Source organism: Hyla sarda, chromosome 6 (assembly GCF_029499605.1).
Source record: "Hyla sarda isolate aHylSar1 chromosome 6, aHylSar1.hap1, whole genome shotgun sequence".
In the NCBI taxonomy this organism is placed as follows: Eukaryota; Metazoa; Chordata; class Amphibia; order Anura; family Hylidae; genus Hyla; species Hyla sarda.
Genome location: NC_079194.1, coordinates 135225798 through 135338002, shown reverse-complemented (window position 1 = coordinate 135338002; position 112205 = coordinate 135225798). Strand labels below are relative to the sequence as shown.

Genomic DNA, 112205 nt, shown 5'->3' with positions numbered 1-112205 from the left:
AGCGTAGCCGTAGATTAGTGTAGGTTGTAATTTAGCATAGTTTAGTATTAAAAGTGAAAGGGGGTTAGGCACCACAACTCCCAGCATGGGAGTTGTAGTTTAGGACAATAACTCCCAGCATGCCCAGACAGCTAAAGGCTGCCCAGGCATGCTGGGAGTTGTAGTTTAGCTTAGATTAGACAGCGAAGGGACTACAACTCCCAGCATGCCCAGACAGCTAAAGGCTGCCCAAGGCATGCTGGGAGTTGTAGTTTAGGACTACAACTCCCAGCAAGCATTCCCAGATAGCTAAAGGCTGCCCAGGCAGGCTGGAAGTTGTAGTTTAGCTTAGATTAGACAGCAAAGGGACCACAACTCCCAGCATGCCCAGACAGCTGAAGGCTGCCCGGGCATGCTGGGAGTTGTAGTGCAGTGATGGGACCACAAATCCTAGCATGCCCAGACAGCTGAAGGCTGCCAGGACATGCTGGGAGTTGTAGTTTAGCTTAGATTAGACAGCAAAAGGACTACAACTCCCAGCATGCCCAGACAGCTAAAGGCTGCCCGGGCATGCTAGGAGTTGTAGTGCAGTGAAGGCACCACAACTCCCAGCATGCCCAGACAGCTGAAGGCTGCGTGGTGATGCTGGGAGTTGTAGTGCAGTGAAGGCACCACAACTCCCAGCATCACCACGCAGCCTTCAGCTGTCTGGGCATGCTAGGATTTGTGGTCCCATCACTGCACTACAACTCCCAGCATGCCCGCGCAGCCTTCAGCTGTCTGGGCATGCTGGGAGTTGTGGTCCCTTTGCTGTCTAATCTAAGCTAAACTACAACTCCCAGCCTGCCTGGGCAGCCTTTAGCTGTCTGGGCATGCTGGGAGTTATAGTCCCTTCGCTGTCTAATCTAAGCTAAAAACTAAGGTGAAAAACTTTATTTATTTTTTTTAAATCAACTGGTGCCAGAAAGTTAAACAGATTTGTAAATTTCTTCTGTTTAAAAATCTTAATCCTTCCAGTACTTATCAGCTGCTGTATGCTCCACATGAAGTTCTTTTCTTTCTGACCATAGTGCTGACACCTCTGTCCCTGTCAGTTCCTGACATGGACAGAGGTGTCGGCAGAGAGCATTGTGGTCAGACTGGAAAGAACTACACAACTTCCTCTGGAGCATAGAGCAGCTAATACGTACTGGATTTAAGTAACCCATTAGGGTCTATTCACACGTCCAGTATTCTGCACAGATTTGATGCGCAGGATTTCAAGCTGTGTTCAGTTTACATAGAAATTTGCAGCAGAAAATCCTGCGCATCAAATCTGCGCAGAATACTATAAGTGTGAATAGACCATTAAGGGGTTAAGAGGCACCCTGCACCGCTAGAGAACTACGGGCACATTACTGCATTTTGCGCACATTTTAGACGACTGCAGTAGTGTGGACGTGGCCCTGTAGCTATTCAGGCTGCACAGAGCACATAGAGCGGCACAGACACGCCTATATTGCATCTAAAATGGTTAGAGGACTGTAAGTACCAGCATGTCTCCCCCTTCTACCGTAAGTCACACGTCGTCACTTTGGATTTCCCGCCCTTCTCGTTTAGTGCGTGGTCACATGATGCAGTGACGTCAGGCGGTCTATCACATGACCCCGTGTGACAGGTACGGGCATAGCAGTGCCAGGGACAGGTGAGCCGCCTCCTCATCCTCCTCCTCCTCCTCCTCCTCCTCCTCCTCCTCCTGCTGCTGTGTCTGCTCGCCTCACCGCCGGCTCCTCCGCTCCTCTCAGGTCTCCGCCGCTGTGTCCGGGATGGGCTCAGTACCGGAGTGGGTGCTTATCACCCTGATCGCCACGCTGGTCGCCCTCCTCCTCCTCACGCTGTTCGGGCTGGCTGTGTACTCGGGGCTGCTGACTGAGGTGGAGGTGAGAGCCGGGCCGCCCCCAATCCGTGGGGTGGTCGTTGCCTACAAGTTCCGTGTGGGGCCCTATGACGAGAGCGGGAACCTGTATACAGAGAGCGTCAGCCTGGCCCCCAAACTGGTGTCCGTAGGGGTCTACTACGACAACCCCATGAAGGTGAGAGGGGCCCGGGGTTCACATGGTCAAGCGCGGGGCTGTCATGGCATGGTGGCAAAGGGGGCATGGGCAGAGTACATGGCACAGTGGAGGGAGCATGGGCAGAGAACTTGGTATGATGGGAGAACATAACGTGGGCAGAGAACTTGGCATGATGGGAGAACATAACATGGGCAGAGCACTTGGCATGATGGGGGAACATAACATGGGCAGAGAACTTGGCATGATGGGGGAACATAACATGGGCAGAGAACTTGGTATGATGGGAGAACATAACATGGGCAGAGAACTTGGTATGATGGGAGAACATAACATGGGCAGAGAACTTGGTATGATGGGAGAACATAACATGGGCAGAGAACTTGGCATGATGGGAGAACATAACATGGGCAGAGAACTTGGCATGATGGGAGAACATAACATGGGCAGAGCACTTGGCATGATGGGGGAACATAACATGGGCACAGCACTTGGCATGATGGGGGAACATAACATGGGCACAGCACTTGGCATGATGGAAGAACATAACATGGGCAGAGTACATGGCACAGTGGAGGGAGCATGGGCAGAGAACTTGGCATAGTGGAGGGAGCATGAGCAGAGAACTTGGCATAGTGGAGGGAGCATGGGCAGAGTACATGGCACAGTGGAGGGAGCATGGGCAGAGTACATGGCACAGTGGAAGGAGCATGGGCAGAGTACATGGCACAGTGGAGGGAGCATGGGCAGAGAACTTGGCATGATGGAAGAACATAACATGGGCAGAGCACTTGGCATGATGGGGGAACATAACATGGGCACAGCACTTGGCATGATGGGGGAACATAACATGGGCAGAGTACATGGCACAGTGGAGGGAGCATGGGCAGAGAACTTGGCATAGTGGAGGGAGCATGGGCAGAGTATATGGCACAGTGGAGGGAGCATGGGCAGAGTACATGGCATAGTGGAGGGAGCATGGGCAGAGAACTTGGCATAGTGGAGGGAGCATGGGCAGAGAACTTGGCACAGTGGAGGGAGCATGGGCAGAGTACATGGCACAGTGGAGGGAGCATGGGCAGAGAACTTGGCACAGTGGAGGGAGTATGGGCAGAGTACATGGCACAGTGGAGGGAGCATGGGCAGAGTACATGGCACAGTGGAGGGAGCATGGGCAGAGAATTTGGCATGATGGAAGAACATAACATGGGCAGAGCACTTGGCATGATGGGGGAACATAACATGGGCACAGCACTTGGCATGATGGGGGAACATAACATGGGCACAGCACTTGGCATGATGGAAGAACATAACATGGGCAAAGTATTGGTATGTTGGGAGAACATAACATGGGCAGAGAACTTGGAATAGTGGAAGGAGCATGGGCAGAGTACATGGCATAGTGGAAGGAGCATGGGCAGAGAACTTGGCATAGTGGAGGCAGCATGGGCAGAGCACTTGGCATGATGGGAGAACATAACGTGGGCAGAGCACTTGGCATGATGGGAGAACATAACGTGGGCAGAGCACTTGGCATGATGGGAGAACATAACGTGGGCAGAGCACTTGGCATGATGGGAGAACATAACGTGGGCAAAGTATTGGTATGTTGGGAGAACATAACGTGGGCAGAGAACTTGGCATAGTGGAAGGAGCATGGGCAGAGTGCATGGCATAGTGGAGGTAGCATGGGCAGAGCACTTGGCATGATGGGAGAACATAACGTGGGCAGAGCACTTGGCATGATGGGAGAACATAACGTGGGCAGAGCACTTGGCATGATGGGAGAACATAACGTGGGCAGAGCACTTGGCATGATGGGAGAACATAACGTGGGCAGAGCACTTGGCATGATGGGAGAACATAACGTGGGCAGAGCACTTGGCATGATGGGAGAACATAACGTGGGCAGAGCACTTGGCATGATGGGAGAACATAACGTGGGCAGAGCACTTGGCATGATGGGAGAACATAACGTGGGCAGAGCACTTGGCATGATGGGAGAACATAACGTGGGCAGAGCACTTGGCATGATGGGAGAACATAACGTGGGCAGAGCACTTGGCATGATGGGAGAACATAACGTGGGCAGAGAACTTGGCATGATGGGAGAACATAACGTGGGCAAAGTATTGGTATGTTGGGAGAACATAACGTGGGCAGAGTGCATGGCATAGTGGAGGCAGCATGGGCAGAGAACTTGGCATGATGGGAGAACATAACGTGGGCAGAGCACTTGGCATGATGGGAGAACATAACGTGGGCAGAGCACTTGGCATGATGGGAGAACATAACGTGGGCAGAGCACTTGGCATGATGGGAGAACATAACGTGGGCAGAGCACTTGGCATGATGGGAGAACATAACGTGGGCAGAGCACTTGGCATGATGGGAGAACATAACGTGGCCAGAGCACTTGGCATGATGGGAGAACATAACGTGGCCAGAGCACTTGGCATGATGGGAGAACATAACGTGGCCAGAGCACTTGGCATGATGGGGGAACATAACGGGGCCAGAGCACTTGGCATGATGGGAGAACATAACGTGGCCAGAGCACTTGGCATGATGGGAGAACATAACGTGGGCAGGGCACTTGGCATGATGGGAGAACATAACGTGGGCAGGGCACTTGGCATGATGGGAGAACATAACGTGGGCAAAGTATTGGTATGTTGGGAGAACATAACGTGGGCAGAGTGCATGGCATAGTGGAGGCAGCATGGGCAGAGCACTTGGCATGATGGGAGAACATAACGTGGCCAGAGCACTTGGCATGATGGGAGAACATAACGTGGCCAGAGCACTTGGCATGATGGGAGAACATAACGTGGGCAGAGCACTTGGCATGATGGGGGAACATAACGTGGGCAGAGCACTTGGCATGATGGGGGAACATAACGTGGGCAGAGCACTTGGCATGATGGGGGAACATAACGTGGGCAGAGCACTTGGCATGATGGGGGAACATAACGTGGGCCGAGCACTTGGCATGATGGGGGAACATAACGTGGGCAGAGCACTTGGCATGATGGGGGAACATAACGTGGGCAGAGCACTTGGCATGATGGGGGAACATAACGTGGGCAGAGCACTTGGCATGATGGGGGAACATAACGTGGGCAGAGCACTTGGCATGATGGGGGAACATAACGTGGCCAGAGCACTTGGCATGATGGGGGAACATAACGTGGCCAGAGCACTTGGCATGATGGGGGAACATAACGTGGCCAGAGCACTTGGCATGATGGGGGAACATAACGTGGCCAGAGCACTTGGCATGATGGGGGAACATAACGTGGGCAGAGCACTTGGCATGATGGGGGAACATAACGTGGGCACAGCACTTGGCATGATGGGGGAACATAACGTGGGCAGAGCACTTGGCATGATGGGAGAACATAACGTGGGCAGAGCACTTGGCATGATGGGAGAACATAACATGGGGAGAGCACTTGGCATGATGGGAGAACATAACGTGGGCAGAGCACTTGGCATAGTGGAGGGAGCATGGTGGGAGGCTGTGGTCATGGGATTGGTATGTGGATAGACAATGACCTAGTGGAGGGGACATTATGGGAGTCCATGATGGAAGGGAGCATGTTGCAAGTCTGTGTAGGGAACAGTCAGAGCGCATGGCTTGGGATATGTTGAGCTCATGGCTTAGATGGGAGCATGGTCAGACCCCATGACCCCCTCCCATAGACTTGCATTGTGGGGGCGGGGCATGATGTCACATGGGGGCGGAGTCGTGACAACGCGATACTCTGGCCCTGTAGTCATGACCCGGCACACTCGGAGGCTGCAGCGCTGCATGAGGCTCCTAGAGATGGGTGCTGCATGCGAGATAGCGGGGTTCCCAGCAGCAGGACCCCCGCGATCAGACATCTTATCCCCTATCCTTTGTATAGGGGATAAAATGTCTTAGGGCCGGAGTACCCCTTTAAAGCCCATAGTATGGTGGATATGGTGGTCATGTTGAAGCCCATGCTATTATGGTTGGGTCATGTTGGGAGCCCATGGCATGGTATAAGACTTTGGCTTGTCAGGGGGCATGGTTGGCATTAGTGGATGAATGAGGGGTGGGGGAGAGGGCTCCTTGTGAAGTTTAGGGTAGCTGTGGATTATGATGTATCTAGGGGTTTCTGGAGCCTGCTATTCAGTGTTTATCACTGACGTACACTTCGTGTTGATGATTACTATGTTCCAACATTCTCGCCCCTCCCCCGGTCGCTGTTTGCTGTGGTTTCTCCATGTAACATATGTAATTGAGCTTCATTAAGTCGGTGGCTTTTTCTGGTGTAATAATTTACACTCCATTGCACTTAGAACTGATCGGTACGAAGCAGAAATACACATCAGCTCATCCCACGGGACCCTCAGCCTATTATAGCAGCACGTTTCCCCCCAGGAATGATGTACAAGGTCTCCGGGGGGACGACAGGGTACAAGGTGGTGGAGCCCAGGTGCAGTGCACTCATGGGCAATTCCAAAGCTCCAACTTCTATGATGGCTTCAGGGAAGATGCCTTGAAGGAAAAGTGACATATTAACTTTGACCATGATGCCATTGTGATGCAAGAAATTCTGAAAACTGTGGTTGTGGGGCCCTGAGCAGCACCCGCCAGACTCTTCAGTCTATTATATGTAGTAATCTTTTGCTTTCCTTACTTTGTATTGCTCTTGAGTTACATCATTGTTTAAACTCTATTTACAGTCAGAGTTGCCGTCACTTTTCTGCTGGGTCTAGGTGCAGGGGTTTACATTTTCTTAATACACTTTGCTGGCCAGGACATGATGTTATTTGAAATCAACAGAAGTAAAGTAGATGATTCCACCTTATGGCAAAGATTAAAGGGGTACTCCACCCCTAGATATCTCTAAAGGCTGGGGGATAAGATGTCTGATTGCGGGGGTCCCGCTGCTGGGGACCTCCATGATCTCTGCTGCGGCACCCCAGACATCCAGTGCACGGAGTAAACTTCGCTCCATGCCTGATGACTGACGACACGGGGCGGAGGCTCATGACGTCACGGTCATGACCTGCTCGTGACATCATAGCCACAACCCCTCAATGCCAGTCTATGGGAGGGGGCATGTCGGCCTTCACCACCCTCCCATAGACTTTCATTGAGGGGGCGTGGTCGTGACTTCATGAGCCTCCGCCACTGCACCCGACGCTCAAAATGAACGGTGGGTGCAGCAGGGAGATTGCGGGGGTCCCCAGCCTTATCAAAAGATGTCTGGGGGGGGGGGGGGGAGTACCCCTTTAAGTGCAGTGTCTGTTCTTACCACTGTAGGCAACTCGAGACCCCCTGTTCAAAGCAGTTAGGTCAAGTTAGCGTTAAAGCAGGTATCTTTAGCTCGCAGCCCGCAAGTCAGTTGAGGCCTGCAGAAGAATATTTTGCGGCACCCTACTTGACAGTAAAGTTTGGTGTTATTGCGGACTGCACCAGGGTGGACTCACAGGTCGGGCACTCGGGAAGACTGTTAACTCCAGAACACAGGATCTCAATATGTGAGATAGGAAGTCCCTTCCATCACAGTGGATGCCTGACAGACTGAGCAACATAATAGAGGGCTTTTGGTGGCATAAACTGATGCTAAATTCCATGAAAAGACATCGAAAGCATCAGTGAGTAACATGTAAGATTATTATTTAACCATTTTGTGACAGGTACACTTTAAAGGAGAAGTCTCATGGTGAAAAACGTATCCCCTATCTGGAGTAGCCCTGTCTCTCCCCCAAAGCAGTGCGGGGGCTGCCACGCCCCCTCCATGTAGCTCTATGGGAGAGCCAAAGATAGCTTTGTGCGGGGGGCGTAATCCGCCTTTCCTGGGAGAGTCAGGGCTCCTTACAGGAGATCGAGGGGTGGGCCCCTGAGGTCAGAGGTAAAATTGCCTCTTGGCAAGAAATTCTACAGCCAATATTTTTCCGGTGCTTGAGCTGCAAACCATCCCCAAAGTCTGTAGGATATTATAGGCTTCTTTGGCACTTCCCCAATACGCCATCTTCTTAAATTTACCAAAAATACATCATCCTTATGGGACTATAAAAAAGTGAAAAATCCTTTTATCTTTCTTTAATGTCCTTGGATCGATATTAGTGCGTTCCTATCCACTTCTTTTGGATATTGTTTTCAATCTATTAATTCTTCTGCTTGTTGCAGAAAACTCCATTACCCTTATGAATCGTTGTTGTTGTTGTTGTTGTTTGTTGAAGAAATTAAGCCTAAAAAGTGACTTTTGAATATAATAAAGACGAGAGCTATCATACCTCAATAATGTTTTGTCGCTTTGGTTTATGATAACCCTTTGTAACTATTAAAGAGGTACTCCGGTGGAAAACTTAAAACAAATTTTTTTTTAAATCAGCTGGTGCCAGAAAGTTAAAGATTTGTAAATTACTTCTATTTAAAATTTTTAATCCTTCCAGTACTTATTAGCTGCTAAATACTACAGAGGAAATTATTTTCTTTTTGGAACACAGAGCTCTTTGCTGACATCTTCACCACAGTGCTCTCTGCTGACATCTCTGTCCATTTTAAGAACTGTCCAGAGTAGGAGAAAATCCCCATAGCAAACATATGCTGCTCTGGACAGTTCCTAAAATGGACAGAGGTGTCAGCAGAGAGCACTGTGTTCCAAAAAGAAAATAATTTCCTCTGTAGTATTTAGCAGCTAATATGTACTGGAAGGACTAAGATTTTTTTTAAATAGAAGTAATTTACAAATCTGTTTAACTTTCTGGCACCAGTTGATAAAAGTTTTTCCACCCGAGTACCCCTTTAATCACAGTGAGCCACTTATCTAAAAATTACATTTCCTGACCACCAAACTTAGAGATTTTATGTTTTTATGGTTGTCATGTAATCTACGAATTGAAAAAGTCCTCTGATGGCTCAGACCAAACCATGAATATGTCCTTTTTATATAATGCAAATACAAATTAAAAGGAATACTGCAGTGGAATATAACTTATCACCAATCCAAAGAATAGGGCATAAGTTATAGATCGCAGGGGGTCCGACCACTGGGACCCCCCGCTATCTCCTGTACGGGGCTGCAGCAGGAAGAGGGGGCGTTTCGTCCCCACATTAAGAGGCTGCCAACACACCCCCTCCATGTATCCCATAGAGATACATGGAGGGGGCGTGTCTGCCACGGCTTCCTGCTGGGGATGGCACCGCGCTTCCTGCGGACTGCCGCGGCCGCGTTCGGGAGATCGCGGGGGGTCCCAGTGGTCGGACCTTTCGGAGAGGGGATAAGTTATTACAGTACTCCTTTACGTATCTGATGAAAGGGTTACGGTATCGGTGCATATTGATGGTACCATCTGTTGGAAAATTGTAAGGAATTATGATCCAATAGAAACTGTAACAGTTTACATGGGGGGGGGGGGGGGGCTCAACAAGAACAACATTGACATCCTATACACCCACATCCAAGAGGATGCAAGTATACAGGTTCTTGACATTAGTATACAAGAATAAAACTTTACTGCCAACTAAAGTCAACCACTGCCAATCAATTCCCAACCTAAGTACAGAGAATATAGCTCAGTAATTTAGCCCCTCTTCTAGAGGTCCTTCCAGTAATAGTTGGATGGTAGGATAGGGATAGCTTTTAAGGAAAGTCTATTAATTTTCTCATGTCGTGTTTTTTTTTTATTTTTATTTTTTTTAAATAAATCTATTTTTCCATTCCAAGTATCCATTTGAAGGCATCTCAAACTAGTGATAGACGCTGATTTGTTAAATCTTGTAATGCAGCCATTCTCCTGATATCTAGGAAAAAGAGCACTGTTCTATCCCCCTTCCCACTGACAGCTGTCTGTCTTTACTACAGTATAGACCAGTGAGTGGAGGGAGCGGGTCCTCCTAAATATCGAGATCTACTGTGTGCCATATTGGGGAAGGACTACCTTGATCTTTCCAGACCAGCTGCATCATTAGCTGTGTGATTGATCGTTCATGCGGCCCTCTCTGCACAACAATGTGTCCAACCTGTAATTCCCCTATCGCTCTCTTCTAAACTTTTTCCTGAAAACAACCTGTAGAGGTTAAAGAATGAGCCATGTACCAAAAGCAAAAATAAACAAAATAGGGAAAAAGCTGAAGATTTACACAATAACAGGAGCCGATACAATACACCACCCTCTCCCCCAGGCTATAGTGTCCATGTTTGTATATAAATACTGCTCTGTATGTACTACATATGGGTTTGCAGGACTGGACCGACTTGTTATAATAAAAAAACTGGTTTATATTGGGCTGCACGCAAACTCAATCCACTGTTTCTGGCATTCACCTGTAAACACAGTCTGTTGTGCTCAGATTTCGGTCATTCAGGTCTTGGAGACGTACACTGTATTCATCTTTACTACAGTCTTATGCTCCTTGCTAATGATGAGCGAACTTACAGTAAATTCGATTTGTCGAGAACTTCTCGGCTCGGCAGTTGATGACTTTTCCTGCATAAATGAGTTCAGCTTTCAGGTGCTCCCGTGGGCTGGAAAAGGTGGAGACAGTCCTAGAAGAGTCTTTCCTAGGACTGTATCCACCTTTTCCAGCCCACCGGAGCACCTAAAAGCTGAACTAATTTATGCAGGAAAAGTCATCAACTGCCGAGCCGAGAAGTTCGTGACGAATCGAATTTACTGTAAGTTCGCTCATCTCTACTCCTAGCTGTCACCCATTTCAGGCTGGGAAGAAACGGTCTGTAGCAAAGGTGAATTTAGGCTACAGCTCCCAGTTAGCCGCCTCTACTTTTAGGATTTGGTAATACATAAATTGTTATTTATTGTGTTTAATTCTCAGGTCCCTGTCGAGTTCTGTCGATACATTGTGGGCAGCATCCTCAGCGAGGGCGATGAAAAACCACTCCCCGATCACGTCCGGATATTTCGTAAACATGGCTTCAAGTTCTGCGTGTTGCCTGAAGTTAACCACGCTGTGATGGCTACGTTTCCTTACACGACTCCATTCTCAATACAGCTGGCCACCACCAGGGTGCACCCTGCACTGGAGAAATACGTCAAGGTAGGAGAGATGCGCAGAGACTGCTTCTATCTAAGTGTTTTCCAACAAGGGTGCCTCCAGCTGTTGCAAAACTACAACTCCCAGCATGCCCGGACAGCCAAAGGCTGTCCGGGCATGCTGGGAGTTGTAGTTTTGCAACAGCTGGAGGCACCCTGGTTGGAAAACAATGTAATATGGAATGGATGGCTGATATAGTACCATCAGTCAGCATACTGCATATAAGGACCTCCTATACAACTATGGATTAGAAGATCCTCACAATACAAATTGATAGCATAATTGTGAGATCAGTGTCTTTAATGCCCCCACTTCAGGGGAACATGTCAGAGGATTGCAATTTAGGTAAAAAAAAAAAAAAAAAAGTAGAAAAGGTAGAGGTTGACCTAGACTTTTGCAGCAGGAGGCCACATGAGGAGGTCATTGGACAATTTCCCCCCAGCCTTTTGGTAAAGGGCAGAATACTGATGTCTGTGTACCCCAACTATGAGGTGGTGTTGTGAAGAAAATTGTCTAACCTGCCTAGAGACTTGCTCAAAGTTTTTCATGCCATGTGCACAATTTTCATAAATTTGGCACAGTTTGCATCTCTTGCGGCATCTCTCAAATGATTTATCCTATGATGTGTTATTTCAAAGGCCAATACAAAATTGATGTTGCATTGTGCTGCTAGTTTTGTAGTTTAAAGGGGTACTCCCGTGGAAAACTTTTTATTTTATTTTTTTTTATCAACTGGTACCAGAAAGTTAAACAGATTTGTAAATTACTTTTATTAAAAAATCTTAATCCTTCCAGTACTTTTTAGGGGCTATATACTACAGAGGAAATGCTTTTCTTTTTGGCTTTCTCTTATGTCACAACCACGGTGCTCTCTGTTGACCTCTGCTGTCCATTTTAGGAACTGGCCAGAGCAGCATATGTTTGCTATGGGGATTTTTGTCCTGCTCTGGCCAGTTCCTAAAATGGACAGCAGAGGTCAGCAGAGAGCACTGTGGTCGTGACATAAGAGAAATCCAAAAAGAAAAGCATTTCCTCTGTAGTATACAGCCCCTAAAAAGTACTGGAAGGATTAAGATTTTTAATAGAAGTAATTTACAAATCTGTTTAACTTTCTGGAGCCAGTTGATCTAAAAAAAAAAAAAAAAAAAAAATTCCATGGGAGTAACCCTTTAAGTCTATCCCCCTCTGTGGTCCTTACTATCCATATAAACACATTGTTAAAGGACAATGAGAAAATATTATGTCAGGCAAGAGTTTATTTCTCCTGAGGCAACATAGAACGCTTGTCATTATCGGGCACAGGTAACCTCTATGAGCGGTGACAAATTGTCTAGAAAATAGACACTGGGTAAAAACAATGCCACACTAGCTCCTATAAAAGCTGGTGCATCTTATTGGAGCAGTGGCTTATTGGGTAGTCACCTGTAGGGGGTGGTAGAGCAGGTTTTCTTTGTTGTAGATGTGAGCAGTGCTGCATTGGAGACTACACTTAGATCAATCACAAAAATAAGTCAATAACATTGCCATGGGAAGATTCTAACAAGGGTCAAGGTAAATGAAACAACTGCTTAAATGGGTACTCCACTGGAAAACATTTTTTTATTTTTTATTTAAATCAGTTGGTGCCAGAAAGTTAAACAGATTTGTAAATTACTATTAAAAAATCTTAATCCTTCAGTACTTATCAGCTGCTGTTATGATCCATAGAAAGTTCTTTTCTTTCTGAATTTCCTTTCTGCCTGACCACAGTGCTCTCTGCTGACACCTCTGTCCATTTTAGGAACTGTCCAGAAAAGAAGCAAATCCCCATAGAAAACCTATCCTCCTCTGGACAGTTCCTAAAATGGACAGAGGTGTCAGCAGAGAGCACTGTGGTCAGGCAGAAAAGAAATTAAAAAAGAAAAGAACTTCCTGTGGATCATAACAGCAGCTGATAAGTACTGGAAGGATTAAGATTTTTTCAATAGAAGTAATTTACAAATCTGTTTAACTTTCTGGCACCAGTTGATTTAAAAAATGTTTTTTCCAGTGGAATACCCCTTTAAAAGCTGGAATAGTTAAGCTGGAGATTTGTTTTAAGAATGATTTTGGCAAATGGAATCTTTTCACCCAGATGTTGTGTAGACTTTTTCAGTGTAAAAGCAGCTTGTGAATTTCGATGCAGACTCGCACTCATGGCTTATGATACTTGTGTGGATATAAGGAAATGCAAGATATGTAATTCACTTTCGTGTTAATGGCATTACAGGGGGATTTACTTATTTTTATCCACATACCCTCAGCCCAAATAAGAGAGTAAGCAGCTGTTAAACCTCTCTGGTGCCACCATTATGCAGGAAGGGGCAGAAAGTAATGCATATCAAAAATAGCCATAGAGGGGTTATCCATGGAAAACTATTTTTTTTTTTTTTTTTTTTTTATATATATCAACTGGCTCCAGAAAGTTAAACAGATTTGTAAATTACTTCTATTAAAAAATCTTATTCCTTTCAGTGCTTATGAGCTGCGGAAGTTGTGTTGCTCTTTTCTGTCTAAGTGCTCTCTGATGAAACGTGTCTCGGGAACTGTCCAGAGTAGAATCAAATCCCCATAGCAAACCTCTTCTACTCTGTGCAGTTCCCGAGACAAGCAGAGATGTCAGCAGAGAGCACTGTTGCCAGACAGAAAATAACAACTCAACTTCAGCAGCTGATAATTATTGAAAGGATTAAGATTTTTTTATAGAAGTAATCTACAAATCTGAAATAAAATATTTAGCCCGGACCTTCTAGGTGAGTATATATAAATTTAGGATACCGTATATACTCGAGTATAAGCCGACCCGAATATAAGCCGAGGCCCCTAATTTCACCCCAAAATCCCAGGAAAAGTTATTGACTCAAGTATAAGCCTAGGGTGGGAAATACATCATCCCCCCCTGTCATCATCCAGACCACTGTCATTAACACCCCTGTCATTATCACCCCCCCCTTCATTATCACCCCCCCCCTTCATTATCACCCCCCCCTTCATTATCACCCCCCCCTTCATTATCACCCCCCCCTTCATTATCACCCCCCCCTTCATTATCACCCCCCCCTTCATCATCACCCCCCCCTTCATCATCACCCCCCCCTTCATCATCACCCCCCCCTTCATCATCACCCCCCCCTTCATCATCACCCCCCCCTTCATCATCACCCCCCCCTTCATCATCACCCCCCCCTTCATCATCACCCCCCCTTCATCATCCCCTTGTCATTATCCCCCTTCATCATCCCCTTGTCATTATCCCCCTTCATCATCCCCTTGTCATTATCCCCCTTCATCATCCCCTTGTCATTATCCCCCTTCATCATCCCCTTGTCATTATCCCCCTTCATCATCCCCTTGTCATCATCCTCTTGTCGTCATCATCATCACAGCTTGTCAATGTCTGATACAGTGGTCTTCAACCTGCGGACCTCCAGATGTTTCAAAACTACAACTCCCAGCAAGCCCGGGCAGCCATCGGCTGTCCGGGCTTGCTGGGAGTTGTAGTTTTGAAACCTCTGGAGGTCCGCAGGTTGAAGACCACTGCGGACTTCAACATCATCCAGCCCCCTCTCACCCCCTTTAGTTCTGTACTCACCTGCGCTCGGCGCTGGTTTGGTGCTGCAGGACTGTCCGGTGGGGAGGTCGTCCGGTGGGATAGTGGTTCCGTGCTGCCATCTTCACCGGGGGGGCCTCTTCTCCGCGCTTCGGGCCGGAATAGAGGCATTGCCTTGACGATGACGCAGAGGGACGTTGGTAATGAACGTACCTCTGCGTCGTCGTCAAGGCAACGTGACTATTCCGGGTCTGGGCCCGAAGCGCGGAGAAGAGGCCTCCCGGTGAAGATGGCAGCCCGGAACCACTATCCCACCGGACGACCTCCCCACCGGACAGTCCTGCAGCAACGGACCAGCGCACCCTAACGTCCCACCGAGCGGAGGTGAGTACAGAACTAAAGGGGGTGAGAGGGGGCTGGATGATGTCAAAGGCCGCAGTGGTCTTCAACCTGCGGACCTCCAGAGGTTTCAAAACTACAACTCCCAGCAAGCCCGGACAGCCGATGGCTGCCCGGGCTTGCTGGGAGTTGTAGTTTTGAAACCTCGGGAGGTCCGCAGGTTGAAGACCACTGAGGGCGGAGAGTTCACTCGAGTATAAGCCGAGGGGGGTGTTTTCAGCACGAAAAATCGTGCTGAAAAACTCGGCTTTTACTCAAATATATACGGTAGGTTATAAATATATGTTTGGAACTAATAAGTAAAAATTTATGTAATAAAAAAATTAGATCGTGCTTCAATAATAATGTAATAGGTTTATTAAAATATCACAATATAAAAAGTTACTCCTCACAGGGCCATTGTGTGGAGAACATATGTTCATAACTATGTTCTCCACACAAGGGCCCTGTGAGGAGTAACTTTTTATATTGTGATATTTTAATAAACCTATTACATTATTATTGAAGCACGATCTAATTTTTTTATTACATCAATTTTTACTTATTAGTTCCAAACATATATTTATAACCTTTCCTAAAGTTATATATACTCACCTAGAAGGTCCGGGCTAAATATTTTGTTTCTGGTTTTCTCTTTTCTGCAACTGTGGTATAGTTGCATGTCCTAGTTTGACCTCAGTGTGTATTAATTGTGAGCTGCACACACAACTTCCTTTTTAATCTACAAATCTGTTTAACTTTCTAGAGCAAGTTGATATAAAAAGAAAAAAGTTTTTATCCTGGATAACCCTTAACTCCTTAACGACGCAGGACGTAAATGTACGTCCTGGTGAGCTGGTACTTAAAGGGGTACTCCGCCCCTAGACATCCTATCCCCTATCCAAAGGATAGGGGATAAGATGTCAGATCGCCGCGGTCCCGCTGCTGGGGACCCCCGGGATCCCTGCTGCGGCACCCCGCTATCATTACTGCACAGAGCGAGTTCGCTCTGTGCGTAATGACGGGCGATACAGCGGACGGAGCAGCGTGACGTCGTGACCTCATGGCATCATTGCCCGTCCCCTTAATGCAAGTCTATGGGAGGGTGCGTGTCGACCGCCACGCCCCCTCCCATAGACTTGTATTGAAAGGGGCGGGCCGTGACATCATGAGGGGCGGAGCCGTGACGTAACGATGCTCCGGCCCCTGTATTGCCCGTCAAGCGTTTTTTTTTATTTTGTCTTGTCCACAGTGCTCTCTGCTGGCACCTGATGCCCGTATGAAGAACTGACCAGAGCAGCATAGGTTTGCTATGGGGATTTTCTCCTGCTCTGGACAGTTCCTGAGACGGGCATCAGGTGTCAGCACTGTTTAAAAAAAAAAATGTCTTCCAACAGAGTACCCCTTTAATGTCAAGGGTTTGTTTAAAACAGAGTTCCCCTTTTAAACACCTCACTAGAGCTGACATCACAAAGTGTGTGACAACACCTCGGTACATGTGAGCTCCCAAGCGAGGTCTACAGACAGTGTAATGTGGGTAGGTTAAAGGGGTACTCCGCTGCCCCTGCGTTTGGAACACTGGGTGCAGGCTGCAGGGGTCATGACGTCATGCCACGCCCCCTCAATGCAGCTCTATGGGAGGGGGCGTGGCAGCCACCACGCCCCCTCCCATAGACCTGCATTGAGGGGCGTGGCCTAGACATCACGACCCCCGCAGCCCGCACCCAGCGTTGGGAACAAAATGTTCTGAATGCTGGGGCAGCGGAGTACCCCTTTAAGAGTCAGTCAGACAACAAATGTAGCAGAGACAGTGTATATTTAGTGAACAGATACATAACGAATAAAGGTTGTCACAGTGAAGCTATTTTGTTGTAGTTGAATTTTAACCTCACAAGTTGTAATTGTATCAGATCAGAAGCTGCGGAAGGAAAGGAAATTCCTCATTCTTGTGTAACGTGTGAGAATCTTCACTTACACTTGGAGGGGCCCTTTACAGCCCATAAACAAATGTGTTTTTGATCATTTTACATCCAGTCATTGCCATTCATTATATCTACATATTGGTGCCTCATGGACAGTGACCATTATGGGCGTCTGTCTCCAGGATCTCTTACTCGGCAGTGCTACCTGTCACTATGCGGCTCTTTCCTTTACATGTCCGGTACATTCAGGATATTTAGGGAAAAATCTCCAGCTTTTTGTTCCCATAGACCTTGGTCTTTATGAAGAGGCGGGAGCTGGGTTAACACTTTGCAGCCGCTCATGTTTCGGGTTGTTGGAGCCGTCCCTGGCTGTGGTAAGAGAGGTGTAAATTGCCACCTGCTGTTTGTTCTCAGGTGAAAATGAGATCTGAGACCAAGAGATGTGGTGAATTGGATGGGAAAAGTAAAGATAAAGACTGAGGGAGGAGGGGAGAGAGAGGGAGCAGGCGCTGCGGAGAACATTCTTGTTCTCTTCCCCCGTTGTGTGCTGTCTCGCCTGATGCTACTTCCCATTTCTTCACGTCTCATTATTTCTAGCTTGTCCCTCATCTTCTCATCCATTTACTATTTACTGCCTGTCTGCCAGCATTATGCTCCTTCCATCAGACTCCCAGCGCCCTGTGCTTGTTCCTTATTGTTTCCATCTTGCTTTGTGTACTTTTCCTGCGGCCTCCATAGTGGAGGGGGTGGGGGTCAATGATGCTGAGCATGAGCTATTCCTCAGGGGAGAGAGGAAGAAGGAGGACAATGTTACTTTGCATTCTTCTTTCCACCTCGGGAAGGTCCTCTGGGCAAGTTCTCTTAAGATCTTTTCATTGTGAGATCCAACCCTTTACAACAAGCTGGATTCCCCTCCATATAAGACATAAGCTTTCTTCTTTCGCCTATTTACGGTGCCGCACATCTCCTCTGTCTGTTGGCTCTCATTTTCTTTCTTTAGGATCAGACCTAGGAACCACAAAGTGTTGTCCACTATTATACATCTGCATAGGTTCTTGCCATAATCTGTGCCCCTTATTCAGTAGCAAGGGCCCCCACCGCCCCTCCAAACCGAATGTTACAGCTTATTGTAGTCACTCCTAGTGTCTGTTAAATGTAGCTTTGTCTTTTTATCATTACAGAAAAAAAAATCTGAAAATGGAACAAAAATTACTCAAATAAATCACAGAAAAGAGACCACACTAACTGGTAAAAGGGCAGGTTAGGCTGCGTTCACACTATAAAAATACCTCCGTTATAAACGTCTGTCAAAAAAATCTTGAAAATTGGCCGTTAGAAAAGCCCATTGTAGTCTATGGGATTTTTCTAATAGCCGTTTTAACCCGTTATCGCCCGTTATTAATAACGGCCGTAATTGTGTGATGGGCGATATTAATAATTTGTGCATGCACTATTTCTCCCATTACTAACGGGCGATAACTGGTTAAAACGGATATTAGAAAAATCCCATAGACTACAATGGGATTTTCTAAGGGCCATTAGGGATTTTTATGGCCGATTTTTCAAGATTTTTATGACAGACTTTTATAACTGAGGTATTTTTATAGTGTGAGCGCAGCCTTAGATACCTATTCCCACCACGATGTAGACCAGCCACAATGCTATATGGGGGAGGTCACACAAGTGTTTTTTTGGTTTTTGTCTTTTATAAATATTTTCTTCTGGGACATAGACAAGTCTAATCTGCAGGACGTCCTGCTGTACATGTTACTCTTCTCATAACAACCCCCTGCCATACCCTGCATTCTCTGCATCCTTTATTCTGAGCCCTCCTATTTCTCTCTGTATGACATTTCTCTGTACCCCCTCTTTCTCGTACACAGTCCCTTTGTTCTCTGTATTAAGTTGTCTGCTTTGCTCTTGCTCCCCCTGTTTGCCTTCCTCTATTTTCTCCCCCCCCCCCCCCCATGTGCCTCCTGAGGCGTCCTGTGCCCTCCCCCAGGCGGCATTGGTCCGGCTGCCCGCGCCGCTCCCCAGAACGTCAGGATCTAACTTGTATTTTAATGAGTCAGATCCAGCTGGGAATAAAATTTTAATGAGTTTGCTTTGAGTAGTGGTGTCTCCGCCACCAAGGGGAAAACAGCTGCAGCGACCCCCTGCTCTCGTATATACACTTCTTCTGCTTTAGACATGTAATAACTGTCTTTGTTTCTATATATAGACTCTCGCTTTGCATCTGATAATTGTCTGTGAATGACTGTGTATGTATGGACATATTAGTGATGTAAATTTTAGAACCGGTTGTCACCTCTGCTCAAAGCTGGGACTACCATGAAATCCAGAAATGCTTTTTATGAAGGAGTCATAAAGGAGGTCTCTGTCTATTGCCTGAAAATGTACAGTACATGTGCCTGACCCCTACTATGTATTTCCAGGCAACGACGGCAGCTAAAAAGAGTCCCTAGTAGTACATAGGTACATAAGGACTCCGCTATTCCGAGTTCCGTCGGCAATCCTGTCAAAACAGCAGAAGTTTAGCGGGAAAAAAAATTTCTCCGCTAAATTCCTGTGAAATTACCGGATCACCGATAGACCCCATGCAAGTGAATGGGGTCCATCGGGACCCGGCAGTAGCCATTTGCACCCGACCCGTTTTCAACGGTGGGTCCTTTGGGCTGGGGGGGGGGGGGAGAGAATAAAGTGCTGAACGGGTCGGATGCAAATGGCAATAATGGAGCAGATGACATATGGTGTTTGATGCATTTTATTATAGTTAGTGAGTTGATACTTTGTAAAGTAAATTTGTATATTTTCTGCAAATTGCTTTACAGTGAGTATGGGAACATCAAGACTAGAGATGAGCGAACTTACAGTAAATTCGATTCGTCACGAACTTCTCGGCAGTTGATGACTTATCCTGCATAAATTAGTTCAGCTTTCAGGTGCTCCCGTGGGCTGGAAAAGGTGGATACAGTCCTAGGAGACTCTCTCCTAGGACTGTATCCACCTTTTCCAGCCCACCGGAGCACCTGAAGGCTGAACTAATTTATGCAGGATAAGTCAGCAACTGCCGAGCCGAGAAGTTTGTGACGAATCAAATTTACTGTAAGTTCGCTCATTTCTAATTAAGACTATAGGCGCTGAGTGAACAGTAATCTTCAGGCTTTGCCCCCACATCTGTGATAAAACTACCACTCCCAGTATGTACCATCCTCTCTTCCTCACTTATTGGGTCCACTGTACCATTTCTCCACCAAAGAAACTCTCCATTATTATAAGGAGATTCCTTCACCGTTTCCTTGATGCTATCTTGCCTCCTGAACCACTTCCTTCCAACAAGCCAGACTTCAGGAGATAAATCCTTGGGACCTATTATAGATAAAGGTGCAAATGTCAACGGCAGCAAGCTTTAATGAGCACACTTACTGTGGTGTCTAATAGGCTTTTTTCATTCCTATGTGTCTATTGTTAGGATTCAGCCTTTATAATCCCCACCCACCTTGTATTAAAGTGGAAGGGGCTGCTAATGAGGGGACTGAGCCTATGCTCTCCTGGGTAGAGCTCCAGCATCACCGCAGGGCTCAGCGGGGCTGCCGTCTCTAATTAGGCCATAAGGGGAACTGAGAGATGTGGCGGAAGGAGGAGACCCCATGCACAGGCATGCTCCATGCCAGAGAACCCTATCTGCTGCCATGCAGATTACACTGCAAGAGTCTGTAACCTGTATGGAAATGAACATGTGTATACTCACTAAACATAATCTAACAGCAATGATAATAGTGACCCCTCTGTTCTTTTTCAGGAGAGGAAGCTTTGCGCTCACCCTTATGTGGAGATCTATAAAGGTGATAAAATAATTTTTATGTGCCCACTGTCTCGCCAAGATGATTTCTACGTACCGGAGATGAAAGAGCTGTTGAGGAAGGAAAGAGGAGAGCCACCTCTGCCTGAGTCTGAAGGTATGTGCCACCTCCCTATAACACTTGGTACCAGTGGCTACACCTATCATGGTATGATGGGGATTAACTCCTCAATCCACTTATTCTTTTCTGACGGCTGGCACCCTCCACGATAACAGAGCGACCAACGCGGTGATAGACGCACCCCCTCCATATATCTCTATGGGAGAGCCGGAGATACACAAGCACTGTATCTCCAATTCTCCTATAGAGATGCATGAAGGGGGCTTGGCGGCCACCGCTCTGTGCATTGGTAGAGCTGGGGCATTGGGCAGGAGATTGCGGGGGTTCTATTCTCCCAGTTCATAACAGGCAACATACGTGAGTACAATGTGTAATAAGGGATCCCAAATGCTTACAGTGATTTAGTGTCTGATCATTGCCATCCATCTGTCTGGACTGCAACTATGGGAAAATATTGCTGTTACAGGAAATGTTATATTGGCTTCAACATCAGTCTTGTCCATTCATTCTCAATATGCAGTCTCAATATGTCTGGTGTCAGGGAACTCAGCTATATCAACAACTGGACAACAGACCATTTTTGACAGAACCAGGAATTATGTCCGCCCCCGAGCTGAACAATAATTCAGAATGGCACATCTACACCCATGTAGGTTTTAAATTTGTGATGTCCCAGTCCTGAACTGAACCAAATAGAAATGTTGGAAGGAAGATTGATGGGATCCAGCTTGTGAGATGTAAAATAACTGTTTATTCCGACATGATACACAGGTAGGTGACGCGTTTCAAGCGCAGGTGCGCTCCTAGTCATAAATAGAAATGTTGTGACAGAACTTGAAAAACCACAGTCCATCTCCCAGTGTGACTCTACTGGCAGAAAACAGTGGAAACTTCTTCAATTACTGGAAAGCCTGCAATGAATTTATAGAAGAGGTTGCACAGAAGATGGCACAGCCAGAAGGGGGCTAGCAAATTTTCACAGGCCCTGAAATGTTGGGTTAAAAAACTTTATTCCTGAAATGCCTATAATGTAAACTCCTGTGTTCCTCATGTTTCTTAAAAGGGGTACTCCGGTGAAAAACTTTTTTTAAATCAACTAGTGCCCGAAAGTTAAATTTTTTAATTACTTCTATTAAAAAATCTTAATCCTCCCAGTACTTATTAGCTGCTGAATACTACAGAGGAAATCATTTTCTTTTTGGAACACAGAGCTCTCTGCTGACATCATGACCACAGTGCTCTCTGCTGACATATCTGTCCATTTTAGGAATTGTTCAGAGCAGCATATGTTTGCTATGGGGATTTTCTCCTACTCTGGACAGTTCTTAAAATGGACAGAGATGTCAGCAGAGAGCACTGTGGTCATGATGTCAGCAGACAGCTCTATGTTCCAAAAATAAAGGAATTTCCTCTGTAGTATTCAGCAGCTAATACGTACTGGGAGGATTAAGATTTTTTTTAATAGAAGTAATTTACAAATCTGTTTAACTTTCTGGCACTAGTTGATTTAAAAAAAAAAAAGTTTTCCACTGGAATACCCCTTTAATATCACATTGTGTATAAACCTACAGTTGTGGCCAAAAGTTTTGAGACGGAAACATATTTACCCGTATTTTTCGCCGTATAAGACGCACTTTTTCTTCCCCAAAACTGGGGGGAAAAGTTGGTGCGTCTTATACGGCGAATACACCCCTATCGCGGCGGTCCCTGCGGCCATCAACGGCCGGTACCCGCGGCTAATACAGGACATCACCGATCGCGGTGATGCCCTGTATTAACCCTTCAGACGCGGCGATCAAAGCTGACTGCTGCGTCTGAAGGGAAAGTGACACTAACCCGGATGTTCAGTCGGGCTGTTCGGGACCGCCGCGATTTCACCGCGGCGGTCCCGAACAGCCCGACTGAATAGCCGGGTTAGTGCTTACAGGACACCGGGAGGGACCTTACCTGCCTCCTCTGTGTCTTCTCCGTTCAGGGATCCCCTGTATGGCCGGCGCTCTCCTTCCTCGTCATCGCGTCGTGATGGCGACGGAGAGCGAGGATACCCGGCATGCAGCAGAGACGTTCCGGAGCGACGGGGACACGGCGACGGCGATGGAGCGACATCCAGGGCAGCGGTGACGAGTCCGGAGCAGCGGGGACACGTGAGTATTACCTCCTATGCAGTGGTCTTCAATCTGTGGACCTCCAGATGTTGCAAATCTACAACTTCCAACATGCCCGGACAGCCAACGGCTGTCCGGGCATGCTGGGAGTTGTAGTTTTGCAACATCTGGAGGTCTGCAGGTTGAAGACCACTATTGGGTTCAAAATCTAAATTTTTTTAGATTTTGCACCTAAAAATTGGGTGTGTCTTATACGCCGGTGCGTCCTATAGGGCGAAAAATACGGTAGTTTTAAGGCTTCTTCAGTGTTTTGAGATCTTTTATTCCAGTGTTTCTATAGTATAGTACGAAGTACAATTTTAAGTTATTCACACTTTTTTTTATTTTTTTTTAAATTTTTTTTACTTTTATTGACAAATGCTTTAAGTTTATGCAAATTCTCAATATTTACAGTGTTGTCCCTTTTCCAAGACTTCTGCTTTTCACCCTGGCATGCTGGCTATCAGCTTTTGTCCCAAATCCTGATGGGTGGCAACCCATTCTTGTTTAATCACTGCTGGGAGTTTGTCTCAAAGAGAGATTTATCAAATCCTGTGCTGAGGAAAAGTTCACCAGTTGCCCATAGCAACCAATCAGATCGCTCCTTTCAATAAAAGGCCTGTGCAAAGTGAAAGACACGATCTAATTGGTTGCTATGGGCAACTGGTCAACTTTTCCTCTGCACAAGTTTTGAAAAGTCTCCAATTTCTCTGTTTTTTGTTTGCTCATCCGCTTTTTTGAGTATTAACCACAAGTTCTTAGTGAGATTGAGTTTCCCTTTCATGGACCCAAAATTTGTGTTTTGTTGACCGAGCCCCTACGTTATCACATTTGCCTTGTGACATGTTCTCCTCATGCTGGAGAATTGTTCATCACTAAATTGCTCCTAGAACATTGGGATAAGTTGCTCCTGGGGGAAGTTCAGATACCAGCAAGTACCCAGGTCATCTTCTTCAGAGGGATTAGCTACAGCAGCAGTTCAGTGCAGAGCTTGCTTAGGAATGGCAGCAGGCAGGTGTCAATGGCCCAGATTTATCAAACTGTGTGAGAGAAAAAAAGGGATTTACCCACAGCGACCAATCATGGCTCTGGTAAAGTGAAAGCTGAGCTGTGATTGGCTGCCGTGGGAAAATCTCTCTATTTGTTCTCTTACACAGTTTGATAAATCTGGGCCCATGGGGTAAATGCTTTTGGGTAGGGCTGGGCGGTATACCAGTTCATACCGAATACCGAAATTTTTGTGCTGCACGATATGAATTTTGCCCATACCGCACTACCGGTTGGGCTCCTCCCCCTTGGGAATGAATTATCAGCGCAGGGGAACTAATCATATGTTACTCGCCAGCGCTGTTCTGCTCCCCCCCCCCCCCCCCCCAATTAATTATCAGCCCAGCGGGGTACTACTCACATATGTCACCTGCAAGCACTTCCCTCCTCCTCTTTGTTGGGGGCCGCCGGCGCTGGAACTCGCTGTACGCCAGTGGTCTCCAATCTGAGGACCTCCAGATGTTGCAAAACTACAACTCCCAGCATGCCCGGACAGTCAACGGCTGTCCGGGCATGCTGGGAGTTGTAGTTTTGCAATAGCTGGAGGTCCGCAGGTTTGAGACCACTGCTGTACGCTGTATCCCTATGCCCGGGCTGCAAAAGATAAACAAAAACTTTCCTTACCTACTGGAACGTCGGACAGCCGTCAGCCTATCACCGGCCGCAGCGATGTCCCGCCCCGGCCAGTGATAGGCTGAGCCCACTGTCATGTAAGAAGCCGGCCAGAGCTCCTTACATGACAGTGGGCTCAGCCTATCACTGGCCTGGGCTGAACATCACTGTGGCCGGTGATAGGCTGACGGCTGTCCGACGTTCCAGTCCCATCACCGGCCGCAGTGATGTTCAGCCCAGGCCAGTGATAGGCTGAGCCCACTGTCATGTAAGGAGCTCTGGCCGGCTTCTTACATGACAGTGGGCTCAGCCTATCACTGGCCGGGGCGGGACATCGCTGCGGCCGGTGATAGGCTGACGGCTGTCCGACGTTCCAGTAGGTAAGGAAAGTTTTTGTTTATCTTTTGCAGCCCGGGCATAGGGATACAGCGTACAGCAGTGGTCTCAAACCTGCGGACCTCCAGCTGTTGCAAAACTACAATTCCCAGCATGCTGGGAGTTGTAGTTTTGCAACATCTGGAGATCCGCAGGTTGGAGACCACTGGCGTACAGTATAGAGTTCCAGCGCCGGCGGCCCCCAACAAAGAGGAGGAGGGCAGTGCTTGCGGGTGACATATGTGAGTAGTACCCTGCTGGGCTGATAATTTGTTGTGGGGGGGGGGGGGGGGGGAGCAGAACAGCGCTCGCAGGTAACATGATTTGGGGGGGTGAAAGAAATACCATTATATACCGTGGAACTGCCATAAGTTACAAAAATACCGTGAAACACATTTTTTCATACCGCCCAGCTCTACTTTTGGGGGCTAGCCTGGGGTAAAGAAGGGTAGCAAAGAAGCCACTTCTCTCCAAGAAAAACATGAAGGACAGCCTGAGGGGAAGCAGGAATTACAGGGATTGGACTACTGAGGACTGGAGTAAAGTTACTTTCATGGATGAAGCCCCCTTCAGACTGTTTGGGACATCTAGAAGAATGATTGTCCAGAGAAGAAAAGGTGAGCGCAAGTCCTGTGTCATCCCAGCATAAAGCATTCTGTGACCATTCAGGTGTTGAGCGGCTTTTCATCCAAGGGAGTGGTTTCACACTCAATTTTGACTAACAATACCGCCTTGAGTAAGTGCAACTTTTCCAAATGATCCAGGAGCAATTTGTGATGCACAATGCTTTTTCAATTCACACTACTTATTTTCCTAGTGAATACAATTCACACTACGGAATTTCCATACCCCAGACTGCCAAAAAATGAACCTGCTTATTCTTTCAGCAGAATCTGCTCAGAAATGCATTGCCGTCTATAGAGAGTGCGCATTTTTGAGCAGTCCTAGCACTGCAACAGATGGAAGCTCTGCCTGGAATATCTCCAAGGGGAGGTTCCGTAATGTGAGCCTCAAACGTCTAGGTGAACAAAACATTAAAAAGAAGGGGCAACATAAATATTGATTCTTAGAATAAACATTTAAAAACTTATGAAATCGTTATAACCATTGAAACACCTGAGTAAGGCTGGGTTCACACCTCGTTTTGTACTTACGGCTCCCGTATACGGCTGGGAGGAGGGGTGGGCGGGGCTTAATCGCGGCACCCTCACTCAGCCATATAGGGGAACTGTATTTAATGCATGTCTATGAGCCGACCGGAGTGAACCGCAGCCTCCGGTCAGCTGCGTTTTCGGCCGTATGCGGTTTCCAGACCGTAGGCAAAAACGCGGTCGACCACATTTTTGCCTGCGGTCGGGAAACCGCATACGGCTGAAAACGCAGCCGACCGGAGGCTGCGGTTCACTCCGGTCGGCTCATAGACATACATTAAATACGGTTCCCCTATACGGCTGAGTGAGGGTGCCGCGATTAAGCCCCGCCCACCCCTCCTCCCAGCCATGTACAGGAGCTGTAAGTACAAAACGAGGTGTGAACCCAGCCTAAAATATCTGAATTCACTGCCGCATACTTAGTGAATTTTTTTTTTTTTTTTTATGGCAGTCCCAAAACTTTTGACCACAACTGTACAATGATTGAAAATACCTGGAAGGAGGCAAATGCTTTATAATTCATATACCATTGATTCTATAGAGTTTTTACATGAAAGTGCTGGTCATAAGAGACATGACAAGTGGAAAGGTCTGTCTCCTAATTGCTTCCTTCTCACTCTACCATACTTGCACTTGGATTACGTACCTCCCAGGGTGCTTTGTTTTGCTTCCTGCTGCCCTCATGATGGGGGGGTCTGGGACGTTGAAGAGTCAGAATCGCAGACAGAGTCCTCCAGCTGTGTCAGCCGCAATTAACATTATTTTACACTTAATGACTCCCTAGAGCTCTGTCACCAGCCGTGGGCAGTACCAGCTGTCACTGTCACCTCATCGTGTTATGTTGCCCTCTGCCCCAGCTTCAGGCACTCACTGCCAGCCAAGGTCATTATTTGTCCTGGTAGTCAGGCAATATGTGAAGCGCAGATTTGGTTAACGTGCAGGCGGGGGGCAGGACGTGGAGCTGACACCCTCATCGTCTTCCTCTATTATTATCTGCATGTGTTATTAGGCAGCTGGAAGCTGACGCACTACATGGGCGTTGGGTACAATAAATGGCATGTTATAATCTGCTGTGTTGGGGGCCCACCTGTGAGGGAGAGACAGGATAGTCGTACTAAAATTAGGAATGTTGAATCAGAGAAGTAATGGGGAGATGGAGAGCAGACATTATGGGAAATAAAGCATGGGTACCAGATATTGAAGTAGGAGGAAAAGTTCCCAGCAGTGAAGTGACTTTAGATATGAGAAGCCCCTATTAAGAGACACTGTCTGCCAGAGGTCAGTAGCTGCCATGGCCAAAGCTTGGAATTACTGATGGTGGAATGAAAGACTAAAGCGTTTATCCAGTCCTACGTGTGTGTATGTATAAAGCTTCATCATTGTATAATGACATAACACTGGACAAACCCTTCAACATGAAGTGACACCAGTAATCTTTGGGACATACGGCTATAACTGACTGTATACTTTACCTCATTCCTGAAACTGAAGCCCATTTCTGGTGTAAATTGTTGTAAATGGGACTATGCCCTTGCCAAAATGTTACAATTTGCACAAATTATGTTTGCACTATATTTTATTTTTATTTTTTTATATCTGAGAACTGCCGTACACATAAGGTAAAATGCTCAATGTTTGGCTGAGCCAAGCTTGCATGTGTATGGCGGGGTGGGGGAAGAAATAACTGAACTATTGTGAACTACAGCTATCTTATGTGTATGGCCAGCTTTAACCTCTTGTGGACACAGCCCATTCCGGCCAAATATCTCATCCCCTATCCAAAGGATTGGGAGCAGTCGCGCTGCTGGGACACCCCTTCCCCCAGGGACCCGCCGGTATTTGCGCGGATGTCAGCCATTAACCCCTCTCATGCCGTGAGCAATACAGATCACGGCATCTGCGGCAGTGTGGTACTTTAAATGGATGATTGGATCGCCTGCAGCGCTGTCGCGGGGATCAGATCATCCATAATGGCGGCCGGAGGTCCCCTCACCTGCCTGCGTCCGTCTCTAGGGGTCTTCTGCTCTGGTCTGAGATCGAGTAGACCAGAGCAGAAGATCACCGATAACGCTGATCAGTGCTATGTCCTATGCATAGCACTGAACAGTATTAGCAATCAAGTGATTGCTATAAATAGTCCCCTTTTGGAGACATATATATCATTCCCCCCCCCCCCCCCCCAATAAAAATGCATATTAGCAGTTTTTCCCATTTTTACCCCCAAAAAAGCGTAATTTATAATTTTTTTTTTTTTTTTTTTGGTATTGGTATCTCCACATGCGTAAAAGCCTGATGACCTATCAAAATATATTGTTAATTATTCCGTACGGTGAACGGTGTAAACATAAAAAAAAAAAAAAAAAAATTCTAAAATTGCTGCATTTTTGTCACATTTTATTCCCCAAAAAATTAATAAAAAATGTATTAAAAGTAAAACCTAAGCAAAAGTGGTACTGATAAAAACCAACAGATCACGGTGCAAAAAATAAGCCCTCATACCACCCCGTATATGGAAAACTTAGAAAGTTATAGGTGGTCAAAATAGGGCAATTTCAAAAGTGGTACAATTTTAGAAAAGCATATATCATGGGTATCATTTTAATCGTATTAACCCACAGAATAAACATGAATATACCATAAAGTGTACACGGTGAAAACAAAACCTTCCGAAACTTGCTAAATTGCGGTTTTCTTTTATATTTTCCCACATAAATAATAATTTTTGGGTTGCGCCTTAAATTTAATGGTAAAATAAGTGATGTCATTACAAAGTAAAATTGTGACTCAAAAAACCAAGCCCTCAGATTGCTCTGTGGATGGAAATATAAGAGTTTATGATTTTTAGAAGGCGAGGAGGAAAAAACGAAAGGGCAAAAATAAAATTGGCCTGGTTCTTAAGACCAAAATGGTCCTGGTCCTTAACCCCTTAAGGACTCAGGGTTTTTCCGTTTTTGCACTTTCGTTTTTTCCTCCTTACCTTTTAAAAATCATAAACCTTTAAATTTTCCACCTAAAAATCCATATTATGGCTTATTTTTTGCGTCGCCAATTCTACTTTGCAGTGACATTAGTAATTTTACCCAAAAATGCACGGCGAAACGGAAAAAAAAATCATTGTGCGACAAAATCGAAGAAAAAACGCCATTTTGTAACTTTTGGGGGCTTCTGTTTCTACGCAGTGCATATTTCGGTAAAAATGACACCTTATCATTATTCTGTAGGTCTATACGGTTAAAATGATACCCTACTTATATAGGTTTGATTTTGTCGGACTTCTGGAAAAAATCATAACTACATGCAGGAAAATTTATACGTTTAAAAATGTCATCTTCTGACCCCTATAACTTTTTTATTTTTCCACAAACAGGGTGGTATGAGGACTCATTTTTTGCGCTGTGATCTGAAGTTTTTATTGGTATGATTTTTGTTTTGATCGGACTTTTTGATCACTTTTTATTCATTTTTTAATGGTATAAAAAGTGACCAAAATACGCTTTTTTGGACTTTGGAATTTTTTTGTGCGTATGCCATTGACCGTGCGGTTTAATTAATGATATATTTTTATAGTTAGGACATTTACGCACGCGGCGATACCACATATGTTTATATATATATATTTTTTTTTTTACACTGATTTTTTTTATGAGAAAAGGGGGGTGATTCAAACTTATTAGGGAAGGAGTTAAATGACCTTTTTATTAACACTTTTTTTTTTTTTTTTTTGCAGTGTTATAGGTCCCATAGGGACCTAGAACACTGCACACACTGATCTTTTACACAGATCACAGGCGTGTATTAACACGCCTGTGATCAGTGTTATCTCAGGCACGTGTGGATCTCAGGCACGGAGCAGTCATTCGCCGATCGGACACCGAGGAGGCAGGTAAGGGCCCTCCCGGTGTCCTGTCAGCTGTTTGGGACGCCGCGATTTCACCGCGGCTGTCCCGAACAGCCCGACTGAGCAGCCGGGTCACTTTCACTTTAGAAGCGGCGGTCAGCTTTGACCGCCGCTTCTAAAGGGTTAATACCGCACATCGCCGCGATCGGCGATGTGTGGTATTAGCCGCGGGTCCCGGCCGTTGATGAGCGCCGGGACCGACTCGATATGATGCGGGATCGCGGCGCGATCCCGCTTCATATCGCGGGAGCCGGCGCAGGACGTAAATATACGTCCTGCGTCGTTAAGGGGTTAAAGGGGTACTCCAGTGGAAAACAATTTTTTTTTTTAAAAATCAACTAGTGCCAGAAAGTTAAACGGTCCGGAGCTGCGGGGACAAACTGATCTCCTATACTGATCTATGCTAGCTTTGCACGGATCAGTCAGATAGGGGCTCGATTGCTCAAGCCTGTAGCTCAGGCTTGGAGCAATCAATCGATGATCGGACTCCGCGGAGACAGTTAGAACGACCTCTGCCTGCGTCCCAGCTGATCGGAACATCGCGATCGCGATGTCCCGATCAGCCCGACTGAGCTGCCGGGAAGTGCTTACTTTCGTTACGGTGTGACCCCTTATGGTGTGACCCCGTTTTTCACACCGGGACTGGGCTCAGGGCGTACAGGTATGCCCTGAGTCCTTAAGAGGTTAAGAACACAATTTTATTTTAGTTTTTTTCCTCTTCACCTTCTGAAAACCATAACAGCTTTTTATATTTCTATCCACAGACCCATATGAGGGCTTGTTCGTTAGCACCATCAATTGTACTTTGTTATGACATCACTCATTTTACCATAAAATGTATGGCAAAAATCAAAAAAATATTATTTTTGTAGGGAAATTTAAAAGAAAACGGCAATTAGCAAATTTTGGAAGGTTTCGTTTTCACACTATACACTTTACAGTAAAAATGCCATGTTTTCTTCTGTGGGTCAATACGATTTAAATGATACCCATGTTTAGATACTCTTCTATGATTGGACTGCTTTTAAAAAGATTTAGACTTTGTTCAAAATTGCTTTATTCTGACCCCCTTTTATCTCTCATTTTTCCGTATATGGGGCTGTATGAGGGCTAATTTTTGCAGTTTTGTGTGGTACCACTTTTGCATTCTATATGACTTTTTAATAGCTTTTTATAAATTATTTTTGGAATGTGATCAAAAAGCAGCAATTTATATATATATTTTATTTACATTTACGCCGTTCACCGTACTGGACCATTAAAATTTATATTTTGATAGTTCCGACATTTACACACACGCTGATACCAAATATATTTAATTATTCTTTTTAACACTTCTTGGTTAAAATAGGAAAAATAGATTATTTCAATTTGTAAGGCTTTTAAATTTTATTTTTATTTTTTCAACCTTTTTTTGTTTTACACTTTTTTAACCTCCCCATGGGGGACTAATTATAGCATTCATTAGATTGCTGTTAGGCAGGGTTCACACAGCAGAATGTCCGTGTGGACTTCTGATTTAATCGTCCGCACGGACATTCTGTAGCAGCAGAGTCTCATTGATTTCAATGGGATTTGCTGCTCTATTCACTCGGCAGAATTTCCACAACAGCAACATCTGCCATGGAAATCCTGATTGCGGCATCTACAAAAACATTGAACATGACCATTGTCTGAGACGAGCAGAGATTTGTGACTAGCACTAGACACCAATCTGCCCCAAAAGGAGACTCCTTGTTGCCTGGTCAGATACAGTATATATCTGGGTATGCTGGTTTCACATATAAATTATCATGTTCTGTTTGTTTGTTTTTTGTCTTGACAGGGGCACATTTAAACAAACTAAAGATTCATATAGGGTTTATACTGTTCTCAAGTGAAGTCTCTGTAGGTGTAAATGTTATTTGTAAATGGGAGGAAGACTGTGTATATGTAGTGAAAATTCAGTCAGTGAGGCCTGGGGATTTTAGTATGTAAAACAAGTCGTATTTATTTCACAGGATCAAATGGTTATACAACTTGATAAAACCACTATGAGCTAGCTGCAGAGCCTGTGCAGGTTGCCCCTATAGTGGTGTTTAAAAAAATATATAACCCTATATGTATATTCACTTCTAGGTTGTACAGGGTACACAACCTCTCCATGTACCAGTTCTTGTCCGGTCCATCACACATAATCTATTGTTTGAGCTACCTATAATCTTCCACTATATAAACTGAAGAATCATCTGTAAGCAGTTATGATGACAGTGGTGAAATGTATGACCAAAGACTAGATTTACATTGTGTATCTCTTCCCGCTCCCAGGTGCTGAACTTGACCCCCTGTTGCTAGAGGACACGTTAAGCCTGGAGCTGGTGTCAGAAAATCAGGAAGAAACAGAGGCTGAAGGTTCCCAGCCGAAAGAGAAAAGTGACACTGAGAAAAGCCCCAGCGAATCGGGGGCAAGTGCATCATCCTTTGAAGATCTGGACCTGGATGGCAACACGGCAGCCATCAAAGCCCAACAGGATGCAAAAACAGAATGGAGTAAAATGCCAGAGAACTGGGATAAAGAAAAAGCAGAGGAATGACTGATAGACTGTAAATGGATCCTTGTAGATGTCGCCATGATTATAGCCGTTAGTAAACCTTTCACATAGCGACAGAAAGCGATCCTCCCACCCGTACACATTCACATCTGGAGGCGGCAGTGCAGATAACAGTTCTCCAGCAGGGAGGATGTTTAGTTTACAGACAGTTACTGAGTTTATTTGCAGAAAAATTAGTTTTCTTTCTTTTTTATTTATTTTTTTGTTTTGTTTAAATTTTTTAACTTTTTGTATTAAATAACCAACTTTCCAGCTTGGAAAATACTTCAGCTGCCTTTTTTTGGCAAGGTGAATATTGAGTGGAGAGCAAGGGCTGTGGGACGAGGGAGAAGATAGTAATTTAAAGACAACTCCAATTTGTTTCACATATATTGATGCATGTACAGAAGAAAACGTTTTATCCTCAGGGAGTTGGCCAGTATCAAGGTTGAAGAAAAAGGTTTAGGAATAAACCACACAAGACGAAGATACTCCCCTGCTGTGCCCTAATATAGCTTGGCTTGGGGTTAGGGAGGGAAATCGGAGTGATACTGTCATGGCCAAAAGTTTTAAGACTGACACAAATTTTGGTCTTCACTAAGTTTGTTGCTTCAGTGATTTTTAAATCCCTTTTTAGTCAGATGTTTCTGTAGGTTCTGCAGTACAATTATTAGCAGGTCATTGTTTTTACTTTTTATTAACGAATACAACAAGTTTATGCAGATTCTCAATATTTATTGGTTTTCAAACAACTGAACAACAGACATATAAACAGTTCCGATAGCGCCCCCTCCACCAGAGTCATGCCAATGGAAAAGCTACACAAGAACTGAAACAAATATCCATAATTGAGGGAAGGGTGGCCACCAGAACAACACTCAAAGACCACATAACAGACAATTCCATTCACCCACACACATCTGGCATACCCAAGAGCTCCCCGAGTCCAGTGTAGCCATTCTACATCTGAGAGGCTCCCCGAACTGGAGGATCAGCAGAGACATCCAATAATAACCATGGTACCCAGACCTTATCAAATTTTTTCTGACATTTCCTACTAACATACAGGGCATGGTATAATGGGACATATTTATTAACTAAGGCTATCCACCGGGCCAGAGGGGGTGAGGACCCATCCTTCCAGGCCATCACTATAACTTTACGCGCACAAAGCAAAAGAAGGCGAACCAAAATGCGTCTATAAGGGCCTGTCTCCAACCCATTAATAACCCCCAGCAAACACACCTCCGGCATTAAAACAAAAGGGAATTCTAAGTGATCCGACAGAAAGGCACAACACAGGAGCAGGTCCAAACCGCATGTAGAAAAGTGCCCCTCTCTCCCCCACATCTAAAACATATATCTGACCCAGAGACGCCCATCCAATGCAATCTAACTGGGGTATAAAACAAATGAAGGACAAACCTAGATTGAATAAGCATATTCCGAGCACTAACTACTGTAGGATAAGACGTCTTAACCACCTCTTTCCACATATCCTCGGAAAGACTGGGAATATCCTCAACCTACTTCAACTACGCCACCGCAAACGGGTCCAGACCCACTGATTGCAGCAACGCATAACTCTGGATAAGAGGCCTAGCCAGGTCGGTGGTCCCCAGGAGCAGCTCCAATTCATTAAAGACGGGTAACCTCCAGGGAACCAAATTGTGCAAAGACCGCATGTCGCAGCTGAAGATACCGGAAATAGGCATCATATGAGGGACATTAAAACAATCCCTAACCTCATCCCCAAACAAGTGCATGGCCAACTTGATTCCCAGGGAGCTCCAAAAACCGGCTGCCTCCCAACTCCCGTAGGTGTTCCAAATGTGGATTACCCCACAGGGGTGCTCTTGGAGAGACAGCCAGCTGAGGGAACCATCCTGTAAGCACCGACCAGACCGCAGCCACCATCTTAATAGGGGCTGGAAAGGACAGAGAGGGGACATACCTGTATAATGTATTAGTCAGCATCTCATAAGAACCCAGGAGAGCCCCCTCCAGAGCCGTGAAGGCATTTGAAAGGTCCAGGTTGATCCACCAGGCCGCGTACACCAGCTGTGAGGCTAGAAAATAATTATGCATACTGAGGGCGACTAGTCCCCCCACACCCCACTGCTGTCTCAGCCTTGGAGGTTTATTCTGCCAGTAGAAAGATCTCAGAGCCCGGTTAGGTTTAACAAAATACCCCTCTTATGTTTCTGTTTGACCATCTGCTTTTTTAGTATTGACCACAGGTTTTCAACGGTTTTGCGCTCTAGGGAATTTCCTGGCAAAATGTCAATGTTTAATTCACTGAGCCACTTTTTGTTCCACAGATGAAAAGCAACCCCACACCTGAAGGGTCTTAGGATGCTTTACTGTTGGCATGACAACGGACTCATGGTTGTGCTCACTTTTTCTTCTCTGGACATCTGTTCTTTCAGATGTCCCAAACAGTTTGAAGGTGGCTTCATTAGAGAAAATAACTTTACTTCAGTCATCTGCAGTGCATTCCATGTACTTCCTGCAGAATGTTTTTCTTAGAGAGAAATTGCTTCTTTGCTGCCCTTCGTGACACAGGCCTGCCATCAAAAGCATTTACCTCACTGTGTGTTCATGTGCTCTGATACCTGCCTGCTGCCATTCCTTAGCAACCTCTGCACTAGTGTTTAACCAATCACGAAGCTCAGTCCATTTTAGTCGAAGGTCCTGGCACTTGCTAGTATCTAGACATCCTCCAATGGTAACTTCTTCAACAATCCAGGAGAAATTTGGTGATGAACAATTCTTTTTCCACCCTGATGGAGACCATGTCACAAGGCAAATGTGATAAGTGCTTTAGTAAACAGAACATTGAAAAACTGACAAATGAAATTCTTGAAATGTACTTTAGTATACTACAGAACCTTCTGACAGATATTAAAAGGGTACTCCGGCCCTAAGACATCTTATCCCCTATCCAAAGGATAGGGGATAAGATGTCTGACAGTCATGCCCCATCCCATAGACTTGCATAGCGGGGGCGGGGCGTGACGTCACACGGAGACGAAGTCGTGACGTCATGATACTCCGGCCCCGTGGTTGTCACACGGCAGATTCTGATCTGGCTGCGCGGCATGCAGCTACCCAAGGTGGGTGCTGAATGCAAGATTGCGGGGATCCCCAGCTTTAGCACCCCCGCGGTCAGACATCTTATCCACTATCCTTTGGATAGGGCATAAGATGTCTTAGGGCCGGAGTACCCAAAACCCTGAAGCAGTAAATGTTGTCAGAACAAAAATTTGTGTCACTCTCAAAACCTTTGGCTACAACTGTATCCCCAAACCTCTGCACTGTGTTCCACGATTTTATCTTCCCGGCTCCATATTTGTGTATTCTGCAGTACTAACATAATAACACAGTTCATGAGGTTGAAAAAAGACCAGAGTCCATCAAGTTCAACCTATATCCCTAATGAGTCCCTACTGAGTTGATCCAGAGGAACGCAAAAAACCATCATACTAGAGGTAAAAATTCCTTCCTGACTCCAAAGATGGCAATCAGAATAAATCCCTGGATCAACGTTCTGTCCATATAAATCTAGTATACATAACCAGCAATGTTCTTACTCTCCAAAAATGCATTCAGACCCGTTTTTAAATCTTTTACAGAGTTCACCATGACCCCCTCCTCAGGCAGAGAATTCCACAGTCTCACTGATCTTACAGTAAAAAATCCCCATCTGTGCTGGTGTAGAAACCTTCTTTCCTCTAAACGTAGAGGATGCCCCCTTGTTCTAGATACAGTCCTGGGTATAAATAGATCATGAGAAAGATCTCTGTACTGTCCCCTGATATATTTATACATAGTTATTAGGTCTCCCCTAAGCCTTCTTTTTCCTAAACTAAATAACCCTAATTCTGATAATCTTTCTGGGTACTGTAGTCCTCCCATTGCCTGTATTACTCTGGTTGCCCGTCTTTGAACCCTCTCCAGCTCCACTACATCTTTCTTGTACACTGGTGCCCAGTACTGTACACAATATTCTATGTGTGGTCTGACTAGTGATTTGTACAGCAGTAGAATTATTTCCTTGTCGTGGGCATCTATGCCCCTATTGATGCACCCCATGATTTTATTAGCTTTGGCAGCAGCTGCCCGACACTGGTCACTACAGCTAAATTTACTGTTAACTAAGACTCCCAAGTCCTTTTCCATGTCAGTCATCCCAAGTGTGCTCCCATTTAATACATAATTAAAGCCCGAATTTTTCCTCCCCATGTGCATTACCTTACATTTATCAGTGTTGAACCACATTTGCCACTTCCCAGCCCACAGACCTCCAACCTATCCAGATCCATTTGTAACAGTGCCCTGTCCTCTATAGTGTTTACCGCTTTACAGAGTTTAGTATCATCTGCAAAGATTGTTACTTTTACTATTCAACCCCTCTACAAGGTCATTAATAAATATATTAAACAGAACAGGACCCCTGTGGTACCCCACTAGTAACAGTCACCCAATCAGAATAAGTACCATTAATAACCACCCTCTTTTTCCTATCACTGAGCCAAGTACTTACACACATTCTCCCCCCACCCCATCCTTCTCATTTTATGCACCAACCTTTTATGAGGCACCGTGTCAAATGCTTTGGAAAAATCCAGATATACAACATCCAGCGATTGCCCCATGTCCAGTCTGGAGCTCACCTCCTCATAAAAGCTGATCAGGTTAGTTTGACAGGACCAATCCCTCATAAAGCCATGCTGATATGGGGTCATACGTTTATTTTTATCACTATACTCCAAAATAGCATCTCTTAGAAAACCCTCAAACAATTTACATACAATGGAGGTTAAACTAAAAGGTCTATAATTCCCGGGGTCACATTTTGTCCCTTTTTAAATATTGGTACCACATTTGCTATGCGCCAGTCCTGGGGAACAGTCCCTGTTACTATAGAGTCCTGGAATATTAAAAATAGGGGTCTGTCTATAACATTACTTAATTACTTTTGAACACGGGGGTGAATGCCATCTGGACCTGGTGATTTGTCTGTTTTTGATTTTTTTGTAGGCGGCTCTGTACTTCTTCCTGGGTTAGACAGGTGACCTGTACTGGGGAGTTTACCTTATCACACGATTTACCTGGCATTTCAGTTACTGTGCCAGATCTCTAGATGCTGAGTTGCAGAAATGTCGCTCTACATACCTTATTCTTGTCGGCAACTCCACAGCATCAATTTTTGGATGTTTTGATGGTATTAGGCATTAGCTGTAGATCATGATGTGTGCCCATGCATTTATATCACTGTCAGAAGGAGTCGAGGAACTTAAATGTTTGGCTCCCAGATAAAGTGATATTCCGGCAGGAGGCTTTAGCTAGATTCTAGATCATCCGGTACCATTTAAATAGAATTTTATTGTTCAACTATTGTCATTTTATGGGGCCTCCAAAGGAAAGCATTGTAGATACAAGAAGAAAAGGTGAAAACATGAACCTGTTGACAGTTACAGGAAAAGGCATTTAATCCAGCAGCCAATAATCCAGAAAGTCTGTCGCATTCTAGCATAGAGGAGCAATATTCTCTCAGGACTGAGGATAAATTATAAGGGGGGAAAAAAAAACTTTACACTCCCTTTAGGGGACACTTATTACCTTTTAGATATTTGTTCTAATGGCTGTAGGGGCAATTGTAAATAACCCATCCAATCACAATCGCTGACCATAAGAATGTAAGGGTGCATTCACACCACGTTTTTGCTATACAGTTACCGTTTACGGTTTCAAGTTAAAAACCTTACGGAGCGTATAGAAAACCGTATGTCAAACGCAACATCCGGTTTAGTCCGTTTTGCGTCTTATACGTTTTTTTTTTACCCGTACCCAAAACCGTAGTCTACCACGTTTTTTGGTCTGGGGGAAAAACCGTATTAAACCTTATACGGTTATTTTTTTAACATGGGAGTCAATGGGAACCGTACAGATCCGTATGTGAGAACGGTTCCATACGGTTTTTGACTTTGCACAGTTTTTTTTTCTTGGAATTTCAATCATACAAGTGAAACTTTATTCAAAATGCAGTGAAAAGTTAAAAACTTATACAGTTTTTTCTTAAACGGATGCACCCAGACATCATTTTTAAAACCGTATACAGGTTGAAATTTGTACACACGTTTTGATACAGTTTATTCAGGTTTTGAGGAATCAATTTTTCATCAAAAACCTGATACAGGAACGTTATTGCTAAAACGTGGTGTGAATGCCCCCTAATAGAGACTGTGCCTTACTGCTCTCCTGCACAGTTGCACCTCCAGTTCTCCATATTCCTGGACGTTTTGTGACGGTCTTGACAGGACTATGCTACCCTTCTCTCATTTATTGACTTTGTCTACTATGCACTCATTGATTCCTGTCTTTCTCCATGTTAATCCTGATTTAATATCTCGTGACCTAAGTTCACATAGGCCTCTCCCGGCAATGTGCAGTTGTCATTTTTGTATGCCTTGATGTTTTACACACATCGCTTGTGCTGTATGAGGGTCTGATCTGAGTCCATCAGTGTCTGAAAATGAATGTCTGAATGGCTATGAGTTTCCCTATTGGCTTCATCAATGTCACCGTTGATTTATGCAATGAAATGATGTTGTTTCTGCTTTTGTGAAGATTTCTGTATATAATATTTATTTTATTTATTGGCTTATGTTGAGATGCTTCTCCTTTCATACATCAGGTTTGGCACCATTCTTACTAGTGCTTTTGTCTGCAGCAGTCATATTATTTTTGGTAATTGTAGCCTTTTCTGAAATAAACCATATCTCTGTCTCTAAAATGTTTACATTGATGTTCATTGCTTCATTTTATATGTCTAACACAAAGTGCTAAATGTTGCTTATTGTTACTTGTATTTTGTGTCTTCCAATTGCATACAATTTGGTTGAACGTTTACATAAGCAATACGTCCATTCTCTCCAGTCATCTGAGAGTGGGGGAACATGGTGGACATCTGTGCACCATCATACAGTTCACTTATAGAATTTAGCTGCATAAACAATACCAAGAACAATGTGTAGGGTTGATGTCATAAGTCATTTAAAACTTGTTTAAGAGATCTACTTTGCACATAATACAAGCAATTTTCCAACATATGTATACAATTTATAAATTTATATATCAAATTTTCAGTGGGACAGAAGTCTTTGGGAAAGATTTATCAAAACATGTGCAGAGGAAAAGCTGACCAGTTAGTTACTCATAGCAACCAATCAGATTGTGTAATTTTTTCTTTAATTAACTTTTTTTTTATTTTTTTATTTTTTTTTAGAGGTCCTATTAAAAATGAAAGAAGCGATCTGATTGCTTACTATGGCCCACTGGTTAGCTTGTCCTCTACACAGGTTTTGATAAATCTTCCTCAAAGACATTTTTGGAGGAATGTCTTCTGGTCTACTTGGCCCAAATGACCATTGTTATGTATAAAGGAAAAAGGTGGAAGCTCGCAAGCCAAAGAACACCATTCCTAACGTGAAGTTCAGGGCTGGTAACATCATGTTGTAAGCGTGCTGCAGGTGAAGCTGATGATCTTTACAAAATAGAGTAAGGAAACTTTTATGTAAAGATATTACATTTTTTTTTTTTTTTTTTTTTTTTTTAGAGCCGAGGAACGTGCTCTCGAATCACCCAAAGTGCAAGGAAAGGTGCAAACATGTTACACAAAAAAAAAAACGTGCACAATGGATGCGGTCTATCGCAAGCCCTTCTCCGACAGGAGAGAGGCCCCCCAACAAACCTTACCCTATGCCTCCGGACCAAAAGGTTCCAGGTTCAATGTCCCTTTTCACCGACTAAGGGACCACAAATGCTCCCGGCAACCCCCTTGGCGATAGCCAAGGTATCTGCCCTCAGAGCCGATAACGGTCGGTACCCTGTCCATGCAGGAGTACCCGGGGTTTTTGCAGGGAGGTTCGGAACCTAATGGCCACACACACCTCCCCTAGACTCCTGGGAGGGACACCCAGAAGGGCTACCGCATCCTAACAATCCCGTGGACACACAACACGCAAAAAGTGACACAGTGACAAAAAAAAAAAGATAAGTGAATGTGTGCAGATATACTGCCCGGACCTATAAAAATTACTCTGATCCTAGCCCGAAGGCCAGGAATCAAGAGGTGAGTTCCACAAGGTGAAGAGTTCATGGTGCCAGTGCTTCCACTCAGTGAGCCAATCCTTTCTCCTTTCAGTGAGTTTTGGCACCTCTGGGTCACCACTCCCCAAGGCACTAAAGTACCTCTGCTCTAGACCCTCTCAGCCTCATGGCGAGACCTGGAGGGAAACGGGTCACATCGGGGCAGCCGTTGAGCTGATTCTGCAAAACCAGCCCTGGAACGCACTTGTACACCTGTCCCCTGCAGCACCCATCCCCGCAAGCTCCACACTGGTGCTGCAGAGACCACCAGCATGAAACTGGTAAGAACAGATACTACACTTGATCTTAGCCAAAAGGTCGAGAAGTGATGGAAAGCAACATCTCAAGACATCAGCCAGGAAGTTAAAGGGGTTCTCCGGTGCTTACACATCTTATCCCCTATCCAAAGTCCCTATCCGGGACTGATTACAGGTGACCACCGGGCCGGCGGCGTGTGACGTCACGCCTCCGCCCCTGTGTGACGTCACGCTCCGCCCCTCAATGCAAGCCTACGGGAGGGGGAGTGACAGCTATCACGCTATCACGCTCCGGCGACTGATTACAAACGCGGTGCCGCGTGCATGATCCCGGGGGTCCCCAGCGGTGGGACTCCCGCGATCAGGCATCTTATCCCCTATCCTTTGGATAGGGGATAAGATGTGTAAGCACCGGAGAACCCCTTTAAAGCTCTGGCGCAAATGGATCTTCCAATTGAGCAATGGCAATGTGTTATGGCAATATAGCTTGGGAAAACCAAAGTGAAGGTAATGGAGTTTCCATCACAAAAACTGAATCCAATAGCACATTAATGGGTAGGACTGAAAAGGTGTGAGGAAGGAGGTCTGCAAACCTGATTAAGTTACACCAGTTCTCTTAAGAGGAATGAGCCAAAATTCCAGTAACGTATTGAAAGAAGCTTTTGAAAGGCTACCCAACACAGTTTGATCTAAAGCAAGACAGCTTAAAGCAACGCTGCTAAATAGTAACCATGGGGGAGAATCATCCAAACCTGTGTAGAGGAAGAGTGGTGCGGTTGCCTATGGCAACCAATCAAATTGCTTCTTTAATTTTTAAAGAGACCTGTGAAAATGAAAGAAGCAATCTGATTGGTTGCCTTGGGCAACTGCACCACTCCTCCTCTACACAGGTTTTGATAAATCTCCCCCCCATGTGTATGTAAACTTAACTACTGGAAAATGTAATGAAAGCTGAAATTGCTTACCAAACTAAAAATAAAAAAAGCTGAAAGTTTTGGCTACTGTGTGACTCCTTTTCTTACGAACTGCTCTTTACTGGGTGTTTTGTTATGGGATTCTCCGCCTGTAGCAGCAGAGACCAAGACAGAACACAGGAAGTGGATGTAGGACATAGCCAGTGCAGGCTCCGTGTAAAACACTATGCATGGCAATCTAAGCCTTTCTGCTTCCAGAGGGATCATACAGGGCTTCAAATGGTCCACACCGTGCCTAAAGGTAAATCAAGGCTTCTGTGTTATCTGTAATCATCCATAAAGTTTTGGGCAGATATAACTTGTACTTTTGTTGTCACTATCTACACAGAGCTACCTCCTGAATGTAATCCCCCCCCCCCCCCCCTTCAGATTTTCAGCTGCAGTTTACAGTTTAGGCCAGGGCTGCTTTTATGATGTTATATCTTCCTTGCTGTGATTGTTCTTCTGTTAGTTTCACATTGCACTTTGCAAGCCCACTGTATGAAAACCTTTTCTCCTATACACTAACTATTCTGTGTAAACCATTCCCCAGCACAGTGTCAACATGTTCAGACCAATGCATTTATTTACTCTGACTCTATGACATGGCATAGCAGAGAGGGAAGACGCTGTCCTGAGATTAGCCAGTAAAGAAAGTCCAGATGTGAGTATTGTTTACCAACAACCAGGCTCTAGTCCTTCCCCCTGAAATAGAGAGAATCTGAAATGGTTAGATTGCAGGTGATCAGTGGCAGGACCTGGCTGTCAATCACAGCCGGGATCCCATCGCAGCTGCTTAGACCAGGATTGTGCTGGTCTCAGCAGCGTTAATCCCATAAATGCCGTGATCAGTACAGTGTCTATGGGATTGACAGGGGAGGGAGCTCCCCCTGTTCTCAAATGGTGACCCCATGCAGGCACTGTGCTGGGGGATAAATAACAGAACATATATGATAGCATATAGGGGGGGAAGATTTTTATGAGAAGGTTTTGATAGAGTGGGTTTGATCATTATGGTATTGATCTGACTTTGATCACTTTTTATTCAATTTTTTTTCGTGGGTGTGATGTGATCAAAAAACCACAATTCTGTTGTTTGGTATTATTTTATATACACCTTCAGTTGTGTACCAGCACAAAAAAACCTCCAGACAAAGTAATATGTGAAATTTAAACAAAAAATCTTCATGTACAAAAATATTTAAAAACACATATAAAGAACCGCGCAAGGAATGGAAAAAATGCATTTGTAAACAGGAATACTGGGATGAAAGTCCTGATGAGATAGTACACTGTATGTCTGTAGAATAATCATGCTACAAAGGGGACAATTTAGTCACATAAACAAGGCATATGTATAGAAAAGTGCTATAGTCCTTTTTATATGAGTTTTTAAATATTTTTTGTTTAAATTTCACATATTAGTTTGGAGGTTTTTTGGTGCTGGTGCACAACTGTAGGTGTATATATATTGTGTTCTTTACAAAACCTCCATTATGTGTTTTCCAACATTGGAGCCGACACTGGGGAAGGGTTATACAGGTTTATGGTATTGTTTTATTTTAACTCCATTCATCATGCAGTTTTGTTAATGTTATATTTAAATAGTTCAGACATTTCTGCTAGAAGCAATACCAAATATTTTATGTTTTTTGTATTTACACCTTTTTATTTGAAAAATGGGAAAAGGGGTGATTAGAAATTTTATTATAGAAAGGGTTAATTTATATAGGGTTAACACTTATGTTTTTTGTTATTTTACACTTTATTAGTTCCCATATGGGACTTGTGTAAGCCATCATTGGATGGCTCTTACAGATTAATGCAGTACCAATGTACTGCATTGATCTATGAAATCTATACTTTATTGATAGTGCCTTAATTTTGCGTTAGCCTGGTTTTACTGACCTCCATATTGTGCAAAGGACATTTACAGCAAATATTATCCATTCTATTGCTTAACCACTCGCAACAGCTGGAACCTACAGTACAACTGTTACAGAAGACTCTGACACAAGTGGATGCTGGCATCACAGCGCATCCACACGATCTGATAACATCCAACCGTGGACATCACTATCTCTGAGGCCGGCCACAACACCTTACTGGAAATCATCGCTTTTACCACACACAGCTCCCCAGCCACGACTGCCCAGCGCATCCTCCAACGGGCACTGCTAGCATAAGGCCGGGCGCAAGTCCATGCCAGCCCGCATCCGACAATAAACTAAGAAGCCCCCAGACCGAACATGGTGGTGAGTGGTGCAGTGCACCAATAATACCTTACATTTTTATCATCATCTTGTAAATTCTACTAATTTACTCCAGCGGAACTAATATAGAGAACTATAGCGAACTTTTCACCAACGGACTTTGCAATATAGAGAACTATAGCAAACCTTTACACTAGCGGACTTTGCACTATTTTTATACTTTTTTTTTATACCTATCTTCTCCTAATCATTTTATCTCCACCTGTATAATTTTGCCTTATTTATTATACCCCAAACTAATAATGGGGAACATATAATATATTGGCTTTCTATTGTTTTCCAATGTACCTATATCTGCAATAATTACCGTATCTGGAGCCTGCTCAAGGGCCCTGCCCTAGACTTCAGTTATTCTATGTAATACATTGCATTTTATTTAATAAATACTCATATTTCATTGTACTGGATCTAACTAGCTTCTTATCTTGTATACCTTTTGAGGACTGGTCACATATAATTTGTATATATATTTATATAGATCATATTATTATTTTTGTACTCATATAAAAATGTGTTTGGAAAACAAAAAATACAAATTAAAGCCTTCCAGTACCTAGCACCTGCTCTATACACTGGAGAAAGTTGTATAGTTTTTTCCATCTGACATTGTGCTCTCTGCTGCCACATCTGTCTGTGTCAGAAACTGTCCAGAACAGTAGAGATTTACTATATCTTGGCTTTCTTCTGCTCTGGACAGTTCCCATCATGGACAGAGGTGATAACAGGCAACACTGTTTTGGATTGGAAAAAAACTACCTGATTACCCCCTGGGGTATATAGCAGGTAATAAGTACCGTAAGTATAATGTCACACACTGGTCAGTTGTCCTGGTTGATGGCTAAACACTTGTGTCTTTATGTCAGAAAAAATATGTATTTTTTTATTTTTTATTCCTTTATTTTGTATATTATGTTAAGTAAAGTTGACTCTGCAAGGGGTAACAAGGGTTAATGCGCTATACAACATGTGACGCAAAGGTTACATTAGAGTTAGTTTTTTTTAGGGACAAAATCATATGACAAGTATAGTTAAGGAAGCTCCATAAAAGGCCCTGCTCACCTGTTCCTAGTTGCACATGAGTCGAGAACACAAGTTGAGACTGGGAGGGGAACACAAGGAGAACTAGAGAGTGAGAGACCAAGTTTATTCCATGCGGACACAGTATCCACTGTTTGCTACAAGTCAAAAAGGAGCTTTCAGGAGAAAGAAAAAGTAAAAAGGCCTGATAGCACACAGAAAAAAATGGGCGTCGCTTGCTTTGAGGTCCTGGTCTGGTTAGTAGTACCAGGTTCTGATTTAGGGGATACCAGTCCAGATGTGTCAGCCGGATTATGTCGCAGTAAAGTCAACACCATTGATATGGAATCCTGTGCCAAATCTTCTAGCAATCTCAGTCACAACCCAGAGAAGACCCTGCTTCAGTAAGAACATTTTTAAATTGTGCTAGAGAGCCCACAAGTCATTCACGTCTTACTCACATAGCCTTAGAGTCAAGGTACAAGTCAGGCTATGCTCTGATCAGAGAACAATTCATGTTCTAGGATAGACCTGACTGCAGAATCCAGAACTCCTACACAAGAAAATCTTCATTCCAAGCAAAGTTTATTTAGTCACTGATACACTGCAATGGCCATCTCTCCTCTGCACACTAGAATACCCTTTCACCGCTTACAGTCTGGGACCTTGCAAAAGTAAAATTGCATTGTGCCTTTTCCTTATTTACCTGTGCCTAGTAATCTGCATTCACAACACCACCAAGGGGATCCTGACCACCATGACCAGCACGCAATACACTGGGATATGGCCCGAGAGGCTAGCTATAGTACCACCACGTGTAGCCTCTCTATTGACAAAGTTGCGTACACCTATGACCGGGTTACATGGAACTGCCACACCACTCACAGCACCATTTACATATTAGGAATACTACTAGTCCCAACATACAACCCCTGGGCTGTCACATAAATAGAGGTAATTTAGAAATCTGTATAACTATCTGGCACCTATCAATTTGAAAGTTTTTTTCTCCTGCAGAATACTACTTTAAGGGGTTTATGAATGTGGCTAAGTTGTATGTACACACATGATTTCAGCTGTATTTTGCACTAAGCCTGAGTTACATCCTGCATTGTCCGCAAGAGCGGCACTCACCATTCTGCTTGCTCTGGACTCTATACACGCATTACTTTACTCAAAGGGATACTCGGGTGGGAAAAAAAAATTATAAATTGAAATAACTGGTGCAAGAAACTTATACAAATTTGTAAATTTTTTCTATTTAAAAATCTTAAGCCTTCCAGTACTTATCAGCTGCTGTATGCTCCACATAAAGTTGTGAGGAAATGTCCAGAGCAGGATAGATTTGCTTTAGGGATTTGCTCCTATTCTGGACCGTTCCTGACACAGACAGAGGTAGCGGCAGAGAGCACTGTGGTCAAACAGGAAAGTACTACACAACTTCCTATGTAGTATACAGCAGCTGACAAGTACTGGGAGGCTCAAGATTTTAAAATAGAAATAATTTACTAATCTGTTTAACTTTCTGGCACCAGCTAATTAAAAAACATCAGACATCATAGTCTGGTCAGGTCCAGTTATGTCGGACGTTAGCGATCACACTGATGCCTGCTATAAACCCTTCAGATGCTGTGATCAATACTGATCACAGATCTGAAGTACTAGGGGGGCATACAGAGACTCATAGGACCATCTGTGGTGCTTCAATGAGTCAAAATGGTGGCCGGAGGTCTCCTCAACTGCCTCCAGGTCCACTCTGGTGATCTGCTGCTATGGTCTGCCTTCTGGCATATTTGTGTGACTTAAAATTTTATTAACCCCTTCGATGATGCAGTGATTTTTTTATTTTTTTCATTTTTTCCTCTTGTCTTTTAAAATCTATATCTTCCAACAACCAATCGAATTTTGCATCTATGGGGGGGGGGGGGGGGAATGTTTCTATGCAGCATATTGATTGTGTAGATTCATTCGCTAACAACAATACCCCATTTATATAGGTGTGGTTTTTATTGTAGTAATTTAAAAAAAAATTATAACTTTTTTTTAAAGAAAATTGGTAGGCTTAAAATTGTCCTCTTCTGACCCCTATATATTTAGAATTTTTTGTATACAGGGCTGTATGAAGGCTTATTTGGGATTTTTGAACACTTTAAAAAAAAAAATTTCTGCTATATAAAGTTACCAAAAATCCACAATTCTTGCCTTTCATATTTTTATGATGTTTACGTCATTGACCGTGGGTTTTAATGAACACAATTTTACTAGTTCAGACATTTACACATGTGGCAATACCATATATGTTTATTTTAATTTGCATAATTTTGTTTTAATAAATAGAAAAAGGGGGGTGATTTAAACTTTTATACTTTTATATTTTATTTTTTTACACTTTTTTTTCTAGTCCCCATAGGGAATTACAATATGCAATATTTAGATTGCTAACACTGTTTAATGCTGTGCTATTGTACAGCATTGATCGGTGTTATCTGTGCTCTGCTTCTCTATCCTGCCAAAGCAGGCTAGAGCAGCAGAGAAGACACCAGATGGCACAGAGGTAGGTAGGGACCCTCTGGCAGTTGTGTAAGCTGATTGGGGCCCTGTGAATTACCTTGCATTGGTCCCAATCAGCTTACACAAATATGCTCCTATAGACAATAACATACTTTAGGTCATGCAATCAACTTTGAATGTGGGCTTTAAAGGGTTAATAGCCTGCAGGCTATTAGCTGATCGGCTGACTCTAGAATCGGCGGCCGATTCTAGCTGCACGGAGCAGGATAACATCACAATCCACTCTGACGCCGATCATCCCTTCCCAGGACGTACCATATACATCCAATATCGGGAAGGAGTAAAGAAATATTGTATATTCTACAGTAGAGATGAGCGAATCGAAGTTGACGAACCCGAATTCGTTACGAATTTCATAAAAAAATTCGATTCGCAACGAATACGAATATCGCCGCGATTCTATCGCACGAATCGCTTCATTAAACTCCATTTTACAGTGTTCCAGGCTATTGGGGACCTAAGATGGTGGATCCACATGTGAGTACATGGGGCAGGGGATTATGGGAGGGCGGGAAACAGCGGCGGGAATGAAGGTAGGCGGGCTGACCCTGAACCACATGTGAGATGCAGCCTATCAGTGTTCACTGACCCCTGTGATGTCACAGCCCCTATATAATCGGCGGCCATCTTGCCTCTCTTCATTTCATCTATGCACTCAGATGGAGAGGACGGGACTGTGTGTGTGTGAATAGCTCGTACCACAGCGTTACACTGCAACTGCTACTCACATCAGCATTAAGGAAAGGCAGGAGTGCAGAGTGCTGTGCTGTTACACTGAGAAGGATCATTGATAGCTAAACCTCCTATTCACATTATTGAGCATTGCAGCAGAGAGGGGCAGATAGCTGTCAGCTGCCTCATACAGATCTCCAAACTACATCAACTTTCTGAAGCATCTTATCTCCTCATTGTTCAGCCCAATTGTCACGATTCGGCTGGCAGGAGGTGGATCCTCTGTGCCAGAGAGGGATTGGCGTGGACCGTGCTAGTGGACCGGTTCTAAGTTGCTACTGGTATTCACCAGAGCCCGCCGCAAAGCGGGATGGTCTTGCAGCGGCGGTAGCAACCAGGTCGTATCCACTAGCAACGGCTCAACCTCTCTGACTGCTGAAGATAGGCGCGGTACAAGGGAGTAGACAAGAGCAAGGTCGGACGTAGCAGAAGGTCGGGGCAGGCAGCAAGGATCGTAGTCAGGGGCAACGGCAGGAGGTCTGGAACACAGGCTAGGAACACACAAGGAAACGCTTTCACTGGCACAATGGCAACAAGATCCGGCGAGGGAGTGCAGGGGAAGTGAGGTATACATAGGGAGTGCACAGGTGAACACACTGATTGAGCCAACTACGCCAATCAGCGGCGCAGTGGCCCTTTAAATCGCAGAGACCCGGCGCGCGCGCACCCTAGGGAGCGGGGCCGCGCGCGCCGGGACAGGACCGACGGAGAGCGAGTCAGGTACGGGAGCCGGGGTGCGCATCGCGAGCGGGCGCCACCCGCATCGCGAATCGCATCCCGGCTGGGAGAGGTATCGCAGCGCACCCGGTCAGCAGATCTGACCGGGGCGCTGCAGTTGCGAGGATGTTGCGAGCGCTCCGGGGAGGAGCGGGGACCCGGAGCGCTCGGCGTAACACCAATGGAGTTTATTTTTGTTTGCGCCACAAAACTTCTGCTGCTCAGAATTGTGTGACAGAGTGCAATTTAGGGTTTAATCCCTGGATTTTTTTTTTGTGGTGCTGCACTGTTGGGTCCTGCTGCTGTTCAGAAATATGTGATTGTTCAGTGGACTGTAGTGCATTTGCACCATTTTGTACCTGTTAATCTGTCAAGGGGCTGGCTACATACTGTGCTAGCCCAAACAATAGTATCCACCGGCTGGTGTATTACAAAAATACAGAGTTTTTTCTGCTAATAGGCCCTCATCAGTGCATACCACATAGGTACATCCAAGTATTGTACCATTTAGTACCTGTTAACCCCTTAAGGACCGGGGTTTTTTCCGTTTTTGCATTTTCGTTTTTTGCTCCTTGCCTTTAAAAAATCCTAACTCTTTCAATTTTGCACCTAAAAAATCCATATGATGGCTTATTTTTTGCACCACCAATTCTACTTTGTAATGACATCAGTCATTTTGCCCAAAAATCTACGGTGAAACGGAAAAAAAAATCATTGTGCGAAAAAAAAAAAAAAAAAAATGCCGTTTGTAACTTTTGGGGGCTTCCGTTTCTACGTAGTATATTTTTCGGTAAAAATGACACCTTATCTTTATTCTGTAGGTCCATACAATTAAAATGATACCCTACTTATATAGGTTTGATTTTGTCGGACTTCTGGAAAAAATCATAACTACATGCAGGAAAATTAATACGTTTAAAATTGTCATCTTCTGACCCCTATAACTTTTTTATTTTTCCGTGTATGGGGCGGTATGAGGGCTCATTTTTTGCGCCGTGATCTGAAGTTTTTAACGGTACCATTTTTGCATTGATAGGACTTATTGATCGTAAATGCACTATTTTGGACTTTGGAATTTTTTAGCGCGCACGCCATTGACCGAGCGGTTTAATTAATGATAAATTTTTATAATTCGGACATTTCCGCACGCGGTGATACCATATATGTTTATTTTTATTTACACAGTTTTTTTTTTCATTGGGAAAAGGGGGGTGATTCAAACTTTTAATAGGGGAGGAGTTAAATCATCTTTATTCACTTTTTTTTCCACTTTTTTTTGCAGTGTTATAGGTCCCATAGGGACCAAAGAAAAGTCATCACCGATTTCTTGATGATCCAAGCAGATAGGAGTACTCCCCTGTGTAACTTCAATGTGAACCAGTGGCAGCTCATACGTGACACCTGCCGTTTGCTGAGGCCCTTTGAGGAAGCCACATTATTTGTGAGTCGCCTAGATTACGCCATGAACGAAGTAATTCCACTCCTACATTTCCTACAACAAATGATTGAAACCATGGCTGGTCACGGCAATGGAGACGTTGCGCCTACATCTCAAGGCTACATGAGCCCTGTGGGGGCTGAACTGGAGGAAGAGGATAATGAGGGGCAGAGCAGAGCACAGTTTAGGTTGGAGGAGATGGCCGGTGTTTCTAGTCTTCGGGCAGGAGAGGAGGAGCAGGAGCAGCCAGAGGAGCTGGAAGGTTATGAGGAAGTTGAGACAGAGGACCCAGACACACCGTGGCAGTATGCAGTGGAGATGGAGGCAGGTAGTCCCTCCGAGTCACTGGCGCAAATGGCACGATGCATGCTCAGTTGCTTGCGTAGTGATCCCCGAATTGTCAAAATTCGTCAGCGGGATGACTTCTGGATCTCCACCTTATTAGACCCTCGCTACCGTCCCAAAATGGGGGCCTTTTTTACACCCACTGAGAGGGAGGACAAACTGACCTACTACAGAGAGATTCTACGTAGTCAGTTGGCTGATGCCTATCGGCCACATGGTCCATCCGCTCGCAGGTCTGACTCGGGGGGCCCTCTGCGCTCACCTTCCACTACCATAGCTGCTGGGGAGGGGAGGGGTGGGAGGAGCAGTACCAGCTCAATCAGCAGCAGCCTGAGTCTACAGTCGCTGATGAGTAGCTTTCTTCACCCGCATAGTGAAGCAACTCATCAGCATCAGGTAGACATGGAGCAGGACCTGAACCAGCAGGTGGTGGCATACCTTGACATGGCCATGCCAACAACCATTGAAGATCCGCTGGACTTCTGGGCAGCCAAACTTGATTTATGGCCACAACTAGCAGAGTTTGCCCTGGAAAAGCTGTCCCGCCTGGCCAGTAGTGTGCCATCAGAGCGGGTGTTTAGTGCGGCCGGGGCCATAGTCACCCCAAGGCGAACTCGGCTGTCCACTAAAAATGTGGAGAGACTGACGTTTGTCAAGATGAATCAGGGATGGATCAGCCAGGATTTCCAGCCACCAATGACAGATGGGTCTGAGTAGATTGACCATGCTCCTACAACAACATTTTCTCTATTATGGTTGGTTATGAAACCCTCTGGGGCAGACCTGGGCATTGTACGGCCCGCTTGCCACTTATGGCCCTTTGATTGTCTCTGACCGGCCTGCGCTGACTGGGGGACAACTATGCTGCCTAATCTGGGGGACAACTATGCTCCTAATCTGGGGGACAACTATGCTCCTAATCTGGGGGACAACTATGCTCCTAATCTGGGGGATATCTATGCTGCCTAATCTGGGGGACATCTATGCTGCCTAATCTGGGGGACAATTATGATCCTAATCTGGGGGACATCCATGCTGCCTAATCTGGGGGACAATTATGCTCCTAATCTGGGGGACATCTATGCTGCCTAATCTGGGGGACATCTATGCTGCATAATCTGGGGGACATCTATGCTGCATAATCAGGGGGACAACTATGCTCCTAATATGGGGGACAACTATGCTCCTAATATGGGGGAAACTGATGCAATTGCAAATTTAAACATTGATCTTAAAATGTAAGGGGTTATGAAACGCTCTTGGGTACTGCGAATAACTGCTCCAGACTCATTCTGTCTCTTTCACAAACTACTTGCCTCACTGGTGCCTCTGGCCTTGGGCCTTACATTTTTGGATGTTTAGCAGTAGCTAAATACATGCTTAATGCAAATTTCAACAATGATCGTTAAATTCTCGGCGCTCTGCCAGGGCCTTCTCCTACCCCGCCTGGGCCGATCCGAGGACCTCACTAACCAATCCAATCGGTTGTAGCGACGGGCGGTGTGAACAAAGGGCAGGGACTTAATCAACGCGAGCTTATGACCCTCACTTACTGGTAATTCCTCGTTTTAAGGGTAAATAATTGCAATCCCAGATCCTTATCACAAACTGGTTTCAGCGTGTAACACGCACCTGTCCTTGAAAGATAGAGACACGCTAATCCGTTCAGTGGAGCGCTAGTGCGGCCCAGGACATCTGAGGCCATAACACACCTGATATTGCTCGATCTCGTAATTGATTGGGCAAGGTAAGGGGTTATTAAAGCCTCTTGGGTACTGCTGAGGCCTACTCCTGACTGTTCCTGGTGCAATGTATGGGGTAATTAAACACTCTTGGGTAGTGTTATTGTTAAATTTACTGATAATTTTATCAGTAATAAAATTGAAATTTGCAGAATGCTAACCGTTACACAACGGAGCGCTTGTTGCGTGTGATTTTTTAATGAAAATTGAAAAAAAAAATGCGCTTGTTCTTACACAAAGGTATACATTTAAAAAAAAAAAAAAAATTATACAATTTTGTTGATTTTGGGGCGGATTGTGAAGCCCTGTGTGTACTGGTGCATCAGCCAACTCCAGGCTGTGTCCTTCAGGCAATATATGGGTTCCTGATGCTGCAGAGGTGGGGCCTGGGTCTGGGAATTTAACATTTTTGAATAGCGGGTGCTACCTATGAGAAATCTTTGTCAAACATTTCTCATTTTGTGTTGTTTTTTGGGGGGGGATTGTGAAGCCCTGGTGTGTAGTGTACTCGTGCATCAGCCAACTCCACGCTGTGCCATTCAGCCACTATATGGTGTCCTCATGCTGCCAACACCTCCACGCTGTGCCATTCAGTTGATGGTTGACAACATTTATTTGCATTCCCTTAACGCTGTTACTAAGACCTGGGGTAATTGTTTTCTGCTGTGAAATCTGGATGGTCTTGGTAATGTTTATGGATGGGGACCATTGAGCCATGGCGGAGTTCATAGTGATGGCCGGTGCGCTCCCCTTCAGGCTGATATTTTCCCGGGCGTCCATCAATTTTGGCGGTTTTACTGCAAAACCCACCTGCTGCTTTTTAGAATTCAACATCTCTCGGGCATCTTGCACTTTACCCTTTATTCTGAAACGTGCATCTTTGGCGACCATTTTCTCGTGGGCATCCTTCATGCCTAGCTTCAGATGGGCATCTGTCACGCCAATCTTCTGACGGGCATCAAACGTTCTCTGGAAACTTTTTTGCAGGGATGCACGTTTCAGAATAAAGGGTAACGTGCAAGATGCCATTGCAAGCCAGCTTGTCCTGGTATGGTATAGTAAGTTTTATCTTCTGAGGATGTCGTACATTTGGGGAAACAGGGTAATAAATTTGAAATTTCCAGAAGGATAACCATTACACAATGGAACGCTTGTTGCTTGTGATTTATTACGTAAAATTTTAATAAAAAAAAATACAAAGAGGGATTAATTCTGCTTCTTCATCCTTTTTGGTGAAAATTATGATTTTTGGTGGTCCACCGTCCTTAATTTTGGGGCCTCATCAACTCGTTCATTTGAGATTTTTATCACAAATTTTTTTTAAATCTTTAAAAAAAATTATCATTATGTTGTTCTTGGGGGGAGTTGTGAAGCCTTTGGTGTGTACTCTTGAATCAGACAACTCCAGGCTGTGTCCTTCATGCAATATATGGGTTACTGATGCCGCAGAGGTGGGGACTGGGTCTGGGAATTTCAAATTTTTGGATAGCGGGTGCTACCTATGAGAAATCTTTGTCAAAAAATTCTCATATTGTGTTGTTTTTTTTTGGGGGGGGGGGGGGGGGGGGATTGTGAAGCCCTGGTGTGTAGTGTACTAGTGCATCAGCCAACTCCACGCTGTGCCACTCAGCCACTAAATGGTATCCTCTTGCTGCCAACATGTCCACGCTGTGTCATTTAGCCACTATATGGTGTCCTCATGCTGCCAACACCTCCACGCTGTGCCATTCAGCCACTATATGGTGTCCTCATGCTGACAACACCTCCACGCTGTGTCATTCTGCCACTATATGGTGTCCTCATGCTTCAGCTTCATCCAAGCTGTGTCATTCAGCCACTATATGGTGTCCTCATGCTGCCAACACCTCCACGCTGTGCCATTCACCCACTATATGGTGTCCTCATGCTGCCAACACCTCCACGCTGTGTCATTCAGCCACTATATGGTGTCCTCATGCTTCAGCTTCATCCAAGCTGTGTCATTCAGCCACTATATGGTGTCCTCATGCTGCCAACACCTCCTCACTGTGCCATTCAGCCACTATATGGTGTCCTCATGCTTCAGCTTCATCCAAGCTGTGTCATTCAGCCACTATATGGTGTCTTCATGCTTCAGCCTCATCCAAGCTGTGCCATTCAGCCACTATATGGTGTCCTCATGCTGCCAACACCTCCATTCTGTGTCATTCAGCCACTATATGGTGTCCTCATGCTTCAGCCTCATCCAAGCTGTGCCATTCAGCCACTATATGGTCTCCTCATGCTGCCAAGACCTCCACACTGTGCCATTCAGCCACTATATGGTGTCCTCATGCTTCAGCTTCATCCAAGCTGTGTCATTCAGCCACTATATGGTGTCTTCATGCTTCAGCCTCATCCAAGCTGTGTCATTCAGCCACTATATGGTGTCCTCATGCTGCCAACACCTCCATTCTGTGTCATTCAGCCACTATATGGTGTCCTCATGCTTCAGCTTCATCCAAGCTGTGTCATTCAGCCACTATATGGTGTCCTCATGCTGCCAACACCTCCATTCTGTGTCATTCAGCCACTATATGGTGTCCTCATGCTTCAGCTTCATCCATGCTGTGCCATTCACCCACTATATGGTGTCCTCATGCTGCCAACACCTCCACGCTGTGTCATTCAGCCACTATATGGTGTCCTCATGCTTCAGCTTCATCCAAGCTGTGTCATTCAGCCACTATATGGTGTCCTCATGCTGCCAACACCTCCTCACTGTGCCATTCAGCCACTATATGGTGTCCTCATGCTTCAGCTTCATCAAAGCTGTGTCATTCAGCCACTATATGGTGTCTTCATGCTTCAGCCTCATCCAAGCTGTGTCATTCAGCCACTATATGGTGTCCTCATGCTGCCAACACCTCCATTCTGTGTCATTCAGCCACTATATGGTGTCCTCATGCTTCAGCTTCATCCAAGCTGTGTCATTCAGCCACTATATGGTGTCTTCATGCTTCAGCCTCATCCAAGCTGTGCCATTCAGCCACTATATGGTCTCCTCATGCTGCCAAGACCTCCACACTGTGCCATTCAGCCACTATATGGTGTCCTCATGCTTCAGCTTCATCTAAGCTGTGTCATTCAGCCACTATATGGTGTCTTCATGCTTCAGCCTCATCCAAGCTGTGTCATTCAGCCACTATATGGTGTCCTCATGCTGCCAACACCTCCATTCTGTGTCATTCAGCCACTATATGGTGTCCTCATGCTTCAGCTTCATCCAAGCTGTGTCATTCAGCCACTATATGGTGTCTTCATGCTTCAGCCTCATCCAAGCTGTGCCATTCAGCCACTATATGGTCTCCTCATGCTGCCAACACCTCCACGCTATGCCATTCACCCACTATATGGTGTCCTCATGCTGCCAACACCTCCACGCTGTGTCATTCAGCCACTATATGGTCTCCTCATGCTGCCAACACCTCCTCACTGTGCCATTCAGCCACTATATGGTGTCCTCATGCTTCAGCTTCATCCAAGCTGTGTCATTCAGCCACTATATGGTGTCTTCATGCTTTAGCCTCATCCAAGCTGTGTCATTCAGCCACTATATGGTGTCCTCATGCTGACAACACCTCCACGCTGTGCCATTCAGCCACTATATGGTGTCCTCATGCTGCCAACACCTCCATTCTGTGTCATTCAGCCACTATATGGTGTCCTCATGCTTCAGCTTCATCCAAGCTGTGTCATTCAGCCACTATATGGTGTCTTCATGCTTCAGCCTCATCCAAGCTGTGTCATTCAGCCACTATATGGTGTCCTCATGCTGCCAACACCTCCACGCTGTGCCATTCACCCACTATATGGTGTCCTCATGCTGCCAACACCTCCATGCTGTGTCATTCAGCCACTATATGGTGTCCTCATGCTTCAGCTTCATCCAAGCTGTGTCATTCAGCCACTATATGGTGTCCTCATGCTGCCAACACCTCCTCACTGTGTCATTCAGCCACTATATGGTGTCCTCATGCTTCAGCTTCATCCAAGCTGTGTCATTCAGCCACTATATGGTGTCTTCATGCTTCAGCCTCATCCAAGCTGTGCCATTCAGCCACTATATGGTCTCCTCATGCTGCCAAGACCTCCACACTGTGCCATTCAGCCACTATATGGTGTCCTCATGCTTCAGCTTCATCCAAGCTGTGTCATTCAGCCACTATATGGTGTCTTCATGCTTCAGCCTCATCCAAGCTGTGTCATTCAGCCACTATATGGTGTCCTCATGCTGCCAACACCTCCATTCTGTGTCATTCAGCCACTATATGGTGTCCTCATGCTTCAGCTTCATCCAAGCTGTGTCATTCAGCCACTATATGGTGTCCTCATGCTGCCAACACCTCCACGCTGTGCCATTCACCCACTATATGGTGTCCTCATGCTGCCAACACCTCCACGCTGTGTCATTCAGCCACTATATGGTGTCTTCATGCTTTAGCCTCATCCAAGCTGTGTCATTCAGCCACTATATGGTGTCCTCATGCTGACAACACCTCCACGCTGTGCCATTCAGCCACTATATGGTGTCCTCATGCTGCCAACACCTCCATTCTGTGTCATTCAGCCACTATATGGTGTCCTCATACTTCAGCTTCATCCAAGCTGTGTCATTCAGCCACTATATGGTGTCTTCATGCTTCAGCCTCATCCAAGCTGTGCCATTCAGCCACTATATGGTCTCCTCATGCTGCCAACACCTCCACGCTATGCCATTCACCCACTATATGGTGTCCTCATGCTGCCAACACCTCCACGCTGTGTCATTCAGCCACTATATGGTCTCCTCATGCTGCCAACACCTCCTCACTGTGCCATTCAGCCACTATATGGTGTCCTCATGCTTCAGCTTCATCCAAGCTGTGTCATTCAGCCACTATATGGTGTCCTCATGCTTCAGCTTCATCCAAGCTGTGTCATTCAGCCACTATATGGTGTCTTCATGCTTTAGCCTCATCCAAGCTGTGTCATTCAGCCACTATATGGTGTCCTCATGCTGACAACACCTCCACGCTGTGCCATTCAGCCACTATATGGTGTTCTCATGCTTCAGCTTCATCCAAGCTGTGTCATTCAGCCACTATATGGTGTCTTCATGCTTCAGCCTCATCCAAGCTGTGTCATTCAGCCACTATATGGTGTCCTCATGCTGCCAACACCTCCATTCTGTGTCATTCAGCCACTATATGGTGTCCTCATGCTTCAGCTTCATCCAAGCTGTGTCATTCAGCCACTATATGGTGTCTTCATGCTTCAGCCTCATCCAAGCTGTGCCATTCAGCCACTATATGGTCTTCTCATGCTGCCAAGACCTCCACACTGTGCCATTCAGCCACTATATGGTGTCCTCATGCTTCAGCTTCATCCAAGCTGTGTCATTCAGCCACTATATGGTGTCCTCATGCTGCCAACACCTCCACACTGTGCCATTCAGCCACTATATGGTGTCCTCATGTTGCCAACACCTCCATTGTGTGTCATTCAGCCACTATATGGTGTCCTCATGCTTCAGCCTCATCCAAGCTGTGTCATTCAGCCACTATATGGTGTCCTCATGCTGCCAACACCTCCTCACTGTGCCATTCAGCCACTATATGGTGTCCTCATGCTTCAGCTTCATCCAAGCTGTGTCATTCAGCCACTATATGGTGTCCTCATGCTTCAGCTTCATCCAAGCTGTGTCATTCAGCCACTATATGGTGTCTTCATGCTTTAGCCTCATCCAAGCTGTGTCATTCAGCCACTATATGGTGTCCTCATGCTGACAACACCTCCACGCTGTGCCATTCAGCCACTATATGGTGTCCTCATGCTGCCAACACCTCCATTCTGTGTCATTCAGCCACTATATGGTGTCCTCATGCTTCAGCTTCATCCAAGCTGTGTCATTCAGCCACTATATGGTGTCTTCATGCTTCAGCCTCATCCAAGCTGTGCCATTCAGCCACTATATGGTCTCCTCATGCTGCCAACACCTCCACGCTATGCCATTCACCCACTATATGGTGTCCTCATGCTGCCAACACCTCCACGCTGTGTCATTCAGCCACTATATGGTCTCCTCATGCTGCCAACACCTCCTCACTGTGCCATTCAGCCACTATATGGTGTCCTCATGCTTCAGCTTCATCCAAGCTGTGTCATTCAGCCACTATATGGTGTCCTCATGCTTCAGCTTCATCCAAGCTGTGTCATTCAGCCACTATATGGTGTCTTCATGCTTTAGCCTCATCCAAGCTGTGTCATTCAGCCACTATATGGTGTCCTCATGCTGACAACACCTCCACGCTGTGCCATTCAGCCACTATATGGTGTCCTCATGCTGCCAACACCTCCATTCTGTGTCATTCAGCCACTATATGGTGTCCTCATGCTTCAGCTTCATCCAAGCTGTGTCATTCAGCCACTATATGGTGTCTTCATGCTTCAGCCTCATCCAAGCTGTGCCATTCACCCACTATATGGTGTCCTCATGCTGCCAACACCTCCACGCTGTGCCATTCACCCACTATATGGTGTCCTCATGCTGCCAACACCTCCACGCTGTGCCATTCACCCACTATATGGTGTCCTCATGCTGCCAACACCTCCACGCTGTGTCATTCAGCCACTATATGGTGTCCTCATGCTTCAGCTTCATCCAAGCTGTGTCATTCAGCCACTTTATGGTGTCCTCATGCTGCCAAAACCTCCTCACTGTGCCATTCAGCCACTATATGGTGTTCTCATGCTTCAGCTTCATCCAAGCTGTGTCATTCAGCCACTATATGGTGTCTTCATGCTTCAGCCTCATCCAAGCTGTGTCATTCAGCCACTATATGGTGTCCTCATGCTGCCAACACCTCCATTCTGTGTCATTCAGCCACTATATGGTCTCCTCATGCTTCAGCTTCATCCAAGCTGTGTCATTCAGCCACTATATGGTGTCTTCATGCTTCAGCCTCATCCAAGCTGTGCCATTCAGCCACTATATGGTCTTCTCATGCTGCCAAGACCTCCACACTGTGCCATTCAGCCACTATATGGTGTCCTCATGCTTCAGCTTCATCCAAGCTGTGTCATTCAGCCACTATATGGTGTCCTCATGCTGCCAACACCTCCACACTGTGCCATTCAGCCACTATATGGTGTCCTCATGTTGCCAACACCTCCATTGTGTGTCATTCAGCCACTATATGGTGTCCTCATGCTTCAGCCTCATCCAAGCTGTGTCATTCAGCCACTATATGGTGTCCTCATGCTGCCAACACCTCCTCACTGTGCCATTCAGCCACTATATGGTGTCCTCATGCTTCAGCTTCATCCAAGCTGTGTCATTCAGCCACTATATGGTGTCCTCATGCTTCAGCTTCATCCAAGCTGTGTCATTCAGCCACTATATGGTGTCTTCATGCTTTAGCCTCATCCAAGCTGTGTCATTCAGCCACTATATGGTGTCCTCATGCTGACAACACCTCCACGCTGTGCCATTCAGCCACTATATGGTGTCCTCATGCTGCCAACACCTCCATTCTGTGTCATTCAGCCACTATATGGTGTCCTCATGCTTCAGCTTCATCCAAGCTGTGTCATTCAGCCACTATATGGTGTCTTCATGCTTCAGCCTCATCCAAGCTGTGCCATTCAGCCACTATATGGTCTCCTCATGCTGCCAACACCTCCACGCTATGCCATTCACCCACTATATGGTGTCCTCATGCTGCCAACACCTCCACGCTGTGTCATTCAGCCACTATATGGTCTCCTCATGCTGCCAACACCTCCTCACTGTGCCATTCAGCCACTATATGGTGTCCTCATGCTTCAGCTTCATCCAAGCTGTGTCATTCAGCCACTATATGGTGTCCTCATGCTTCAGCTTCATCCAAGCTGTGTCATTCAGCCACTATATGGTGTCTTCATGCTTTAGCCTCATCCAAGCTGTGTCATTCAGCCACTATATGGTGTCCTCATGCTGACAACACCTCCACGCTGTGCCATTCAGCCACTATATGGTGTCCTCATGCTGCCAACACCTCCATTCTGTGTCATTCAGCCACTATATGGTGTCCTCATGCTTCAGCTTCATCCAAGCTGTGTCATTCAGCCACTATATGGTGTCTTCATGCTTCAGCCTCATCCAAGCTGTGCCATTCAGCCACTATATGGTCTCCTCATGCTGCCAACACCTCCACGCTATGCCATTCACCCACTATATGGTGTCCTCATGCTGCCAACACCTCCACGCTGTGCCATTCACCCACTATATGGTGTCCTCATGCTGCCAACACCTCCACGCTGTGTCATTCAGCCACTATATGGTGTCCTCATGCTTCAGCTTCATCCAAGCTGTGTCATTCAGCCACTTTATGGTGTCCTCATGCTGCCAAAACCTCCTCACTGTGCCATTCAGCCACTATATGGTGTCCTCATGCTTCAGCTTCATCCAAGCTGTGTCATTCAGCCACTATATGGTGTCTTCATGCTTCAGCCTCATCCAAGCTGTGTCATTCAGCCACTATATGGTGTCCTCATGCTGCCAACACCTCCATTCTGTGTCATTCAGCCACTATATGGTGTCCTCACGCTTCAGCTTTATCCAAGCTGTGTCATTCAGCCACTATATGGTGTCTTCATGCTTCAGCCTCATCCAAGCTGTGCCATTCAGCCACTATATGGTCTCCTCATGCTGCCAAGACCTCCACACTGTGCCATTCAGCCACTATATGGTGTCCTCATGCTTCAGCTTCATCCAAGCTGTGTCATTCAGCCACTTTATGGTGTCCTCATGCTGCCAAAACCTCCTCACTGTGCCATTCAGCCACTATATGGTGTCCTCATGCTTCAGCTTCATCCAAGCTGTGTCATTCAGCCACTATATGGTGTCTTCATGCTTCAGCCTCATCCAAGCTGTGTCATTCAGCCACTATATGGTGTCCTCATGCTGCCAACACCTCCATTCTGTGTCATTCAGCCACTATATGGTGTCCTCACGCTTCAGCTTTATCCAAGCTGTGTCATTCAGCCACTATATGGTGTCTTCATGCTTCAGCCTCATCCAAGCTGTGCCATTCAGCCACTATATGGTCTCCTCATGCTGCCAAGACCTCCACACTGTGCCATTCAGCCACTATATGGTGTCCTCATGCTTCAGCTTCATCCAAGCTGTGTCATTCAGCCACTATATGGTGTCCTCATGCTGCCAACACCTCCACACTGTGCCATTCAGCCACTATATGGTGTCCTCATGTTGCCAACACCTCCATTGTGTGTCATTCAGCCACTATATGGTGTCCTCATGCTTCAGCCTCATCCAAGCTGTGTCATTCAGCCACTATATTGTATCCTCATGCTGCCAACACCTCCACACTGTGCCATTCAGCCACTATATGGTGTCCTCATGCTGCCAACACCTCCACGCTGTGTCATTCAGCCACTACATGGTGTCCTCATGCTGCCAACACCTCCACACTGTGCCATTCAGCCACTAAATGGTCTCCTCATGCTGCCAACAACTCCACGCTGTCATTCAGTCACTATATGGTCTCCTGACACTGATGCCACCACCAGGCTCTGTCATTGTGCTGCTGTGTGGCAGTGATTCTAAGAGCGATGCCGGTAATTTGCATGTTATTCTGAATAACAGTATTATTTCACTAACCCAGCACACTCCATATGCGTTTTAGAACACAGCAAAGTGTTCTATACCCCTATAGAGGCTGTATGTAGGCTAGAAATAGCCTTTTTTAATATAGATTCGCCGCGAAAAAATTCGGATCGAAACAAACTTTTCCGGAAAATTCGGCAAATCAGTTGAATCGAATTTTTGAAAAGTTCGCTCATCTCTGTTCTACAGCTTTGAAATGTCAGCCACAGCAAAAACTTTTAGAATAATTTTCAAATCATATTTACCCACAGAAAAAAAGATTGCATATCTGTTTTACAATAAGGGTAGGGTCACACATCGCGTATACGATGCATATTTGATGCATGCACATTTGACGCTGCAAATTTCTTCATGAGCAAAGTCTATGGGAGTAATAATAAACACCCCAAGATTTTGCTAGCACTGAAATACGCATGCATCAAATATGCAGTATAAATGCTATGTGTTACCCTACCACAAAAACAGGAGAAAGGTCAGAATTAGAGATGAGCAAACTTACAGTAAATTTGGTAAATTAGCCACACCCACTTTTACTAAACTCATGTGACTAGTGTAAACCTTGGATAAGTCTCATGTAAAACACTTTGAATATCTGATGTGAACTTTTTCGCACCAAAATTTTGGCGCAAAACGCAACATTTTTGATGTTAAGAGTTTTGAATATGACCCTTACTGTGCTGGGGTTTAGTGTTAGGTTGGGTGGTGGGTTAAAAGGGGGGAGAAAAATACAGAAAATCCTGGACTGGTTCATGGACGTCTGATAACGTACTGGGGGCATGGGATATGGGACCAGCTCAGGGCTAAAAAAAATAAAAAAAATAATGGTGTTATTTAGTTTGTCTGATTTTGTTGTGTATTATATAGTTTGGTATTAAGGTTTGCACGATTATTTTGCTTTTGATATTGCAAATGGGCCAGGGAATTCACATTTAATATTAGTGTATATAGTTTATTAGTATGTAATGAGCATTATGGAAGAAATGTCTTGTAAATATTGTTTATACTGTTTTTGTGGGGGAATGAGTGGGGGGTAGACCGGTGTTTTATTTTATGCTATGGTGTCGGTGGTTTTATGATTAATTATTTTGTTATGTTCTGGTCAGATATGGTATGTTTATGTCTGTAATTATTATTTATTGTTATGTTTAAAATTTTAATAAGATTTACAAGATGTTAAAAAATTTATAAAAATGTATTTTCGTGTGTGGTGTTTGGTGGTTTGGTGTGGACACAAATGAATTATTTTGTGTAAGGTAAAAATTCAACCGGACCCGGGATTTTAGTATAGTTGTATTAGTGTATTGGAATATTAGTGTCCAGGTTAAGGTTAACATTATGATTTTTATTGTTGTTGTTGTTCTTATTATGATTATTATTATTTTAATTAGAATAAAGTAGTGTTTACTGGATAACATCTGTAGGGATTGTTATTTAAGTGGTGTGTGTTCGGTGAGAATAAGGCTGGACCAGCTTGTTTCAGGCACTAGGGGCTGTGACATCATGCAAAACCTGTGAGGAGGAAGAGGTGTGAAGTTGCCTATAGCAACCAATCAGATTGCTTCTTCTTTTTTTTTTTTTTTTTTTAAGGCCCCTGAAAATGAAAGAAGCTATATGATTGGTTGCTATGGGCAACTGCATCACTCTTCCTCTACATAGGTTTTGATAAAACTCCCCATAGTATACAGTTCTTGCACAGAACATTTCCATAGCAACTGTCCGAATGCACAGATATTGTATCCACATTGAGAAACACAGTCCTGGTTAGAGTAGTGGACCTCTGCTATAGCATTGGCTCACAGTGAAGGTCTTTAGGGGGAGAGTTATCAAAACCTGTGCAAAGGAAAAGTTGCCCAGTTGCCCATAGCAACCAATCAGATCGCTTCTTTCATTTGCAACAAGGCCTCTGCAAAATGAAAGAAGCAATTTTTCCTTTGCACAGGTTTTGATGAATCTCCTTAGTGTCTAAAACACATCAATATTCCAATATGACTGCCTCGGACAGATTTTTCCTAAATTATGGATGTCTGGGGCATTGATTTGAGTTGGAGCTTTTGGATAAAAATGTGTCTAGTTGACTAACATGAGATTTTAAAAGGGGTTGTATAAGAAGCAGAAAAGGCATTACCTCTTTTACTTCCACCTTTGCATGTCTCAAAAGTATACTTTCCCAGGATAGTGGATAAGTGTCTGATTGCAGTGGGTCCAAATGCTGGGACTCCCCGCAACCTCCTGTATGGGGCCTCGGCTCTGCCGCGGCTCTCCCGTGCATGGAGGGGGCGTGTTGGCCACAGCGTCATGCTGTGGCCTACACGGCCACAGCGTTACGCTGTGGCCAACACGCCCCCTCCATGTATCTCGGGAGAGGCGGAGATGCAGCGTTCGACGCGCGCATTAGCCGCGCACACAGTCGCAATGCTGGGTCCTTGTATTGGAGATCATGATGGGTCCCAGTGGTCAGACCCCCCACAATCAGTTTGGGAGATCATGAGGGGTCCCAGCGGTCAGACCCCCACAGATAGGGGATAAGTGTCTTACACTGCAGTACTCCTATAAACTCAGCCAGAGTGACCATTGGGTTCTTGGTCACCTATCTTACCAAGGTCGTTGTTCCTTTGTTTGGTGGGGACCACGGACATAGGGGGAGATTTATCAAAATCTGCCCAGAGGAAAAGTTGCTGAGTTGCCCATAGCAACCAATCAGATCGCTTCTTTCATTTTTAAAAAGGAATCTGAAAAATGAAAGAAGCGATCTGATAGGTTGCTATGGGCAACTCAGCAACTTCTCCTCTGGACAGGTTTTGATAAATCTCCCCCATAATCTTTATTGTTCAGTAACAAAACAGCATTCCCACTTAGGCATAAGCACTAAAGTAAATCCAGCTTGTCCATTGCTAACTATTCAGATCTCTTCTCTGTTTATACAAATGGCTTACTACCAGCCACCCAACAAAATAGTCAACCCTTGTGTTACTTACATAGGTTACAATGTCCCCTTTTGAAGCTTCAAACCTCCGGATTTAAACTCTCATTAGCGGTGCAGCAGGTTCCTCACAGCCTCACTTGCCCACTGACTCTTATCTAGTTTTAAAGCCCAGTAATGTGTTGTCTTCAGCACCTGTGCTGACCTGAGCTAGTCTGAAAACATGGTGTGGCAGAAGAAGGGGATGAAAAGCCCCATTACTAAGCATGCCTTTCATCCCATACAAATTCAGGCCCCATAACAAGACTTACCAAAGTCCCTAGCAAGTTAATGCTCATCAGGGATTTAACTATTTCTGAATGTCTCATATCTCACCCAGCCTTCCCTGGATGAAAGGTGCACTTTCATAAACCTGGTATCCACATACTACAGGTACCCTAAAGTAAAACTATCAGCCTGTTCAACAAACTAAATCCTCTGCGGAATTCAATGAATCGCCCACAAGGAACAGGGTTTTGCAGGGGGCGGGGCTTCGTGACTCCACTTCACTAGGATGTGGAGTCACAGACAATGAATATATAGATTAGCCGACAAAGCCCCGCCCCTTGTGCGCGATTCACTGAATTCAGCAGAGGATCATCTGAGGGACATATTTCAGGACCTACTGGACATATTTAAGTACCGTATTCATCGGGGTATACCAAGCACCGGCCTATAACACGCACCCTCATTTTAACAAGGATATTTGGGTAAAAAAAGTTTTTTACCCAAATATCCATGGTAAAATGAGGGTGCGTGTGTGCGTGTGTATACCCCGATACACCCCCAGGAAAGGCAGGGGGTTAGAGGCCGTCGCTGCCCGCTTCTCTCCCCCTGCCTTTCCTGGGGTCTAGAGCCCTGCTGCCAGCCCTTCTCTCCCCCTGGCTATCGGCGCCGCTGCCCGTTCTGTCCCCCTGACTATCGGTACCGGCACCCCATTGCCGGCGCCAATAGCCAGGGGGAGAGAAGCGGCGCCGACAGCCAGGGGGAGACAAGGGGCAGCGGCACCCATTGCCGGTGCCGCTGCCCCGTTGCCTCCCCCCATCCCCGGTGGCATAATTACCTGGGTCGGGTCCGCGCTGCTGCAGGCTTCCGGCGTGCGTCCCCTGCGTCGTTGCTATGCACGGCGCGGCGCACTGACGTCATGCGCCGCGCTGTGCAGCGCATAGCAACGACAAAGGGGACGCACGCCGGAGGCCTGTAGCAGCGCGAACCCGACCCAGTTAATTATGCCACCGGGGATGGGGGGAGGCAACGGGGCAGCGGCACCGGCAATGGGTGCCGCTGCCCCTTCTCTCCCCCTGGCTGTCGGCGCCGCTTCTCTCCCCCTGGCTATCGGCGCCGGCAATGGGGTGCCGGTACCGATAGTCAGGGGGACAGAACGGGCAACGGCGCCGACAGCCAGGGGGAGAGAAGGGCCGGCAGCAGGGCTCTAGACCCCCAGGAAAGGCAAGGGGAAAGAAGCGGGCAGCGACGGCCTCTCTCCCCCTGCCTTTCCCGGGGGTGTATCGGCGTATAACACGCACATAGGCTTTAGGCTAAAAATTTTAGCCTACAAAAGTGCGTGTTATACGCCGATAAATACGGGTAAGTAACCCTTGTTGGACTCCTGTTCACCTGCACTATAACCAAGTGTATTGGGTTTAGTGTGGGTGAACAGGTTGACAGTTTTCCTTATAGGGAAATATAGTGATCCCTGATGAGTCTCTCTCTCACTCTCCCCCTCTCTCTCAATAAATATGTACTTCTGAAGGTCTAGGTGTCCTATGGTGTCTGCCACCACGACATAGCAAATCCTGTAAGTTGTGAGGGGTGGCCACTGTAGATCAGACTTTTCAGCACATCCCAAAAATGCTTGATCGGACTGAGATTTTGTGGTGATTTCATAAACGTGATTCCATAATTATTTCCAGGGGTTGTACCTAGAAAAAGAACTCTACAAAGATATTAAATAAAACGTAACTTTTACTAGATTCATATAAAATTAAAATCAAATACAGGTACAAAATATGTGCACAATAAAAGAATACAGTACAAATAATCCCCTCCGCATAAATCAATATGACACTCAAAAGAGGAATGTACAATAGATGTCTCTGATAAACATTAATGTACAAGAATAAGTCAAGCAGGGAAGAAGGGATAGGGTACAGGTGAGTAACCTAACCAACAATTAGCCCTGCCTACCAGTAAGTGTGGATAGGGGAAAGGATGAACATCAGGTACCACTCAGATATAATAGCACTAGGTGGACCCTATCTAAATTCTCATGCTCCAAAAATCCAACGCATTTCTCCCATATTTTTCCAATGGGCTCATCAGGGGTGGTTGAAAAATTGACCTAACACAATCAAAAAAGAGAAAACATGCATCTCATACATGAAATCAACAATAGAAGTGCTTCAGGCAATAAATGAAAGTCAAAGGACACAGTCACAGTCTTATAGTTGTTAGATGGAAGATGTCAAACAGTTTGTTAGGTAGAAAATGTTTGACAGTCATGTAGTTTGCTGAATATAATAAGGGGGTCCGTCACACAGATGTCATAGGATATAACAACTTCTTGGGATCACACATCAGTGTTCTCGTTTGAGAGTCTAGTGCATAGGGCTAGAATACCCGGAGATAGTAGAACACTTCCTTAATATCTGTAGAAAAATAGATTTACTCAGATCACTCAAATATCATATGTAGTGGGCATAATGACCAATATTTAAAATTATGGAAGACAAATATACCTCTCAATGTAAAGTTTGTAGGCACTGATATAAATGTATGAACTGACGTGACCCCCATTAAGTGTTACTGGAAGAAAAAACGGAAAACAATTCATACACTACATCAATGTACCCTTATATGAAAAAATATATGTATGCCAAATATTGGTGGTTCTGCAAGAAAAATACATCTTATCCAGCCTGGGGATATTAAAGGGGTATTCCAGGATTTTTTTTTATTTGACTATGCTACAGGGGCTGTAAAGTTAGTGTAGTTCATAATACAGTGGGGATCAAAAGTTTGGGCACCCCAGGTAAAAATTTGTAGTAATATGCATAAAGAAGTCAAGGAAAGATGGAAAAATCTCCAAAAGGCATCAAATTACGGATTAGACATTCTTATAATATGTCAACAAAAGTTAGATTTAATTTCTACCATTTACACTTTACACAAAATAACAGAAAACAAAGAAAATGGCGTCTGCAAAAGTTTGGGCACTCTGCAGAGTTAATATCTTGTACTGCCCCCTTTGGCAAGTATCACAGCTTGTAAACACTTTTTGTAGCCAGCCAAGAGTCTTTCAATTCTTGTTTGAGGTATGTTTGACCATTCTTCCTTACAAAAGTCTTCCAGTTCTTTGAGATTTCTGGGCTGTCTGTCACGCACTGCTCTTTTAAGGTCTATCCATAGATTTTCAATTATGTTGAGGTCAGGAGATTGTGAAGGCCATGGCAACACCTTCAGTTTATGCCTCTTGATGTAATCCCCTGTGGATTTTGAGGTGTGTTTAAGATCATTATCCATTTGTAGAAGCCATCCTCTCTTTAACTTCAGCTTTTTCACAGATGGCATCAAGTTAGCATCTAAAATTTGCTGAAATTTTATTGAATCCATTTTTTGTTCTACTCGTGAAATGTTCCCTATGCCACTGGCTGCAACACAACCCCAAAGCATGATTGATCCACCCCCATGCTTAACAGTTGGACAGAGGTTCTTTTCATTAAATTCTGTTCCCCTTCTTCTCCAAAAGTACCTTTTGCTCATTCCGGCCAAAAAGTTCAATTTTAACCTCATCGGTCCACAGAACTTTTTTCCAAAATGCATCAGGCTTGTCTATATGTTAATTTGCAAAGTTCAAACGCTATATCTCTCTATAGTGGAATAGTGTACCACAACTCCAGTGTCTGCCAGATCTTTCTGGAGGGATTGTGCAGTCAAACGTGGGTTTTGAATTGTTTTTCTCCCAATCCTGTGAGCTGTTCTGTCTGTTATTTTTCTTGGTCTTCCAGATCTTGCTTTAACTTCCACTTTTCCAGATGACTGCCATTTCTTAATTACATTCCGAACAGAGGATATTGACATCTGAAAACGTTTTGCTATCTTCTTATAGCCTTCTCCAGCTTTGTGAGCATCAACTATTTTCAGTTTCAGATTTCTAGACAACTGCTTAAAAGAACCCATGGTGCTGATTGTTGGGGCAAGGTCAGATCAGTCTGGGCATTTAAAACCTTTGAGATTGACATCACCTGGTCTTCCCAGATGATGACTAAGAACAATCCATGACACTGGCAGGTCTCAGCTTTGCAAAGGGGGCAGTGCATGCTATACATTCTGCAGGGTGTCCAAACTTTTGCAGATGCCGTTGACATATTATAAGAATGTCTAATCTGTAATTTGATGCCTTTTGGAGATTTTTCCATCTTTCCTAGGCTTCTTTATGCACATTAATACAAATTTATCCCTGGGGTGCCCAAACTTTTGATCCCCACTGTATAGTGTCTGTACCTGTGTGTGACTGTTTTCTCACAATTCTTCTGTGATTTTCACCCCACTATTTATTTTTAACAGCATACAAAATTACTGTTGTCTCGGATTTTTCCCAGCTTGCAATGCGGCCGAGACCTGACTCACTAGTCAGCTGATGACAGGGAGCCTGTCTGTTTCAATGGGTGGAGGGATCGCTTGGTGGGAGAGAGATCAATTTGCAACATCTGTAGGCACCCTGATTGAAAACCACAGGTCTTTTGTTTCAATGGGTGGGGTGGCTGATGTGTGGGAGGGAGGAAAATGGAATTGTGGGATTTGTAGTAAAAAAAAAGAAAAGTCAAACCGGAAATACACGTTCACAAAAAGCTAGCCACAGTGTTATGGTAATCTCATGACATAGCCATTTAGCCCCAAGACAAGTGCAGATCCTTCCTAAGCATGTCTATTACTGCCTGCCAGGTATGTACTAAAATCACCTTATGGTGGATAACCCCTTTATCGTCAAGTAGTACATATATTTAAAATATCACCACATAAGTTGGAAAATGGAAAGTAGTACATATATTTATAATATCACCACATAAGGGTTACCAAAAAAAAGGATAAATTATAAGATAAAAAGATTTTTATAAAGGAAGTATCATATAGATATCAACGCAGATAGTTAGTAATAATAAATGTAAGAAATTATGGAATGATGAACTGTGGCTGTAAAGTGCTACAACTGAACAGAATAGTCTTTTGATAAAATCCTCTTAACAAGAGGGAATCTGATAGTGACAATGATATAGTAATAATAAGGCGCTGATACAAGTAGATGTGATAGATAAGTATCTGAACCGGGCACAGTTAGTTATGGCAATTTTTAACCTCTTAAGGACGCAGGGCGTACCTGTATGCCCTGCGCCCGGTCCTGGTGTTTAAAACGGGGTCACTCCATGACCCCGCATCACACCGGGTCGGTCCCGGCTGCTATACATAGCCGGGAACCTGGGCTAACAGCTATTAACCCTTCAGACGCGGCGATGAAAGTTGATCACCGCGCTGAAAATGAAAGTAAATGCTTCCCGGCAGCTCAGTCGGCCTGATCGGGACTATTGCGATAAAATCGCGATGTCCTGATCAGCTAGGATGCGAGCGGAGGTCCCCTTACCTTGCTCGGTCGCGTCCGATCGGCTACAGGCTTGAGCAATCAAGCCCCTATTACGCTGATCCATGCAAAGCTATGGCTTTGCAGGGATCAGGGTAAAAGATCAGTGTGTGCGAAAAAAAAATTGGAAACAAAAAGTTAACAAAGGTCATTTAGCCCCTTCCCTAATAAAAGTTTGAATCACCTGTGTAAATAAAAAAATTTCATATGTGGTATCGCCGCGTGCGTAAATGTCCGAAATATACAAATATATTGTTAATTAAACCATGTGGTCAATGGCGTATGCGCAAAAAAATGCCAAAGTCCAAAATAGCGCATTTTTGGTCACTTTTTATATCATAAAAAAATGAATAAAAAGCGATCAATAAGTCCGATCAATGCAAAACTTGTACCAATAAAAACTTCAGAACACGGTGAAAAAAATGAGCCCTCAAACCAGCCCGTACGCAGAAAAATAAAAAAGTTATAGGGGTCGGAAGATGACAATTTTAAAAGTATAAATTTTCCTGCATGTAGTTATGATTTTTTTCAGACGTACGACAAAATCAAACCTATATAAGTAGGGTATCATTTTAACCGTATGGACCTACAGACTAAAGATAAGGTGTCATTTTTACCGAAAAATGCACTGCATAGAAACGGAAGCCCCCAAAATTTACAAAATGAAATTTTTTCTTAATTTTTTTTCCCACAATGAATTTTTTTTCCATTTTGCCGTGGATGTTTTGGTAAAATAACTGATGTCACTGCAAAGTAGAATTGGTGGTGCAAAAAATAAGCCATAATATGGAATTTTATGTGCAAAATTTAAAGCGTTATGATTTTTAGAAGATGATGAGGAAAAAATGAAAATGCAAAAACGGAAAAACGCTGAGTCCTTAAGGGGTTAAATGGTAGCAACAGGAATTAGTTTGTTAGGCACAAAATGTCCACCTATTCCTGTCCACGTAGTCCGTTTTTTCATAGTATCAGAGTGGTCCAATATTTTGAGGCTAAGGGACGTATTAGGGGGTTGTACCACAAGATACCTGAAGAGGTCTTGTGGTGTCTATCGTAACTGGTTGGAACTATTTTGGGGCACAAAGGGAACCTACACAATGTTAGGTAGTTGCTTTGAAACGGGTTATTGAATATAAAACAGAGGTTATAAATGTATGATCTCTAGGGGCCTGACCATTCCTCTTCGATGCAGGGCCATTGCCAGTAGTTTGAATGGAATGGTGGTTACACATGCACCCTCCAGTCCATTTAATGTATATGGGGATGAAAACAGCTGAATACAGTGCATGGAAAGATTCATAACTTAACCCTTTCAACCAGCTAAGGATAATCAGCAATAGATGTGGTGTAATAGGTCTTATTGTGGCTTCAATGCCGCTATGCAGATAATACAGTTCCTTTGGTGCCTTGCATGTATAGGACCCAGGTAAGGTTTTCCTCAATGTGGAGAGGAGGGAGGCTGTCCCTCTACGGAGGCTTTCAGCCCTCTCTTACGTCAAGGTTGGGTAGGTGAGTGGAGCCACTACGCTCTGTTGCCTTGCAATTTTCTTGTTTAACAGAACATTTCTTTGTGTTCCCCTTTAAAATGTTTGCTCTGGCTTTGTTTTCTCTATTTTCTTAAAAGGAAAAGTAAAAATGTTCCTTAACAGCTTCTTAACGCATCAGGATCTCAGGAGGGAAGGATGCAGTTCCCATGGAGACAGGGTAGGGAGCTTGTATCACTATAGTGCACCTTTGACATAATGTACCATTGATGACATCACACATTACAGCCCAGGATTTCACAGCATCCTACAGGTCACCCCTGAAGTTTCTGGGGTCAATGATTGTCTTCCTGGACCATAAGCAGATCAGCACAAGGAGTTTGGGGCACACAGATCTTGGCTGTTGGCATCGTGCACATCTTGTGTGTACAGGTTCTCTTAATTATTTTCCTGCTATTAAACTCGCACAGCTGCTGCGAAGAGGGATTCTGGTGGGCGAACAATCAAAGTAAAATTTAAGATATAAAACAGGAGTAGAGGACATAGGAGGCGGTGGAGGGGGGGGGGGACATGGATTATAAACTGTCGAGACAGGAGAAAAACAGCACACGGCAGTGGTGTGAATATATATATATATATATATATATATATATATATATAGGAGATTCTAACATGAGGGCGACAAAGATGAAATAATAATCCCAAGTATGTTCATTACATACATGAATAGATGAACAGATCTGCTCTCTCTTTTATTGTCTTATAGATATACTGTACTTACAATGAGGCACAGCACAAAGACGTAGCCGCTGATGTTCCATTTGCCCAATGGGCAGGTCAGCCAGTCTGAATTAGCTATAAGAGCGTGGATTGGAGTTTGTTTACTTTATATATAGTACATACTGGAGGCCGTGCATTAACCACTGACAAAATATATAGCCCTTCTCTGTGACTTCCTTTCTTCCCTTACTCTGCAATTTTCCATCAGAATGGAAGGGGTTAACACTTACTTGCATACTTTTTTCCAATACACTTGAAATAAAGGAATAAGATTGGGGGGGGGGGGGCATAACAAACTATAAGTGTCTCCTTGAAGGGTCAAACTTGGCATTTTTTGTGAATCCTCTTCAGAATGTTCCAATTCTTGTGTCCCTAAGGGATCCTGTCTAAGCTATTGAGGATCAGTTTAAGTCACTAGCAGCAGATAGGGCACAGCTCAGTGCTTAGGATCTAGCTGCGAGGAAAGGCTGAGGAAGCAAATCCTCCTTTCATTATATGTCATGGAGAAGTACTAGAACCCTGCTCTGACCAGAATTAATAATGCACACATTTATTGGTGCAACTCATTGTCTCACTGCTTTATGGATCACCAAAATGTAAACACGTCTTCACACCGTACTCCCCAGGATTGGGTACTGATGTGGTGTCCGGTGACATCTAGCACCAAGGTATTAGCTGCAGATCCTTCAAGTTCTGCAAAGTGTAAAGTGTGGCCTTCATGGACCAGTCTGTATTCTTGCACATCCTGTAGATGCTCGATTGGATTAAGATCTGGGGAATTTGGAGGCCAAGTCAACACCATGAACTCTTTGTCATGTTCTTCAACATCAGCAATAAACAAGACCGGAATAGGAGGGACCTGACTCATAGGCACCCTAAGTGCATGATAAGGAAGGAAGTCTATGGAAACAGACGGCTAATATTGCTGACAGAACGGTGGTGCCTGGATAATAAGACACAAAAATAAGCAAATAAATGGAGCAGATAGATCCGGCAACTCACCACAACCGTAGGTGAATCAGATGTGTGTGGCCGTACTGGATAACTAAGATGGTGCGGGAAGCTCAGAGGCGACGATCCGGTAGGTTTCGTGCAATAGCACTTCTTCCGGCCTAAAGGCCGGAAGAAGTGCTATTGCATGAAACCTACCGGTTCGTCGCCTCTGAGCTCCCCGCACCATCTAAAGGCCGGAAGAAGTGCTATTGCATGAAACCTACCGGTTCGTCGCCTCTGAGCTCCCCGCACCATCTAAAGGCCGGAAGAAGTGCTATTGCATGAAACCTACCGGTTCGTCGCCTCTGAGCTCCCCGCACCATCTAAAGGCCGGAAGAAGTGCTATTGCATGAAACCTACCGGTTCGTTGCCTCTGAGCTCCCCGCACCATCTAAAGGCCGGAAGAAGTGCTATTGCATGAAACCTACCGGTTCGTCGCCTCTGAGCTCCCCGCACCATCTAAAGGCCGGAAGAAGTGCTATTGCATGAAACCTACCAGTTCGTCACCTCTGAGCTCCCCGCACCATCTAAAGGCCGGAAGAAGTGCTATTGCATGAAACCTACCGGTTTGTCGCCTCTGAGCTCCCCGCACCATCTAAAGGCCGTAAGAAGTGCTATTGCATGAAACCTACCGGTTCGTTGCCTCTGAGCTCCCCGCACCATCTAAAGGCCGGAAGAAGTGCTATTGCATGAAACCTACCGGTTCGTCGCCTCTGAGCTTCCCGCACCATCTCAGTTATCCAGTACGGCCACACACAGCTGATTCACTTACGGTTGTGGTTAGTTGCCGGATCTATCTGCTACATTTATTTTCTCATGTTCTTCAACATGTTCATGATAAATCTTTACGGCTGAAAGAGTCCACTGCTATTAGGGAATACAATTGTAATAAGAGGGGGTGCTTGGTCCGTAACAATGTTTAGGTAGGTAGTACATATCAAAACAACAACTATGTTAATACCAGTACTAAGGTTTTCCATCAGAGCATCAGAATGCCCCACTGACTTGCCTTATTCCAATATTGCATAATGGTGCCATCTTTTTCCCAGGTAAGTGATACTTTTTCAGATCAGGTCACATTCTTCCATTGCTCCATGGTTTACTTCTGATGCCCTCATTTTCATTTTAGGCTTTTTTTTTTGCAGTGGACATTTGCACACCGACCAGTCTGTGGCATCACAGGCCCAAACATCATCATAGCCAGTATTAATGCTACAGCAGCTGTTCGGCAGTATCAGGTCAGATGGGCTAACCTTCCGTCCCCACATGTATTAGTAAACTGTGGACAAACATTCATATGGAAAAGATGAAAGAAAAAACGTTGGCGACTCATCAATTCTTCTTTCTTGAGCTTTATTGCAAATACTCACATATTACAAACATATAACAAGATGGATGGGTCCGGGGGGGTACAGTAGGTAACAGTGGCCGTTGTTTTGCACTGGTGTAGTGCTTCGTCAGGCCTCCGGCCCGACGAAGCACTACTCCAGTACGAAACAACATCCGCTGTTGCCTACTGTACCCCCCTTCCTGGACCCGTCCATCCCGTTACAACGGCTAAACAATGGCCGCTGTTGCCTACTGTACCCCCCCTGGACCCGTCCATCCCGTTACATGTTTGTAATATGTGAGTATTTGCAGTAAAGCTCAAGAAAGAAGAATTGGTGAATCGTCAACGTTTTTTCTTTCATCTTTTCCATATGAGTTATTGACTGCTGCATGACGTCTGAGCACCACTGAACTACTAAAGACAGTGTCCTACCACACTCTACCAAGGTATCCTTTTGGCTATGCAGAAGTAAGCAGTGCGGAGCTATTTTGCTTTATTGTTTCTATTTGCATCTGTGGACAAACATTACCTTGTTGCCAATTTTTCTCTCTTTGATAAACTTTGAACAAGCCCTACCATTTTGGAACTGCTCTGACTCAGTCGTCAAACCATCACAATTTGGCTCTGTTAATAGTCACACAGATCCTTCCTTACCTTCACCTTTTCTTCCTGATTTTAATACATTAACCTAACTTCTTTAGTAAAGTCCTTATCACTAGTCCTATATCATTTTCCCTGGGGCAGGATACAGCAATAGTAACTTGGCTCACAGCAGAGTTTGAGAACCATGCTTCACTGGGCCAGGCTGGAAGCCCATTTTGGACCTAGTGTAGGAGTGATAAGTCCTATGCTGGGTAGAACTCAGAACCTCCTGCACTCGGATTAGGACTGGGTTAGGATAGGGTCCTGGATGGAATACTTAGCAGTACTGGACTGTCCTGGACCACTCTCCTTTGACAACCCTCCACATGGAGATGCTGTTGTCTGCCTGTGCAGTATATGGCTCTCTGTGGCAGGAAGGTGATCCTATTGGTATTTTAAAGGGGTATTCCAGGAAAAAAAAATGTTTTATATATTAACTGGCTCCAGAAAGTTAAACAGATTTGTAAATTACTTCTATTAAAAAATCTTAATCCTTTCAATAATTATCAGCTGCTGAAGTTGAGTTGTTGTTTTCTGTCTGGCAACAGTGCTCTCTGCTGACATCTCTGCTTGTCTCGGGAACTGCACAGAGTAGAAGAGGTTTGCTATGGGGATTTGCTTCTAAACTGGGCGGTTCCCAAGACACATGTCATCAGAGAGAACTGAGACAGAAAAGAACAACTCAACTTCAGAAGCTCATAAGTACTGAAAGGATGAAGATTCACAAATCTGTAATTTACACATCTATTTAACTTTCTGGAGCCAGTTAATATATAAAATAAATAAATTCCTGGATAACCCCTTTAAGGCCCATTAGACTTGATGGAAGTGGGGGATACATGTGATTGTCACTTCGGTATTACACATGGGTTCGGTTGCTATGTCTGGCATTTTGCAAGATATTTCTGCAGTTTTTGAAATGTATCCATGTTCCTTTAATATCTTGTTTTTGCTGTTTTTTCTTTTGCTTGGTCAGTGAATTGTCTGCACAGCTCAAGATTTAATAGTGTTTGCAGCATCAGATTATTACAAATCCTCTCTTCACCCCCAGAGATCGCTGCCTTTCCATAAAAGCTGTCATGTTAGCTCCCTCTCCATCATGTATCCGGGTTATTAGTATGTTCCGCACAATCTTTCCACAGGAGTCAGGAGGGCAGGACGAGGCATGAACTCTCCAACACCTCATTCACAAGCCAACGATTTCCTGCCCCCATGGGGCACAAACTAGAAGCTTCATCACCTTTAAAGAGCATGTATATTCCAATTGATCAGCGTATAACTGTGAATTGCATTTTTTTTTTTTACATTAGAAGGAGATGACATCTTGTGTTGGTTGTACTTGTTAATTGTTTCTTGGATGATTGACAGGTGTAGATATAATGCAATTTCCCTTGGCAAATCAAATCTCAACCCCCCTTTCTCAACCCAATGTTCACTTTATTATATCCTTTACTTGCCCAACATGATGGAGCCCCCTTTATATATCCACTAGGACCTGCCTCACATAGGATATAAACAATGAAGACCCTCTGCCTAGAACTGTACTAATATTTTGTTGGTAAAATCACTTTGTACATACACCAATTTTCTTATCCTGTACTGATCCTGAGTTATATCCTGTATTATACTCCAGAACTGTACTCACTTTTCTGCTGGTGGAGTCACTGTGTACATACATTACATTACTTATCCTGTACTGATCCTGAGATATATCCTGTAAATCTTTTTTATTAGAAAAATGTAAATCATAACAAACACAAAAACCAGCACAACTTTGCCATAACTGAAAACAACAACATAAAATAACATAAACCCAAAGTTTACATTTCAAATAAAAGAACATAAATCCTGCCTAACCGGCCAGCCCAGTTTTCCCTAGAAAATACTAGAGACGCACCTTACATAACCAAATATCTAACAACACTCACATACATACTCAACTTGCATTACCAAAAAAGAAACATAAAAATAGCACAATTTAGCTGTAACTCAAAAACACCCAAACTTGGGAAAACACACACAACAAGGACTCCCACTACACCCCATTAATTTAATATATATATATATATATATATATATATATGTATATATACACATATTTTTTTTTTTCTCCCTAATTGTTAAGAAAGAAAATTAAATCTAACTCAAAAACACCCAAACTTGGGGAAAAGAAGACCTAGACCAAAGAAAAACGAAATCCACTACGGGATACAAAAATACCAAAGAAAAATTACTACAAAAATAACAACTGGTTCGACTGCCATAATATAAGATGAACAAAATTATAACATATTATACATATAGACTATATACACTGCATACACCTAAATATACAGAAAACACACCTACAAATACAATGAAACAACCTACACTAAACTGTCCCTTCACCCACACCACCCGCCCTCCTGTACATGGGTCAGAGTCCATACAGTTCATAGTCCTCAATGTCCAGTTCATAACTGACCCATGCCAGGTCCACCAAAAGAAACAACCACCACCACCCACAAATACACCCTCCCAACCTAGAACTCCTCCCAACCAACTTTATCATTATCAGCATTACAATATACATAAACAAACAATACAACCCACTTTAGGCCCAAGTTCGGTGCCTGTAAGCCCTTCATAACCTTAACATCTGAAAACAAAACAAAAAGCTATGGTGCACATGCATTAGCCCACCACCAGGAAGAAGGATGGCAATCCTGATACATACAAAATTTATATTCTTTCCCTAACTGCACCCTACCTCTCTCGCTACCATTATCCCTAAAAATAAACTGACCCTACTATCACCCTAACCCTGTCCCTACATCACTGTCCCTAACCAAATCAAGGGTACTCTACCCAAAAGGTCTAGTACCTAGGGCACATCAAAAGAAAACCCTCTCCATAGGAGAGAAGCCCTACTGGTACCGAGACTGCCATACTCCAAAGACCTGATCTTCCCGAGGTCACCAGTGATGTTCCTACAGACCTCCACCTTGGAGAGGACTTTCCGCTGTGTAGATACTAAACACCGTGCATTCCACGTGTAGTATCTAACCACTAAACTGACTAAGAATAAAGTGCCCCGATCACGGCCACCCAGGGTCCTAAATGCCCCATAAGCCCACTCCGGATAGGTAAGGCCGGCAAGTTGACTCCAGCCGATGGAAGCGCCCACCCGGTTGTAGACCCCTATATTAAAGGGACAATGAAGCAGGAAATGGTCCATGCTTTCCAGCATGTCCCCGCACTCTTCTCGGGGACACCCCCGGTCATCAGATCTCCTACACTTCAAATTGTTCCTCACATATAGCTTCCCCTGGCCAAGTCCCAAAACTTCTGGGGGATCCTTTTCATGTTTAAAAGATACAACCCCACCCTCAGATCCCGACCTGGGCAGTCCCTGAGCGCCAGAGGCTTCTGGAAGTGGGTCAACAGAACCCGTTTGTCAAGGAACTGCCTTGACTGGGTCCTGATCTCCCACACTCCCAGACCCCACCGACGTATCTTCTTCAGGGTCGGGGTAGCGTAAGCCGGAAGATATCCATGGGTCGTACGGAGGTCCTTCACTTGCCCTCCTGTCTCCCATTCCTGGAAGAAAGGCCGAAACCACTCCCTGCAGGAGAGTACCCATGGAGGAGCCCTCTCTGACCAGAGGTTCGAGATGTTAGCTGTCAAGAAGGTGTTCGTTAAGAACACCACAGGGTTTACCATAGATAAACCCCCTAGTCTCCTCGTGCGGTACGTAACCTCCCTCTTGACTAGGTTCATCCTGTTCCCCCATAACAGTTGGAAAAACAGGCTGTAGATCCTAGTATAGTAAGCCTCTGGCAAGATACATACACTGCCCAGATAGATAAACAAGGGGAGCAGGTACGATTTGATCAGGTGTACCCTTTCCCTGAGGGTCATAGACCAACCCTTCCACTGGTCCACCTTCTGAGTGGCATCCTGGAGCTTACCATCCCAGTTTTTGGTGGGATAATCATCCTGGCTGAATGTGATGCCCAGAATTTTTGCTGACTCTTGGGGCCCTGGAAGGGTGTCCGGGAGATCAAACGTGGGATCTCCCCCTCCCAGCCAAAGACTTTCACACTTATCCCGGTTGATCTTAGACCCGGATGCCTCCGAGTAGCGTTCCACCTCCGACATCCCCACATCAACCTCCTCTCTCGAGGACACGAAAATGGTGACATCATCAGCGTACGCCACTACTCTCTGGGCAACATCCAGCTCCGCCAGACTCATCCCGACTCCCGCCAATGGCCCACAATCTACCCTCCGGACGAAGGGGTCGATTGCGAACACGTATAAAAGCGGGCTCAAAGGACAACCCTGACGGACTCCGGACCCCACTTCAAAAGAGTGGCCAGACCAACCGTTCACCAGCGGGAAACTCTCTGCCCCTGTATACAAGATCTTAAGTCAATTAACAAAAGTACACGGTAAGCCATATCTCAGGAGGACGGACCAGAGGTAGTCATGGTTCACCCGATCAAATGCTTTGGCCTGATCCAGGGACAGCAGGTACCCCTTCCAGAGACCCGCACTACTCCGCTCCACTGCCTCCCTGACACTGAGGACCGCACTTAAGGTGCTTCGGCCTGGAACAGAGCAGTGCTGAGCCCCCGAAAGGAGCCGGGGTGAAAATTTCACCAGCCGATTAAACAGTATCTTGGCCAGAAGCTTCCTGTCCGTATTGAGAAGAGCTATGGGCCTCCAATTCTCAATACGGCTGGGATCTTTACCCTTTGAGAGAAGAATCAGGGCTGACCTCCTCATTGACTTCGGCAGAGTGCCCGAGGAGAGACACTCATTGAATACCTCAGTCAAGAGGGGAGCTAAAGACTCCTTAAAGGCCCTGTACCACTCGGATGTTAAGCCATCCGGACCTGGTGACTTCTTGGGGGCAAGCCCCTCGATCGCCAGTCTCACTTCCTCTTCCCTGATTTCTTCTGCCAAAACATCAAGAGAGGGGTCTACCCCTGGCTCAGGAATGGTTTCAGCCAGGAAAGCCGACATCATGTCTCGATCTAGATCCTTCCTTCCCAAGAGGTGCGAGTAGAAGGATCTGACGACCTCCAGGATCCCTGATCTGGACCGATTCGGAGATCCTGTACTATCGATCAGTCCTGAAATGACTTTACTACTCACTGACATCTTACAGTTTCTGTAAGGGTCAGGCGAGCGGTATTTCCCGAAATCCCTCTCAAAAACCAAAGATGCGTGCCTATCGTACTGACACCTCATCAGCAAGGATTTCACTCTGGAGATATCCTCTCGGCTACCTCCAGTCGAAACAAGAAGCTCGAGTTTCCTCCTCAGTCCCTGATACAGGCGATACCTGTTCAGGGACCTGAGGCTCGAGAGCTGGCGGAAGAACCCCGCAACCCTCTTCTTGAATATCTCCCACCACTCTGACTTACTACTACAAAGGTCCAGAAAATCCTCAAAGGACTGTCTTACCTCAGCTTCCTCCAGGAGGGACGAATTCAGCTTCCAATAACCTTTACCCATCCGGGGGGTCTCTGAAACATTCAAGGAAAAAGAAATCATACAGTGATCGGAGAACTCCACCTCAACCACGGACACTGCGGAAGAGACGGCTTCCTCCTTCAAATAAAACCTGTCTATTCTAGACCTGCAGCTACCTCGATGATAGGTGAAATCCGTGTGGCCTGAGGGTCTCCGGATGTGGGCATCCTCTAGGCGAGCTTCCCTAACTATACTATTGAGAGCTATGCTATCATAAGCCAACCGATCATTGGAGCCTCTCCTATCTTGGGATCTCGTGACAGTATTGAAATCCCCTCCAAAGATCACCTGTCGGCTTGTAAAAAGAAAGGGCTTAATCCTCATAAAGAGATCTTTACGGTCCCACTTGGTTTGTGGGGCGTAGATGTTAATGAGTCGGAGCTCTTGTCCCTTCATGAGGACATCTAAGATCAGGCACCTCCCCATTTCTAACTCAATAACCCGTCTGCATTCAACAGGAGCGGTAAAAAGGACCGCCACCCCACTATTGTTACGCCGAGCGCTCCGGGTCCCCGCTCCTCCCCGGAGCGCTCGCTACACTCTCCTCACTGCAGCGCTCCGGTCAGATCCACTGACCCGGGGCGCTGCGATACTGCCTCCAGCCGGGATGCGATTCGCGATGCGGGTAGCGCCCGCTCGCGATGCGCACCCCGGCTCCCGTACCTGACTCGCTCTCCGTCGGTCCTGTCCCGGCGCGCGCGGCCCCGCTCCTTAGGGCGCGCGCGCGCCGGGTCTTTGCGATTTAAAGGGCCACTGCGCCGCTGATTGGCGCAGTGGTTCCAATTAGCCTGATCACCTGTGCACTTCCCTATATCACCTCACTTCCCCTGCACTCCCTCGCCGGATCTTGTTGCCATCGTGCCAGTGAAAGCGTTTCCTTGTGTGTTCCTAGCCTGTGTTCCAGACCTCCTGCCGTTGCCCCTGACTACGATCCTTGCTGCCTGCCCCGACCTTCTGCTACGTCCGACCTTGCTTCTGCCTACTCCCTTGTACCGCGCCTATCTTCAGCAGTCAGAGAGGTTGAGCCGTTGCTAGTGGATACGACCTGGTCACTACCGCCGCAGCAAGTCCATCCCGCTTTGCGGCGGGCTCTGGTGAAAACCAGTAGTGACTTAGAACCGATCCACTAGCACGGTCCACGCCAATCCCTCTCTGGCACAGAGGATCCACTACCTGCCAGCCGGCATCGTGACAGTAGATCCGGCCATGGATCCCGCTGAAGTTCCTCTGCCAGTTGTCGCTGACCTCACCACGGTGGTCGCCCAGCAGTCACAACAGATAGCGCAACAAGGCCAACAGCTGTCTCAACTGACCGTTATGCTACAGCAGTTACTACCACAGCTTCAGCAATCATCTCCTCCGCCAGCTCCTGCACCTCCTCCGCAGCGAGTGGCCGCTTCTGGTCTACGCCTATCCTTGCCGGATAAATTTGATGGGGACTCTAAGTTTTGCCGTGGCTTTCTTTCCCAATGTTCCCTGCACCTGGAGATGATGTCGGACCAGTTTCCCACTGAAAGGTCTAAGGTGGCTTTCGTAGTCAGCCTTCTGTCTGGAAAAGCCCTGTCTTGGGCCGCACCGCTCTGGGACCGCGGTGACCCCGTCACTGCCTCTGTACACTCCTTCTTCTCGGAAATCCGAAGTGTCTTTGAGGGGCCTGCCCGGGCCTCTTCTGCTGAGACTGCCCTGTTGAACCTGGTCCAGGGTAATTCTTCCGTTGGCGAGTATGCCGTACAATTCCGTACTCTTGCTTCAGTATTATCCTGGAATAATGAGGCCCTCTGCGCGACCTTTAAAAAAGGCCTATCCAGCAACATTAAAGATGTTCTGGCCGCACGAGAAATCCCTGCTAATCTACATGAACTCATTCACTCCTCCCATCTCGCAGGTCATGTGGGCATCAAGAAATCTGTGCAACTCTTCTCCCGCTTCTATTGGTGGCCGACTCTGGAGACGGATGTTGTGGACTTTGTGCGAGCCTGCACTATCTGTGCCCGGGATAAGACTCCTCGCCAGAAGCCCGCTGGTTTTCTTCATCCCCTGCCTGTCCCCGAACAGCCTTGGTCTCTGATTGGTATGGATTTTATTACTGATTTACCCCCTTCCCGTGGCAACACTGTTATTTGGGTGGTCGTTGATCGATTCTCCAAAATGGCACATTTCATCCCTCTTCCTGGTCTTCCTTCAGCGCCTCAGTTGGCTAAACAATTTTTTGTACACATTTTTCGTCTTCACGGGTTGCCTACGCAGATCGTCTCGGATAGAGGCGCCCAATTCGTGTCTAAATTCTGGAGGGCTCTCTGTAAACAACTCAAGATTAAACTAAATTTTTCTTCTGCATATCATCCCCAATCCAATGGACAAGTAGAAAGAATTAACCAGGTCCTGGGTGATTATTTACGACATTTTGTTTCCTCCCGCCAGGATGACTGGGCAGATCTCCTTCCATGGGCCGAATTCTCGTATAACTTCAGAGTCTCTGAATCTTCCTCCAAATCCCCATTTTTCGTGGTGTACGGCCGTCACCCTCTTCCCCCCCTCCCTACCCCCTTGCCCTCTGGTCTGCCCGCTGTGGATGAAATTTCTCGTGACCTTTCCATCATATGGAGAGAGACCCAAAATTCTCTCTTACAGGCTTCATCACGCATGAAGAAGTTCGCGGATAAGAAAAGAAGAGCTCCTCCCATTTTTTCCCCTGGAGACAAGGTATGGCTCTCCGCTAAATATGTCCGCTTCCGTGTCCCTAGCTACAAGTTGGGACCACGCTATCTTGGTCCTTTCAAAATTTTGTGTCAGATTAATCCTGTCTCTTACAAACTTCTTCTTCCTCCTTCTCTTCGTATTCCTAATGCCTTTCACGTTTCTCTTCTTAAACCACTCATCATCAACCGTTTCTCTCCCAAATCTGTTCCTCCCACTCCTGTTTCCGGCTCCTCGGACATCTTCTCCGTCAAAGAGATTCTGGCATCAAAAAAGGTCAGAGGGAAAACCTTTTTTTTAGTGGATTGGGAGGGTTGTGGTCCAGAAGAGAGATCCTGGGAACCTGAGGACAATATCCTAGACAAAAGTCTGCTCCTCAGGTTCTCAGGCTCTAAGAAGAGGGGGAGACCCAAGGGGGGGGGGTACTGTTACGCCGAGCGCTTCGGGTCCCCGCTCCTCCCCGGAGCGCTCGCTACACTCTCCTCACTGCAGCGCTCCGGTCAGATCCACTGACCCGGGGCACTGCGATACTGCCTCCAGCCGGGATGCGATTCGCGATGCGGGTAGCGCCCGCTCGCGATGCGCACCCCGGCTCCCGTACCTGACTCGCTCTCCGTCGGTCCTGTCCCGGCGCGCGCGGCCCCGCTCCTTAGGGCGCGCGCGCGCCGGGTCTTTGCGATTTAAAGGGCCACTGCGCCGCTGATTGGCGCAGTGGTTCCAATTAGCCTGATCACCTGTGCACTTCCCTATATCACCTCACTTCCCCTGCACTCCCTCGCCGGATCTTGTTGCCATCGTGCCAGTGAAAGCGTTTCCTTGTGTGTTCCTAGCCTGTGTTCCAGACCTCCTGCCGTTGCCCCTGACTACGATCCTTGCTGCCTGCCCCGACCTTCTGCTACGTCCGACCTTGCTTCTGCCTACTCCCTTGTACCGCGCCTATCTTCAGCAGTCAGAGAGGTTGAGCCGTTGCTAGTGGATACGACCTGGTCACTACCGCCGCAGCAAGTCCATCCCGCTTTGCGGCGGGCTCTGGTGAAAACCAGTAGTGACTTAGAACCGATCCACTAGCACGGTCCACGCCAATCCCTCTCTGGCACAGAGGATCCACTACCTGCCAGCCGGCATCGTGACAACTATACGGCTCAGCCGCAAGAGACCAGTGGGAGGGGCCGCGCCTCCACTCTCTCCTGGCTTTTACCAGGGAGGCTAGATCTGACAACCTGGTCTCTTGTAAAAAGAAAATGTCGTCATCAACACGGCCGAGAAAATCAAAGGCTGCGAATCTAGCAGTATCAGACTTTATGCTGGCACAGTTAATAGATGCCAGCGTCAATGGGGTGAGTGCCGCCATCATGGGTCATCGAGTTAGACGACCCTAACACCCTCATTTCTGTCTTTTCTTCACCCCCTCATCCCCAGACGAGGAGGCTTCCTTCTCTTTGGACCGTTTTTTTCATTCTGACAGGTCCATTTTTGAATCCCCATCTCCACCTGGCTCCGGTTTGGCCCCATCCCCTGAGGAAATTGCCCCATCAGGACAGGGCCCAGTTCCCCCTGGAGGCTTCCCCACTTCAGGCACCCATCCTCGACCCCCTCCTCCAAGGAAGGGGAGGAGATGTCTTCAAGGACAGAGTACCGATTAGACAGATCAATCAGAGGGGGGGCAGGTAAGCTTCCGCTTGGGACCTGGTCCGTAGCACGGGGACTAGAGGGCTCCGACCTCTTCTTTCCCCTTTTCTTTTCCTCCAGGGCCTCAGCAGTTTCAGGACTAACCTCCGGAGCAGGGTCAGAAGCTACCCCTGCCACATGGGAACTCTCCAGCTCCCTGCTCCTTCTGCGATTAGCCTCCCGCCTCAGCTTGGCGGGACTTTTCCTCTTCACTGACCCTGTTGCACCTTCACCCGCACTCGTGCCCTCCCCAGCTGAAGCAACATTACTGCTGTCTCCAGCCAAGGTGACCGTCGCACGGGCAAAGGCGCTAGGACAACGGCTGAAAGGGTGTCCTAAGACACCACACAGATGACACCGGATCTGCCTACAGGATGCGGCAAGATGACCTACCCCACCGCACAGTGCACAGACCTGCACGGTACAGGCTGCGCTAAAGTGAGTGGGGCTGCCACACCTGTGACAGACCTTGGGCTGCCCCTGGTAGAAAACTTGGATTCTGTCTCTCCCAAGAAAAGCAGCTGATGGGATCCCCATATCGGCTGAGCCAGGTCATGATGTCATAGCAAGATAGTGACTCGTTACGTGTCAAAACGGTCACTTTCTTGACCAAATTCTGACGGGATATCGCCTTTACGGCAAAATCCCGCCAGCCGGGCTCTCTTTTCACCACCTCATAGTTCGACCAGAAAAGTTCCAAACCCTCTGGCCGAGCGAAGCTGATGTCAAACTCGGAAGTACCGTAGGGGTGGATCAGGGCAAAGATGTTACTTGCCCTGAATTCCATCCGGAGGAGGAGCTCAACCATCTTTCCCCGAGGCGGACACGCATCTTCGCCCCTCCACACTAAACGGACCACATTCCTACGGCCACTTTCCTGCCCGGATGTCGGGAGGGACCAGACCACCTCCCCATTTTGTTCTCGGAAGGCGCCTAAGCCGTGTCTTTCTATCCAAAAAGACAGGTCAACCTCACCCCTCCCCTCTACCTGGATCGACCTGTCTCCCCTACGTAGAGCCTCCAGGAGGCGCTGTTGCAAGTGACCCCCAGAGCCAGATGGAGATGGGGATCCCCCGGCAGTGACGCTGGCATAGCTTCTGGGAGAAGCAGCCACTACCGGGGGGCAGTCGAACCAGAAACCAAACCAGGACCATTATTCTTGACAGAAATATCAGCCATAACACCTCTCTCTCCCATTCCACTACCGCTCCTCACCTGCATTTCACTAGCACCCCTCTCTTGTACCCCACTTGCACCCCTCTCTTGCACCCCACTTGCACCCCTCTCCTGCACTCCACTTGCACTCCTCTCTTGCACCCCTCTCTTGTACCCCACTTGCACCCCTCTCTTTCACTCCACTTGCACCCCTCTCTTGCACCCCACTTGCACCCCTCTCTTGCACCCCACTTGCACCCCTCTCTTGCACCCCACTTGCACCCCTCTCTTGCACCCCACTTGCACCCCTCTCTTGTACTCCACTTGCACCCCTCTCTTGCACCCCACTTGCACCCCTCTCTTTCACTCCACTTGCACCCCTCTCTTGCACTCCACAAGTTCCCCCCTCATCCACACTGCTACCACAACTCCTCCCATGCACACCACCATAATTCACATTTTGCACATTACCATTTTTGCTCTCACTTTCACTCTTGCCTACACTCTCCCATGGTGTGTTACAGACTGGGCTGGCTGGGTCTTTTGCATGTTTAATGTCTGCCGGTTTCAGAATTGGCGCTGCATAGTTCTTTCTTCCCGTCTCTTGGGGTGCAGACACACGCTCCGCCTCTGACATAGGTGGCCACGCCCCCTCGCAAAATGACTGTCCCTCCGGACTCACTCCCGCTACGCCTGCTACAGCCGACGCACAGGGAACCTCCCCCTTTACAGCGGAGTGCCCCCTGGCGCCAGAACCGGTACCAACCACATCACCTAGGGGACCGCCCCCTGAACCAACAAGGTCTGGTGCCCGGACACTCCCCCCCCCCTCACAGGAGAGTGCCCTGCAGCACCAGGACCAGTACCGCCCACTTCAACTGAACAGGTTAATCTGCCGCCATTTTCTGGTGACTGGACACCCTCACAGGAGGGTGCCCTTTTTTTTCTATAGCACCCACGGCCATTTTGGGTGCACTACTGTATCCCCCATGCTGGCCCCGCTCCACTACAGAAACGGGGTCTGGCAGGTTGGGGGACCCAGCACCCTGAACCGACTTTTCAGCCGACTCAGACTGCTGGAAAGAAGAAAAGACAAACTTAACTTGTCCCTCAGTTTTCTTTCTTTTCTTGCCCTTTTTTTTATTCCTCCTCTTCTCTTCTGGGCCCAAATCGTCTCCAAAAGAAAAATTTTCTAGACGGGTGGGGGACTCCTGCAGTACAATCGCCCGCAGGAGACCCCCGTCTGCCAAGCCGCTGCCTTCACCGCAGTCACTGCCATCATCATCCGCACTGGAGGGAGGTAAGGCCACCTGAGCCGGGTTTATATAGTCTGCACTCAGGGTAAGTGGGGGGTCAGGGGTAGCAATGGTGGCACATACCGATACAGTGTCCATATTCCCCTCACTCACATTGCCCTCCTCACCTCCTTCACCTTCCTCCATCTCCTCCTCCTCACTGCGGCAATCCTCATCTTGCTGACTTTCACCACCTCTGGAGGCCCTCATGCTGGAGAACCTCTCTTCATGAATTAGCTTCTCACCAAGAAACCCAGCACCCTCCACAATGTCCGATCTCCTCCTCACAAGCTCCTCCAACTCTTTCCTCAGAGACCTCACCTTGGTGTTGAATGCTGATCTCTTTGCCTTAGGTGCCTGATCCGCTTGATAGATGGCAAACTTTAGATCTTCTCTAAGGCCACGAAGCTGCTTTCCAAGCTGTTCATATTCAGCCATCTTCGCCTGGATTCTTGATCCAAAGGTCGCCAGGGATTCTCTGTTCCCCTTTACCCCCCATTGCTGGGGTTGTGAGGGTCCAGAGACAGCTGCCTTCACTGCACTCCTCTGCCTGGAAGAGCTTCTTTTCCTTGCAGGGCTTTTGCTGGAGGCTTTGCAGCTCCCAGCTGAGGACGTGGGAGGGGGCACCACATTACTGTGAGCCCTGGTTGTTCTCCTAATTCCGTCCGGATTATTGGCCGTGGCATTTTCCTTGGCACTTCCCGCCGGCCGGGTACGGGGAGTGCAAGATGAAGCTCCAGATCCCCTGGGCTCCATAGCAGGAGAACCTACCCAGGTGTCTGCCACACACCTGGGGAGGGGCGGAAGGAAATCACTGCTTCTGTGGAAGTCTCAGGAGCTCAGCAGAACACAACCTTACTCCAGAGCTGTACTCACTATTCTGCTGGTGAGGCCACTGTGTACATACATTAAATTACTTATCCTGTACTGAGCCTGAGTTATATCCTGTATTATACTCCAGAACTGTACTCACTATTCTGCTGGTTAGGTCACTGTGTACATACATTACATTACTTATCCTGTACTGATCCTGAGTTATATCCTGTATTATACTCACGTTTCTGCTGGTGGAGTCACTGTGTAAAGACATTTTAAGAACTGTCCAGAGTAGGAGAAAATCCCCATAGCAAACACTATGCTGCTCTGGACAGTTTCTAAAATGGACAGAGGTGTCAGCAGAGAGCACTGTGGTCATGATGTCAGCAGAGAGCTCTGTGTTCCAAAAATAAAATAATTTCCTCTGAAGTATTCATCAGCTAATAAGTACTGGAAGGATTAAAGGGTACCTCTCATCAAATAAACTTTTGATATATTTGAGATTAATGAATGTTGAATAACTTTCCAATAGCATGTTAATGAAAAATATGCTTCTTTCTATTGTATTTTTCCCGATCAGTCCTGTCAGCAAGCATTTCTGACTCATGCTGGAGTCCTAAACACTCAGAGCTGCCAGCCTGCTTTGTTCACAGCCAAACAGGCTGTGAACAAAGCAGGCTGGCAGCTCTGAGTGTTCTCCTTTGTGAACAAAGCAGACTGGCAGCTCGTAGTGTTTAGGACTCCAGAATGAGTCTGAAATGCTTGCTGCCAGGACTGGTAGGGAGACCCCTAGTGGTCATTTCTTCAAAGTGGAAAATTAAATAGAAAGAAGCATATTTTTTAATAACATGCAATTGTAAAGTTATTCTGCATACATTAATCTATAATATATCAAAAGTTTTTTTGATAAGAGGTACCCTTTAAGATTTTTTAATAGAAGTAATTTACAAATCTGTTTTACTTTCTGGCACCAGTTGATTAAAAAAAAAAAAAGTTTTCCACCAGAGTACCCCTTTAAATTATATTCCTTATCATGTATTAATTCTGAGATATTCAGTATAATACTTCAGAGCTACACTCATTATTCTTCTGACTGAGCCGCTGTTTATATACAAAGATAATGTATCCTGCTTAGATATTATATTAAAGTCTGTATCATACTCTATCACACTATTGAGCTGCTGGTGTCATTGCGACTTTATGGGGCACAGCTAAGCTTTCGTATCCAAAAAATGTTGCAGACTTGCTATTCAGGACTGAGAAAAAGCTGGGTATAGACTACTGGGTATAGCTTTACTGGTTTTTAAAGGACACTTAAAGCTTTTCATAGTTACAGAGGTTGATTATTATTGTGGTGGGGGTTATGTATTCACTATTGATCTGGGATTAATATTTTATCAAGTTTTTTATTGGCATTTATTGGCGTTTTATTTTTTTTAGGTAAATTCTGTTTCCGGAAAGAAAGTTTGAAAAGAAGAAAGAGGCAATAGAAGGAATAAGTAGGAAGAAGGTATCATTGATGCAAAAAATAAAACTGAAAAGTATACTGTAAACTGTACATTTTTTAGAACTTCTACTTCTTGCAGCTTCAGACAAAGATCTTCATCCGAAATGTCCTTCTGTAACACAGTGGTCTACAACTGGTGGCCCCAAATAGCAGATCGTGGCTGAAGTAACAGAAATGTTCTACAGAACTCTACAGCAGTGTTTCCCAACCAGGGTGCCTGCAGGTGTTTCAAAACTACAACTCCCAGCATGCCCACACAGCCTTCGGCTGTCTGGGCATGCTGGGAATTGTAGTTTTGCAACAGCTGGAGGCACTCTGGTTGGGAAACACTGCTCTAGAGGACTGGTTGGCATCAGTCATGGTCATTATACTTCTGTAGAGTGATTCAAGCAATTCTGATCATTTTATATTTAGGTATATGAAAACTGTGCCTCAGGAGAATATGTCCTGCTTTGGGAAGAGAACAGTGGAGAAAAGAAGATTTATAGTTCAAAGTTCATTTATAATGAGCCCCTGGGGCTCCCAACCCCCAAAGATTAAGACTGAGAATGTGGTGCTACTTGTGCCTCCTAATTTATCATACAGAGTGACTGTCATTTATCAAATCTGCCATCTCTCCTATCATCAGACTGTGGAGACTATGGAACTCTCTACTGTAAGAGCAGTCACACTATGGAGCCCTCTACTGTAAGAGCAGTCACACTATGGAGTTCTCTACTGTAAGAGCAGTCACACTATGGAGCTCTCTACTGTAAGAGCAGTCACACTATGGAGCCCTCTACTGTAAGAGCAGTCACACTATGGAACTCTCTACTGTAAGAGCAGTCACACTATGGAACTCTCTACTGTAAGAGCAGTCACACTATGGAGCCCTCTACTGTAAGAGCAGTCACACTATGGAGCTCTTTACTGTAAGAGCAGTCACACTATGGAGTTCTCTACTGTAAGAGCAGTCACACTATGGAACTCTCTACTGTAAGAGCAGTCACACTATGGCGCTCTCTGCTCTCACAGTAGAGGGCTCCATAGTGTGACTGCTCTTACAGTAGAGGGCTCCATAGTGTGACTGCTCCTACAGTAGTCACACTATGGAGCCCTCTACTGTAAGAGCAGTCACACTATGGAGCTCTCTCTCTACTGTAAGAGCAGTCACACTATGGCGCCCTCTACTGTAAGAGCAGTCACACTATGGAGCTCTCTGCTGTAAGAGCAGTCACACTATGGAGCCCTCTACTGTAAGAGCAGTCACACTATGGAGTTCTCTACTGTAAGAGCAGTCACACTATGGAACTCTCTACTGTAAGAGCAGTCACACTATGGAACTCTCTACTGTAAGAGCAGTCACACTATGGAGCCCTCTACTGTAAGAGCAGTCACACTATGGAGCTCTTTACTGTAAGAGCAGTCACACTATGGAGTTCTCTACTGTAAGAGCAGTCACACTATGGAACTCTCTACTGTAAGAGCAGTCACACTATGGCGCTCTCTGCTCTTACAGTAGAGGGCTCCATAGTGTGACTGCTCTTACAGTAGAGGGCTCCATAGTGTGACTGCTCTTACAGTAGTCACACTATGGAGCCCTCTACTGTAAGAGCAGTCACACTATGGAGCTCTCTCTCTACTGTAAGAGCAGTCACACTATGGCGCCCTCTACTGTAAGAGCAGTCACACTATGGAGCTCTCTACTGTAAGAGCAGTCACACTATGGAGCCCTCTACTGTAAGAGCAGTCACACTATGGAGTTCTCTACTGTAAGAGCAGTCACACTATGGAACTCTCTACTGTAAGAGCAGTCACACTATGGAACTCTCTACTGTAAGAGCAGTCACACTATGGAGCCCTCTACTGTAGGAGCAGTCACACTATGGAGCTCTTTACTGTAAGAGCAGTCACACTATGGAGTTCTCTACTGTAAGAGCAGTCACACTATGGCGCTCTCTGCTCTTACAGTAGAGGGCTCCATAGTGTGACTGCTCTTACAGTAGAGGGCTCCATAGTGTGACTGCTCTTACAGTAGTCACACTATGGAGCCCTCTACTGTAAGAGCAGTCACACTATGGAGCTCTCTCTCTACTGTAAGAGCAGTCACACTATGGCGCCCTCTAATGTAAGAGCAGTCACACTATGGAGCTCTCTACTGTAAGAGCAGTCACACTATGGAGCTCTCTACTGTAAGAGCAGTCACACTATGGAGCTCTCTACTGTAAGAGCAGTCACACTATGGAGCTCTCTACTGTAAGAGCAGTCACACTATGGAGTCCTCTACTGTAAGAGCAGTCACACTATGGAGCTCTCTACTGTAAGAGCAGTCACATTATGGAGCCCTCTACTGTAAGAACAGTCACACTATGGAGTTCTCTACTGTAAGAGCAGTCACACTATGGAACTCTCTACTGTAAGAGCAGTCACACTATGGCGCTCTCTGCTCTTACAGTAGAGGCCTCCATAGTGTGACTGCTCTTACAGTAGAGGGCTCCATAGTGTGACTGCTCTTACAGTAGTCACACTATGGAGCCCTCTACTGTAAGAGCAGTCACACTATGGAGCTCTCTCTCTACTGTAAGAACAGTCACACTATGGAGCTCTCTACTGTAAGAGCAGTCACACTATGGAGCTCTCTACTGTAAGAGCAGTCACACTATGGAGCTCTCTACTGTAAGAGCAGTCACACTATGGAGCTCTCTACTGTAAGAGCAGTCACACTATGGAGTCCTCTACTGTAAGAGCAGTCACACTATGGAGCTCTCTACTGTAAGAGCAGTCACATTATGGAGCCCTCTACTGTAAGAACAGTCACACTATGGAGATCTCTACTGTAAGAGAAGTCACACTATGGAACTCTCTACTGTAAGAGCAGTCACACTATGGAGCCCTCTACTGTAAGAGCAGTCACACTATGGAGCCCTCTACTGTAAGAACAGTCACACTATGGAGATCTCTACTGTAAGAGAAGTCACACTATGGAGCTCTCTACTGTAAGAGCAGTCACACTATGGAGCTCTCTACTGTAAGAGCAGTCACACTATGGGGCTCTCTACTGTAATAGCAGTCACACTATGGAGCTCTCTACTGTAAGAGCAGTCACATTATGGAGCCCTCTACTGTAAGAGCAGTCACACTATGGAGCCCTCTACTGTAAGAGCCGTCACACTATGGAGCTCTCTACTGTAAGAGCAGTCACACTATGGCACTCTCTACTGTAAGAGCAGTCACACTATGGAGCCCTCTACTGTAAGAGCAGTCACACTATGGAGCCCTCTACTGTAAGAGCAGTCACACTATGGAGCTCTCTACTGTAAGAGCAGTCACACTATGGGGCTCTCTACTGTAAGAGCAGTCACACTATGGAGCTCTCTACTGTAAGAGCAGTCACACTATGGAGCCCTCTACTGTAAGAGCAGTCACACTATGGAGCCCTCTACTGTAAGAGCAGTCACACTATAGATCTCTCTACTGTAAGAGCAGTCACACTATGGAGCTCTCTACTGTAAGAGCAGTCACACTATGGAGCTCTCTACTGTAAGAGCAGTCACACTATGGAGTCCTCTACTGTAAGAGCAGTCACACTATGGAGCTCTCTACTGTAAGTGCAGTCACACTATGGGGCTCTCTACTGTAATAGCAGTCACACTATGGGGCTCTCTACTGTAAGAGCAGTCACATTATGGACCCCTCTACTGTAAGAGCAGTCACACTATGGGGCTCTGTACTGTAAGAGCAGTCACACTATGGAGCCCTCTACTGTAAGAGCAGTCACACTATGGAGCCCTCTACTGTAAGAGCAGTCACACTATAGATCTCTCTACTGTAAGAGCAGTCACACTATGGAGCTCTCTACTGTAAGAGCAGTCACACTATGGAGCTCTCTACTGTAAGAGCAGTCACACTATGGAGCTCTCTACTGTAAGAGCAGTCACACTATGGAGTCCTCTACTGTAAGAGCAGTCACACTATGGAGCTCTCTACTGTAAGTGCAGTCACACTATGGGGCTCTCTACTGTAATAGCAGTCACACTATGGGGCTCTCTACTGTAAGAGCAGTCACATTATGGACCCCTCTACTGTAAGAGCAGTCACACTATTAGGCTCTGTACTGTAAGAGCAGTCACACTATGGAGCCCTCTACTGTAAGAGCAGTCACACTATGGAGCTCTCTACTGTAAGAGCAGTCACACTATGGCGCTCTCTACTGTAAGAGCAGTCACAATGTGGAGCCTCTACTGTAAGAGCAGTCACACTATGGAGCGCTCTACTGTAAGAGCAGTCACACTATGAGGCTCTCTACTGTAAGAGCAGTCACACTATGGAGCTTTCTACTGTAAGAGCAGTCACACTATGGAACTCTCTACTGTAAGAGCAGTCACACTATGGAGCTCTCTACTGTAAGAGCAGTCACACTATGGAGCCCTCTACTGTAAGAGCAGTCACACTATGGAGCCCTCTACTGTAAGAGCAGTCACACTATAGATCTCTCTACTGTAAGAGCAGTCACACTATGGAGCTCTCTACTGTAAGAGCAGTCACACTATGGAGCTCTCTACTGTAAGAGCAGTCACACTATGGAGCTTTCTACTGTAAGAGCAGTCACACTATGGAACTCTCTACTGTAAGAGCAGTCACACTATGGAGCTCTCTACTGTAAGAGCAGTCACACTATGGAGCCCTCTACTGTAAGAGCAGTCACACTATAGATCTCTCTACTGTAAGAGCAGTCACACTATGGAGCTCTCTACTGTAAGAGCAGTCACACTATGGAGCTCTCTACTGTAAGAGCAGTCACACTATGGAGCTCTCTACTGTAAGAACAGTCACACTATGGAGTCCTCTACTGTAAGAGCAGTCACACTATGGAGCTCTCTACTGTAAGAGCAGTCACACTATGGGGCTCTCTACTGTAATAGCAGTCACACTATGGAGCTCTCTACTGTAAGAGCAGTCACATTATGGACCCCTCTACTGTAAGAGCAGTCACACTATGGGGCTCTGTACTGTAAGAGCAGTCACACTGTGGAGCCCTCTACTGTAAGAGCCGTCACACTATGGAGCTCTCTACTGTAAGAGCAGTCACACTATGGAGCCCTCTACTGTAAGAGCAGTCACACTATGGAACTCTCTACTGTAAGAGCAGTCACACTATGGAGCTCTCTACTGTAAGAGCAGTCACACTATGGAGCTCTCTACTGTAAGAGCAGTCACACTATGGAGCTCTCTACTGTAAGAGCAGTCACACTATGGAGCCCTCTACTGTAAGAGCAGTCACACTATGGCGCTCTCTACTGTAAGAGCAGTCACACTATGGAGCCCTCTACTGTAAGAGCAGTCACACTATGGCGCTCTCTACTGTAAGAGCAGTCACACTATGGAGCTCTCTACTGTAAGAGCAGTCACACTATGGCGCTCTCTACTGTAAGAGCAGTCACACTATGGAGCTCTCTACTGTAAGAGCAGTCACACTATGGCGCTCTCTACTGTAAGACTATAGGTTCACACTGCAAACCTCCAGGAGAATAATCCACTGCAGATCCCACAGGCATCTCTAGGACCACTCTGATCTTTTGACGGATCCCCTGAGAAATGCATTGCCATCAATGGGGGCGGAAATGCAGTCTGACCAGTCGTAGCGCTACCTGCTGGATCTCCAGCGGAAATTCTGTCCGAAGATTCCGCAGCGTGAACCCGACCTAAGAGCATTCACTATGGAGTTCTTTTCTGTAAGAGGTAAAAACGTGTTATTCTCTACTGTAGGAACAAGTGCGTTATCCAACCCTCTACTCTAAAGCTTGTCATACACATAAGAAAGCATTCTCCTGACAGCTATGTCTTCCCATCCCCCTATGCACATACAGGCTTGACTGTTTTTAGAGTGTATTATTTCTGAATAGGGAGACAGCTACTACCTGACATGATCTTATATTGAGGGTGGCTTTATATTGAAGGGAATTTTCAGATTTTAAAGTTATGGACGTGGACGACACTATGGAGCTAATATGAGAGCTAAAAACCTGTCGACTATTAGGAGTTATATGTGTGATCTTTCAGCCAGGCAACCAGTTCCAATAGGATAATTACCGTATATACTCGAGTATAAGCCGTGTTTTTCAGCACGATTATTCGTGCTGAAAACGCCCCCCTCGGCTTATACTCGAGTGAACTCTCCGCCTGTCAATTCCTTCTCAGTGGTCTTCAACCTGCGGACCTCCAGATGTTGCAAAACTACAACTCCCAGCATGCCCGGACAGCCATCGGCTGTCCGGGCATGCTGAGAGTTGTAGTTTTGCAACATCTGGAGGTTTGCAGGTTGAAGACCACTGGAAGGAATGACAGGCGATGATGATGAAGGGGGGGGATGATGACGAGGGGGATGATGACGAGGGGGATGATGACGGGGGTGTTAATGACGGGGGTCTGGATGATGACATGGCGGGATGATGTATTTCCCACCCTAGGCTTATAGTCGAGTCAATCATTTTCCTGGGTTTTTGGGGTGAAATTAGGGGCCTCGGCTTATATTCGGGTCGGCTTATACTCGAGTATATATGGTAGACACAAAGGTCCCTTAGGACAATACATTTCCCCGTATATTTCTAGTTAACTGTCTTTTCTAATGCCATTATCATAGAATCCTCTATTCAAAACATTGCATACTGAAGAAAAACCACTAGAGTTTTTGATTCTATACAAATCTCAATTTTATTCCAATAAAAATATTAACAACACATTGTTTAAAATATTATAGGCAGGAATTCCCACGAGGCCAGAAGACACTTAAATAATTAAACTCTCTATAGTCACAGTGTAAAATGGATACAGCTCATACAGTGCATAACAGTAGTCAAGTGCAGATCAATAGTACATTCCTATCCTACTACCACTAATCTGCCACTAAAGAAATCACATACTATTCATGAGCCAATATAGTTCTCAGAGAATGAGCCAATAGTCATGGAGATCAGGTATGCTGGACTAATAACCATATGCATGAGTACTGTGATATCCAAATTTACAAAGTATTAAAGGGGTATTCCAGGCAAAACCTTTTTTTATATCTATCAACTGGCTCCGGAAAGTTAAACAGATTTGTAAATTACTATTAAAAAATCTTAATCCTTCCAATAGTTATTAGCTTCTGAAGTTTTCTGTCTAACTACTCAATGATGATGTCACGTCCCGGGAGCTGTGCATGATGGGAGAATATCCCCATAGGAACTGCACAGCTCCCGGGATGTGAGTCATCAGAGAGCAGTTAGACAGAAAACAGCAACTCAACTTCAGAAGCTAATAACTATCTGAAGGATTAAGATTTTTTAATAGAAGTAATTTACAAATCTGTTTAACTTTCCAGAGCCAGTTGATATATAAAAAAAGTTTTGGCCTTCAATACCCCTTTAAGTATCTTACCCATTTATAGAACAGTGTCTGCTCGTCACTGCTACCCCTACAGCTGTTTCGGCTCCTTCCTCAGGGGGCACACTACTTGTTTGTCCTCTGCTCCCTTATATACTAATCTGCCTGTATTCTACTTCATGAGCACCACTTGCATTTGTGCCCACCTCTCAGCAATCACATGACCTGGCGCACATTTCTTACGTCACCGTATCCCTGAGCATGCCCAGGCAATGACATTGTCAGACATGCGCAGTATACTAATAGCCGCCGCAGACATGAGCGCCCCACACTATACTTCACCAATGTGCACACTATGTTGATCTGCTATGCTGATCATGTGCTGTATTTCCAAATATCCTAGGTAATTTGACGTGGGCAACTGATCACTACCTTAAATGAATTAATGTGTACAATATGATATATTAATATCTCCCAATATTAATAAAGTGTCCTGTGCAAAAAATAGATAAAATATCACAGTGCATATCTTATTACAATTGTTTATTTACTGTGGCGCCTGATAATGTATGTAATTTTCCACAACTCTAATATGATATTCCTTATTATACTCAGTAGTGTTTCCATTAAAGACCCTAATTGGTTTTTCTAAATACTATATCTAGCTATTATTGCTGTTTCCCCTCTATTTTTGGAAAAATGACATGCTTACCAGACCTCACATTACACCAACATTGAATTGTTATACAGTGCATACTCCAAATCCTAATATACATATCTACTTATACATATACATATTACATCCATACATTTACATATATTATCGTGATTGTGGTACAAAAACAATTCACATATTCATGTAAAAAGTGTAAACATTATGACAGTGCTACATATTATATATAATTATAAAAAGAAATATATTACCTCTCAATCACAATTAAAGTGATAACATACATGACTAAGTACTAACATACATGACTGCAAAAAAAATTATGTGCATAAACTACCCTTAGATCTGTTTGCCCTGCTTCTATTCACCCATCATATCAATCCCCTATAGCTGGTCAGCTTCTTGTGGGCTTGTCTTTTTCCTCTCTATCCATTCCATACAGACGTGCAGGCATGGTACGTCTAGGCAGACTAGAAATTTTAACTTTTTTACAAAAATGAAGCAAAACTTAGTTGCTCATTAAGGCCAGCTGGGGCCATTGTATCTAGTGTAACAATCCATCGGGCTTCTTTACGAGCCAGAATCTTCCTCACATCTCCTCCCCTGATACCACAATGAACTACCCCAATCCCTCTCACCTGGAATGACCTAGGATCAGATTTGTGCATACCATATTTTGGTGGGGGGAAAGTTGGTGCGTCTTATACGGCGAATACACACCTATCGGGTCGGTCCCGGCGGCCATCAACGGCCAGGACCTGCGGCTAATACAGGACATCACCGATCGTGGTGATGCCCTGTATTAACCCTTCAGACGCGGCGATCAAAGGTGACCGCCGCGTCTGAAATGAAAGTGACACTATCCCGGCTGCTCAGTCAGGCTGTTCGGGACCGCCACGGTGAAATCGCGGCATCCCGAACAGCTTACAGGACACCGGGAGGGACCTTACCTGCCTCCTTGGTGTCTGCTCCGTGCCGGAATCCCCTGCATGGCCGGCGCTCTCCTTCGACATCATCACGTCGTCGCGCACGCCGACGTGATGACGGCGACGTGATGACGGCAATGGAGAGCGTGGATCCCGGGGAGAAGACGTCCGGAGCGTCGGGGACAACACGGGGACGCGCCGAGAGCGATGGAGCAACATCCAGGGCAGCGGCGACGGGTCCGGAGCGGCGGGGACACGTGAGTATTACCTCCTACCAGTGGTCTTGAACCTGCAGACCTCTAGATGTTGCAAAACTACAACTCCCAGCATGCCCGGACAGCCAACGGCTGTCCGGGCATGCTGGGAGTTGTAGTTTTGCAATATCTGTAGGTCCGCAGGTTGAAGATCACTGTTGGGTTCAGGATCTTTTTTTTCTAGATTTTGCACCTTTAAAATTGGGTGTGTCTTATATGCCGGTGCGTCCTATAGGGCGAAAAATACGGTAAATTTTAAGTGTCTTAGTATGGTTTGAACTTTCAACTCTCTAGAGGTTAATCCAACATAAACCATTGGACATTCACAAGTAGCATAATAAATAACATTTACACTATTGCATGAAACATATCGTCGGATTTTAACGTTTCTTTTCCATCTGCAGATCTGAATGAATCTTTACGTACTATGTTTTGACATGCACGACAGTCACTGCAAGGGTAACATCCTACTCTAGGCTTACTGCTCCCAAAGTGGCTCTTTGTCTTTGCTACATAATGACTATGTACAAGTGAATCGTTAAAATTTTTAGCTCTTCTAGCTGTCATTGGTACATTTTCTGAGATTAAAGAAATGAGTACTGGGTCAGTTTTCAATACCCCCAAGTGTTAATTAATCACTGATCTCATTCTGTCCTATTGACACTTGTAGGTTAAAATGAATCTGGTTGTATCGTCAGCAGTTTTTTTTATTATTCATTTTGCTAAAAGAGATCTTCTCTATTATTCTTTTTTGCATGATGATAGGCTTTCTTTAGGGATTGTCTGCTATATCCTCTCTCCATAAATCTTTCGGTAAGGTCTTTACTCTGGGATTCCATGGCTTGTGTAGTGTCACATATTCTTTTCATTCTTAAAAATTGGCCCGTAGGCACGAATTTTTGAACATGGATGGGCTGAACTGGCATGTAAGTTTACATGCCAGTTCGATATACATCTGTCTCTAGGGAACCATCTGATGATCTCACAATCTGAACATCTAGGAAATCAATAATATCAGAACTGAATTTATGGGTAAGTTTAATGTTCACATCATTAATGTTTAACTGCAACATAAATTGTTCCGGCTGAGACACCGACCCCTGCCACAAAAACAAAATATCATCGATGTAGCGCATCCAGCACTGCACATGTTGGACTCCCTGTGTTCCTCAGTTGCTGTCTAGACCTCTGCTCTGTCCCATCTCTCTCACGAGTTTACAATGCACATACAATGAATAGTACCAACACAGCCCTACATCCAGTGTAGCACAGTGCTCCACACTATTACACGCCTAGTCAATGTAAGGCACCAACTGCCCCTGATTGGTACCTCCTCATCCTACAGCATGTGACCCATTAATGGCATTCCTGATGTCATCAATAAACACAGGTAAGGTGTAAAATAAGAAATATTGCACAGTGCACCATAATTAATGGATTTCAATAACAACAGTAAAGCGAAAATAGAAACTCAAATCGTAAAGGGGTACCTATGGGGCACTTAGTTTTTTTTGTGGTTGGTCTGGATAAAACTCCTTTTGGTACTTTGTGAATATAAGGTTTAACCACCTTTAACCACAAGTCTGTGCTATACGAGTAAATACAAATTTAGAACCCTGGGTAGCTGATGGCGAAGTAAAAAGCAGACAACAAATAGTTTTAGTTGCAATATCATTTTTTAAAGGGTTATGTTTATTTAAGGCTAAAATTACGTGCAGATTATGCAACATTTTAACCTACTCCAGTGTGTGGGTCTTTCTCAAGATGAAGAATTAAGAAATATCCACCCACAATAATGGGTTGAAATGCTGCTTAATCTGTATGCACTGTTGGGCAAAATGAAGATTGACCTTTTGAGGATGCTGTCGCAATACTTGTTTATTTCTGGAATTTGACGTTGGGAGATGAAGACCACCCTTTTTCTGTGGGTTTGCCTCCACAAATGGAGTCATTTACTAGCTCAACCTTTCAGTATAAATAAACCCACTTTGGTTTCTTCATCAGAATTTCTGGACACTACGAAGCACTCTACTGTAACACTCTATTGGACTTCCCATGTTGTTACTGGCCATATCTGTGGAGAGCCAAGTGTTCCCAGTTCTGTGCTTTCCTTTCACCAGTCCTCATATCTATCTATCTATCTATCTATCTATCAGCCTAAACTGGTGTCTACAACTCTCAACATGCAGAGGTGTCAGGTCTGGTGCTGATGATTGATGCAGCCTTTACCTGAATGTGACACTGATCCTTCCACCATGATGCCTCCTGCCTCCATATGACATTGAGCTGCAGTGGATGATGTGGCTCTGAGTCCTCTATCATGGTGAGATGTGTCTACAATGCTCTTTTTGATTATAAGCTGGGACTGGCAGACAACATGCAATTATTTTACAATGTAATGAAAGGGCAGGAAATGCAGAATAACAATCACAACAAGCACAACACATTACTACGTCCATACATTTGGATGAATTCCAATGATATGCTTATTAAATCATAAACCATTGTCTGTCTCTATGATCAGCTGCATGTTCACACCCTCTGGAGAAGACACGACCCAGTGGTATGAAGTAACAATAAAATGCTACATGAACAATCAATTTCTGCTGATCTTTAACCTGCACTTAACCTTCAACAGGATCTTACAACACAGTAATGCAGATCAGCATCCTAAAATATCCGCACCCAACAATCATGTGGCTGCTATGCTATCAAAACCATATCTACATATTCAGCCACAAAGTTGGATTCATTATTAGGCCGGTGGAGTCACTGTGTACATACTCTTCTATTATTCTACTTATTTACTTCCTATATTATACTCTGCACTTACTATTCTTCTAATGGAGTTACTCAGTACAAATAGTATTTATCCCCTGCTGCTTTCAGCATTCTGTATTATGCTTCAGAACTCTACTCATAATTCTGCTGCTGGAGTCACTGTGTACATACATTATTTGAATGGTATGGATCCTGAATTATACTCCAGAGCAGCACTCACCATTCTGCTTGTGGAGTCACTGTGTACATACATTATTTGAATGGTATGGATCCTGAATTATACTCCAGAGCAGCACTCACCATTATGCTGGTGGAGTCACTGTGTACATACATTATTTGAATGGTATGGATCCTGAGTTATACTCCAGAGCTGCACTCACCATTCTGCTGGTGGAGGCACTGTGTACATACATTATTTGAACGGTATGGATCCTGAGTTATACTCCAGAGCTGTACTCACCATTCTGCTGGTGGAGGCACTGTGTGCATTTATTACTAATTCTGTACTGATACTGACTAACAGTCTATGTTACATCCCAGCGCTGTACTCACTATACTGTTATTTGTTGGAAATAAAAAAAACTTATGGACAGAAATCCAAACAACAATGTAGCTGAGGCGTCCAGTGATGGGACAGTGTCAGACAGTGTGTGGACTCAGGCTTTTTATTATTCAAATGCGAATAGTAAAAAGTTGTCTATTGCTTTACAGGAAGAGGAATAGTAAAAAGTCTACAGGATTGTTATTTATTGTTATTTACTTGTCCGGCTGGCAGCTTCTGTCCACTTCTCCCACATCTGACCCTTCTCTAATTTGGTGATTTTGCTAAAATCCTCAGAATCCTGTAGTTTACATGAAGGATGTCAGGAGGGTGGCTGGCAGGGCATGTGCCTGTTACGCCGAGCGCTCCGGGTCCCCGCTCCTCCCCGGAGCGCTCGCTACACTCTCGCTACTGCAGCGCTCCGGTCAGATCCACTGACCCGGTGCGCTGCGATACCGCCTCCAGCCGGGATGCGATTCGCGATGCGGGTGGCGCCCGCCCGCGATGCGCACCCCGGCTCCCGTACCTGACTCGCTCTCCGTCGGTCCTGTCCCGGCGCGCGCGGCCCCGCTCCCTAGGGCGCGCGCGCGCCGGGTCTCTGCGATTTAAAGGGCCACTGCGCCGCTGATTGGCGCAAGTGGTTCTAATTAGTGTGTTCACCTGTGCACTCCCTATGTATACCTCACTTCCCCTGCACTCCCTCGCCGGATCTTGTTGCCATTGTGCCAGTGAAAGCGTTTCCTTGTGTGTTCCTAGCCTGTGTTCCAGACCTCCTGCCGTTGCCCCTGACTACGATCCTTGCTGCCTGCCCCGACCTTCTGCTACGTCCGACCTTGCTTCTGTCTACTCCCTTGTACCGCGCCTATCTTCAGCAGTCAGAGAGGTTGAGCCGTTGCTAGTGGATACGACCTGGTCACTACCGCCGCAGCAAGACCATCCCGCTTTGCGGCGGGCTCTGGTGAAATCCAGTAGTGACTTAGAACCGGTCCACTAGCACGGTCCACGCCAATCCCTCTCTGGCACAGAGGATCCACCTCCTGCCAGCCGGCATCGTGACAGTAGATCCGGCCATGGATCCCGCTGAAGTTCCTCTGCCAGTTGTCGCCGACCTCACCACGGTGGTCGCCCAGCAGTCACAACAGATAGCGCAACAAGGCCACCAGCTGTCTCAACTGACCGTGATGCTACAGCAGCTACTACCACAGCTTCAGCAATCATCTCCTCCGCCAGCTCCTGCACCTCCTCCGCAGCGAGTGGCCGCTTCAGGCCTACGACTATCCTTGCCGGATAAATTTGATGGGGACTCTAAATTTTGCCGTGGCTTTCTTTCTCAATGTTCCCTGCACTTGGAGATGATGTTGGACCAGTTTCCTACTGAAAGGTCTAAGGTGGCTTTCGTAGTCAGCCTTCTGTCTGGAAAAGCTCTGTCATGGGCCACACCGCTCTGGGACCGCAATGACCCCGTCACTGCCTCTGTACACTCCTTCTTCTCGGAAATTCGAAGTGTCTTTGAGGAACCTGCCCGAGCCTCTTCTGCTGAGACTGCCCTGTTGAACCTGGTCCAGGGTAATTCTTCCGTTGGCGAGTACGCCGTACAATTCCGTACTCTTGCTTCTGAACTATCCTGGAATAATGAGGCCCTCTGCGCGACCTTTAAAAAAGGCCTATCCAGCAACATTAAAGATGTTCTGGCCGCACGAGAAATCCCCGCTAACCTACATGAACTCATTCATCTAGCCACTCGCATTGACATGCGTTTTTCCGAAAGGCGTCAGGAGCTCCGCCAGGATATGGACTTTGTTCGCACGAGGCGTTTTTTCTCCCCGGCTCCTCTCTCCTCTGGTCCCCTGCAATCCGTTCCTGTGCCTCCCGCCGTGGAGGCTATGCAGGTCGACCGGTCTCGCCTGACACCTCAAGAGAGGACACGACGCCGCATGGAGAATCTCTGCCTGTACTGTGCCGGTACCGAACACTTCCTGAAGGATTGTCCTATCCGTCCTCCCCGCCTGGAAAGACGTACGCTGACTCCGCACAAAGGTGAGACAGTCCTTGATGTCAACTCTGCTTCTCCACGTCTTACTGTGCCTGTGCGGATATCTGCCTCTACCTTCTCCTTCTCTACTATGGCCTTCTTGGATTCCGGATCTGCAGGAAATTTTATTTTGGCCTCTCTCATCAGCAGGTTCAACATCCCGGTGACCAGTCTCGCCAGACCCCTCTACATCAATTGTGTTAACAATGAAAGATTGGACTGTACCATACGTTTCCGCACGGAGCCCCTCCTAATGTTCATCGGACCTCATCACGAGAAAATTGAGTTTTTGGTCCTCCCCAATTGCACTTCCGAAATTCTCCTTGGACTACCCTGGCTTCAACACCATTCCCCAACCCTGGATTGGTCCACTGGGGAGATCAAGAGTTGGGGTCCCTCTTGTTTCAAGGACTGCCTTAAACCGGTTCCCAGTTCTCCTTGCCGTGACCCTGTGGTTCCCCCTGTAACCGGTCTCCCTAAGGCCTATATGGACTTTGCGGATGTTTTTTGCAAAAAACAAGCTGAGACTCTACCTCCTCACAGGCCTTATGACTGTCCTATTGACCTCCTCCCGGGCACTACTCCACCCCGGGGCAGAATTTATCCTCTCTCTGCCCCAGAGACTCTTGCTATGTCTGAGTACATCCAGGAAAATTTAAAAAAGGGCTTTATCCGCAAATCCTCCTCTCCTGCCGGAGCCGGATTTTTCTTTGTGTCCAAAAAAGATGGCTCCCTACGTCCTTGCATTGACTACCGCGGTCTTAATAAAATCACGGTAAAGAACCGCTGCCCCCTACCTCTCATCTCTGAACTCTTTGATCGCCTCCAAGGTGCCCACATCTTTACCAAACTGGACTTAAGAGGTGCTTATAATCTCATCCGCATCAGAGAGGGGGATGAATGGAAAACGGCATTTAACACTAGAGATGGACACTTTGAGTATCTGGTCATGCCCTTTGGCCTGTGCAACGCCCCTGCCGTCTTCCAAGACTTTGTTAATGAAATTTTTCGTGATCTCTTATATTCCTGTGTTGTTGTGTATCTGGACGATATCCTGATTTTTTCTGCCAACCTAGAAGAACACCGGCAACATGTCCGCATGGTTCTTCAGAGACTTCGTGACAATCAACTTTATGCCAAAATGGAAAAATGTCTGTTTGAATGTCAATCTCTTCCTTTCCTAGGATACTTGGTCTCTGGCCAGGGACTACAAATGGATCCAGACAAACTCTCTGCCGTCTTAGATTGGCCACGCCCCTCCGGACTCCGTGCTATCCAACGTTTTTTGGGGTTCGCCAATTATTACAGACAATTTATTCCACATTTTTCTACCATTGTGGCTCCTATCGTGGCTTTAACAAAAAAGAATGCCAATCCTAAGTCATGGCCTCCTCAAGCGGAAGACGCCTTTAAACAGCTCAAGTCTGCCTTTTCTTCGGCTCCCATGCTCTCCAGACCTGACCCATCTAAACCCTTCCTATTGGAGGTTGATGCCTCCTCAGTAGGAGCTGGAGCGGTCCTTCTACAAAAAAATTCTTCCGGGCATGCTGTTACTTGTGGTTTTTTTTCTAGGACCTTCTCTCCGGCGGAGAGGAACTACTCCATCGGGGATCGAGAGCTACTAGCCATTAAATTAGCACTTGAGGAATGGAGGCATCTGCTGGAGGGATCAAGATTTCCAGTTATTATTTACACCGATCACAAGAACCTCTCCTATCTCCAGTCTGCCCAACGGCTGAATCCTCGCCAGGCCAGGTGGTCTCTGTTCTTTGCCCGATTTAATTTTGAAATTCACTTTCGGCCTGCCGATAAGAACATTAGGGCCGATGCTCTCTCTCGTTCCTCGGATGCCTCGGAAGTAGAGCTCTCTCCGCAACACATCATTCCTCCTGACTGCCTGATCTCCACTTCTCCAGCCTCCATCAGGCAAACTCCTCCAGGGAAGACCTTCGTCTCTCCACGCCAACGCCTCGGAATCCTCAAATGGGGTCACTCCTCCCATCTCGCAGGTCATGCGGGCATCAAGAAATCCGTGCAACTCATTTCTCGTTTCTATTGGTGGCCGACTCTGGAGACGGATGTTGTGGATTTTGTGCGAGCCTGCACTGTCTGTGCCCGGGATAAGACTCCTCGCCAGAAGCCCGCTGGTCTTCTTCATCCTCTGCCTGTCCCCGAACAGCCTTGGTCTCTGATTGGTATGGACTTTATTACAGACTTACCCCCATCCCGTGGCAACACTGTTGTTTGGGTGGTCGTTGATCGATTCTCCAAGATGGCACATTTCATCCCTCTTCCTGGTCTTCCTTCAGCGCCTCAGTTGGCAAAACAATTTTTTGTACACATTTTTCGTCTTCACGGGTTGCCCACGCAGATCGTCTCGGATAGAGGCGTCCAATTCGTGTCAAAATTCTGGAGGGCTCTCTGTAAACAACTCAAGATTAAATTAAACTTTTCTTCTGCCTATCATCCTCAATCCAATGGGCAAGTAGAAAGAATTAACCAGGTCCTGGGTGATTATTTACGGCATTTTGTTTCCTCCCGCCAGGATGACTGGGCAGATCTTCTACCATGGGCCGAATTCTCGTATAACTTCAGAGTCTCTGAATCTTCCTCCAAATCCCCATTTTTCGTGGTGTACGGCCGTCACCCTCTTCCCCCCCTCCCTACTCCCTTGCCCTCTGGTTTGCCCGCTGTGGATGAAATATCTCGTGATCTTTCCACCATATGGAAAGAGACCCAAAATTCTCTCTTACAGGCTTCATCACGCATGAAGAAGTTTGCTGATAAGAAAAGAAGAGCTCCCCCCATTTTTTCTCCTGGAGACAAGGTATGGCTCTCCGCTAAATATGTCCGCTTCCGTGTCCCTAGCTACAAATTGGGACCACGCTATCTTGGTCCTTTCAAAATTTTGTGCCAGATTAATCCTGTCTCTTACAAACTTCTTCTTCCTCCTTCTCTTCGTATTCCTAATGCCTTTCACGTTTCTCTTCTTAAACCACTCATCATCAACCGTTTCTCTCCCAAACTTGTTTCTCCCACTCCTGTTTCCGGCTCCTCGGACATCTTCTCCGTAAAGGAGATACTGGCCTCCAAGAAGGTCAGAGGGAAAACTTTTTTTTTGGTCGATTGGGAGGGTTGTGGTCCTGAAGAGAGATCCTGGGAACCTGAGGACAATATCCTAGACAAAAGTCTGCTCCTCAGGTTCTCAGGCTCTAAGAAGAGGGGGAGACCCAAGGGGGGGGTACTGTTACGCCGAGCGCTCCGGGTCCCCGCTCCTCCCCGGAGCGCTCGCTACACTCTCGCTACTGCAGCGCTCCGGTCAGATCCACTGACCCGGTGCGCTGCGATACCGCCTCCAGCCGGGATGCGATTCGCGATGCGGGTGGCGCCCGCTCGCGATGCGCACCCCGGCTCCCGTACCTGACTCGCTCTCCGTCGGTCCTGTCCCGGCGCGCGCGGCCCCGCTCCCTAGGGCGCGCGCGCGCCGGGTCTCTGCGATTTAAAGGGCCACTGCGCCGCTGATTGGCGCAAGTGGTTCTAATTAGTGTGTTCACCTGTGCACTCCCTATGTATACCTCACTTCCCCTGCACTCCCTCGCCGGATCTTGTTGCCATTGTGCCAGTGAAAGCGTTTCCTTGTGTGTTCCTAGCCTGTGTTCCAGACCTCCTGCCGTTGCCCCTGACTATGATCCTTGCTGCCTGCCCCGACCTTCTGCTACGTCCGACCTTGCTTCTGTCTACTCCCTTGTACCGCGCCTATCTTCAGCAGTCAGAGAGGTTGAGCCGTTGCTAGTGGATACGACCTGGTCACTACCGCCGCAGCAAGACCATCCCGCTTTGCGGCGGGCTCTGGTGAAATCCAGTAGTGACTTAGAACCGGTCCACTAGCACGGTCCACGCCAATCCCTCTCTGGCACAGAGGATCCACCTCCTGCCAGCCGGCATCGTGACAGTGCCCTGGGTGTTAAGTACTGGGTGTGCCACTTTGCTTTGGCCAGTGTATTTACTGAGCTATAGCAACTAAATGTATCTATGTTCTGTGTTCAGGAAAGCCTTGCGTAATGATTGTGAATGTAACAAGACTTGTGATATCCTGTCAAGCATGTCCTCTGCTCATAACTTACATCCTCCTAATGGGTAGAAGGAAGGGGATTTGCAGCAGCTGCGGCATGTCTCTCTTTTTACTAAGGGAGCAAATCATCCTAGTCATGAACACGAGATGATAGTAGAGTTGATACTACTGTGTGATCTTCTACATGACAACATAGATCCAGCCTCTTAAAGAGACACATTTATTCCCAATATGACAAAGACCCGTTGCAGCTTGTACCAGGGCTCATTCCCACAATACCCCTCAGCATTGGGCCACAGCCATTCCCAAATTCATTAACACTTTTCAAGGGAAGCAGCTATAACATGAGCTGGGAATCAGGGACATCCAAACCTGTGACAGCCAGGGACCGAAGGAAAGGCCGACTGCTGTCTGTGACTGATGGACAGGCAGAAAGAAAGGGACAGGCAGAAAGAAAGGGACAGACAGAAAGAGAGGGACAGGCAGAAAGAAAGGGACAGGCAGAAAGAAAGGGACAAGCAGAAAGAAAGGGACAGGCAGAAAGAAAGGGACAGGCAGAAAGAAAGGGACAGGCAGAAAGAAAGGGACAGGCAGAAAGAAAGGGACAGGCAGAAAGAAAGGGACAGGTAGAAAGAGAGGGACAGGCAGAAAGAAAGGGACAGGCAGAAAGAAAGGGACAAGCAGAAAGAGAGGGACAGGCAGAAAGAAAGGGACAGGCAGAAAGAAAGGGACAGGCAGAAAGAAAGGGACAGGCAGAAAGAAAGGGACAGGTAGAAAGAGAGGGACAGGTAGAAAGAGAGGGACAGGTGATCATAGGTAACCCAGATAGAGGAGGGAGCACTAGGAGGTGACAACAGATGGAGGATCAGAGAAATAACTAACAACAGCAGCCAACATATAATCCACTCCAGTAAGCCTTCAATATTGAACAATTGGGTGGAAAGACATAAATGCAAACAGATATTGTAATCAAACCTAATATAAGAGACTAGAGAAGATGTGGAGATGGTAAGGCTAAAAAATATGGAATGAGATATAGTCATATCCACTATATAGTACAGCATGAATACAATTGTCATCGAACCTGCAAAGGATTCAGAATGACAGGTAAACAGATATTGGAAATATTCATAGGTTTAATATAGTTAAATTGGTGGATGGATAGATTGATAGATAGATAGATATGAGATAGATAGATAGATAGATAAATATGAGATAGATAGATATGATATAGATGGATAGAAAGATAGATAGATAGATAGATATGAGATAGACAGATAGATATGAGATAGACAGATAGATATGAAATAGATAGATAGATAGACATGAGATAGATAGACATGAGATAGATAGATAGAGGTAGTTAGGTAATGATATGAGATAGATAGATATGATATAGATGGATAGAAAGATAGATATGAGATAGATAGATATGATATAGATAGATAGATATGAGATAGATATGATATAGATAGATAGATATGAGATAGATAGATAGATAGATAGATAGATATGAGATAGATAGATAGATATGAGATAGATATGATATAGATAGATAGATAGATATGAGATAGATAGATAGATATGAGATAGACATGAGATAGATAGATAGATAGACATGAGATAGATAGATAGATAGATATGATATAGATGGATAGATAGATAGATATGAGATAGATAGATAGATAGATATGAGATAGATAGATATGAGATAGATATGAGATAGATGGATAGATAGAGGTAGTTAGGCAATGATATGAGATAGATAGATAGATATGATATAGTTGGATAGAAAGATAGATATGAGATAGATAGATAGATAGACATGAGATAGATAGATAGATATGATATAGATAGATAGATATGATATAGATAGATAGATAGATAGATATGAGATAGATAGATAGATAGATATGACATAGATGGATAGAAAGATAGATATGAGATAGATAGATAGATATGACATAGATGGATAGAAAGATAGATATGAGATAGATAGATAGATAGATAAATATGAGATAGATAGATAGATATACATGAAATAGATAGATAGATATAGATAGATAGATATGAGATAGATAGATATGACATAGATGGATAGAAAGATAGATATGAGATAGATAGATATACATGAGATAGATAGATAGATCGATAGATAGATATGACATAGATGGATAGAAAGATAGATATGAGAGAGATAGATAGATATGACATAGATGGATAGAAAGATAGATATGAGATAGATAGATAGATATGAGATAGATAGATAGATAGATATGATATAGATGGATAGATAGATAGAGGTAGTTAGGTAATGATATGAGATAGATAGATATGATATAGATGGATAGATAGATATGAGATAGATATGATATAGATGGATAGATAGATAGATAGATAGATAGAGGTAGTTAAGTAATGATATGATGTGTTGATCTACACTGGATATGTATCATGATGTAGCCAGGGGTGGTGGAAGAAACTTTACATAGAAACAAAAAGATATTGATCTTTGTCTGAGCTCATGAGATTTAACAAAGAGTTGAATCTATAACAAAAAACACGTTGTGTTTTTTTGCT

The 112205-nt window shown here is 45.6% G+C and overlaps 1 protein-coding gene and 1 pseudogene across 1 annotated transcript; one reads left to right on the top strand and one right to left on the bottom strand.

Moving 5' to 3' along the window:
* Nucleotides 1-1686: 1686 nt before the first annotated feature.
* TEX264 (testis expressed 264, ER-phagy receptor) lies at nt 1687-40184 on the top strand. The gene is made up of 4 exons (XM_056525132.1): nt 1687-2051; nt 10849-11070; nt 20738-20894; nt 32393-40184. The coding sequence occupies exons 1-4, from the start codon at nt 1785-1787 to the stop codon at nt 32656-32658; spliced, it is 912 nt and encodes a 303-aa protein (XP_056381107.1). The 5' UTR covers nt 1687-1784; the 3' UTR covers nt 32659-40184.
* Nucleotides 40185-40978: 794 nt separating this feature from the next.
* On the bottom strand, nt 40979-41139 carry LOC130277887 (U2 spliceosomal RNA; annotated as a pseudogene).
* Between the last annotated feature and the right edge of the window lie 71066 nt (nt 41140-112205).

Coding starts and splice junctions, on each gene's coding strand:
- TEX264 (XM_056525132.1), top strand. CDS start 1,785: ATGGGCTCAGTACCGGAGTGGGTGCTTATCACCCTGATCGCCACGCTG. Junction 2,052..10,848: donor ACTACGACAACCCCATGAAG/GTGAGAGGGGCC, acceptor TTTAATTCTCAG/GTCCCTGTCGAGTTCTGTCG. Junction 20,895..32,392: donor ACCTCTGCCTGAGTCTGAAG/GTATGTGCCACC, acceptor TCCCGCTCCCAG/GTGCTGAACTTGACCCCCTG.